This window comes from Antennarius striatus, chromosome 2, assembly GCF_040054535.1.
Source record: "Antennarius striatus isolate MH-2024 chromosome 2, ASM4005453v1, whole genome shotgun sequence".
NCBI lineage: Eukaryota > Metazoa > Chordata > Actinopteri > Lophiiformes > Antennariidae > Antennarius > Antennarius striatus.
The window spans coordinates 20104811-20224855 of record NC_090777.1 but is presented as its reverse complement, the minus strand read 5'-3'; the positions used below and the strand labels follow the sequence as shown (position 1 = coordinate 20224855).

General features: G+C 40.1%; 5 protein-coding genes across 24 annotated transcripts; 1 reads left to right on the top strand and 4 right to left on the bottom strand.

The window, feature by feature from the left end:
- Nucleotides 1-357: 357 nt before the first annotated feature.
- Nucleotides 358-46682, bottom strand: huwe1 (HECT, UBA and WWE domain containing E3 ubiquitin protein ligase 1). 14 transcript variants are annotated; one of them, XM_068306122.1, is made up of 83 exons: nt 46633-46682; nt 45089-45158; nt 40332-40378; nt 40129-40198; nt 37906-38004; nt 36802-37008; nt 36534-36686; nt 36381-36443; nt 36173-36250; nt 36021-36071; nt 35771-35939; nt 35593-35693; nt 34971-35121; nt 34748-34875; nt 34467-34607; nt 34254-34359; nt 34021-34128; nt 33844-33945; nt 33666-33746; nt 33252-33358; nt 32324-32501; nt 32151-32242; nt 31866-32068; nt 31676-31733; nt 31400-31576; nt 30774-31019; nt 30125-30258; nt 29928-30040; nt 29663-29842; nt 29339-29555; nt 29113-29235; nt 28754-28991; nt 28073-28420; nt 27671-27727; nt 26754-26876; nt 26577-26672; nt 26194-26463; nt 25839-25991; nt 25606-25733; nt 25418-25499; nt 24166-24342; nt 23087-23635; nt 21140-21335; nt 20859-21026; nt 20594-20742; nt 20438-20504; nt 19652-19875; nt 19346-19557; nt 19070-19252; nt 18316-18488; nt 18093-18232; nt 17889-17964; nt 17633-17731; nt 17259-17386; nt 17016-17175; nt 16570-16798; nt 16299-16477; nt 16124-16213; nt 15542-15702; nt 15009-15051; nt 13802-14173; nt 13406-13616; nt 12688-12812; nt 12371-12591; nt 11701-12092; nt 10934-11579; nt 10081-10801; nt 9902-9993; nt 9092-9248; nt 8871-9003; nt 8485-8687; nt 8319-8401; nt 7417-7519; nt 4728-4877; nt 3878-4123; nt 3674-3791; nt 3178-3318; nt 2798-3085; nt 2495-2600; nt 2134-2251; nt 1227-1408; nt 911-1101; nt 358-809 (listed from the first exon to the last, which is right to left on the bottom strand). In XM_068306122.1, exons 4-83 carry the CDS (start codon nt 40171-40173, stop codon nt 707-709), a joined length of 13611 nt encoding a protein of 4536 aa, XP_068162223.1. In that variant the 5' UTR covers nt 40174-40198; nt 40332-40378; nt 45089-45158; nt 46633-46682; the 3' UTR covers nt 358-706. The 14 variants fall into 14 exon arrangements, with proteins under 14 accessions (XP_068162223.1, XP_068162142.1, XP_068162214.1 ...); XM_068306041.1 differs by having other exon boundaries at nt 8163-8401; nt 8485-8700; nt 8872-9003; XM_068306113.1 differs by having other exon boundaries at nt 8485-8700; nt 8872-9003.
- Nucleotides 46683-47213: 531 nt separating this feature from the next.
- On the bottom strand, nt 47214-60644 carry phf8 (PHD finger protein 8). 2 transcript variants are annotated; one of them, XM_068338201.1, is made up of 23 exons: nt 60480-60644; nt 59509-59764; nt 59206-59291; nt 59002-59128; nt 58588-58748; nt 58266-58407; nt 57944-58130; nt 57660-57822; nt 57466-57553; nt 57159-57265; nt 55429-55520; nt 54529-54618; nt 54125-54406; nt 53926-54008; nt 53665-53834; nt 52639-52724; nt 50836-50957; nt 50640-50683; nt 50352-50564; nt 50138-50233; nt 49198-49307; nt 48738-49098; nt 47214-48657 (listed from the first exon to the last, which is right to left on the bottom strand). In XM_068338201.1, exons 2-23 carry the CDS (start codon nt 59604-59606, stop codon nt 48569-48571), a joined length of 2997 nt encoding a protein of 998 aa, XP_068194302.1. In that variant the 5' UTR covers nt 59607-59764; nt 60480-60644; the 3' UTR covers nt 47214-48568. The 2 variants fall into 2 exon arrangements, with proteins under 2 accessions (XP_068194302.1, XP_068194294.1); XM_068338193.1 differs by having other exon boundaries at nt 47215-48657; nt 50352-50683.
- Nucleotides 60645-64050: 3406 nt separating this feature from the next.
- wnk3 (WNK lysine deficient protein kinase 3) lies at nt 64051-101128 on the bottom strand. Of its 5 annotated transcripts, none has more exons than XM_068330174.1 (25): nt 100596-101128; nt 93413-94510; nt 84401-84573; nt 83531-83751; nt 83069-83226; nt 82794-82882; nt 82496-82715; nt 81960-82269; nt 81403-81524; nt 81116-81280; nt 77327-80599; nt 76146-76189; nt 74882-75017; nt 74678-74794; nt 74477-74578; nt 74343-74391; nt 74053-74202; nt 71661-73702; nt 71188-71434; nt 69464-69549; nt 68008-68342; nt 67597-67832; nt 67411-67506; nt 67164-67327; nt 64051-66964 (listed from the first exon to the last, which is right to left on the bottom strand). In XM_068330174.1, the coding sequence occupies exons 2-25, from the start codon at nt 94133-94135 to the stop codon at nt 66389-66391; spliced, it is 9834 nt and encodes a 3277-aa protein (XP_068186275.1). In that variant the 5' UTR covers nt 94136-94510; nt 100596-101128; the 3' UTR covers nt 64051-66388. The 5 variants fall into 5 exon arrangements, with proteins under 5 accessions (XP_068186275.1, XP_068186298.1, XP_068186291.1 ...); XM_068330197.1 differs by having other exon boundaries at nt 71329-71434; XM_068330190.1 differs by having other exon boundaries at nt 81403-81521.
- A 3074-nt stretch (nt 101129-104202) lies between these two features.
- fam3a (FAM3 metabolism regulating signaling molecule A) lies at nt 104203-110070 on the bottom strand. Its single transcript, XM_068337041.1, has 10 exons — nt 109784-110070; nt 109215-109246; nt 108989-109096; nt 107569-107592; nt 107350-107476; nt 106988-107046; nt 106832-106882; nt 106665-106749; nt 105739-105865; nt 104203-105191 (listed from the first exon to the last, which is right to left on the bottom strand). Exons 2-10 carry the CDS (start codon nt 109225-109227, stop codon nt 105093-105095), a joined length of 693 nt encoding a protein of 230 aa, XP_068193142.1. The 5' UTR covers nt 109228-109246; nt 109784-110070; the 3' UTR covers nt 104203-105092.
- Nucleotides 110071-110615: 545 nt separating this feature from the next.
- Nucleotides 110616-116821, top strand: idh3g (isocitrate dehydrogenase (NAD(+)) 3 non-catalytic subunit gamma). Of its 2 annotated transcripts, XM_068337020.1 has the most exons (13): nt 110616-110771; nt 111015-111062; nt 111575-111586; nt 112711-112808; nt 112900-113015; nt 113147-113207; nt 113317-113449; nt 114416-114549; nt 114660-114762; nt 114845-114991; nt 115123-115217; nt 115314-115374; nt 115873-116821. In XM_068337020.1, the coding sequence occupies exons 1-13, from the start codon at nt 110691-110693 to the stop codon at nt 115972-115974; spliced, it is 1191 nt and encodes a 396-aa protein (XP_068193121.1). In that variant the 5' UTR covers nt 110616-110690; the 3' UTR covers nt 115975-116821. The 2 variants fall into 2 exon arrangements, with proteins under 2 accessions (XP_068193121.1, XP_068193129.1); XM_068337028.1 differs by lacking the exon at nt 111575-111586.
- The last annotated feature ends 3224 nt before the right edge of the window (nt 116822-120045 follow it).

Sequence of the window (120045 nt, the reverse complement as noted above, 5' to 3'; positions counted from 1 at the left end):
GTTATTCCACTCCGATTCAAAGGCTCAAGGCTGGGTCAGCAATTTAATAGCCAAAAATACGCTAGAATTTGTGGTTATTTGTTTTAGCTCCTTCAGTTTCATTTTTTTGTACCATCCTTCCTTAAAAATGCCACAAAACTTTAAAAAGTGCATTTTTGTGAATATCAAACTTTTTCAAGTTGTTCATATACCTCTTATAAAAATGCTCCCCATCATCAAGGCTTATGAGGTCACAAATTTGCATCAAGAAACCACCACCATTTTTCCCCAAAGGTTTTATAGCCATCCTTTCAAACAACATTCTCTTTTCTTTTTACACAACCAGAGAACAAAAAAGATTAAACATAAACTCCCAAACCTTTTGTACAGAGAACTCAAACTAAATGAAGAAAACATCTCTTATATTAGTCCATGTTTTATCCTCTCAATCCACTCTTGCATTTGTCATTAAATTGGAAAGGGAGACACGTTTGTGTCGACATGAGGCTCTCTGTGTTGTACGCAGTTAATCAGTTCATCTCACTCACTGGTTTCATCTGTTCTATATGGAATAGAAACCAGTAAGGCTAGGCCATTCAACAAGTAATCCAGTAATGTCTATGATGATGTGTGCGTGCATTGAAGATGTTCAGTGAAAGTGTCATGAGTAGGCAAACCAAAATCAAGTGTTTGTATGAATGTTGGTGTGTTTTGAGAGTTTTAAAGTTTAAGCCAGTCCGAATCCTTCTGAGCATTCCTGAATGGCCAACAACAGCATGTGTCTCAGCTTCTCATAGCTCTCATAAGCTGGGAGGTCAAGCTGGTTAAAGCTGAGGGGGGAAAGAAAAACATTAAGGTTAGCTTTACACAATTATGTTCATTTCTGGCTTCATGCAAATATGCATGCCTGGTAAACATGCTATGAACTTACCATGTATGAGCAGATGGCAGGCGGTCGGTGGAGCGATCGTCACGGTGGATCTGAAACTTCTGGATGCCGTTCATACCCTCCAGAGCAGCAAAACCTTGGAGGGGAACCTTTGACGTGCCAGTGACAAACTGAAGGAATTTGGCCCGGTCTGCCTGGTCAAATGAACGCAGGGCCCTCCAGAACCACTGGATCTGAAGTAGGAAAATACAAAAGACAAAAACAGATCAATTGTAAGGATCTTCCAAAAACAAGCTCTTGTAAACCCATGGATATTTACTATAAACATATGTAGCAAGTAGAGTGTACTCATACACACCTGGATGGAGCTGGACTGGTATTTGTGATATTCAGTGTTGGCCTTTAGATCATCAATATCGATGGTGGGCAGACCGGAGATGAGCAGTTCCAGCTCCTGCTCAGTGAAGATAGAGATCAACCTCTTGGGAATAATCTCATAGAACCCTTCCAGGAAGGCCGCCAGCTGCTTACGGATTGCGCCTACAAAACAAGTCAACATGCTCACTGGGGGGGTCTCTCTCTCTGTGTCTCCCCAAAAAAATCATCTGTTTTAAAGATGTCGGTTTATTGGTATGATTGTTACCAAGGACACAAAAACTGCTTTGACATATAGCAAAGAAAAATCTGTCAAATTTATGACTAGCTCTGAACAAAGAGGCTTTCTTATATATTATGTATAAAACAGAAAACTGTGATTGATGAGAAGGACATGTGCTAAAAAATGACTGGATTTTAAAGTAGATGCGATTCCCCCTTGCAAATTAATTTTGTGTTGTTTGGGAGATATTTCACTTTCAAAACTTGATAGGGATAGATTTATTAGTTTGGTAAAAAATTGAATCTAGAATAAGTTTTATTTTAATTAAAAGGACTGCTGGGCCTTGGTAGAGGTATGTGCTTTATTGATTACCCTTTCAGTTTGGCATGCAGCTAACAGTCTGCGGCTTTTTCCCCAATTAAGCGGCTGACATTTCGAGGCTCTGCTGACGAGCTGATTTGAGCAGCAGTCAGCGGTCCAGCTTATGATGCATCAACCATATTACAGAGTGCAACATTCACACTGCTGCCAACAGATCACTTCAAAATGGGAGCCATTACCCAGCAGGTCAATGCATTCTTTATATTTTTTATGCAACTGCTCTGACCAACTCTTTGTTAGTATGATATTTGTTGTGAGCCATCTTGTGAAATAACCACAATCTCACCTGTCATCTTCATCTGGCATACCAGGTGCACATACTCTTTTTTGTTTTCCTCCGTTACCAGGATATTGGCTCCGTTCGGTTTTAGATCTCTCACTTCGCACACACCAAACTCCTGGACCTGCAGACAGGTGCACATAAATTCAATCAGTGTGACCTGAATCTACTAGAATACCAATTTGATTCTAGTTTGTGACACATATGTATTTTAGAGGTCATCATAACTGCAGCACTCTTGCTAAAACAGCATAAATCATTTGGGGTTAAACCTTGAGCAGTCCAATCCAACATTCCAACTGTGAAAGGGAGTCGTAAGAATCAATGACTTGAAACAAATGTAAATATTTAGTAAACAGACAGAAACCTCTGTGCTGAATGTCAGCTCATAACCCAGCGTGGACACATCATTCTCCAACAAGTACACCAAACCCTGGAAGAACGGGTAGTCCTCACTCTCCATGTCAGTGTACCTGGTCAGACCACAGATACATCCATTATATTCAGTCATGAAAAATACTGTAAACTTGAGGTATTCAGCTCTATGGGTGCCACAATATTTAGTGTTCTATTCAGAAGTGGAATATTGGCATAACTGGAGCATGTCTAGAAAATTTACAGCACTGGTTGAAACTAACAACAGCTGTATACTGTGAGGTATACCACATACCTCACGCTCTTGCCAAGGATGTGCTTGTAGAAGCTGCGTGTGAAGTAGCACTCCAATAACCGGTTATCATAGACAGCTTTGGCCACAACGCGACCCACAAACTTAAAGTAGCTGAGATGATTGGGGTTGCAGTGGGATGAGGGATTGATGGTATAGGTGACACGATCACCTGGCGATGTGCGAAACAGGGCATACATCGGGTTGAACATTTCTCGAGATATTATCATGTACCACTCCCTCAGCAGGCCACCAGCATCCTGACCCTCCTCCCCTTCAAAAACAATGTACCTGCAAAGGAAAGAGAGCAGAGAATGTCTTACGTTTGACAGATATGAATGGAGAGGATGCACACTCTAGAAGGAAGGTAAAGAAAGCCTTACAGCCTGTTTTTCATGTCCTCTGGACTCTTGCGGTGCAGCTCCCTGTAGGAGTCCTCAAATACATGATCTCTCCTCACGTGGACAGCCATGTCCTCCTTCCTCAAGCCTTCGTCAAGTCGCTCCAACTCTTGGCGGAAGTATCTGCCGGTGTCAAGAAAGAAGTGCACGTCAGTGAAATGACAAGGAAAATTGTGTAAAATGTCACAGAACCTTGTTATTAGACAGAAAAAAACCCTTAATTATGAGCAACTGGAATGACACCCACAAAGGGTAAATTCCGTTTAAAAAAAAAGTTCAATAAGTAAAATGAAGAACTTCATTATGAGATGGACACCTTTATGGTTCCTACAAAGCACACAAAGTGTTGTTGAGCAGTTTTTGAGACAGATTCCATTGTTTATAGAGGGACAAGACAATGGTAACTCCTATGTCGTAGGCATAAGAATAGTGTGGCTGTGTATTACAAAGCACAAGAAAGTAATATGATCCCCCTTACTTTCTCTTAACATCAAAGTCCAGGATGCGTATATAGTCCACCAGCACAGCAAAAGGTCCATCAGCCAAGTGAGTGGTGGACTGACGCAGGATCTGATTAAGAACTGTGCGATGAGTTTCTGAAAGACAGAATGAGTCTTGTTAAGACACTGGATTACATGTCACGACAAAGCTTTATCAGTTTCCTAAAATCATTTTGGCTCACCAGCAAAGCGGAGGAACTTCTGGGTGTCTGGTGGGAGGTTTGAAGAGATATGCATTGAGGATGGTTCCCTGGAGAAAAATGGGTCTAGGGATGATGGTGTTGCAGGTGTAAGGGGCGCCGGCGACAGTGGTGGAGGCTCATCTTTGATGTGAGAAAGCTGACTCTCTCGGGTGTCCCTCACAGGCGGTTTACTCTCTCGTTCTGTGGCATGAACAAGAAAGAAGGCCTCCACAGCAGGCTGTAGAACTACAGAAACATCATGCAAAAAATTAGCAAAACAAATCACTTAATCTTGTGTTCCTTCACTAGACAGACAGAAATATCTAAAAAAAAAACCTTAAACATCATGCACATTTTCATTTTCCCATAATTTTCATCAAACAACAAAACTTATCTTAGAAGTATTATTCAGATTTCAAGCTTTTTTTTCTTTTTCAAAAAAAATCTGGCATCTGAACTTATACAAAATATATATTAAGTATTTTATGAGATCAGCTAGAAAAATGATTTTTCAGAGAAAACTTAAACTTCTAAATAGTAAGTTCATTTATATCCTCAAAACTTGAAAGCAAAATCTGAATGCAGCAATGCATGGATGTTATCAGTCCGTGGCACTACTGGTGTGGACCTTCAGCTCATCTGTATCGAGGGCCCTGACAAAACCTCACAGATTCTCCACAGGGTTCTCATAAAGTTTGTTTGCTGGCAAAAAGGGCACAATAATACTATCATCAGCAAACCAAGTACTGGTACTGTTGGCAGATTCATGTTAAGTTCTGCTGGAAAAGAAAATCTGGGTCTCCTTAAAGATGACCAGTAGACAGAAGCATAAAGTGCCCACTCCACTTACCCAGTACAGCATGCTGGTCATGGGACTCCTCCAGCTCTTTCAGGCACTCCCCAAGCATGTCCCACAGTTCATCCAGCAACAGCTGCTCACTCAGCAGTGGGAGGTCTGGAAGTCTCTCATCACCCTCTAACTGACCATTACCTTCTTCATCTGTAAAGAAAAATTACAGTGTAGTTTGATCTATTACATTAACCATCTACAGACTGAAGATATTTTTCTGGTTGGTAAAAGAAGTGCACCAGTGGTGGGGATCAAGTCCCTGGTTTATCTATTACAAAGAATGAGATATAGAGAGTTTCTTTATCAAACACCAGGAGCCACACATACTTTATCCAATGTGATATTACTGATGTGAATCAATGCTGAACGGACAACGCTGAAATTTTATATATTGTGCGGCCTCCTATGTGACAGTGGAAGTCTGATTTCTTCTTTATCTAGTTTCTGTATCCTGTATTGCTGCCTACAACTATTTAAATTTTATATATTGCATAAATCCCCTCCTTGAGTCATCAACTTGTAGTGGTGGAGGGGTTTGTGTGTCCCAATGATCCTAGGAGCTAAGTTGTCTGGGGCTTTGTGCCCCTGGCAGGGTCACCCATGACCAACAGGTCCTAGGTGAGGGACCATACAAAGGACGGCTCACAGACCCCTCATGATGAATAAAAACAATGGACCACGTTTTCCCTTGCCCGGACGCGGGCCACCGGGGCCCCCCTCTGGAGTCAGGCCTGGAGGTGAGGCTCAAAGGCGAACGCTTGGTGGCCGGGCCTGCACCCATGAGGCCTGGTCAGGCACAGCCCAAAAGGACAACATGGGTCCCCCTTCCCATGGGCTCACCACCTGTGGGAGGGGCCATAGGGGTCGGGTGCATTGTGAGCTGGGTCGTGGCCAAAGGCGGGGACCCTGGCGATCCGATCCCCTGCTACAGAAGCTGGCTCTTGGGACGTGGAATGTCACCTCACTGGCAGGGAAGGAGCCCGAGCTGGTGTGTGAGGTCGAGAAGTTCCGACTATAGTCAGGCTCACCTCCACACACAGCTTGGGCTCTGGTACCAGTCCTCTCGAGAGGGGTTGGACTCTCTTCCACTCTGGAGTTGGCCATGGTGAGAGACGCCGAGCAGGTGTGGGTATACTTATAGCCCCCCAGCTTGGCGCCTGTACATTGGGGTTCACCTGGAGAGGAGGGTCCGTCGGGAAGTCGAATCTCGGATTCAGGAGGAGCAGAGTGGTTTTCGTCCTGGCCGTGGAACAGTGGACCAGCTCTACACCCCCCGAAGGGTCCTTGCGGGGGCATGGGAGTTCGCCCAACCAGTCTACATGTATTTTGTGGACTTTTGTGGAGAAGGCGTTCGACCGTGTTCCTCGGGGGGTTCTGTGGGAGGTGCTTCAGGAATATGGGGTACCGAACCCCTTGATAAGGGCTGTTCAGTCCCTGTACGACCGATGTCAGAGTTTGGTCTGCATTGCCAGCAGTAATGTCGGATTTATTTCCAGTGAGGGTTGGACTCTGCCAAGGCTGCCCTTTGTCACCGATTCTGTTCATAACTTTTATGGACAGAATTTCTAGGCGCAGCCAAGGCGTTGAGGGTGTCCGGTTTGATGGCCTCAGTATTGCATCTCTGCTTTTTGCAGATGACGTGGTGCTGTTGGCTTCATCAAGCCGTGATCTCCAACTCTCACTGGAGCGGTTCGCAGCTGAATGTGAAGCGGTTGGGATGAGAATCAGCACCTCCAAATCTGAGACCATGGTGCTCAGTCGGAAAAGGGTGGAGTGTACTCTCCGGGTTGGGGATGAGATCCTGCCCCAAGTGGAGGAGTTCAAGTATCTCGGGGTCTCATTCACGAGTGAGGGTACGATGGAACGGGAGATCTACAGGCGGATCGGTGCAGCGTCTGCAGTGATGCGGACTCTGTATTGGTCCGTCGTGGTGAAGAAGGAGCTGAGCCGAAAGGCAAAGCTCTCGATTTACCGGTCGATCTAGTATGTTCCTGCCCCCACCCATGGTCACGAGCTGTGGGTCGTGACCGAAAGAACGAGATCCCGGATACAAGCAGCCGAAATGAGTTTCCTCCACAGGGCTCTCCTTTAGAGATATGGTGAGAAGTTCAGTCATCCGGGAGGGACTCAGAGTCGAGCCGCTGCTCCTCCGCATCGAGAGGAGCCAGATGAGGTGGCTTGGGCATCTGGTTAGGATGTCTCCTGGACGCCTCCCTGGTGACGTGTTCCGGGCACGTCCTACTGGGAGGAGGCCCCGAGGGACGACCCAGGACACGCTGGAAAGACTATGTCCCCTGGCTGGCCTGGGAATGCCTTAGGATTCTCCCAGAGGAGCTGGACGAAGTGGCTAGGGAGAGGGAAGTCTGGGCTTCCCTGCTTAAGCTGCTGCCCCCGCGACCTGACCCCGGATAAGCGGAAGTGGATGGATGGATATTGCATAAATATTTCAATAGTTTCATCACTTGTCTTACTTATTCAAGATGAGCAAGGTGCACAGAGAAAAACATTTTGTCTACCTATTCCTAGGTAGACAAATCTGTACTTCTACAAGTAATATATGTCATCGCTGTTTTTATGCAAACACTGGCCTACAGAAATCAAAGCACACTGTCACATTGTTTTTAATAATGTACTGATTTTTTTTCTGATTTTAATCAGGTTATTAAAACTTTGGAAGAGTGAGTCATACCTAAAGATGTGGGATCCTGGTCTAGAGGAGATGCCTGGTCCACATCCATTGGAGAGTCATCTCTCTGGGCCGCCTGATTCTCGGACATCGACTGCACTTCAGACTACAGAAGACAAACAAGGAAGGACCAGCGAGGCAGAGACAGACAAACAACATCGATAAAACAACATTAATGATTACAATTTTTCATAACCTCCTTGACTTTGTCATGCAAAATGAAATTCCACTGCACCGTTGAAAAGAAACCCAAACCGACTAAGGTGAAAGCCCAAAAGCACGAAGCCATGTCAGCCAGAAAACAAAAACAGTGGAAAAGAAAGGTGGCACACTATTTATACCATTTCAAATGCAAAACATGTCATTGTGACAAAAATGATAAGAGAATGGATTAATGACGTATTTCTTTTTCTGATGGGGTGCATGATGACTGCCCACTACATTTTTTAATTTGCAGGTGCAGTTTATTTTATCCAAACGGGACAGAAATACATAAGAAGTATTGGGCTAGCTCATGATTTGCCAAAATGCATAAAGCCAGTACAAGCCAAGCTAAATCACATAAGCCCCTGGATCATTTTATGGCCATTTCAATGCATTTTTCTTGCTGACTGTCAGAGTAAATTTGAAAAAAATGATACTGTAATGATCATAATATGTAGTCAATGTGTTTTTTCAGTTTCAAATGGTTTACTTTGAGTGTGCAGTGTGTGAATTGTACGCCTGCTGTCAGAGCAGCCCATGCTAACCGTGGGGGCAGGAGCAGCTGTGCCAGCAGGGGGAGCAGCACCAGTGGGGGCATGGGGGGCAGCCACAGAAGACCCAGCAGTAATGGTGGCAGAGGCAGACGGGGCGGAGGGTGGGGGTGCCTGCTGTAGCCGACGTGCACGCTGACCCTCTCTCACCATTTGGATGATGGCATCGGCCTCAGCCTCTAGCTGACGCACCGCAGCCTGAATGCTGCTGGCGGATCCTAAACTGGAGGAGCCTAAGAGAAGAAAAGGGTTTCATCATTCGATACAACACAATATAGAAAATGCGTTGAGTGTTGTGTTTGTAACATTTTCCTACCTAATCGCCCTGTCTGTTTGGCTTTTTTGTTGGCTCGTCGTGTATCTTCACGGAGCTGGATAATGACCTGCAGCACTCTCAGAAAGAATTTCTGCGTTGATGTCTTTGAGGTAAGTGAACTCATACAAGGAAGCTGCAGTTCACGTCCACCAAGAGTCCGCTTCTGTGCAGCCACAATCACGACACTCTCCGATCCATCAAACCTTTGCCCCAACCAACAAACGCAAACAAGGAGAAGAGAAAGACTATAAGCAAAAACGTATATTGTCATCAAATACTTCAATGTTACATGGGCTTATTTAAATAGAGCTTAAATTTAGAAAGAACCAGTTTCTCTTGTATGTGTATTGACAACATTATGTTGCCCAGAGTCATCACTGGCTAACCTGCTAGTCATCTTGCCCTTGAGTCTGGATGAAATGGAAGAGTCCTCAGGAGGAGCATCTGGGGAATGTGAGTCAGCCTGTGCTCGTCTCTGCTGCTCCAGATTGTATTCTCTAAGTTCAGCCAGTAGCATGCCTGAAAAGATTTTGAGAAGCACAAGTTAAGAGAAAGTGTCTTTGCTTTAATAGTAGCACAGCAGTACTTGTACTTGCACAGCACTGACCTATCTGTTTGCAAAGAGTGTATCCAAGGTGTCGAGCTCCACTGAGCAGCAGTCTGAGCACAGTGTCTCTGGTGGCACAGTCTCCTCTAGATAACTGTAACAGAATGTTAGCTGCATCCTCCAGGCCCTCTTCTGAACATGAGTGAGATGTCAAAACCTTGAGATGAAGAGGATAAAACAAATAAAATAAGTTTGAACAATGAATTACTGTAAAGTAAAAGTGCTAAAAATGGTAATTCAAAACAGCTTTCCAAATACTCAGTATATGATGCTGGACTTGTAAATGTGAACAGATTCCCCAGGCTAACAATAAAGTATTTGCATTAAGAAATCTACACTAACATTGTTTAAAGAATAACACATGGTCGCACAATTTAGTGCAAAAACACATGTATAGAAATTAAAATTAGAAGTGAGATCCCTACTTTGACATTTTAATACTTCCTCTTCCAATAGTGACAAAATATAATGTGAAACCAAAAAAATAATTGGACAGGCATTAGTCAATCAGGGTGATGATATTTGGTGATGGTAACTGAATTTTTTTCCCCAAATGAAAACTAACTTTGGTCAAATGAAAAAACAAAAAAACAAACCAGACCTATTTAACTAGAATTTTTTCTGGATTATGATCCCTTTTCTTCCGGGAGAACAGTATTCGAGGCAGTGAAAAGTAAACAGGGCCCTCTGGTGGAGTTTAATAAATTGAATTTGATTTTAGGGAACACTTTTCCATGAAATACATTGGATAAAATTTGATGAGGTTACAAAGTATGACATTGTTTGCAACTTTAACTTTTGCATCCATACCTCCACAGAGAGTTGAAGCTGTTTCTCCGTGAGTCCAGTGGACGCCATCTTGCTATCAACCTCTGTACTGCAAACAGTGACTTTCTGTTTTCCTATTTTATCAAAAAATACAATTATTATCCACTGATATTGCAAGGAAATGAACTGTTGACATATTTTTTTGGCTTAATTAGCACTACCTGTTGATGTTGTTCCAGTGGATGTGGGTATAGAGATTGTAGTAGAGGATGTCTGAGAAGCTACCAGACTTGTTCCTGAGGATGTGCCTTGGGCTACAGCTCCCACAGATGTGCCTGGAACTGCCACAGTAGTTTGAGTGGAGCCTGCCGACACAGTGCCCTGTGCTGCAATTGGGGCTGTGGCTCCAGCGCTTGATGCCATGTTGGGGTTGGCGGCCTGTGGGGTGGGGTGTCCAGCAGGCACCTCGGTAGCCTTGTTGTCAGGCAGGGCAATAGAAATAAGGGAAAGCAGGCGCAGCAGCTTTTCAGTGAGCAAGGAGCTCCGTCTGATGACTGGGTGGGACAGCATGTTCATCAGCTGGCCCAGAGGGGAAGTCTCCAGGCTTAACTGAGCCCCTTCAGCCTCTGCACTTCCCCCAAGAGGCACTGTTTTCATAGAAGCTTTGCCCTTGCGGCTGACATTCATGTTGTCCAGCTTGACCAGCAGATCCCAAAAATCAGTGGAGATTCCTAGGGACTGGAGAGTAGCAGCAGTGGAACCCAATGAGTTCTGGGTATTGGTGGAATTAGGGGTGGGGTTATTTTGAGAGGGCAACATTGACCTGGAGCCAATTCCTCCACCCCCTCCTCCAGAAGAGACTGAACAAAGACGAGAGTCTAGATCAGGGGCAGATGTTGACAAATCCTTACAGCGCTGCTGGGTGAAGTGACTGGGGAAAACCTGCAGGTACACAAGAAACAGAAAAAAATCTTCCATTTATTTTCATTTCAATTTTATTTTCCTCCCCATAAAATATAAAAATATACATGCAAATATAGCACATGATGTGTTAAAGTAGACAAGTAGACTCACCTTAGCTAACTGGATGAGTGTGTCCAACACATGTCGACAGACTACTGGAGCCGCTTGTGGATGGATGTGAACAGTGGAACCTCCACCCCCAGCACACGTAATACCCGCAGCACCACCTGACACTCCTCCTCCCAGTGTTCCTGACCCTGTAGATCCCCCAGCTGAGTGACGGTCAGCATGCTTTCTACCTGATACTCGTTGAATCTGGAAAATGTTTGTCCGGCAACCTAACGCTGCATCCATAGAAACAGACAGCCAGGAAAGCTGGTTGGAACTACGAGATTCAACCTTGTTCAGTAGCTCTAAGGAAGAAGATGGGGAAGAAGAAGAGAGGGAGGAGGGACCTGAGCCTTTTCCTCCACAGCCTCCTTGAATACTCCTCTTGATGCGAGAGTCTTCTAGGCGTGAGGTCTCCACACACACCTCACTCTCGCTACTGCGTTGGAGGATGGATAACAGGCTGCGAATGACCCACCCACGTGTCTGCGAGTGGTAGCAGAGGTTCCTGAGCACACGGTGTAGACGGCTTGTGTTCAGCTTTGGCTCATCCACAAACAACAAAACCAGCAGGCAGGACAAGGCTTCATGGTCCAACAGCAATCGACCACGCAGACGCAACAAGGAGTCCATGCTAGAATTGGATGGTCTAGGTAAACAAAGCAATAACACAGTGTTTGCAATCCATTATCACCTCTAACAACTCATAAGTCATATTTTCAAACAAAGTTTAATCAAAAAATGTGAATTAGATCACAATCTCTGCTCACCTATGGTTTGGTCCTCCTCCCATTTGAAAGGTACCTCCTCTCTGCACAGCTAGTCGTGTGTACTGAACTCCACGATTACTCCCTAAACGACTGGTGAAGGCTGGCGATCGCAGGATGGCTGATAGTGCTGATGATGAGCTATGACCAAACAACCTCTCGTGCATCAGTTGCCTCTGACGTGCCTCTTGCTCCCTTCGTAACGCAGCCGCTTCAGCAGCAATGTCCGGGGGCATGACAGCCAACACACTGTCCTCCATGTCTTCTAGGACACTACGTCGGAGTTCTGAGGGCAGTGTCTGAATGAAGGTGACAGGATCCAGGGGGGTGTCTCCCTGTGTGGGCTGTTGGGCCAGCTCCCTACGCTGCTGCTCCGCACGTTGCTGAGCAAGAACCTAAGAAAAGTGATGGCACGATTCATAAATTTATCAAGTCCTTAACCGATTTTATTCTGAAATTATATTTCATACTGTTACATAAGTTAGAAGGACTCTTAAAGTACTCATGAAAATATTAATGATTCGGTTTATATGGTGCTCTAGGTACTCAAAGCCCTTTACAATGAACCCATTATTCATTCGTTCCTGTCATGGTAAACCATATATGTAATCACGGCTGCGCTGCAGCAGACTTAAGTAGTTATATATCATGATTTTTGAGAAGTGTCTGTTACCTCCTCTTGGATGGCAGGTGGCAATGCTGCCAGGAACTCTGGGCTAACTTCAGTAACCCCTGGTCCTCCCAGTACTGGTGCAGTAGTTGAGGGCAGGGTGGTGGTACCAGGAGGACGGGAGGGTGGTCTGATGCCAAGTTGATTCTGGAGCACCTCTCGACGAATGTCCTCAGGAAGTGCAGCCAGGAAGGAGGGATCCACACCTTCTGGCAAGCTAATACCTGCAAAGAAAAAAAACCCCAAAACATCATGAGACAACATTTTAGCTTTAATATTTTTCAAGTCCACAGAAAAACCAGGGCAATTACTCATTTTACCTGCAAGTGGGTCTTCCTCCTCATTGCTAGTGGATGGGAGCGGCTCTTCTTGGATGGCCTGAGATTGGCTGTCAGCACTGTCACTCCTTGGCATCAATTCCCCAGGCGATGAGACAGAAGTGGAGCTTTACATATAAACAAAAAATGTATGATCAGTCAGTGAGCAAAAATATGTGACTGACCAGAAGTCCTGCAATGTTAAGACAGATACGGGTGGTCCTCAACCTACAAACACAATTAATTCTGAGAGACTGTTTTGTAAACCTAATTTCTTGTAAGTTGTTTAGTCATTACTCAGATTTCAATCTATAACCGAGTTTTCTTACAGGAAGCCAATAGTTCACATTGTGGGCACTAGCTTTGAACCTGACCCAAACTGTCATCCGTCTCGATGCTTGCACACGTTCCCATACACATACACTGTGTGTATGTGGGTAAAAGGAGGACAATATTATGCAGATGACGCATCAACAGGAAGGTCACATGAAGTCATACATCAGAGCAAACTGTTCACTTAGTCTTATATTTGCTAGGTTATTCTGACATGACGTGAAATGTTAATCTATGGGGTGTTAATGTTACACTGCTCGGCAGGGGGTTGCGGAAAGAAAGGGGAACTACTGTCGTCAGACACGGCGGCACGTGGTTGTTCCTATCTATAAGTGTTTGTATCTTGAGTCAAGAACCATAGGGTCTTTTGGTCAGGAGTGATACTCACCCAGTTTCTGCATCTGTTTGCCTATCGGTTAGCCCGCTATCCCTGCTGCCAGACAGTTCCTGAGAGAGCTGAGTGGTTTGTGCAGGGTTGGGAGCAGGGTCTTCCTGAGTAGCAGAGGCAGGGCTGCTAGTGTCCATGGGCGACCCTTCCAGTTGGGACACACCAATCACTGCAGGCTCTGAGGTCTCCACAATGTCTGGACTCAGTGATGCTACAGGAAAAAGTGGAAAAACAGAGTGAAGTAAAATGTGTCAATGCATTGTAGACAACTCCTTTGCTATCTGATTTACATTTCACTGTTAAATATTTTACAGCAAATATTAACTCCACATTATTTTCATGACAGATGTGTGTCCTTGCTGTTGGCTGTTTAAAAAGTCTCCAAATTTAATCTACCTTCCCTGCCTTCATCCAACGCTCCTCCTCCTCCACCACCTCCTCCGACTCTCTCACCGATTGTGGGTGCTGGGGACATTTCCATCTGAGATGCCTCCGCTTCACTGTTTGGCCTGTCAGCAGTGGACAAGGTTGGGTGGCCTGCCCCTGCCAGAGCAGCCAGTGAGCTTGCATGCGACTCAACCAGTAGTAGATCAGCAATTGGCTGGTGGACCTGCTGATTGATGGCTGTCTCCAAGGAGACAAGGGCCTGCTCATGGGGAGCATTTGTGGTGGGAGTGACTTCTCCAGATGGGGGTGCAGTTAGGAAGCCTTCTGAGACTCTTGGTGGGTCTAGACATGACAATGTACCTCCCTGAGCCTGCTCACCTTCTGCAACATCCAGAAAAAAATGCTATTATGAAAACAATTATGTTTTTTATACATTGCTGATTAAAACACATAAATAGCAACATTTTTTAAACAATTAAAAAGCCATTCTGAACTACTGCGTCATTGCTACAATGACTTGCCATTTTTCCCATACAGTTAACAGCTACAGTTGTTTATCTGTTTAATATTCTCATGAAATATTTTAAGATTCTAAGTATTTTATCAATACACAATTGTAGGTAATTTTTTTAAATGGTCTCAAAATACTTCAAAGATGTCAATGACTAATGTCCAAAAAAGAAAGGGGCATGAACAAACACATACACAGACCTGAAACAGTATGTAGATGTTGACAGTTTTCATTTTCTACCGAGATGACATGGGCCTTCACTGAGGAAGGCAGTAAGTTGTATAGTTATCTCCTGAATGGGGTGTACAATCCTGATCCCTAACAACAACACAACTTACTACCTCACCACAGCAAAACCAGCTGGAAATACTTGGAATTGACACACACGCATTTTTAAAAATTCCATAGACAATATGTATACATGTGGAAACAGGTCCAAGTATGTATATTACAAGTTAAGAGTTGAACTTCTTGGCAGCAGATGAAGATGTTGCGCTGGTATAGCGTTGCCATAGGAAAGACAGTAGACTGTATAGTTATCTCCCAGATCTGGTGTGATCCTAAAACTATACAAACTACTACCTCATCCCACAGTACGCTCTGCTGGCTCCACTTTTCTGGGTACCCATCTCTGAGATGTGTCCTTTCAACAAAATATTTTAAATTTAGACAGCGACAGAAATAAATCTACACACATAGCAGTACCTGCAGTAGTCTCAGCACCATTAACTGCTCCAAGGCCAGAACCCTGTAAGCAAAAAAGGTGACAGGTCAAAAATCGAAAAGCATGTAATAAATTAACTTCTAACCAAGCTTAAAAAAACTCGTAAATTGCCAAATAAACAAACAATACAGTAATCCCTCACTTATTTGTACTTCAAGATGCACGGCTTCACATCGTGGATTTTTAGTAGTCAAGTGATACTGTACGAGCACGCTATTGGCTGACAGCAATGTGCGCTGCGTTCCGAGACTCACAGAACGCAGCATACTTTCATGTATTCAAGAAACACTTTTTTTAAAATACAAAAGTACTTTAAACAGTCTATAAGGGTGTAGGACAGGTAACAAATGGTGGTTTAATATCAGTATGGCGAGGGTTCATAAACATTTAAATTACTATAAATAATGAAATGAATAGCTTGTCGCTGCATCGCGGAATTTCTTTTTCATGGGTGGTCCTGGAATGCATTAACCGCGAGTAACGAGGGATTACTGTACACTTATTATCTGCCCACCTGCAGGCTCTGTTCTCTTGCCTGTTCTGCTCCTGAAGCTCTCCTCTCATTTTGTTTAGATTCTTCTTCTTCAGCCAGCTGCCTCCTTCTTTTCTCTCTTCTTTCTTCCAGCTCCTCATCCCGCAGACTCTCCAAATGTTGCAGTATAGGCACCTTTACCACTGACAAGTCACAAAGTCCAATTAAAGCTACTGTAAGCCATTAAGTTTTTGACACTGTCAATGACTTAGGAACACAGTAAATATGCAACAAAGCAAACCACTTCAGAGTAGAGTGCTATCAAGCTTGATACATTCTGATACAATTTGATGGAGCCCATGTAAATCGGCAAACTTTGAATTGTTTTTCTTACATAAAATACTATACATTTCAAAAGAAATAACACTCAAAACAAGATGTGATCATGGTAACCAAACTATTTGAGCACCATAATGTGTAAAGTAAGGTTAAACTACAAAATAGATAGAAAATATATACTTTGAACCCCCTTTAATTCAACCTCGTGGCTGAATTGAAGGGGGTTCCATGATAAAATGTTTGTCTCCTTTTTCCAACAAAAATTTGAAGTCAAAGACCACCTACCTGCTACACAGTCGTGCATGCTCTCAGCATCCAGCACTTTACACTCATCTGTCCATCTAGTTAAGGCAGTGGGAATGCTAGAGAGAGTGCCTAGAGACAGACAAAACAGTCATGTTCAAAATTCCAACAGCTATGGATCTAACTGACCATTACAATAACCTTAAAGAATTACCACCTGCTTGCCCTCCAGTACTGCTCTGTTCATGGAAAAAGTCATCCAACAACTCATCATCAGAACGAGCAATGATGTGTACATCCTCATTTCCGACCAAAAGGCGAGCACGGCCACGAGATTGTAGAGGCAGAGAGCTGGATAACTGTAAAATATCTGCTGCAGCACTGGGGCCCAATAACCTTTAAACAATTACAAGAAAAAGACATTTTAATTAGCTTTGTGACTCAAAATAAATTGTCCTGTTGTGCAAACACACACACACACAACATACCTTTGCAAGATGAGCGGAGGGTTGGGTTGGCGGTTGCCAGGGTAGTGTACATGGATGGTGTGTCCACTGTTGGCAGTCAGCTGACGCAGAGTTCGCTGGCTGCGTCCCATGCCCTGTGCCAGACGGCTGCTTGTGCCAGTCACACCTAGGGTGAGGGAACCGTGGTCAGCATGCCGCACCATCAGTGGGTGGGAGCTGGGGATGTTGCCTGGGGAGGGAGGGATGTCAGCTGATGGAAAAACAACAAAAAATAGTAAGCAGACATTGGTGGGGAAATAATTTGAGTAAATACTACTAAAAAAGAAATCTGCAATCAACTGTAGAAAACTGAAGTGGACTTCATTCCAAACATCTTTTTAAAAGCTCATATGGAAATTATAATTTACCATTCCAAAAAAGAATGAATTTGACTTTAGAAAATGTTAATAAAAAATGTTCCTGCTTACCGTTGTTGGAAAACATGTTGTCAAACTCTATGATGAGGTCATCATCCCTATCAAACCTTTCAAAGCGAATGTGTGGTGCAGCATTTATGTCTGGGAAGTCTTCATCTAACTCCATCTCTGAACCTTCATCATCATCATCCTCATCTCCTTCTTCATCATCCTTTAAGACACAGAGCAGCAAGGAGTCTTAAGAACATGCAAACAACAATCAAGTCTACAGAACCTTACAGCATTAATACATGCCTGATCCTCCTCCTCCTCTTCTTCCTCCTCCTCCTCCTCATCCTGACTGTCTTCATCATCATTGCTGCCACTAGAATCTTCCTCCTGGGTGTGCTCTTCATCCTCAGGCTCAAGGATATTCATGGAATCTAATCAAAAGAAAAAACAAGCAGCCCCTTTTCTTTACCCTGAGATTCAGCGCAAAAAGCATGTTTTCACTGATACAACAAAAATCTTTGTAGAAGATTCAAAATGTCAAAAGGCAGAATTACTTATTTAATTTAACACATCTGTGTAGATGGGTGATATCAGTACGTATATTTTTACAAATTACGCTCCAAACAAAAACTGATACAGTAATGTTTACGCTCACGTCACTTGTGTAAATGTCTTACCTTCTCGATTAGCCTGAAGAGTGGATGCCTGGCTAATATTGGAAGGAGCCTCATCCATCAAAACGTCCTCCTGAGATTCATCTTCACCAGTGGGTCCCACTGTTTGATAGAACACACAAGTCATACCTACACCCACCAAGTTCATTTAAATCAATATAATCATAAAAAATGTATATAACTGGCCATGCAAAAACTACTCTTTATGTTTCTTGTTCACACTCAAATTAATTAATATGATCAAATGAAAGTGATATACCTATAATTGTGCTGTTCACAGTACCAGCATCTCTCTCTAGCAACTCATCAATCAGATCCACCAACTCATTCTCAACCTACAAAGGAAAGAAAACACCAAAGCAATAAATTATTGTGAATCACCAATGCTTATAGATGGTATATGCAAAGTAATGCAAATACACTGAAATAACATTTGGGTGTTGTGTAACACAGCCTCAATCACCTGCATGGCCTGTGTGCTGAGAACCTCTGGCTGGCCAGCAATGACGACCGTATCTCCCTCTGCCTCTCCATCCATGAGGTCACTGTCGGTTCCCTGCACCCGGTGGTTGCCCTCCACTGGTTCTGCCTCACCAGCCTCTCCTGGAAGAGACACCACACATCAGTAAGATACATTTATAGAACCCTTGAATTTAGAGTATTGCAGTGTCTCATAATGTACAGACCTTGGTCCTGAGTGTTGCTGTTACTGTCTCTGACAGTGCCCACGGTGTCATGTTCAGTCTTGCTCTTGCTGGATCCCCCTTTGCCTCCAAACAGGCTGCTGGGCTGGTTGACAATGCGAGACAGAGTCTCCAAAGGCTTCAGCGCGGCATTCACGGTGTTAGCCATGTTGGGACTGAAGCGAATGATGTGGGGAAAACACGAAGTTGGTTTACATGTAAATATATAGAGCATAAATATTTTTTTCCTGTAAAATACTGAACCCAGTATAAGCTGAACTAGAATCATGAAACTGCTGTCTTGCAGCTTTATCTGTGTTAAAGTTGAAGGCTCACAGAGGTGTTCTTGAGATTCACAAATAGTAATGAAACTATAAGCAAAGCTATAAACTTTCAAAACTGACATTTTCTGTTTTAACTTTTAAAAGGTTGTCTTTGTGTTACTTTAAGTTATATATGGGGTTTTAATTATTTGTACATCATTGCATATTATAATACACTTAACAAACTTCTTTGGAAATGGGTTTGCACATTAAGAAATTGACTGCAAATGTATCAAAGTGACACATTTGAATACATGCAAAACAAATGCGCTTGGCCCATTTATAATAGCTGCAATACATGGGAGACAGGAGAACTGAAACATTTGAAATCTAAGTGCTGTTTCGATGGGGATATAATTACCCTTTGTGATGCAAGTATATTGTGTATTACCATTTAAAATCCAACATGAAAATTATTTGATGCAATTGTATACCTGGACAAATCCAAGCTGTGGGGAACACGGGCCAAATCATTGACCAGTCCTTTTTTAAGAAAGAGCCTGATGATATTGTTCATGCCGTTGTGTTGTGTCTTAGCAGCTGCTGTGCTGTAAAAACTGGATGTCGAGGGACACGATTCCATGATGGTGCTAATGATGCACATCACTGCCTGAAGCCTAGTAAAGAGATGGACAAAGAATGAATATGTAATTATATTAAGGGTCAACAGGATCAACTTAGGTTGGTTTACTTCCTTTCAAGACAGTTACCTGGCATGTTTTTCAGCACCTTCTGCCATCGCTAGTGCCCGACTTAGAGCAGCCTTCACCTCATTGACCAGGGCCACCTGAGCATCAGTCCCTGTGCCAGCAGCTGCCAAGCTGGCGAGGAAAAGGCGTGCTAAGGCTGGAGTATCTTTGTCCTCAGAACTCTGGGTGTGTGGCAGCAAGTGGTCAAGGACAAAGGCCAGAACACTGCAATCCTGCCAGTACATAAGGAGGTCAAAGTGAGAAAATATTACACTCAAGGCATTTTATAAAGATGCAATCGGCTGATAATTTTGTTTAGCCACCCACCTCCTTAATAAGTTCAGACTGTCCAGCAGTATAGCAGTAGGAAGCAATTAGAGTAGCAATGCCTACATACGAGCGCACCAGTTCAGCCAGCAGTCTCAGGATGGTGGAGGTTGGCATCAAAGGCTTGCTGGCCTTTACCTTAGCTGCTTTACCCTCCTCTGACCCAGAACTTTTATCTCCCTCTTGTTCTTTCTTTTCCTCCCTCATCTCTTCTGGAGTAGAGGCTAAAGAGTTTTATTGAAAGTAAAAAGATACAAAGTTGTTACAATACACAAACTAAATCTTTGAACTGGTTTATGGAGATGCAAGTCGTCTGAAGATGATAGATCCTACCAGACAATGCATAAATCTGTATTTCTTCAGTGAGCAGAGATTTTATGATATACAAATTATGACACAGTGGAAATAACCAATACCTAGAGTCCTTGAAATCAGTTTTCCACAGGAAATGAAAAATACACTTAGGAAAAAATATAGAAACATCACAGCACAACAAATAACCACAAACAACCAAGAAAAATATACCAGTAATTGCCATCGTGGTTCTAAGCTAGCATTTAATACAAAATATTTTCTAATATTATTAGTGAGTTGAACAATTGAATTAGTACAGACTACAGTGTACAAACACACAGACTGACAGCTACACTGTTAACAAATGATGTTACATGTGTTACAAAGCTGTTCCCACAAACAACAGTGATTATAAATGAAAGGAAGATGCATTGAATTATAAAGATATTCTTAGCAGCTTTTTTTTGTTTTAGTTTTAACATCCATTCTGACCTTCTCCTTGTGGTGTCCCAGACTGGGAGGACTCAGCTCCACCTCCATCAGCAGCAAACACTTGAGTCTGAGAGGAAAATACATGACACTTAACAACTGTAGAGATAACATCACATTTTAGGATTCAGTGTAAGATAACTTGTCATGGAGACCCACATTGATATGGAATGCAGACTGAGGGTCGAAGTCACTGCCCTGCCGGGTGAGTCTGTACTGCTGGTAAACATCATCACCAACATCCTGCAGTATCTGACACAGATCTTGACCACCAGGCACTGCTGCTGCACGATCTTCTGCACGTTCAACTGTGCCACAAAAATGTACAATGACTTAGCTAAAATGCTCTGATATGACTTATGAAAATGAAATATATAGACCTAAAATAAATAATTTTCAGAATGCTCTAAAAAATATGTCTTACGCTCTTCAGGGGCATGATAGGCAGCCAAAGCATTGAGCATGTCATAGATGACGTCCTTGATAGTGTCAGGGATAGCAGGTAAGGGGGACAGTTTCAGAGGAGTGGTCTTAACCAGCTGCACAGCATTGGGCCCCTTGATTCGCAAATTCTCAAACTCGTCATCAGAGGCTGTAGAAAATAGAATTTTATTATGAAAAAGGAAAAATAGTAACTACATAGTAATTGCAAATTCAAAATCTAATCTCTTATCACTCCTACTTAGAAAAAACTTGATCACTAACCTGTGCCAGCTCCACGGGGTGCAGGCAGAGCGATACGGACACAATTACTGGCGGTTTCGGCAAAACATTCAGGGTTACGGCAGGCTGCTGGACCCAGGACGCGAAGGATGTAATTGATTTCTCTGGAACCAAGGCTACCTGATACCACTCCTGAGGTCGTGCTACCTGCTCCACTAGTCACTGCAGACCTCACAACCTATGGCAACAAATGAATAATTAGGTTTATTTGATATCAACCAATTTTTAAGCATTATTTAAGGACAATATGATTAGCAAAAAGGGCAGAAAAAAAAGATGAGTTTTATTTTAGGTCCTTTCTAATGAGAAAATCTCAACTCAAACCCTCTCCAGACGAATGACTGCAAAATGAAAAATTACCTAGTTCAAATTTGCCTTAAAATGTAAAAATAAGCATTTAACAATCCGTTAAGATGCACATCTTTATAGCTTCATAATAAGTATGCGATAAATTTATTTTTTTTTGGGGAGACATGAGTTACATATATAGAAACCGTATATTACCGTAGTTTCTGCACTATAAGGCGCACCTAAAAGCCTAAAATTTTCTCATAAACCCGTAGTGCGCCTCATAATCCAGTGCATCTTATATATGGATTCATATTCATATTAATATTGGTTAAAAGCATGATCGCTGAAAAAAAGCCGGCAGTCTGGCCGCCACTCATGCCGCACTCCGCCACCAGAGGAGCTCCCTCACAAGGCACTCGGGCTTACAACCCCTAACAACGGTAGTCAAGAGGCGTCACCAAAGTCCCGACTCTGACTGAGCTGCTCTCAGACGGTAGAGAAGACTGTAGGAGCACCGGTGATTACGTAGCAAAACACAAGGAACTTTCAACAATTCTATAATAAAGTTTGACTGACTGACTGATCTCAGTATTTCCTAACTATTTGGCGTCGGAAACAAACCACTTTAAACTTAATTGGTCTTAAAAATGCCATTGTGCTGTCATTTGGAATCTAGTGACGGTCCATTCTATTAGTCTGTGGAAACACACGGAGAAACTGGCATAAAGGTGAATGAAAGACCCTCAAAGCTGAACTTCCAGCCTTTTCTGAAATTTGAAGAGCAGTCACTGCTAGACAAAGGTGCAAACGGGCATGCTGCAATTGATTTACAAATGTAGTTGATAGCTCTGGGCGGGCGGTGGAGGGGTGCATTCAGGCTTGTGTATTCTGTCTGCAGCGACGTGCGGTGAGATTCACGGCGGTGAGACACCAACGTTTAAGTCAGTTTTAGGAGTAAAACAGCATCATATTTGCCAGTAAATTAGCAGCCTGACATTAAAAACTAGTTAAAAAATTGTTTAGGACACACAGCAGCAAATAGCTGCACCTCAGCTCCGACTGGACTACCGATCGATCGAAACAATATTTAATTAATAAACAAAGACGAACGTCGGAGCTTAAATATCTGCTTCGTACCTCAGATCAGGAAATAATCCGCTCTGTTCGCACTGACTGCACTAGTAATGAATTTAACCAGTTTTTAATGTCAGGTTTTTCAATATGCGTGTTGACTTCCTTCTAAGATGGCAAAGTGATCAAGTGATCAGGTTTCCTTGATGAGGCTCAGAATGGCTTATTGACATAGCAATAGGGGCCACTCAAAGGTAGTCAGGAAGTCATGAATGCAATCATTACTGCCTGAGCAGCGCGGCTCTATCTAGTGGACGGATTGCACAACTACAGCCGCTGCAGTTTATAAAATAAATTTTATGTATTTTTTATTGTGTGCGCCTTATATATGAAATAAATTATAAAACAAACAAATTATTGAGGGTGCGCCTTATAGTCCAGTGCGCCTTATAGTGCGGAAAATACTGTACACGTATGAAAATGACATTCCTTTAAAAAAATGATATTAGTAATTGTTTTTGAAGACACTAAGAACTCCAATTACATCGCATAAACACAGATTCTAACCTTCTCCATTGTGTGCCGCAGTGTGGCCGGATCTTCTATGATGTGTCTGAAGAGTAGAGTAACCAGTGGGGTGAAGCCATTGAACCCAGAGCTTTGGGTCAGCCCCAGGATCATCCGTGTACTCTTTAACTCAGCAAACATCATGGCATACTGGTGGTTGCGTGTTAGGCGCAAACAAAGACGTAGGGTGGCATGAAGGGTGTCTGGGTCCACGGGAACGCTGATCATACTGACACAGGCACGGATGAGAATGGTGGTCATGTCCTCAGTCAAGCCTTGCACAACTATACCAGCACTCTGGGAGTATTCAGACTCCAGGTACGCTGATGGGCCGGGTGTAGTCTCCTTCAGCTGGCTGGAATCATCTTTAGGAGCACTCATCTCAACTGCTGCCCCTGATTCCAAGTCAGTCTGGGTTTCCTCAACTTTGCTCCTGTCCCCATCTTCTCTCTCCGTATCAGTAATGCCAGTCTTAGCAGGTTTGGGCATGCGAGGCACTCTCTGGACAGTCAGCATCACCGGCCTCCTGTTACCTGTCTCTTCATTTACCTGTTCAACAGAATGGTGTTCTTGTTAAAAGAAACTCCTTAAGATATTGATCGGTCCAACACCATCCCCTTTTTCTAAGAACATATTGCTCAAAATAACATAAACACACTCATCTATTTCTGAGTAAGGTCAGTTTGTAAATTAAAAAAGTCAGAGTCAGACTAACAAGAACATTCTATTTGTTAAGGTGAACACAAATTCCCAAAGCTCGACAAATTAAAAAACAAAATTAAATAGCTCCTTTCAGGTATGAAAGCTTAGAATACAGAAATATTGTCCAAAATTAGATGATTTATTGCTTTGAAAATCCAAACATATACATCCGAAACTTTTACATGGAGCATACCAGATACCAGATCCAGATAGATAGATACTTTAATAATCCCGGAGGAAATTGCACAATACTGTTCATTCAACCCTGACAAAACTACAGCTGACCAAAAAACTATAAAGTTACAAATTACAAAATTAAATCCAAGGGATCTAGAGTTGTTTATTCTCAGGAAGTGGAGTAAGATATTCGCGTATACCTGCACCATGGTGTTAAACTGCACAGTGTATCTCCGACGACCAGCTGTGAAGCGGACACTGCTCTCCCCAGCCCTCCATGCAGAGTCAATCGTGCTGTTGTTTGAAGCACTGTAACTGCACCACCGGCCTGAGCGGTCATCAAACCAGCGCCAATTATTTCCATTGGGCTGCAGATACTTAAGGCAGAGAAATAGAATTCAATTGTATAAATGGAGTGCATGAAAACCAAAATTATATTCTCAGTTGTCATGACAAATACAGTGGTACCTCTACTTATGAATGTCTCCACATACGAAGTTTTCTACTTACAAAACGTCTCAACAGGAAAATATTGCCTCTAGTTACGAAAGAAATTTTGAGTTACGAAAGGTAAAAATATAGTAAGGGCTGCTACTCAAAGCTCCCAAAGGTTCCGGTACCCAACATTCTTATAGCTGCTCTGCCATTGGCTATTACCTAGCATCCTGGCATCCCATTGGCCAAGAGGGACCTCTCTGTGTAGATAGATAGGAGTCTATGCATCGTCCTCGTCATTCAGCCCTCGACCCATGACGTGTTCTGATAGTTTTACGTATATATATTAACTTTCAGAGTATTTACTATGGACCCCAAGAAAGTGACGGAGAAAAGAGGAAAAGAAAAGACGAAGAAAAGAGTTTTTTTGTCCATACAAACAAAGCAAGAGATATTAGAGAAGCATGAAAAAGGGATGCGTTTTGCTGATCTCGCCAAAGAATATGGCCGTAATGCATCTACAATCGCCACGTTATTAAAACAAAAGGCAGTTTAAGGAGTTTAAGGCATTGCGTGGGTGGTTGGAGAAGTCCAAAAGGAGGACTGGAATTCACTCTGTTGTTCGGCATGGTGAGGCAAGAGCGCATGAACCAAAGAGGGCAAAAAAACAGAGGACCGCAGTTAAAAGGTAAATGACCGTCATTATTATTCTTTGTTTTTTACATTATGTACAACTCTCATTTATTGTGTAATAATCTAATTGTAACATGTATTTGTTACATGTTTTGAGGCATTTTTATGCTTTATGAAACATTTATGTCCGAATTTTGGGGGGGCTTGGAACGGATTAGGGCATTTGCATGGAAAACGCATCTCTACTTACGAAATTTTCTACTTATGAAATGTCTTCCAGAACCAATTCATTTCATAAGTACATGTACCACTGTATATGTATGAATGTTATAATAGTGTATCTGTCCTCTAATCCATGGCATTGTCTCCAAACACAGGTTTTACCTTGTTCATCTGTTCCCTACGCTTTGAAGATACAGCCATCTTTTCATAGAAGTCAATGATCAATAGAACTGGTGTGATCCATCTGCAGGAATGTAGTTACAAGTAAGAGACAACATAGACATATACAAGCTTTGAGAATGATCCTGGAAATCATTTGAAAGAAAAGTTGGCAAGACTACAAAACTCACTTTGGTGTCTGGATGTCTTTCTGTTCTTTAGCAGCCTGCAGGCAAGGCTGAACAACCTCTAGCAGTTTTATCAGCAAATCAAGAATTCCACTATTCTCTACCACCCTGGCACCCAAAAGCTTCAGTTCCTTCCAAAGTCAAACACAACAAATTATTGGGTTGTGAAGATGAACAATGAGATAATCGTTGAATAACGTCAAGTCTAGAACTCTCAATTCATGTGTTTCTCTTACTTCAAAGAGCAATGTGAGCAGCAAAATCCGTGTTGCCAACTTGGAGGCTTGGGGCAGCGTGGCCATCTGTCTGGTCCACTCAGACACTGTCTTTGTGTCACTGGTAGTCAAAGGCTCAGCCGCCTTGATCAGAATGTCTGCTGCATCCCATACCTATAAGCAGCATGTACACAACTGGACTAGTGAGAAAATGCTGTTTCTTTTATCTTGTTAAAAGTTTGTTTTCATTACAATACAAGAAACACAATTATCAAAAGAATAAAGACTTAATTCAAACATTATCTATGCCTGCTACATTAATGGATCTTCTCTCTAAAAATACTCTGGTGAAAAGACTGCAGTATAAGAACCTGACCTGGTGGACAACCTGTCCCAGGATAAGATCTCTGTACTCAGGGCCACTCCTCTTAATGGCAGTCATCAATAGATCACAAAGTCGGTAGACGGTGTCAGGCAACTCGTCGAGAAGATGGAAACAGCCAGGCAGCATGGAGTCAGTGAAGGCATGAAGCTCTTTTGGGTCCAGTGGCTCAGCCTCCATGAAACGTTCCAGGCAGCGAGCCTCCTCTTCCTCTGCCCGTTCCCTGGCTCTCCTGTCTTCTTCTTCACGCCGACGTGCTGCTTCCTAAAGCACAAACAAACAAAAAAACAACTTCAAAAGCTGCTCAACAGTGATATTTAGCAAAAAATTATGTGGAACATCTTTTCTATATAATTTGAACAGAGAAAATGACACACCTCAGGAGAGTCAGAGCGCTGTTCCATGTTGACCTCTTGACCAAGTGACATGGCAATGGCTCGCATCATCTGGTCCTCTTCTGACATTGTCAGGTCCTAATTGGAAACAAAGTGAAATGTCAGCTGTCTGAAAAATGGCTTATCAAACAAACAGTTTTTTGGTCTGTGAATCCGTACTCTGACTGTTCCACCAAGTAGGGGTGGAGGGTGCGTAAGTAGATACTCAGTGGCCTGCTCCATAGTGCTGGTGTTAAGTAGGGCCTCCATGGCATGTTCTCTTGAGAAACCCATATCCATCAGCTGAAACAACACAGAACAAATGTTTTTACAAGAGCAACAGCCAGCAGAAAATGGCATATCTTCTCACTCTTCAAATACGAACAAGGAACAGTGGCAGTAGTAGACTGCATTGCTGCATTTTAATTTTTTTGAATAGTCAGGGTAGAAGACAAAATCAATGTAAACTTATAGAAATTAAAAAAAAATAAACAAAAAGCTAAAATAACAAGGCACTACTTGCTCATGAAGAAATTCAACATGTCAATTTATTTCTGACATGCTTCATCAAGTATGTATTTAAAAAGCAATTCAAGGTTATTCTTTAAATTAAAAAAAAATGAAATTCCTAAATACCACAGCAACCAATAAATGGAGTCACCCCAGTTTGTCCTGCATGTATCAAAAATATTAATTTTCCAGAAACCACATCATTGGACATGAACAGACAGACAGACAGGTGAATGGACATGCATATTACTAAAGAGAATGTTTAATGAACAGAGGTAGAAAAGAAGGTGGTAATATAATGCTCAAATGATCACATCTGGAAGTGATGGACACAAAAACACTGACTGAAGGACAAGCAGATGTTCTTTCTCTTTTTTGAATGTGTGCATAACCCTTCTAAAAAGACACTTCCCATAAAAACTATCCTGATAATCTGGCTCCAAAAGGTTCTGATTCACAATAAGGAAGCCCAAATTCCTCACTCATTTTTCCTCTTGATATTCCTCTCTCTCAAACCTCTCTCTATCCCTTACTCTTTCCATCTCTCCTCACTAATTTCTTCCCCTGTCCCTGAATGGCTCTTATACCTGCTGGAGATGCTGTTGGCGAACCTGTGCAGGCCTCTCTCCCCCACTGCATCTTTCCTGTTATAAAACAAACAGTAGCCCAGGATTCAGTGCATGCAGAATATAGGGAGGGAAGATTGGTATACGAACTAACTCTGTTTTCTGATCTTTCTTAGATGGCCTCATCGATATGCAATAATGTAGTTAAGCGCGCTGTCAAAACCAAAACCTTGCTGTGGAACAGCAAGCTGAAAATACTGACAAGACTGCAGAAACAAACCCCAGGTACGAAGCAGAACATGCTCTCAAACTACAGATTAAATCAACAAATTTAATGAACACCTTTTCCCAACTGTTCCTTAACAATAGTCCCCAAAAGGTGAAAGCCCAGACAGAGACAGATCACACAGTTTTCTGACATACCTGTGTAAGCTGAGCTTGGTTAACCTGGGGGTCCCGGCGAGGTGTGGTATTAGTTGAATCATCGGTAGATCCTCCTGCTGGATTTCCAGGTGTTGTTCCAGTTGGTGCTGGTGGTTCTCCACTTGTTGTAGATGCTCCAGGGGCAACGCTGGGTCCCAAAGGATTGGTGGAAGCCACTTCCTCATCTGGGCGCAGCGTTCCTTCCCTCTCCTTTGCTAGTCGCTCCTGGATAACGGGCTCCCCTCTCAAAATGTGACAGAGAATCGCCAGCATCGATTCAGCCATCCTACCACCATACATCTTGAGCGGTTTTCTATTCCACAGACTGCGGATGCAGCTGAATGCAGCCTGTATGTAGGAGAAACTGTTGAAATCACAAAACACCAAAACTGCAAAAGAAATTAAATTAAAAAAACGCCCCAACTCTAGCCGAGGTAGGAAAATATAAATAAGACCACGAAAGAGATAAACAATGTACTCAGTACATGGATTTAGTCATAATGTTTGCAAGGAATACTCATGAATCAACTTGCCAGGTATTCTTTATGTACAATTCTGTTATATGAAAAATTGTATATATCGAGACTGCTTAAGATATCACTGACTTCCAATAGTGTAAATACAAACACAGGTTATATCCAAAGGGAACAACAGCCTGATCACTAATAGATGGATACTCACCTTCTGGGTGACTATGAGGAATCGAAGGGCACTGAACTGAGGCATGGTGGGGGTTACACCAGGCATTTTAGCTGGCAGGGAGTGTGGCGAGTCTAGCACAGTGCTTGGGTTCACCATCTTCTCAACCAGCATTAACCACGCATCCAAAAATTCCCCTGTCCCATCTGGCAGATCAGTATGCTCCAGCCCCTCAGACACTGGCACCTTACCACCCATTGAAAGGGCCCAGTTGAATGTCCTGCAAAAAGATGCACATCCAATAAATCTCCCAATCATTTATAATATGATTTTTTTTAAAAATCAAATTAAACAGATGACAGCATTCTTGAATCTTTCCCAATTCACTCGATTAGACTTACTCAAATAATGCATCATGCCCCCCAGAGCAGAAGAACTTTTGCAGCATTAGGTGATAGGGGTACTTCCTCTCATCAAATAACATGGGAGATGTGAAGCCAACAGAGCAAATGAAGAAGGTCAGCCTGCCAGACAAAACAAACAAAAAAAAGCAACATTCAGTAATATGTTCATTTGCTATGACTAATCTAAAAATGGCAAATTATGGTAAGCACACCCTGCATTTACCTGAAGCGGGGAGTGGGTGTGTAAGGTGGGGGCTGCCAACTCAGACCCTTGGTTAGGAGCTTTGTGAGGGCGCTGGCAGTAGCACGAGCTGCAGGAGTGGGAGTGGTGCCTGTGCTTGTAGCATGATGGGAGCGGCGTTGGCGCACTGGGGAGCCCACACACAGCTTCACCAGGAGGCCAAAGAGCTCAGCAAGAGCCCTGCCAAGTCGAGATGAAGCTGGAAATACAAATACAAGAAGCTTATTGAGAGATAAACTTACAGACTTTGAGACATTTTTTGAAAATATTAACATACATGAAAAAAGATAATCAAAGAAATCTCACCAGAAAGTAGTGGTTTTATCTGTTTAATGCGTGTGGCCATAGCTGGGGTAAGTTTGGACTTGGCCTTCGGGTCAGTAGCGGTGGGTTCATCTGTTTCCATTGGAGCCAAGGTGTCCCCATCCAGACCCATGCCTTCCAGCAATCCACCAGAAGATGAGTCCACAGATACTGCCTCAGATTCTGCAAGAAAAAGAGGTTGTAGTTTTTGAGGGATACTACCAAAACACAGTGCTTTTCATTCAACCAGGTTAAATGGTTTTATCACCATTTCTTTTGAAGCCAGATGCTGCAGTTGCTGCAGTGCTGCCAGATGGCTTCTCCTCTTTGGGCACCAGTTTCTGCATGTCGGCCTGGCCAAACTCACATCCTGGAGGAAGACTGTTTGACACAGGAAAATGTGTTACAGGGGCAAAACTGATCGCACAGTAAAAATAACTTAAGTTAATGGAAAAAGAGCTTTACCTGTTCGGCGTGCAAAGGGACAATAGCACAGTGCTCTCCCATACCAGTGAACAGTAAAGTTGACTAAGCTTGGTAAGAACACTCAAGCCCAGCTGGGAGCCCCACTGATTGACCGAGATAGCTCTGATCTCACTCTGTTTAAAAACAGGGAAAAAAAACACACATTCAGATCTGCTGAACCTTCAACAAAATGATTTGATATGGGAAAAACCCACATACAGAAAACTAATTTAAATTTTAGTAATCATCTGTACTTGACTGGTTATCTACTTTGATGGTGTTGTTTTCATCTGTGATATTCAAAGCAGTGGTTTTAATCTGATGTCTTAAACAAGGATCAACAAAACCAAGATAATTTTCTAATTTCTCAATGAAAAGGTGACCTGTTGAGGTTTCTAGTAGAAAATTACTTTTAGTTCTAATTCATTAAAAGATGTCAGTATACTGTCAAGTTGGCGTCTGCATAAAAAAATGTTCCATAGCAGTACCAGAGGTCAAGCTAATACTGCAAAGAGGCACTCTAAACGTCAGTGGAAATATAAATATTAGCCCGAGTTGCTTAGTACTCAAGCACTTCATAGAGACAACCTCACTGCATTTTTGAAAATGTCTTATATTTTCAAATTTGAGGAAAAAAAACAACATTTACCTGTCCAACTCTGCATGTATGGACAAACATGAGGATGTAGGCATGTGCCGCAGTGAGAGCATGTAGCAATGGTGTGGCACGGGCCGACAACGTGGCGTCTGTGACATGGCCTGCATTAGCCAGTTCTCTCAGAAGCACAGACCCCCCAGGCACCTCAATTGGTCTATGAAGTGGCTCCAAAGATGTCAGTATACTGTCCAGTTGGCACAGGCCCTCCTGAAGTACTTTAGGCTCATGTGACAGAGTCTAAGAGAAATCATTTAAGGAAAAAACACTTCAGTATAAATTAATCTGATATTTTTCTATTACTTGTTAACTGAGGGAAAGCAGATTAAATTGTCTGACAATTTGGGAATTTTGTCATGTTAAGATTTTTAAATGCAAAGGAAAACTCACTGCTCCTACAGTGATAATTACACTGATCATAATAAGCACAATTTATGAAAATTATTCTTTTTGAAAAATTAAACAACAACTCTAACCACACAATTTGCATCCAATGAAGTCATTAGATACAGCAGATAATCCCTAGCAAGCCTGTTCCATATGGTCAAACAGATATAGGTAACTAAATTTTCACTGTGGTAAAGGCATAAAAATCCCAATTGTTTTTTTCATGTGCTCACCAGTATGGACTTGCAGACACCAGCTACAGCTTGGCACGCAGCAGATGTAGGAAAGTCTATGGGCAGGTTGGGGAGGCCAAGAATAGAAACCAGAGGTAGCAGCCCTTTTTGGTTCACAAACTCTTGACAGTGGTCATCAGTTGTGTTGTTGCTTAGAATGGATTCCACAAACTTCATCTGCAAAACATGTGCATGTTCATCAAACACCAAATTGAAGGAAGATTGGGATATTTTACAAAAGACTCAATACAATTGAAAATTAAAAAAAACATTTACCACATTCAAAATATAATCCATTAACGGAATGGGTATCCGCTCCTCAGTGCCCACCACCCTGAAAGAAGCAAAGCATCACCACAATGACATTCACCAACTAGAACACTTGACTTTAGCTAACTAATTTGAAAAATAACAATTTAAAGGAAAATCTTGAGAGTTCTGTTTTGTGTAATGAATTGGTACTAACTGTCTGTTGCTCTCTGGTTCTCCCTGCTGCTGACTGAATGTGTGGAGGGCTTCCTCCTCTTCTTCATCCTCACTTGAAGCTTCTTCAGCAGCATGGCTAGAGCGTGCTGGTGGCACAGCCACAGTGCCATCCGCTTTCTGGATTGATGGTTTTTGGCATATGTACTCAGGGGCTCGGCCTAAGTTGCAGATCTCTTCCAGTAACTGTAACAACAATAAGATGAAATTTTCCTGCCAAATCTCATGATGGCGTTTGAAAAAACTTGCGCAATCTAAGTCACCGTACCTTAATAATGGCAGTAGTAGCATCAGTCTTCAAAGTAGGTTGGTGCCTCATGAGCTCATCCACAGCACTGCCCAAGTTGGACGCGGTGTCACCTGGATCAAACCAAAGAACATGTCATTCACTAAAAGTTGAGCAAAGACCTGAGTAAAAGAGTGTTCCTCAGTTCAACCAACCCAATGGGTCTGAGCTCCTTCGCCGTCGCATGGCAGGAAGGTAGTCAGGAGACAAAAGCACTTTGAAGAGGCGCTCAAACGGCTGGCACTGAACAAATGAGTGTAGGCCTCTTGCATTCAGGCACAGGGCACTGAACACATTTGGGAGAGAACCCAACACCTCACGAGTAGCAGGAACCTAGAAAATAATGTTAGAAAAATAATACAGTAATTAAAAATAAAGTTAGAAAGATTAACTATATTCTCTGCATTAAAGACCCCTTATCTTTTTTCAATTTTTGAGCTGTGGAAAAAATTACTGATGCTGTCCCTGTTATTTGCAAATTCTGTTAACAGCATATCAGAAAGGGTTGCTTTTTTTTTAAAAAATGTTTAAAAAAGAATTTAAAATGAAGAATTCATACATAAAAGGCTTTAAATTCTACAATAATTAAAAAGCACTGCTATGACATCAATCTGCTCTGGGGACAAGGGCCCCTGGTCCAAACTGTAACCATGGAAACTGAACAGATAAAAAAAATGCGACTCCCTGCATTTAAAAAGATGGATAAAGCCCATTCCCAAATCCCCCTCCTCAATTCGTCCCTGGTGTAGGATAACAAGACAAAGATCTAACACATACTTTGTTTTATTATTTACTTCTACATGTAGAAGTCCCTTTGAGAGTCCCCATTGGCTAACCTCTGATGTTACAGTTGTCAAGATAACATTTATGGTCCCATCTAAATATATCAATATTTTGTTGATGTATAGCATTCTGGCAGACAGCCACATCCTTGCAAATATCATGAATCTGTTTACAATGTGTAAGAACCGATACATTAAACAAAAATAATCTTGTTCTTTATGGGGACTTGACTCTTTGTAGTTTGAATGTGGCTCTTAAGTGGAACTGCATTTTGCTTCCCAATCCTTGCGGGTAACTCACATCTTTGATGAGAAGTGCATGCAGCATGACATCAGTGAGCCCATTATCCTGCAGGGAGGATAGCAGTGATGGCTCCTGGAACACAAACACCGTCACAACCTCCGTGGCTACAAGCCCAGAAGAGAGACAGAAAAGAGAAGGAAAGAATAAAACCACTTGTCAAAACAACACACATTTTTTCACATAATATAAAGGCTCGTATTTGTTTGAAATAATCCAACAGAGAAAATCCCGATTTCTCTAAACCACTCTGAAAACAGTTGACATCTCATGCCACCGACTGCCCTGTGGTTCCAGTTCAAACAAATTCATGCAGCAAGACTTCCATAATCAACAACTGTTTGTGATAAAAGCTACACTTCTGAAGTGCTAGTACACTAGAGGGGCTTTTTTGAAGCAATACAGTAAACTCACCTAAGAGGAATAGTGAAGGACCATAATATTCTGCATTGCTGATGATATGCTTCAGTGAGGTAGGCAAGGATCCATCCATTACTAAAGAGAAAAAGATGTTATAATGATAACGATATGTATTAACCCCTTGATCATGGGTTCGTTGATAGAACTAAGCGAAAAGATGCCAATGACTTGCCATGGCGGATACCATCAGAGAAGGCAGGGTCCTGAATGGCCTTCTTTAAGAAATTTAGCATAGACTTTAACAGAGCTGCCCTCTGGGGGATACACTGCATGCCTGGAAAGAAAGTGTTAATAGTTGTGATGGAGTGCAACTTACTTTTATGCGAGTCTGTGTATTTGTTGTGTATACCTGCACGAGGCGTGTTAGCAGTGCTGCTCTGTGCTCGGTGGTCTGGCTCTGCTCTGGAGCAAGAAGATGTGGACGGTCCAGGGCTGCTCTCCATGGCAAGTTCTGACACTACAAGAAAAAAAATTACATTGGCAGGTTGAAAATGTAATTTATCTTCAAATTTTATTGGACTTATTTCTATATTTGATGGTGAACACATTGGTCAGAGTGGCGTCTTTAAAACTGTGACTTACTCTCCATGTCAGTATCCATGTCCTCAGATTCCACAACTGCACTAGGCCTCTGGATCTTTGGCTTGATGACAAAAGGGCACTCTTTCCTTGACAGGTCCACCTCATGCTACATTATCAGAGTAGATGATAAAGAGATAAGGAGGTGTTCCAGAGGTTTTGTGACTTTCTTGTTGAAGGTTGTCAGAATTAACAATAAAAATGTGCATGATCAACCTCTAGCCTGCAGATGAAAATAGAAAGGCCGCTGTGGGACTGAAAGGCAGCCATGTCAAGGTTTGTGATGAGGTCCACAACTCGCACAGCTCTTGTCACAAAGGTGATCTGGTCCTGCTCATCACCCAAGAACTTGATCACCTATAAAGTAAAAGATAAGCAACAAAATCCCATTCAGTGTACAGTGTGTGTATTCATACCAATTTCGATGATAAATTGACTTTTCTTTCTAAATAAATCTATGACAAGACTATGACTCTTTTTAAGATCAGGATATAAACCTTCAAGAGGGCTTCCATCATGCCACAGGAGACAAGGGCTTCACCTCCAGCATCATAACTAGCCAGGTGGTAGAGGAATGAGAAGAGTGCAGTTGCAAACTGGTGTGGATAAGGTTCCATCAGAGGATCTGGGAAAGAGAAAAAAGAGTTAACAAACAATCTTTTGAGTTTCCCATTTTCTTCTGCGTAACACTTCTCCTGAAGTTTCTGACCACATTCTCACCAATCATTGCTTGTATGCAGTTGCGAACCAACACAGGCAAGAACCCATGGTAGGAGGCAGTGCCGGTGCAGTCGATGATGTTTGAAAGCTTGGGTGTTCTTTCCAGATGGACAATTGAAGTTAAAGTGCGCAAAGATGCTGCCTTGATATCCTGAAAGACATTTGATATTTCAGACAACTGAAAGTCGGAAACAACTTAAGCATGGCAGTCACAGACTGCAACATCCCACGACTTACTCTGACCTACTTTCAGGGTAGGTCAAGGTACCCTGAAAGTAGTACCTCACTAGTGCATATGGAGAAGGCCAGTGTGAGTAAGACCATAGATCAAAGCTAGTGCATAGGTAGTGCTTTGATCTATTGTCTTACACTGGCCCTTGTCTTTGTATCTTATCCAGTTCCTGAGTGTACAAAAGTTGAAATTTGACCTCGACCTGGTTTCCACAAGGTCAAGGTCATCATCTTATTTTCATCCCCTTTGCCGCCCGAGTAATGTGCTTTTTTGTTTCATCTTTCTATCTGCAACAGTTGCGAAGATATTTGGTGGACAAACGAACAGATGAACAAACACACAAACATTGACAATAACAATACATAAACAGAAAAAAAACTACTTGCTCACCACAAGCTGTTTGTCTGTAATCTGTAACACATCCACCAGCTCCTCTATCAAGCCATTATACAGAATACTGTTGGCAGACTCTTGGAGTGCATTTGAATACACTGTAAAGACAAAGAGAAAGTCAAAGTTAAAACTTCAAAGGAAGTCACTTAATTGTTGGAAGTGGGCTTTTACTCACCTAGAATAGAGATCGCATGAAGTCGGGCCTGCACAGCCTGCAACCTCTTCTTATGATTTGAGAAACCATGGGCCAGTCGAATGTGTGTGAACAGCAGGGTTTGCTTGTCTTTAGGGATGTTGTACATCACTGTCAGTGACTCCATGATCTCAGATGGGCTCTCTGAAATCTAAGATAGATCAGGAAGTGTAACTGAAGAACATGTACTACTCTTACTCAATGGGTCATAAAAATTCTGACATGACCATACCTTGTCGAGCTGCTCAATGTGAATATAATGTAGTGTGTTACTACTAGTCTGCTGGAGAAAAAGAAGAAGAAAAAGTTTAATAAGAAATTAATGATTCAGAAACATATTTCAAATATATATTTTTATTGCATAATTCTTGCATTTGGATTTACCTTCCTTTCTACTTTGACATCAGGGCCTGGTTCAGCATAAAACTCAAAGTGCAGTGTGGTGGCACTGGGAGGGTACTTCTGCTCATTTACCAAAAGATGCAGCACATCAAGCAGAGTTCGTAATTAGTCTCATTTCACAACTATGTATTTAAAGGTCAACAGTCCCACAGCTACAGTCAGTTACTTAACATTATTTTAATTTTCTTACCGTCATAGAAAGATCCCTGCAGCACTCAGCCAGACCAAAGCCATTCTCCTTTCCTCCCCAGCTCTATGGAAAATAATGATATTGAATAATATAGTTCTCTTGAGGGATAAAACTGGAAACATGGCAATAGAAAAATAATTGCATTCACTAAACCTCAGCTAGGTGTTGCAGACGGGCCAGTAGAGGCGTCCTTTTGTCTGATCCCAGTCTTGTGATGTAGTTGGAGCGCTTACTGAACACATAGAGCAGGTTCAGCACAGACAGGACCACCTGCATGTCACATGATGCTAACAAGGTGGTTAAATGCTGTAAAGGGGACAAGATAAGAGATTTAAGTTAGTAAGCCGCTTTACTTTTTCATCAGCGACACATGTGAAGTCCACAAATAATCAGAAATGGTTAAGACTGTGCTCTAGCCTACCTCTATGGAGCTGTACAGGTGCCTAGAGAAACTATATTCGATGAGAAGTGCGGTGAAGTTGAGCACTGCCAAAAGCAGCGCTTTGAGTTGTCCATTGTCAGGGCGGTCACACACCAGCAGCCATGACATATTCTCCACTGTCTGGCCTGCATCACATAGAATGCCATCAAAGCGGTCCAGCAGATCCACCCAGTGGTACAACTCACACTGTTAAAAGACAAAAGAATTGTCAGTAATTAATCAAGTATCCCAAATCTCTTTGGTTCCCTTAAAATGGTTTTCACAGAACTGCTTATTTACTGGAGGATTCGCTCTGTTCTTTTCAGCAGCAGCTTTTATTGTGGGAGATTTTTGGTGGGGCAGAAGTATAATTTGAAAACTAAGAATAATAATTTTTTTCTTAAATAATCAAAGCTTCTTTTGTGTATGAATGAGTAACTAAATTATAAATTTTGATGTATTGTACATGAAGGAACTAAAAGTGATGTAATGGTTCAACAAACACACAAAAGAGCAACTGCAGTGACTCTGTTATGAGAAAAACACTAAGTGAACACTAGTTTTACATATCAACAATTACCACACAGTAAAGCTTCCACTATTAAGCAGAATTTCACTTGTGAGAAAAGTTCTTGAATCATAATTATGCAGAAGTAAACTGCACTTTTATAATAACTCCATTAATATATTCAACTTGAATTGTCCAATATTGTTTGCACAGCAAAAGGAAGGAAACTTCACACTAGTTAATAAACTAATTTTTAACATTCAATTTCAAATTGCCAGAACTGCCGATAAGTTAACCATACTACAAATGTATTACTCGGAATTTAAGCCTTAATGGTAATGATTTGAGGAACAGAATACACGTACCAGCTGCTTATGATTACCATTCCAGTGGATTTCAGTTTCCTTTATTATTGTAACATTCATCACTTTATAGAATAGTTTTTAAATTGATAGGCTGGATTTTATCAAGTTGTCGTGTCAAAACATAGGTCCAAACACATCACAGCTCCTTTTGATCCCTTTGTTCATTCAGAGTACTCTTTACAATTTTGTGATGAGATGTACAGTATATTGCTAAGTATTCTCTTTACTTACCTTTCCAATATTCCAGGTCTTGATGTGCTGCAGTTCAACCAGCAACTGTTCATCACTGCATGCTTTGAGCTTCTCGATAAGAATCCTACAATCTGCAGGCTAATGGTTCAAAGGAAGACATATATATTCAAGCAACGTGTTCTGACCTACATGATCACTTTTCTTGAACAAATAACACACTTAGCAACACCGCGACATGACAAGGTGTTAAAATTTGCATCTCACATTCGGGAGAAACCACTTTGTCCAACACAATTTTTATCAGTTTTAGGAATATATCAAAAAATAATGGCCATCTCCTAAGTAGTGTGCATTGAAGGGATTGGCTCATCATTGACCATCTCACATTGTTCTGAGAAAGGCATTCTTCCATCTCAACAACAAATTTACTCACTGTTATTCTTCAAAATAAATTTCAAAAAAGCATGTTTGCTGTGTTACTTTTATGCAACTAAAATTTTCTGGCTGGTGATATTATGCTAAAGGGAGACCACACAAATAAATGCGTAGCAAGTTTTATCTTGTACCTGTTGCACTATTTAGAAATCTAGATTGTTTTTTATGCAACCTAACCTACCTCTTCCTTTCCACCAAACTACATCATATTAGCAAGAAGAGAATGTGCATCTAATAACAGATGATCAGCTCATGTTTGATACAAAGAGGAAAGTAAAGATAAAAGATGTCATTCTATCCTGAGATAAACCATTATCAACTTGGTTATCTAGTTTTTCATCCCTGAGCAGGTACATGCTGCCTTCTGCATAGAAACAAAAAGTAAATAGTTCTTATATACAATATCAGTACTTTATTTATCCCTCTTGGGGAAATTCTTTTATATAGGAAGAAAAGTACTATGACAAAACTCTTTATCACTGAATTGTGTTTTTTCAAACCTACAGACACATAAAAATATAATCATCATCAAGCCTTCTAGTCGACATTTGCAAACATTGATTCATAAAGGGCCATTCTTAAGAGCTCTATGAATTTAAGAATGTTGCCATTCTAGGATTCCACCTTTGATTTAATTAGATTAATTTCTTCCCTGATAGATTTTTCAAGGTCAACTTTGGGTGCTCTTATTGAGAAGTGAAAGCTTCTGAATTGCAGTTCAGCCACAAAGTGCGAAACCATATCAAGCCACAGAGCAGGGTCACCCAGTGCTGGGGCACACAGAGTACTAAAATCCCTCAAACTATGAGAAGGAATACAAATGAGAAAGAGTGACAAATCATGCTTATCCTTCAGGTAGTCTGATCTGGTCTGTGTTTGACCTGCTTGACTACATTTTATCAACTGTTAAGTTTGGTAGATTCTAGACAATTCATAGACAGTCCATAAACGATTCATAGACAATTCTATCCTTTTAACTTTGAGGGACCAGTTTGAGTTTATTCTTTCCAAACTTCATCCCCATCAAACACGTTTAGGATGGACTGCAAAAGATTGAGGCAGGCCTTCTTGACCTCCCAAATATTTTCCTGAAAGAATAATCAAAATTCCGAAGTCACACTCCAAAATAACATACAAAACATTCCAGAAGAGTGAAAGGTGTTATTGACGCAAATGGAGGACCAGACCCATATTGGTGTCTATGAATCTAAATGTGCTGCCATAAAGGATCCTGTACATGCAAGAGCTACATGTCAATCAATCAATCATGTCCCAATATTTTCTTCCCCCATACACTTTTGTTAGAAGTTGCCTAACTCAGCCTGACAATCAAAAATCACACTCAGTTTTAGCAGGATCCAATTAGTCAAATCAAGATATCCCAATCTAGTGATGAAAACTCTCATAGAAAGAGAAAAACGGGGTAACAAGGTTGCAAAACGCAAACAACACTAACCAGGTAGGTCAGGTGTGTAGGATAAGTTATCATTGTGATAGACATCTGAGAGAAGTAAACTAGGGTCCTAACCATGACAATGCTTTAGTTACTGCAATACCAACACCACAATAGTCCTGTGATTAAATAATGGAGGTTCAAGTCACGTGTCTATTGCCTATTATTTGAAGCTTTGACATTACGCAAAACAAAACACAAAACCCTTGAGAAAACTACCGTACCACGCAGAAATGTACTTGCAAAATACATCCATTATCTGCTCGAACGACAAGTGGTCAGAGAAAGCCTCAGGCCGAGGATCCCGGTTTAATTGAAATTAGGTATCAATGAGGCCAGAAAATATATCATATTATCATAGCGAGCATACTCACAGCTTCCGTAGGAGTTTTCTTTAACTTGCTCCTATCGACTTTCATTGTGGATGATCCCTTCTTGTTGCTCCTAGTGATGTACAAAAGACGGCAAATGTAAATTTCAAGTCCATTAGAAAGCAATCTATGACTTTTGATATTTAATTTGCTATGGTAGATTAATGACATATCAATGACACATTTGAAAAGTTAAATGTACTTACAGAAAATTTGACAATAACCATTTAACAGCATGTTCCAGTTATGTTACCTGCAAAAGGATAGAAAAAAATGTAACTGACAGCACTGACCCCATTTCAGAATACAGGCAAAAAAGGTGTAGACATATCAATCTCAGAATGGTACTAAAGAGTTTATAGTGAAACACATGAAAATGTGTACAGCATGAATAACAATGCAGAAGATGCATATCAAAGTGTGTATATGATGCAGTCTTGATAAAAAAAATACAGACAGCTACCAGTCTCCAAAATCGACAGAGCTCACAATAATAATAAATAAATGCTGCAGGCATTTTCATTTAAAACTACTGTAATATAGATAAGGTTATATGTATATATAAAAACCCATGACAATCATTGGATAAAAATGTTGTGGAAGATATTACATGTGTTTAAGTCACCTAACAAGGACCGATCACAATTAGTACACAGCATTAGTTCGTGGTTAGTTACCAACATACGACACAAAGTTAATCAAATCGGTTATGGCCTTATTTCGTAGTATAAACATTTTCAGGATGTCATGGCTTTGGAATTTCAGGAAAATGTTCGTAAAAGAATCGGCTATCTTACTGCATATTTGGTGTTAAACTTAAGTCACATAACGTTGACAGGTTAAAGTTGAAGCTACTTAGCTACCGTTACCTTTGCTAACAGCGTAAGGCTATTTCTCCAATGTTATAGAATGACTATACACGCTTTGGGTTACCGTTACAACGGACAAATAACACAGGTTTATTTTGTCGATCGGTATATAATACATGTGACCGAAATAACCCGGCTGAGCGTCTCAACATACTGACAAAATTCGATCCGTAACGTCGGTTGATGCTAGCCGTTGACTTGCTAACTATGAGCTCCCGGTAATGTTGGGAAACGTTCTTTCCTCAAAACAATTCCAAGCACTGGGAAATCAACACACCTTAAAAAGTTACTCAAAGTTAAAGAACGACAAGTGTACAACTATCGCTTTACAACTGAAATGTGGCCAGCCTCAAATCCCCAACGATTTAGCTATTTGTGCCACAACTGTCAATGGAGATCTCATAAAATCACCATGCTGTCCTGATCTGACTCTCAACTAATTTAGGTCGGGGCTGTACAGGCCGCATAAGAAGTCCGCACTCCATACACCTGCACAATCTCTGTAAAACGACACACAGAGTACCACACAGCTTACACTGACAATAAAATGGCATATATCAAATACCTGGAACCAGGTAATTTTCATCTGCTTATTCTCTTCTCCTGGTTCTTCAGCTAGACACTCGTACCACGCGCTAGCTAGCAAGCTAGCTAATGTTAGTTGAGTAGCAGGCAGAAACGCATAATAACTCGCTGAATCATTGCTGGACGGGTCTACCGTGACACTGTGAATTCTGATTCTAGTTTTCGTTCAGACTAATAGACCAAAGGCAATACGCTCTATGAAGAAATATAAGAAACCGTTCGGGGTATTATTTTTCAGAGTATCCGCGCATTTCTCCATAACACACAAGCACTAGCTGTTGGCACAGTCACCATGACTCTGGGTAGTGTGCAAAAAGTGAATAACGTTATGGCAGGGAACGTGTAGCCACTCTATCGATGCAGTGCAGTGTTCATATGGGCCACTTGCCACTCTTTGGAACGAATCACCTCAGCATTTTATGCAGTCCTTCATATTTAACAAACATACAAACAAGTAAAGGAATATTTTTTTAATGTATCTAAATATATTACTGTGAAAAGTGAACAATTGCAATAAAAATTGATACAGCACAATCCATCACAGCAAAAGCAACATTTTTGGAACATATATTGTTCTGGCCAAATCAGGTGATAATGGAGCAGCAAAGAGGCATACAAGCCTCGATTTTATTTCAACTGATAAAAGCTCATTAGTTTTGGCAGGGGCACTGAATAGTTAATGTCAGAAAGTCATTATTAAGTAAATTAATAGTCTTTTTACAAGTCAGTATTAACATGGTGTGTTACAAGTGTCTGACCAATATTGTCTATCTTGAGAAATAATTATCTTTATCAAGAGGGTTATGTCTTCATAGCTGCTGGTAGAATACTTAGAGAACTTCAATAATTTGTTGTACAGAAGTAGGCCTTGGATTGGAGGGGGGGTGATTACATTTTGTGGTAGAACAGGATCAAGATGGGATCACAACAATTTTTGCAGGAGGCATGTGCTCTCTGATTACCATTTAGTGCTAGATTTTTATCAAACAAGAAAAACATTGGACATTTTCAGGTCTTTCGGGGTGTTACATGCTAGTATGGAAGTATTTTTATTAATCAGACCAAATGATTCCAATTGGTTATTAGACTGAAATGTAGAATTACAAGAGTTGGATATCATGCTGATTGTGATTCTGTATGCAATGTTTGTTTAATGACATTGAACAAAAACAGTTGCACATGATTTTTGTATAAAGGAAAAAAGGTGTGATGTATTACACAGCAGCATCCACATCTCCACATTTTATATGTCCACTAGCACTTTGAAAACCACAAAACGGAATTACAAAAACAATATCCTCTCATTTTAGAGAAATTTTCAGTTGACATAATTTTTTGTGGTAGCTGCTAAATGTTACTTTTTAATTCTCCCAGTGACGGAACACATGTTTAACATCATCAATCCATCACAGCCCCCTCTTATCCTACAGCATTACTCTGACTACACAGATGTGCTTTCTTTTTGCTGCTGGCCCACATTGTGCATCTGCAACATTTAAGCACAACATTCATTGTCATATGACCACCGCTATATCCGCCGCAGCGGGTCACGGGGAGCTGGAGCCTATCCCAGTGGCATAGGGCGTGAGGCAGGGGACACTCCGGGCACGACGCCAGTGCACCGCGGAGCCACACACAAAGACATACAACCACTCACACACACACTCAGTCCTACGGGCAATTTGGGACCAGCCAATCAACCTGAAGCGCATGCTTTTGGAGGTGGGAGGAAGCCGGAGAACCCGGAGAGAACCCACGCAGACACGGGGAGAGCATGCGAACTCCGCACAGAGCGGGACTCGAACCCGGGTCCGCCGTGTTGTGAGGCGGCAGTGCTACCCACTGCGCCACAATGATGCACAAATACATGCACAGTTGACCTAAGACGTTTTTCATATTCAGAGAGCTGCTGTGTTAAGATATGGTGACATACGTTGATTGTGGAGCTGCCTTTAACAGCAACCAATATTTTGAGCAATACTGTATCTGCCTTTTTGAGTGCAACTCACCACAATGGAAGTGAGGATAATAAACCATTTCTAACACCATGGCTGGTGAACCTGCTGTGCCATTTCTTGAAAGAATTTTTCACACTAAAGGGCTGTTTACAGGAAAATAGCTTTGCCCATGTTTTGACCATTTGTTCACATGATGACCATGAAAGTTCAAATGAAAACATTTGAAATTTCATGATGTAATTTTCAATATAAAAGACCAAATTCCTCTTAGACGATGACAACAAAGTGATGCTTTGTGCATGCCTATTACAGTTCTATCCTTATATGCAGTATGGTCAGTACAGTCAGAACTAAAATAAAAGGCAATATTGGAATATATGTTGCAGAATCTATTAAAATGATTACTGTACTTCTCTAATGTATATTTTTTTGCAGCAAAACTATGATATTCTGTCATGTTGACAGTGAAGTGACAGGGTGCAATTACAGCCCTTGGCATGCAGACTACAGCATTCAACAATGACATTATTTTAGAGAAATGCCGTGCTACCAGAAATGTCTTAAATTACATGTGAGCATTTACCGCAGCACCGAACAGTGTCATTGCCTAAAAGTGATGACTTTCAAAACAAATATTTTCCGGTGTTTTGACCTTGATCTGATAAATATAAATGATAGCCCTCTGCTCGAGCAATGTACGATCTATAGAGTAAAATGTAGTTAGCATACCGAAACATTTTCTGCAAAAATCAAAAAATTGTCCTATCCATGTCCATTCCTATTCATCATATATTTCAGCTTCACAATGTAGGTAAATGACTTGTACCATACAACTATCAAGGAATATACATTAACAATAAATATTTTACATTGGTTTTAGTTAATAGGAGTATCTGAAACCTCCTAAGTGAAAAAAAAAAGTATTTTTTATAGTTGGGTATTTTTTATCGTTGGGATTTTTGAATATTCATTAATTATCTAAAAACTGATTAGTGAATAAACAAGACTGTCGGTGTTTGATATTTTTTCCTCCATTATTTTTTACTTGTGCCTGGTATAAATGTAGCATTAATACCTGAAGGGGGGTAGTAATATACTTACAGTCAGTTTGCAAACACTATTAAAAAAAGAAGAAAAATGGCCTCCGACCACAAGGCAGACAGCAAACGTGTGTTAACAGTTAAGAAACCTAGTGAAGACCTAAGGGAAAATGAGTTGTAGTGCCAACTCTGCCATGTAAAACATGTCACAAGTAAAAAGCAAAGCAACAGCTTTGATAGCTACTTTGATGTTAAAAGTGCAAAACAAACAACTGTATTCATCTGAAATATGACAACATACAAAAATGTTAACACCATTTTAATCTATTATCTTCAAAAATCAGGAGAATCTATTGTATATGATGATAACTGGAGGCATTTACACAAATTGAGTAGTAGCTGCCTAGTGTAGAAGAATTATTGATTAGTATTTTTGCCCAGTACGCCCATTGCCAGCATATATGATTTCAACACAACAGTCCATGTGCTAAATATATTATGTAATACATACCAGAAACTGTTTTGGCTCAATAATTCCACCATTCTCATCCTTTTCTTGGCTTGCGGTCTCTTTAAACTATCTGAAAATGCAAAACAATAATTTGTTCTGTGTTTTTTTAATCAAAAGACAAACATTTTGATAGCTTAAATGTGGTCTGAATTATATTACTAGTGGGACTGATTAAAAAGTTACTGCAATAAAAGTTCAACTTACTGTTCTTGTCTGACACATAACAAGGTTTCCATACTCAGACTTACTTTGCTTATCTCTGTACATGCCTCGGTCAGGTAATTATCACTTCAAATGTCTGGAAATTTCATTATTAATAACCCACAAATATTAGCACTGCTGTATGTAAAATGTATTCTTAATTTCATTATATCCCTATCACTAAACTCTTTCTTAAGTTCAAATGAATACTGTATTGAAACACGTATGACCATACACAAAAACAGGTCAGTACCCATAAATTGGGACAGTACTTCATTGTCAAAGATTGAAGGTTAGAGGAACCAAAAGGTGATCATGACAACCACCCCAGATTCAGTTTTGACATTATAAAATACAGTAGTTTGACGTTTTTACTGATATGTATTATGACTTGCTTTCAAATACTTGTAAATATGGGGTATATGGATGGATACTTCTTGATAGCGTAATGTTCCAGCTATCACCGGATTTACCACAACTCTCTACAAACTTAGGAAAATTTATGGATCGATCAAATCAACCCTATGCTTTAACAAAAAGTGTTGCATAAAAGGTAGTAACATTTAAAGTTGTAAACTTGTCATATACCTAATTAGCTTCAAAAATCACACAACCGACAGCTGATGGTGCGTTAGCTGCGTTACTGAGAGAAACATGACTGCACGCCCTGAAGCGTTTGTCACTTATGACAGTGTTAACTATGCAAAACTCTGATCATACTAGTTTTCAATATTATTAGAAGAATCGTGACTAGTTAATGTTACAGGTATCATTCACAAATAGTTGTGGATATGGGAGCATCGTTAAAATAATTTAAAAGCTAGTTATGTGAACAATGATGATCCACACAAGCAATTCAAGGTAATACTGTTTACTTGAACTGAATTTTAGCTTAGACTGTTAACATTAGCTGATTGCGAAAAGCAAATCTACACCCTTGAATACATATTTTTCCCACTGGTATTTTCTATTACCGAAAGTGAGTAGCCATAAGTCCACCAAGAATACCGTACAGGCTATAAGTGTTACAAACACATACATATCCTTACACAACAAACATTAGTGAACATACCTGGGTGGCGTGTATATTTGTGTGTTCGCATACGCTAACAAGCTAGCGCTGAGCCTAAACGAGCTACGTCAAATGCTTTATCAGTTGGATCACAGCTAAATTAAAAATGGCGGTTTACACAGCATATACTTTACCTTGTAATAAAAAACACTACCTCTGTGGTTCGGGACCACGGTTACGGGTCCCAAACAATGATTATTAAACCCAAAGTAAAGGAAATATATGTCACTAGTTCTCTAAAACACATGTTAGTATAGGTCTTTCATATTACCTCGAATGCGTGTGTTACATTAGCTTCTCCATCTTGCACTAGCAAATCGTAGGTCAGTTTGAATCTCGCGAGATTACGACACCGTCAAGCCGTGGCTTTCTTATAATTATTGCAGGAAAATACCATTGTGCCACTGTGGTTCCCCTCAGAAAGGCGGAACGACTCCTTCAACCAACATGTTGTAATTGGGTGTGCACACGAATCACTAAGCAAAATTTTTAACAAGTATAACCTAACATTTTAACAAATGCATTTATCTGCCTTCTGAACCGAGAAGGTTATATTTAAAACTGTGAAATTTAAATGTTATGATAAAAAAAAAAAGTATTTTGAAAAACAAAAAAGAAAAATTAGAAGTATCTCTTAAAAGTTAAATTTGAACTGGATTGTCAATCAAATGCTTTCATTTTAAGAACGCAATGAATGTTTAATACATTACAGATTTCTTGCATCTTAATGGTTTTCACCGTAAATTGTATAAATTCCACCTTTGAGAAAACAATGAAAACTGAGCTCTAACAGACTGGAACAGCTAATGGAACACCATTAACTTGACTCCACAAATCTCACTTGTGACTGCAATAAATTCAATGAAGAAGAAATTTTGCCCATGATATACTTTATGTGTTGCAGATTGCTTTTTAACACGTTTAAAACACAACACGCACAAACACAAAAAGAATATCAACAATAATTCATGTAAAACTAGATTAATGAAATAAAACAAGGGCATTTTTTCCAGAAAAATTCCACTATTACGCTGTGAAGACAACATGACAAACTCAACATGACAATTACGTTATACAAATATAAAAAAAACAAACAAAAAAACTATTTCAGATATTTTCCAAATACACCAATGTATCATGTACAAGTTGTGTTAAGAAAGACTTTAAAACTTTGAACTATAAAAGAACTTAAATTACAACATATATTTACATGTCAAGTTATATTCTTCACCTTCTGAATGTTTTTCATACATTTAAATTTCTGCCATTTTATCACTAGTACATTTTATGGCGAGAAAACAAATCTCAAGCTGTCCATGAACGCTGCCAACAGAGGGAACAAATTACGGCAATCAGGACCCTTGACTCTTAGAACCCTTATATTTTTTCTGTCCTTCCAATGTAACTATATAAATTACAAATATTACAAATATTTACAATGTCAACTAAAACGTCTTACAAAGCAATGGATAAATTTTTGTTCAAGCAAGTAATGGTTGTAAATTTAAGTTAGGCGCATGAAGATGAAGTGGTAAAATCATCCTCTTAAAAAAGGATAGACGTGTCAATTATGTTGTGAAATAAACAGAATAAATTGAGTTGTATTTTGTTACTCTTGGGATTATTTAAGTGCTTTATATTTTATGTGTATAACTAGGGTGTATAAAAAACATTACACAAATAAGATTTTCCTCAAGAGGAAACAAATGTGACTTACTAGTATTAGCAAAATTATTTTGACGAGAATACCTCACAATAATGTGTTATAGGAAACAAAAAAGACAACTTAAACAAATTACTATATTGCTTGGTCTAGATAGTTAAATCAAAATCTGCTTGTCGTACTGATTGCTTGTCATAATATTCCATTGCCAGTGTTAAATAATATGTAATCATTAAGAAGTATTTACTACATGAAGTGTACATGTAGCACATTGTGGGAAATTGTTTGTTGAAGTTAAGTTCATCTGAAAATAACTTTATCCAGAAATGTATGAACAAAATGCCAAAACAGGCTCATAACTGTGGAGTTGAGTAAATGGTATAGTAAAAAATATTGCCAAGTTCAATAACTGGTGAAAATGTTTAACAAATTTATATAGCTTATAAAATATAGATCATTATCTCCATTTTTGTAAGACCTTCTCCCACAAAAAAACATTTTCCTCTTTCCTCGTTGAAGTCTTCGACCACACTTTCAACATCTCTCACAAGAGAAGTTTGCCATTGCGGTGAATTTTCAGAATTTTTCCAAGTCTCTGTTTTGCAGTTGCAAGTCCTTTCTTTGGTCGTCTCCCTAAATGAAGTTAAAGGGGAAAACATAAGAAAATATGCTTTCAATAATGTGGAAGAAGTCATCAATGCTTTTTGGCTTACCTTGACCAACTCCTGTTGAGCCTTGGTTCGCTAAACCAGCAGGAGATGCCCCAGAGTGAGAGCCGCTGTTCTGCGGAGACAGTGAAGGTCGTCTTGAAGTGAGGAACACACCAGGCGCCATTGCTCCACTGCCACGAGGGCCTCCGGGGCCAAAAGGTCCTGGTCCTGCTGTGTATTCATGGTCCAACAAACTAGCAGAGAAGTAATCCACCCTCCTTTCTGGGCTGAAATCTGCTGCAGACTCTGAAGCAAGTGGTGGTGAGGGAGGAGTTGGCTCAGTTTCAACAGGAGGTGGAGTGACAACAGGAGCTGCAGGGCGCTGCTTTTTGGTGTACTTCCTTTTAGCAGGCTTTTGCTGCTCCTGAAAATAGACAAGATTATATTTTAACTACAGTGCATTTACTCAAGGGAATTAAATTGGCACATATTTAAACCAAATATCCATTGTTTCCAAACTTACTTGTTGCGCCAGCTTGGCTGCAGCTGCAGCAAGACCAGTTTCTACAGATGCAACTCTAGCGCCTTCTCTAGCTGGCCGGTCTTGTTTAGGAAGGGTTGGCATCACCCTGGCTATAAATGACATATCAAGGTCATCAGAACCTTAACAAGAACAAAAAACTCTACCCCTCCCCCCATGGGTCAATTTCATTCAGGAAAGAAATTTGGAAAGAAGTGATGCAAGTTCTCCCAGTTACATTGCAATATGATTGGTTATACTTAATTTTGATTTTAAAGATTAAAAAATAATTAAATGCTAATACAGCAATCCCTCGCTTACTCGTGCTTCAAAATGGACGGCTTCACTACATCACAGAGTTTTGGTAGGTTGTCACGTGATGCCGTATGTGCATGCTATTGGCTGACAGCATCTGTGCGTGTGCTGCGTTCCGAGACTCACGGAACACAGTACACTTCCGTGTATTAAAGAAACACTTTTTTCTCATACGAAAGTGCTTTAAACAGTCTATAAGAGTGTGCGAAAAGGTAACATATATGTGGAGGTTTAATATCAGTATGGAGAGGGTTTAAATTAGCGTAAATAATAAAATAAACAGTACATCGCTATATCGCGGAATTTTGTTTTTTCATGGGTGGTCCTAGAACGCATTAACCGCGAGTAACAAGGGATTACTGTTTATCAAAAAGGCAAATGAGAGATTTGTACATTCAAATAAATGAAAATCAAAACAGAAGTCTGTTAGCAGCTAACCTCATTCCACTACAGTACTTGGTTATGTAGAAAGTTTAGAAAAAGAACCTTAAACTATGTGTGTTATGCTACAGAAAAAAACAAGCTGAACAGACAACAGTGATGGATGAATAACCTCATTTTATGCTTGACTTGAGATAAAAGGCAAACATGATCTAGTTAGCATCTACTGTATGTATATGTCAGGTACCTTTTGGGCTCCAAGGTGTGTCGTCCCAGTTTTTCTTCCGTTTCATCTTAGCCTTGTTAGCATGGTCCTCTTCATCAGACTCCAAAGATGGGTAAACTTAAACAAACAATATTAAACGTCATTCAACAGTGGTTTAATGAAACAAGTTACTTTTGTGCTATGTTCAGCATCAATTTTCAAAAACAACTGCAGGTGTTTTGAGTGTAAAGCTCACCATAGTCTGAATCTTTAAAACACGTTCCCAGAGTCTCTTGCTCATCTGGACTTTCTTCATCACTAAGGTGACGTGCTGGCCGTTTAATTGGTCGTTTTCCAGGTCGCTCAATGACAGGCTTTTTGTCAGAACTTCCAGTCTTTTGGATCCCTGCAGTCACCCATACAGCCCTGCCACCTTTTTCCTTGACCTTTCCCAACCCTTCTGTCAAGCCTCCAGAAATAGAAAGAGGAGATGAAGATGAGGAGGATGACGAGGAAGAAGGGGGGTTGGCCATGGAAAGCATACCCTGAATGGCGTCACGAGTACTGGGAGAGGCTGGGGCTTCCTCACTGAGAAGAACAGAGTTGAACAATAATGTTTTACCTCAAAAATAACCACAGATAGTTTAGAGTCATAGCCACAGTAAATATAGAAATTATAGTAAGTTTCAAAGGTTGTAAGATTCAATAAAATCAGTCACAACTGAAGAAGGAGATTTAACCTTAGTGCTGCAGAGTCCAAGCCTGCTACTTGTTTGCTGGCCTTCAATAAGTCCAGAATTCCCCCAGCTCCACCCTTCACTCCATGGGCGGCTAGCGCCTCTTCATCGGTCGTGTAGTCCTCCTGAAGCCACATGGACAAGAATATTTTTTTTTACAATAAAACTAGCTTTTAATGCTTGCTGCACATTCATTACTGTGATAATTCTGATAATTCTGTATGTCAGCGCTACAGGTCATATTTAAACAAACAGGTTTCAGACAGATAAAAATTCTTTTAGGCTTCTATATTTATAGTATATATTTAAATGGGAAAGCACTCATAACAACACAGACAGGACCGATGTCAGGAAAAAATATGAACATCTCTGAATGCTTGTGTCTATTGTGCAACAAACAAAAGTAAATTGTGATATGCTGTCAATTATCTCAATTGAACTGAAAACAGTATTACTTAAAAGCTTTGTTAATGAACTGTCAAATGGAATGTCGATTTGAATAGCAACTACCATGTTGCAGCTTCTCACCGACTTTGTTTGTAGTCTGAGAAGCTGCGATTTAAAACTTGTGACTTCCAACTGCTTGCACACTGTTGGGCTCCAAAGTCCACTGACTAAATGCACAGTAATGCTTAGACCAGAGATTCTCACATAGTAGGGCACACTCTACAAAGATGATGCAATGAGGTGTCTGGGTGAATCTGCATGGCAAAATTAGTTAGCTTTTTCACTGACATGAACAGAAAAATGTACAGTACTTGTACATCTGCTACAGTAGGTGGCAGTGGCGCTTGCCATACACTGGAATTTTGAGAACTTGCACAGGGAGTATTTACTCCAGAGGTATAGGGTATTTTTCACTGAGCATGCGCGGGAACACGCACACATGCTAAAGGACGTGCATGGCGGAAGGTGGGGGGCGGCTAATGTTTTCTTCTTTCTAAGGGGGGCTTAACAGAAAACGTTCAAAGAGAACTCCAAAAACATGCACTTCAGGTGACTTGGTCAGTTACCAATTGTCCGTAGGTGTGGATGTGTGCCTGAAATGTCTTTCGTGTGGCTCCGCGGTGCACTGGCGTTGCATCAAGTGTGTCCCGCCTCTCGCCAATATTTCAGCTGGGATAGGCTCCAGCACCCACCTCGCCCCACAAAACCGGACGAAGCGGATAAGATGAATGAATACAAAAATGATTTATAGCTTTCTATTATTTTCTGGTATAGATTCCTAATGATGACTTCAATTTCTTAAATTAAGCCTGGTGTGTTTACAATAAGAAGCACTCCAGCAAAATCTAAAACAATAATGGTTTTTATGAGCGGCACAATGGCGCAGTGGGTGGCACTGTCGCCTCACAGCGAGAAGGTTCGATGTTCGAGTCCTGTTCTGTGAGGAGTTTGTATGTTCTTCCCGTGTCTGTGTGGGTTCTCTCCAGGTTCTTCAGCTTCCTTCCACCTCCAAAAACATACACTTTTCAGTGAATTGGTCGGTCTCAAATCATCTCAGGATGTGAGTGTGTGCGTGCGTATTTGTTTGTCTTTCATGTGGCTCCTTGATGCGCCATCGTTGCGCCTGGAGCGTACCCGCGTTTGGCCCGCAAGTCTGCTGGGATAGGCTCCAGCAACCCCATGACCCACAAAAGCAGAAAGTGATTAAGAAAATAAATGGTCTTTATGTTCTCTTATCTTCTGATGTCTGTAAGGGTGAAATAGACCAAGTTTTCATGTTTGGGACCGACTTACATCATTGACTAGAGAGATTTAAGATGGCATTCAGATTTGCCTGCAGAAAATCTCACCATGACCCACCTCAATGTCAAAGTCTACTTCTCCAGGCTCCCTGATGCGATTGGGATCAGAGCAGGGTTTGGCTCTGGGTAATTTCCTGGGAAGACCTGATGGCACATTTTAGCACAGGTAGAGCACAACAAGTTTGGCTTTGAAACTAAGACTGTAGGTGGTCAAACAACAAATGGAGATCTGCAAAGTTAAACTGCATGGTATCGTTATAGCTAAGCTATAAGTGTTTTGTATGCATTTGGTTATAGTTATTTTGGTTGATTGTAAGTTATTTGATTTGATTCTTTTACATTCTTAAATCAAAGAATATATCTAATGTTCCAGCAGAACATGAAAAAGCATCTTGTGCTGTGATAGGGACCTGAAGAGCCCCATCATTTCACTTAGCCCCGATGAAGTAACTACCAAATGAGTGTCTAACTGCAGTATTTGAACGTACCTGTATATAAGCTGCAGATGTCCAGGTATTGTACCATCAGATATTTACACAGAAAGATTGTACACAAAGATATTAAAAACTTTAATTGCCACTTTTTGCCAAAGAGTACCTGGAAAACAGCAGTAAAACAACGCTGCCATCTTCAACGTCTCGCCATCAATTCACTGATGCCAAACTTCCGTACAGCAGCACTATTTGCTGCTTCAACAACTAGATTTATTGTCTTTAACTCAAAAGCTGCATTATATGGCTTTCTTCGCAAAATGTGATCAAAACACAATCAAACTAAGGTGGTGTTTTCTTCAGCGCATTATCTCTTCAAACCTGTCTGTCTCGCGCTTGCCATGAGAGCGCCCCTTGGAGTCCTTTCTTAAAGATGTAGGGTTCAAGGCATATGGAAAAAAGTGGTGTCCAGAATTTACGGTGCATTAATACCCTCATTGAGCACGTATATCCTTCTCTTTCATTAGAAAAAAACTATCCAAGCTTTTCATCTTTGGTAGACTTCGCTGGCAGGTTTACAGGAATTAAATTGATGCATGCCCATAACTGAGCTACAACACATGAAATACCATAGTTTAAAGTTGAACTCTTACCACTTAGTTTCTTTTTCTTGCTGGAGCCTACAGGTTTGCGTCGTGGGGGAGGGGTTTCATCAATGTGCAGCTCATCCTCTGACTCCAAGTCAGACAAACTAGATCCCTCCAAGGCAAGATGTTTGTAGTTTCCGGTACTTCCTGCACCATTACTGCTCCCATCCTTCTTACTAAAGGCAGAAGATAACCAAGTAAAACAAAAACCCATGAAAGCACCATACAATCACTATTATACAATATAAAAAGCACAGCACGGCCTACCCTTGGATTTTTCCATTGGACAGCACCAGTTTTAGTTTGCTTTTATTTAGCTTCCCTTCAAACTCTTCTAAAGGTAACTCCAACTGAAAAATAGATTACAAATAAAAGCATCTTTGAGGCTGAAATAGTTACCGGTACACACATACAATTGAAATGTCCATTCTCACTATGAGGGTGAATATTATCTCAAAAATAATACCTTGCTCTTATTTCTGGATTTACCAGGTTGAAATTTTTTGAGTGTATGTTTGGTGTGAATCTCAATCAGGTCCAGTTCTCCTGCTTCTGCTTTAAGAAGTCCCTTCTGACTCTTTTTCTTGCTCCCTGGGAGCCCAAGGCCCCCACTTGCCTCCTTAGGCTTGGGTCCTTTCTTTTTTCCAGGGGGGCGTCCTGAATTCTGAGAGGTGGTCAGTGAAGCTTTAGTGAGTGGCGAACCAGGGAACTGAGGCCCAGTACGTCCTATATTTTGCTGGAAGATGTCCTATTAAAGAAATCAAGTTCATCTTAGTTGATAAACCCTAAAAATACAAATTATTTTTCCTGCATACAAAAGTACACCTTTAAATTATGCATAAAACATCTTTCTTCAATTTTGCTACTTACCTCAACCAGACGAATCTCCTTGGCCAGGTCCTTCACTAGCGTTTGAGTGTTGATAGTTTCCGGAATTTCCACTTCATGCTCTGCTAGAGCCTGAGTATAAGCAGATAATAAGAATCATCTAATAATATTTTTCAGTTACAATTACATCTAAAATACTGCATATCTAATTCAGTATTTTCTTGTGTTGTCAATTTCAAAGGTACAATTTCACATTTTTATTTCAAATTTTTATTTTAATTTTCTTGGCAGCAAGTTTAAGTTTGTCAACTATAAAAATTAAGTGCAGTGTTTCCCCTATTGTTGCACAAGCCAGCAGAACCCTTTTTATTGGCTAACCTTATTGCAATCCAAACATCCAATGTCAGACCAGGAATCTTTAACATAAGTAGAAGCACTTTTCATTAATTCAGTTTGTTTGTTAAGACGAGGTCCGGATTTATTTTTATTTTCACTGTAGAACTGACTCAGGAGAGGCAGTAACATTTTCATATCCAGAATAAACAATCACTTTAATTCATCGACATTGTTAAATCCAACAACAAAATCGGGTGCTTTACATATAAATGTCAGCTTTAGTTTTTCCTCTGGAACATTAAAATGACAAGACGACCGCACATATGTTAGTTCAGATTTGACAAAGGAAGTGAAACAAGACATGAGATAGAAAATAGAGGTGACAGAGATGATTCACGTACTTTGGCAATCACCGTGGAACCTGTCTGCTCAATACTTATGCCACATAGCATTTTATGTAAAAAAAAAAAAAAAAATTCCTGTTGCGCCTAAATTCCAGTTTTGAAATTGCATTGTCTGTGAATTTTACTATTGTTTAAAAAATAAATAAGCCAATTCATGAAATAAGAAGAGCAGAAGCTAAAATGAATCAATGATTTTGCCCACCTCTTTACGGGTCCAACTACGAAAAGCATTGTTCAGGGCCTTAGCTCCATGAACCAGGTAAGTGGCAGGGTGCCGACGGTTCTCTCTTAAACCTGTGAGAGAAAAAAAAAAAGTAAAGCTCAAGAATATCACAGGGAAAAACAATGAACACAAGTCTCACAAATAAAACTTCAATCACACGGGAACTCTCGTCCCCAATTGTGACAAGTTTACATCCAAAATTAATATAAACAAGCAAATGAGACATAGATTTCTCAAGCACTGAGTGACAGATGATAGAGTGATAATTCATTCATCTTCTCAAGTGAAAAATCCAAGCTTGAGCAATATTCTGTTTGCTTTGGTTGCTTTCAGCTTCTTGCTGATAGGTTGTCGTAACCCTGGAAGTGGGTGTTATTACAAAAAAAAAAGAAGCAACCACTTATCAGAAACAAATGACAATACATAGACAGTCCGCATGGAGGATGGAACACCTGTAGCTCGTATCCAACCAGGAAATCCTGCCTCTAGTCTAAGCCAGCAACTCATTGGACAGGGACAGCTGCATATACAGTGCCTTATCCAAAAGCTGTTGAGTCGATCCACTGGACGTTAAGAAAGTTCTTGATGACGTTTAGTCTCTCATTCAAGAGACTTCTTCAGTTCTTAAGAAGTCTCTTGGATGAGCGATGAAACGTCTTCCAAGAACTTTCTTAGAACAGAAGAAGTCTCTTGGATGAGAGACGAAACGTCTTCAAGAACTTTCTTAACGTCCATTGGATCGACTCAACAGCTTTTGGATAACCATGACCTGGATGACTGAGAACCTACAGACATACAGTGCCTTGCGAAAGTATTTGCACCCTCAAAGAACTTTTTGGCATTTTGCCACATTTCCGGCTTTAAACTTAAAGATAACAAACTGAAAATATTTTTCAAGTATCAACAACATGTGAGACACAATCATGAAGTGGAACCAAATTTATTTAACATTTTATACTGTGTTTTCAAATAAAGAACTGAAAAGTAGGATGTGCAAAAGTATTTGCCCCTTGTTCTCTCAGCTCAGCTAACCGACTCAAGAAGTTCCCTCATGACTTCTGAATGATCCAGTGTTGACCTAAATGACTAACAATGACAAACAGAGTGCATCTGTGTGTCATTTGGTCTCACATTTGCACATCCTACTTTTCAGTTTATTTCTAAACACAATATAAAATGTTGAATAAATTTGGTTCCACTTCACAATTGTGTCTCACATGTTGTTGGTTCTTGAAAAATATTTTCAGTTTGTTATCTTTTAAGTTTGAAGCCTGAAATGTGTCAAATGTCAACAAGTTTTTGGGGGGCCAATACTTTCACAAGGCACTGTACCACTGTAGGTGGTCAGCATCCAGAAATCTGGAAAATGCTATATCCCCCAACCCGATGGCATTTGGAGGCCTTCTATAACAAATACAAGCTAACTATATTGATCATATCAGACATGCTTGAGCCACACTGGAGCGTAGAAAGAACTAGATCTTTTTCCTGGTGTGGAAAATCCCTGGGATCTCTCAAACGACGTCTTCAAAGTAAAAAATTAATTCCGTTAAATTGCACCACAGTAGGTGAACGTGGCCAATTGACAAATTGCTGAGGCTCTGAGCAACAGAGGAAAAAGAATGTCCCGTATGTATGTATGTACGCAGTTTAACATGTAACACAAATTTAAAAAATGAACCCTTGCGAGACCCTATGAGCCCTCTTACCTCTGAAGGTATCAAGCAGGTGCTTTCCAACATACCAGCAAACAGTTTCAAAATTCGGAAATCTGAACAGGTCTGCTGTGCTTAATCTCTTCTCTATTTCATATGCCCTAAAACACAAAAAGCCAAATATTATTAGTTTCTACTTACCTTTGTGGAAACCTGATTGCTTATGGCTGTTTTGACTAAATAAGATGAACTACATGAAATTAAAGTCATTAAGGTACTTAAAATTACTTAAGCAGCGATCTGCAACTAAATTCAATTTTAATCCCTATTTTGGTAGGAAAATAGTTCTGCTAAAACTAACCGCAGCTGCATGTCAATGTTGAGACTATGCAAGAAGTTTCCTCCAAAGGCGAGACAGTCCACTGGAGTTAGCACAGAGTGAATCCACCCTGGAAAGCAAAGATAGTGTAAATAAATACAAATGATTCAGACTTAATAGACAATCACAACATGTCTGATAAAAAGATGTGAGAACAAACCAAACAGAAAGATTACCTGTTGGTATGAATAAGGTGTTTCCTTGTTTGACAGAACACTTGTAACACATATCAACTTGGTCTCCAAAAAACATCTCATTCTGGTTAGATGAGGAACTCCATCGCTCAAAAAGAGCCAGGTTGGCTGGAGTGGGTGATATTAGATAGAAGATTTTCTCACCCTGAAAAGACACAGAGTCAAGATCATGAACTAAAATAAATTTGCATCTAAGAGTAACATGTTCTGCAATCCATGTAGTTGTTTGTGTAGTTGTTTCAGTGAAATTAAAAGACTCTTCTAACCCTCAGGACATGATACCATACTGATGTGCCTCCAAAGTCAATGTGGAAATCTGTGTAGCTATCCTTCACTCCCATCAGACAGTACTTCTGCACATTTGGGCGCTCAAATACAGATTCTTCAGGCCACAGGTTTTCAACCCATGACAGTTTCCTCACAATCTTTGGAGTCTCCACCAAGTTTGACAACCTTAAACAAGGTCAACACATAGCTTTAATATTCAATATCACATAACAAAATTTCAGTTCCAAAATCTCAGTAATTAAATCATTTGATTAGTGAATTTCATAGAAATATAACACTAAACAGATTCTGTTTGTATACCTGGTTTCAGAGAACTCCAAACTAATGACATTAAGCACTCTGTCTCTGTTTGGACTGTTATAGTACTCAACGAAATCTCCCAACCGCATCTTCATGTCAGATTGGCGAGACACATCAATCACATCAATCTCTTTGTCTGCACCTGCAAATATGACAAAATGAGAACACTGCAGATGACTTAGTTACCATGTCAAATACAAATGGGAACATTTCAATTTATTTTATGAATACTCAACTTAAAAAAAACAACTCATGAAGGTCTGTCAAATTACAATGAAGAATAACGTTTCAAAATGTAACACCAGAATTGTCAGTACTTTACCTATGTGGTGCTCTACATCACTGACACTAAATGATGATGGTGGAAGAGTCATGCCAAGGCCATCCCGCCTCAACACCATGACAGGAACACTAAATGAATGTTCTTCCAGGAATTCGACTGTCAGCTGGGCCCCAGAAGGCTTAAGCAAGACTTCATCCGCACTGTAAAGTAGAAAGACAAACAGATAAACAGACAGAAAGTTGATTATTATCACGTAGTCTAAACAGAGTGCTTCATGTTGCTGTGAACAACTGACAGAATAAGAGCAATTACAGTGTTGGGCTGAATCTTAGTTGTGTTTATGGATAACATAACAGATTTGTAATACGTTCTGTGAATTTTTAATGCAAATCAGGGTCTTCTTAAAACTTTTGAAAATACAAATCTCTGTATTTACAGGATGCTGACACTTACTTTGGGAAGGTACGGCTCCGTAGTTCTCTAACAAACTGTGGGCTACCTGTCTTAACAGGCCGGCTGGGATCTCTTGCTCCAGCATTACCACTGTCTACCTGCTTACTGCCTCCACGGCGCTTACGCACTGAAAAAAAGCAGACAAAAAATAGAATAAGGGATCAAATAACTTAAAGAAGGTATATCTACAAAACAGTAACTTACTGACGGACGGCCCATGGGTGACCTGACAGTTGGGACAGTGGTACAGGTCTATCTCAGCTGCTTTGTCCTCCTCTACTCCAACACAGCTACACACACAATATTCACAGATCAAACAGTCAGATATATCAATATAAGAAAAACAATTGTGAGTACACCCACAGCAATTATGGATGTCAGTGGTGGTTCGCAGTCATCCAGGTTGAAGTTACAACCATGCAATTAAATTATAACATAAATATTTAATCACACAGCATTCTATTTGAATATCCATAAATGCAAGTCTCAAATTTGAAAATGACCTACCTTCCGTGAAACCAGTCTTGACAAATGTCACATTCAATCATGAAGCGTGTCACATCATATGGTAGTCGACACAAGCAGTACACTGGCACTGATGCCATATTGTGTGTTTAGGATCTCAGAATTAAAATTGGATGCGGTATCACAAACTAAATACTTTAACAATGTAGTCCGGGTAATATTAATTTTTAACAAAACACCTAATTCTATCACTTCACAACAAGATTCCTGTTCCTGAGAGAAATGTCCATGTGGATTCCTGTTGAAACACAAAAAAAACAAGGAAAAAATTAAATATCGTATGAAGATGGCCTACTTGCTTTACAAAATCATTAGTTCATTAGTATATGACTGAACGTAAATACAGCAACTTGGGACGTAAGCTAAGTCCACCTGGGTAACGATAGCAGCAATTTTGGTAGCATAGCATCAATCCAACAAAGTAATGTTTTCAAACTGCTTTTTGATGCTCAAAATAAAATTTGAGGACCACATTTTTCTTTTCCATTACATGGATTGAATTAAAAATACCTACTTCTGCTAACAAGTAACAATTTTATTAAAAAGATTGGTCGAAACATTAGCTCGCTGTTTGTAAACAAGCTCAGCCCCGAGAACGTTGTAATGCTATAACGCTAACATGTTTAGCAAGCTAACTAGCTACGTTAGCCACCGATGTAGCTAAGCTTATTATTTGAGAAGATTTTAACTTTATCTTACACAACGAAACAGTTTGTTCAACCCCTTTAGCATTTATAAAATAGGAAATGATAAATGCGTCAAAAACAATTGAATGATTTCAGCTAAATTAAGAAACGTCGTTTGCTAGCCAAATTGTTATTTGACGTTAGCAATTTTCCGACATCTAGCTGCGACCGTTGTAAAGCCACTATAAAGCCGCTGTAATCCCCACGAAAAGTCGGGGCTAGCTCCGGCCTTATTATGCAACGTAAATTATTAGCCGTTTGCGTTACCAATTTTTCGTTTAATAAGTCCGTGGTGCCCAAATACAGATGCCACGTCCAGAATGTCTTGGAGCAATAAACTAAAACCCGAAGCGACCTTAACGAGAACAATAACTAAAGTACGGTGCATTGAACTACATCAGCGCCATTTCAAACGCATTAGAGATCGCTCTTCGTCGCTATCTGCTGTTGAAGGAACAATAAAGTTGTAGACAGTCAAATTTGGAGTTGCGTTCAAGAAAAAAAGTGTTGTACAACGTTTCCGCTGGAACAAAGTTTGCAATTAACAGACCCCATAACACCTGGGGCGTTAAAACAAAAAAACTAAAAATACAGATAAATGACGAAATAATCAAAGAGCACGGAAAATCAAATGAGAATTCAGAAATTATGATAATTAGGTAATAGTAAAAAAAAAATGTCCTGGTATAATTTACCAATGGAGGATCGAATGATGTTATTTTACATAATATAATAAATATTCTTACAGCCGGCTTCAAAATAATAATAATAATAATAATAATAATAATAATAATAATAATAATAATAATAATAATAATAATAATAAATTAAAACTGTCACATTATTTAAAAATTTAAATTATTAAATTACTACTACTACTACTACTACTACTACTACTACTACTACTAATAATAATAATAATAATAATATAATAATAATAACAATTATAATAATAATAATAATAATAATAATAATAATAATAATAATAAGAAGAAGAAGAAGAAGAAGAAGAAGAAGAAGAAGAAGAAGAAGAAGAAGATTTTTTTTTTTTGATTTTTGCAAAAACACTTTAATCTCATTCAAACATTTTGCAGTTTTACATTAGATGAAAGCATTTAAGTGCCTCAAAACATCTTTTCCAAACAAACTTCAATCACATTTAACATGTAGAACATTTAGAACATTTAGAACATTTTACAAATTTTCATCAGAGGAAATTTCAAAAATATGAAACACTCAAAAACATTAACCACCAAGAAACAAAGGGAAATACAATATAAGAATTAGTGCATTATAACAGGAAGTTTGCAAAAGTGAGGTGGTCATCAACTAAAGTGCATAGGACATTTTTGTAACACCAGATGTTCCTAAAGTTATTCAGGTCTTTTGTCAATTTATAGAAACCAAATTCTAGTTTTAAGCGACATCTGATGTTACAGCAAAAAACAGTAGCTGCTTCTTGAGTGGTATCGTTTTCAATTTTCCTCTTCCTGAAGAAGAAGAAGAAGAAGATTTTTTTTTGATTTTTGCAAAAACACTTTAATCACATTCAAACATTTTGCAATTTTACATTAGATGAAGCACTAAAGTGCTTCAGAAGAAGTTTTTTGCAAAAAAACTTCAATCACATTTAACATTTAGAACATTTAGAACATTTTACAATTTTTCATTAGATGAAACTTCAAAAACACTAAACACTCAAAAACACAAAACACCAAGAAACAAGGGGAAATACAATATAAAAAATAGTACATTATAACAGGAAGTTTGCAAAAGTGAGGTGGTCATCAACTAAAGTGCATAGGACATTTTTGTAACACCAGATGTTCCTAAAGTTATTCAGGTCTTTTGTCAATTTATAGAAACCAAATTGTAGTTTTAAGCAACATCTGATGTTACAGCAAAAAACAGTAGCTGCTTCTTGAACAGTATTGTTTTCAATTCTCCTCTTCCTGGTCACATAAATTCCAAGTTTTGCCTCCCCAGAAATAAAATTTAAAAGCTGCCACTTTCTCTGATTCGATCTATTGTACCCAGCGCCGTAATGAATTTCCTGATACTAAAATTGTCTCTGAACAAATTAAAAACATTCGTTAGAAGAGTGAAGAGCACTGCAAGTCTCCCACACTCACTGAAAGCATGAAAGACTGTCTCAAAAAAGGGGACAGAAGGGACACTGGCTGGACATCGCAGAGGTGAAAACAGTGATAAAACCATTGGAACCGATGGCACCATGTAAAATCCTCCACTGGAGGTCGGCTGTTTTTTTCTTGAGGGGAGGTTTGTACAGAAGTCTCCACTGGGGGTCAGGTCCATTTCCCCTCATCCTGTTGACCCAGGTAGTGGGTGCTCTGTTACACAGGTTATTCTTGTTGATCACTTTTACACATTGTTTGTACAGTATTTTTTTGTTGGCCATGTGCAGGCTGATCTGTCGTTCAGCTCCGAGGAGAGGACCCTCCAGTTCTCCAAACAGGGGACTGATGTGGACCTCAGGGAAAGGATCTTTGCTGTCTGGCACAGTCCCTGTACTATAGTCCAGGAGGAGGCTTCTCTCCTTCCCGGAAAGTCTTTGCCTCCATAGTTGTAGCACCCTCTGAGCCACCCTGGTGGACTGGATGTTCAGCAGGGAGCTCACAGCCTGGGCATCTGCCAGCGCTGGCCCGGCGTTGTCCACCAGCTGCTGGAGGGTCATGGTGCTGGTTCTGCAAAGCGCTGCAGACAGACCAGGTGTGGCTCCACTGCAGACATCCAGCCTGGCTCCATGCACTATTTTTTCAATTCTTCCTGGTTGTTGTCTCATTTCCCAGGTACACACTGAGATATTTGAGACCATCAGTCTTCCAACACAAGTTTTGAGGAAGAACCGGGAGGTTGCCATGCCACTCACCAACAGCAAGGGCTTCACTTTTGCTCCAGTTTACTTTTGCAGCAGTTAAAACATTGAATGAGTTTGTCAAACCCACAAAAACATCAACATCCCTTTGGTTTTTGATAAGAAGAAGAAGAAAATTTTATTTCTACTACTGTACTATATTTTCTGAACCTACTGTATGTGTGGTATATATGACCACATGGTATACCAATAGCTGTGATTAATTACATTTATCATTGTGTAGTTTAGCTTTAAAATACAACGGTGACAGTCTAATTACCCCCAAACATCAATTGATATTTGATATTGAATTCCAGCTAGTAAGGCCACCAACTGGTTAGTTTGTTATTCCTATTTATCAGAGGGAATGCAAAGTACAGAGATTGTAGCGCAGTGGGTAGCGCTGTCCCCGCACAGCGGTTCGAGTCCCGCTCTCTGCGGAGTGTGCATGTTCTCCTCGTGTCTGCGTGGGTTCTCTCCAGGTTCTCCAGCTTCCTTCCACCTCCAGACAACACGGCTTCAGGTTAAAATGCCGGTCCCAAATTGACCGTAGGTAAGTGTGTGCGTGCATGCCGATATATTTCTTTGTGTGTCTCCGCGGTGCACTGTGGTCAGGTCCAGAGTTTCCCCCGTCTAACGCCCTCAGTCAGCTGGAATAGGCTACGGTGACCCGCCACAGCAGAAGCGGTTGACAATGAATGAATGAAAATAAGGACTGGTTCGAAATTCAGATCAACTCCTCTTTATCAAAGTTCTGAGATGAAACCTGGTTTGACTAATGAGTTTTAGAGCCTTTAAAGCTTGAGCTTCATATTGTTTTGTTTTGTTACATCCCGCGAAGCGGTGATGTACAGTATTGTAATTGTCAGTCTTCGTCCGTCCGTCTGTTTGTCCACCAAATATCTTCACAATTGTTGCAGATAGAAAGACGAAACAAAAAGCACACAATGTTGTAATGTGATGTTTAACATCATTTACTTTGATTAGTTACAAAACATAAATAAAATCAACAGTAGAATTAGTTACAATTTACAGAGGCTAAATCACCTACTTAATTTTTTAGGTTTTTCTCTTTCCAAATCTTTAATAAGTGGTTCTCATTAATGCCATTTGGGACTCCCCACATTTGTGTCTCTTTAACTTCAATCTTTTCCAAACCTGACATGCTGTTTCGAAGGAAGCGTCATGTAATTTTGCTATTTTCTTGTGATTCAAAACTAATATAAGTTGATTAAAACTTTTCTGAATGTCATTTTAACTGACGTAGGACTGTTGGGATTAGAGAGGCATATCAAAGGGAGTCCCATGTAAACAGGGATGAAAACCATATTTTAGATTCAAATAACCTTGGATTTAAAATGATGAGAACACAATTGTACAATATGTACAACCCCACTTGAAAATACAAAAATAATCTTTATCTTTTAGATAACATTTGGTAACACTTCAAGGACAAAGCCAGCTCCAAATCATGATTAATGATCAATAAGCTGTAGCTTGCAGTCAACAGGTTAGTATCAGACATAACAGCACAGTTTCAGTTTCACAAATGAGCTACGTCTCTGTGATGATGCAGGTTGTCTTTAAAAGCAACAAATGTAGAAAATCATTGAAAGTCAATGTAGATTATCCATTTGCTGTTCCTGAACAACTATGACCTCTGTCGCTAGTCCTTAAGATTTCGTAAGTTAGGGGTATTTAACTTCTGTTTACAAGTGTTTAAAAGACAATTTCTTGTTTTCAAATGCACTCAATCTCTATCACTATTAAAACAGAAATGCTGCTTTGACAGTGACCTAGAGAATAAACACCTGACCACTAGTAGTCAAATGAGTGTGTGACTAAGTGCAAAACAAGCCTTAAAATACAGATGAAACCTTTTCAGTTGGGTACCGTGGGATCTGAGAGGCCGCTATAATGAAAGGATAAGGGATGCAATTTATCATGGGACTATCACTGAGCTTTTCACACACCAACACAGTCACACACCAACAAAAATGCAGTAATTTAAAAGGCAATATGGGAATAACCTGAATGGTCACCTATGTATATAATGACTTGGCAACTTTTTTTTCTTTTCTCCTTTTTTTTTCCAGCGTGAAAATTTGATACGCAGAGCTCAAACTGAAAGCAAATATGAAAACATTATACCGAAAACTAAACTATTGATGACTGATTAATTCTCAGTAAACTCGAATAAAACCAGGGAAAGTAGTTTACAGTCAAACAAGTCAAATTAGGCATAAGGTGATTCAGTCCTGGACTGGGTATATCCAGCCACTCACTGAACATAGATGGCATATTTACATTTACATTGTAGGAACTCATCTGAATAAGCAGCACCCGCAGTAGTTGTGACACTAATGTTCCTGTGTCTTACAACTGTGAAACTTAAAAGAAAGCACATGCTGTATCCGTGCACAACACTGAAACAGCGTATTTGGTCATGTTGTGGTAATTATAGTACCCAGAATACCTCACCATGCTGTGTAACATACTGTTTGATTTGTTTTCTTTGCCAATTAAAATGCCTTCTGCTGCAGGTATTTAGTTTTATCATATAACGATCACGGAAAGATTAATTATGCATCTGTTGTTTTTTTCATGAATGTCTACAAAAATATTTTATGCCTTACAGACAAATCCATACAATACATGCTGATCAATTTAGTTGACCATTGCTAATTGCACTTTTACATTTGATAGTCCTTTCACTGTAAGCACTAACAAATCAAGCAAAAAGTGTCACACCATCAAATATTTTTTCCTTCTTGACTCTGCCAAGGGAGAGTTCAGGTACAACTGAGTTGGTTTCAAAACAAAAACATGGACATTGATTTGTGTAAAAGGACAAAAGGGATATGTCTTAGATAATCCATTAACATCCACACTCATAAACACACACACACACACACACACACACACACACACACACACACACACACACACACACACACACACACACACACACACACACACACACACACACACACACACACACACACACACACACTCATACAATGAAGAATTTATACATCTCAACACCCAAACATACAGTGATTCTTAATCCCCAGCTTTTATGTTTCATATTACTCCATCTGTACATTCTAGTATCTATCATCCCTCACATTCACTCCCCATCCGATCCAGAAGCACACTGGAATCAATATATTCATTACAGTCACAACTCTCGTAAGTAAACACAGAACTAACACTCCAAATGGAGTTGTTTTATGCCCTGATCCGATTAGAATAATCATCTCTTGAACCCTCATATTGACCTCTCAACAACAGCTTGTTTTTACTTCTGTCCAAGAGAAAGAGTAGAGTTGGTGGGGGTTGGATGAATTTTGGCACTCGAAGGTACAGCAGCAGTTGAGCAACAAGTGGAAGAGGTGGAAATAGATGAGGAACAGGAGCAAAGTGTCCCTCCAGCAGCAGTTGTGCTATTTGTCGGGGCAATGGGGTCCACAGCCGGCAGTACAGGCCCAGCTATGGACACAGAAGATATGGGCATTTGGGAAGGAAGCATCAGCAAGCTTTGAGGCGATGACTGGGGCAACTGGTTGATGGGCTGTGTCTGTGGTAGTGGTTGGGCCTGCATGGAAGTTTGCATCCGGGGCTGCGGGATCTGCTGGTGGAGGGGGGGCTGCTGATAGGTCATCTGCTGTAGAGGGAGAGACTGATGGAGTGGTAAACTTTGCTGCATCTGTGGCACTTGAGCCACGTGAGACTGTAGTGGTTGTGCCGGAGAGTGCAGGGAGGACAGGCTCCCTCCACCTGCGTTATGGGAAGGGGTTGCCCCAGGCAAGTTGGCAGGGGTTGAGGATGCTTGAGGGGTCAGTGACGCAACTGGAAACCAACCTTTTGGAGCCAACTGTATAGAAGAGATAAATGAAAACTGATGAAATATTCCATCACAAAACTAAGGTGCTGGTCCTATCTACCACTGATCCTCAAAAGCTTCTGTAATATATCTGTCTTTTTTGTCCCAAACTCTTTTTCTACTCGTCATTTGAAATAACTTATGATAAACCATCAACAATGTGACGGTACTAAAGTGGATTAGTTCTTACCTCCGCCTGCTGGCTCCAGCCTCCCAGCTCCTGCACCTGCTGAATCTGCTTGATCTGATTGAGAGAGGGCTTAGGCACAGAGGGGCCCACAGCCTCTTTTTTCCAATTATCAACGAGTTTGTGCAAATCATCTGTAAATGTGCTTTTTCTAAGAGGACTGTGATCTGTGAAAAAGAAAGATACTAAAACATTCCACTTACTGCCAGTGAATTATGTCTTGTACTAATACATCAGTTAGAAACCGTACCCCCTTTAGCAGGCAGTGAAGTTCGGTGCTCTGGATTGCAGCACTGGGGCAGTCTACTCTGTTCACCTCCTGAGAAACTGCTTAACTGCTGGATCCCTAGTTGAGAGATAAGAGCTAAAATCAATCATAGACAACAGAAGCAGAGCAAAAGAAAGTGAGAGAGAATGAGGTGATAAAAACCATTACCAGAGTGTATAAGTCCATTGTTATCCAAGTGAGAATGAGGCCGAGGCCGAAGCTTTATTTTAGTTGGCCTGGGTCTACGAGGAGAGAGGACTGGGGCTGCCGCAGACAGGGGAGGTGTTCGGGACAGGGAGGTGGGCAGACTCTGCCTTTGGTCCTTGAGTGAACGAAGCTGTTTGTACATTTCTTGCAACTCTCTGTTCTGCTGGGCCTGAAGGAATACCACCTCCCTGATATGCCTACAGACAGACAGAAAGACGTGAGGATTCTGAGTCTCTACAATTAAAACAATTGGCAAGAAACTATTGTAGTAAAAAGAGTTGCAAGATTTCTTGTGGACGTAAGAATAAACAATAAAAATAGAACAATAAAGGTAGAGAAAAATATTATAAATGCTCTTTAATAATGACTGACTTCTCTCTGAGTTTGTGAAGCTCTTTTCTTAGGTCTTCATCCTCCAGCTCACTCTCATCATCATCACTGCTTCCCAGGGGTGAGTGGCAGTGCCCATGACCGCGAGATGGGTGAGTCATCGCTGGGGTCCGCTTGCTTTCCTCTTTCGCTCCATTCTTTGCTCGAGACCTTCTCCTCTCCCTCTCCAAATCAGGAGACACGGGGGAGCTGTCAGTCTGCCTGTCTTCCCTCTTAGACTCAGTCCGGGTCACAGAGAAGCGTCCCACTTTCCTGTGGATGTTGCCATGGCCTAATGGTGCATCTGTCAGCAGAGCGGACTGGGGCACTGGGGTCACCTGAAGGCAGAGGTGGGGGTTATATAATAAATCCCAACAAAATCACCTGGATAAAATGTTTATAAAAGGAAAAGGGTTAAAAAGAGCAGTATAATACTTTATAACAACATCACAATTAAAATACCCTTTTGACCAATTAAGAATAAAAATAGACTTAAAAACATACACAAAACCATTTAAATATAATTAATAGCAATGTTTTAACAGGAGGTTGCTTTAGCATGCAGGAGAGCATCAGGAATGTAGTTCCACAGACACACCTCGGAAGAGTTAACACCTCACCAGCTGGGAATCTAAGACAGCACATAATTTGGTGAGGGGTGATATTAGCTGTTGGTTCAGACTGCAATGATGGATAAAGCTAATGTGTTGGCCTTTATCAACTATTACTTAACTCCCTGATCATGATTTTTTGACGTAACTGTAAATATTTGTGGAGATATTATTTCCATTTATCTGCATATAAACAGTTGATAAAACAGAAATGTTATACTTGCTAATCATCTCAACTGATTGACGCTACATGCTACTTATAAACGAAGAATTAAATTGACCTTAAGAGGAACTGATTTTTCTTGATGAAATTATAAGGTGCATCTAAGGTGCATCTGATGTCAATCATAGATCATTTAGTAGTAAAACCAATTACAGCAATACCCCAGTGATCATATTTTGGTTTTTTAGCTAAATAAAAAAGGAGAGAAAAGTAAATAAATATAAATGTGTGAGTACCAACAGAAGATTCGCGTTCTTCTGTATGTAATTAAACTATGATTACATATTCTATAATGTATACTATGTATGCAGTATCGTCCACACTATAAGGCGCACTGGACTATAAGATGCACCTTCAATGAATGGCCTATTTCAAAACTTTTTTTTCATAAAGAAGGCCCAATGGATTATAAGGCGCACTGTTGGTTTTTGAGAAAATTAAAGGCTTTTAGGTGCGCCTTACAGTGCGGAAAATACTGTATGCTATAATAGTGGGGTCATATGAGCCGAAGACAATGAAATCATTTACCAAAGTTATTAGGATAATAATCAGGTTACATTTCATGGTAAAGACGGCCCTTCAAATGCTTAAGTAAAGCCAAAGTAAAATCAAAGGTGCCTCTTACCTGAAATCGTCCTTTGTGTGACTGAGGTGGATTTATGGGTGGCGCCTTCTTCTCCTCCCCAAGTGCTTGACTGCTGCAACATTCATCTGATAAACAGAAAGGGATGAAAAACAAAAAGGTAGACAAAGATCCAGGGACAAGAACAGAGAGACATGGGTATAAACAGCACAGAAATGACAATGTAGATACACACAAAAGCAGCAGACACGAGACAGATGTAAAAACGTGTGACAAGGACACACAGATGCAGAGACATGGGACATAGACACAAAGGTACACTGTTAGAAGTCAACCACCAATGTCACAGATCTCCAACTTTGTCACTTGCAAAGCTTGCATGCTCAGTGGTTGTCATTATTCTGAATTATAGTATATTGTACACAACAACAGGAAGAATAAGTTTAAGTTACTCAGAAAGTAAAAATAAATTCTTAAAATAAATATGTAATGATCGTGGGGAGCGCTCGATTAATTAAAAACATAATTAGTGAGCCATTGTATTAAAAAAAATAGCGTGAGCTGATTGAATGTTAACAGTGTAGCCCCACACATCCACACTCTCACCCTCATTGACTCACCAGTTTCATCAGACCACAATTAGCAATACCACATTTTAAAACTGTTCACAGTTATATTGTTGAGTGTGTTTGATACTTAGGATTATTATGTGAGCAATAACCATTGCATAATTTAAGATCAACACATAAAATACAACCTGATATTGGTGTTATAGATATCAATGCATTATTAGTCACATACATAACATAGCATATATGACCATGCATTCTTGTTAATAATAACAAGAGTGATGGGAAACCATCATGTAAAAAACCTTGTCATATGTAACAGAAACTAACAGTAGCTTGTTAGCAGTGAGTAATGTGACATAAGTATATGCATATATGTATGTGTGTGTATATACAGTATATACACACACACACATGTGTATATATGTACAGTATGTATGTATATACAGTTATATATATATATATATATATATATATATATATATATATATATAGTATATATAAATTACATAATCATGCAAAATGAAATGAAACGGTCATTTAATACATGCATCTGTATCTACTGAAACTACATATGGAGGAATGAAGAATGTTGACATACATACAGATATTCTGAATGACAACTGATTACAAATGACTAGCTCAAGAACTTAGCCTTTGCCTTGTCTGTGTTATGATGCGAGTAGTGTACTGCTGCCTACAATGACTAAGCAAGTGGGGGGAGGAGGTGAGATGGCTGCTGCTGGCAGTGCTTACAGACAGGTTAATAAACACAGGTGTCTTATGAAGGGTTATGTCCTGGCACAGGCACAGCCGGCTTCTCTCCAGAGCTCATCCTACACTGTACCATTCTTCTAATCTCTTCTACTTTCCAGAGTTGTTGACCCTGAGTTCGTAACCCATGCAAAAAGAAAGACTGCCAAGACAATAAAATTAAGTGAAAGAACAAAAAACAAACAAACAATAATGTATGTAGTGATGTCAACACTGATACTATTATTACAAAATACAAAAACAGGATTATTAGCTATAAACATTCTTTCACATTAATGTTATTAATTCTTGATGGTTATTTACTATGTTAAAACTAGTGCTAAATATTAGATATAGATCCATATCCCAACATTTCATTCTCTCTCTCTCGCTCTCTTTCTCTCTCTCTCGCTCTCGCTTGCTCGCTCCCTAAGAAGACGCTACCTTGCTGGACCCTGGGTTTCTTGAACAAGTTGGTGGAGTGCCGCAGTTTGCACGCCCAGTTTTTGAATTTTCGAGTCCAGGATTTCTTGCTAACGGGATTTCTGATACTAGGACATGTCAGGTTTAGGCCAAAATATCCACCTCCTGCATTGTGCCTCTGCTGTCCATGCCGGTGGAGAGTCGGTTGCTGATTGTGGGGCCAGGACGTGTCTCCAGTGGTACTGATGTCAGAGTGTGGGGGTACAGCCTAGGACAGTTAAGACAATTAGGACTGAATGGACGGAGTTGAGCTCTTCAAAAGGAAGATACTTTCAAACATTACAAAAGCTGAAAAACAAAACATGGTGGAATGTTGATTGCACAGCTAGACAATGAAACAGAAACATTTCAAAATAATAATATAATATAATAAAATTAACAAATTCTGTTAAGTGAAAGATAAAGTCAAAATCTAGATGATAGTTTTCACTCACAAGAATGGTTGGTTCTCCTGGAATCGGTGGGCTCTGGGGCCCATCAGAGTCATCCTGACTCGGAGGAAGAAGAGAAGTGAGTGGGGTGGATGAGGCAGAGGCAGAAGGGAGAACTGGGCCAGGCTGTTGCTCTACTGGCCCCAGCTCTGCAAAGTTGTGCACTTCTGAGGAGGGTCCCTCTTTTATCTCATCTCTCTCTGGTTCAGGGGAGGTGGAGGAGGATTGGGAGGTAGTGGACGAGGTAGTTGAGGATGAAGAGTGCCGGGATGTATCTGAGGAAGAGACAGGTGGTGGGAAAGACAAGGGGTGGATTGACTGTGACTCAGATGACTCCTCTGCTCCTCCTGCTGTTGTGGAGGCAGCTGAAGAATGGCCAGAGGCGGCTCCTGCTGCTGCTGCTGCCCCACTGCTGTACTCCTGATACAACAAGTTTCTCAGCTTTTCATCAAGAGTCTTTATGCGGTTGTCTACAAATTCAATTTTGGGAGGACCCTCACTATCTGACTCAGCCACAGAGGAGGGCTGAGCAGGTGATGGTGTCATCGTTAGAGAGAGGGCAGGCAAGGCAACTTCAGAGGTCCCTGTATGAAGAGGTGGCAGAGAAGAGTCAGAGTTAGGGTGAAAGGGGGTGGAGGATGTGTCCTCCATGACACTTGTCTCCCCTGTGGACATCTCAGATTCTGACTTCTGTAGAGAGGGCTGTTTCTGCTGCGTAAATTGCTGCTGTTTCTGATTTGGGTCTGTCTCTACGGCTGAAACCAGCTCTTGTTGCTGCTCAGGACGTTGTAGCTGCCTCTGCTGTTGTGTGAGTTCAGCAGAGACCTGTACTTGTTGTGGAATCGTCTGCTGCAATACAGGACTAATATTTAGCTGAGGCTGTTGTTGAAGAAACTGTTGACTACCTGACAAGGAAAGCATATCTGGATTTAAAGCCCCGCTACCTATGAACACCTGATGTTGGGGCTGCTGTTGCTGAAAATGCATTGTCTGTTGGAGGTTTGCCTGTTGTTGCTGCTGGTGATCGGTGTGAGCCTGTTGTTGGGGCACTGCTGCAACTTGGGGTGCCTTTATCTGCAGTTGTGACTGCTGTAACTGAGACTGTTGTTGCAACGGTGGGGCATACTGTTGCATCTGCTGTTGTTGAAAGGGTTGTTGGGTCTGCTGCAGGGGCATTTGGGTTAGAAATTGATGAAGAGGCAATGACTGTTGTGACAATTCGGTATGACTTGGCAATCCAGTCAGTTGTTTTTGAAGTGGTATTTCATTCTGTATCAGCTGCTGATGTTGGAGCTGCTGTACAGATTGCTGCAGTGCTCGTTCTGGCTGCAGCTGAATTTGTTCTTGATACGTTGGGTGTTGAGATTGTAGATGTTGCTGCTGGACTGTTTGCTGTATCTGCTGTGTCTGTTGTTCAGGTTGCATTTTCTGCAGTTGCTGTTGAACTGCAGGTACTTGTTGATGTAGCTGAAGTGGTTGCTGAGCCGTCTGGGGAAGTGTCTGCTGCTGTTCCATGCAATGCTGAATGACCACAGCACCAGTAAGTGGAGGGGAATGTAAAGAGGCTGAAGACTTTTCTGCTGCAAGCACACATGACCGAGTTATCAATGTGTCCTCAGATATATTTGCGTCCCCTCCACTTTGACCTATAACTGAACCACTGGCTCCAGAAACAACAGCTGGCAGAATAGTGGTTGGTGTGGGAGATGCAACAGTTGAAATAACCAACAAGGCGGGGAGGTTAGCAGCAGCTGATGTTGACATTGATGAAGAAACAATGGGAATTTGGTCAAGAGACGCTGTGGTGAGCTGTTCAAGAGCACTGGAAGAAGTGGCAGGGATTGGAGCTTCAAGAGTAGAGGCTGGGGCAGAGATACTTTCAGAGGCATTGATGTTAGGAACCAGGGCGGTGGGGGCTGTGGGGGCCATGGAGACAGGGGCTGAGACAGCAGACACTGGAGGGGAGGTGGTAGAAAGCATCTGGCTAGGGGGAGAGGCAATGCCAGCCAATGACTGCGTAGTCTGGGATCCTTCCCTTTCTACAGCTGCAGAAAAGAACACATGGTAAGTAATGTTAAAAAATGACTTTGTGTAAGTTCACAGCTTACTTTAATTAGTATCTATACACATGTTCTGGAAATAATGTTTGTTCTGGATGAAACCAATAACACTAAATTGACTTAACTGTAAACTTTTCAGTGTTTTAAATTTAAAGTCCTTATAAGTCCTGTGGTATGAAATAGTAATGATGATAATCATTTCTGTGTTTGAAAAATCCTGTTTTGTATTGACACTGGGTTTTGTTTTAACTTCAGATCTGATATGAATGGTCAACTTCTATAAGTATAAGTAAAGTATAAGTAAAAATCAGCTTTAAAACCTACACATGACTCACTTTTCTCTGTCTTAGGAGACTGGGGCATCTTTGTCTCAGAAGTGGAAGGTGTTGTGTCTGCTCCCTGGTTGGACAGAGAATCTCTATGACGGATAGTCTGGTTGATAAAAAAGCGCCAGCGACCCACCGGTGAAGAATGGGGTGCTGAGTCTAATGAAAATCATAAGGATATTTTACTACTTGTTACAGGTCATGGAAAATTAAACATTTTCATTTTCTAGTGTGACCTTTTGTGGATAAATATACAACATATGATATTTTATTCTTGTATTTATACATATAGAAATCACCTGAGGAGCTTGTAAGACTGCTCATATGCAGCTGGTCAGTTGATCCAGTCTAATAAAGAAATACAGATCCAAATTAATCAATATTAAAAACCTACAAAAAACAAACAACAGGAGACAGAATGAAAACAATATACCAGTGAATGTGTCAGGAATATTTCCTGAGCTTTTTTGACTATGGCTCTCAGCTCTTCAACAAATTTCTCTTTCTCTCCATCAAGGACAAAGTCCTCCTCCACCTTAAAGAAAAGTTCCCAACAAACTGAATTGTGATTATTACAATAAAAGAAATTATATATATTTGAGAACCAGGCTATGATCATAAATGAGTACACTACCATGTAATCTGCAATGTCCTCTGGTGCATCCCCTTCATAGTCAAACTTAAATGTCACCATTTTGTTGCTGTGTGTCTCCAACTGGCATTCCACCATATTGTCCCCACTGCCAGAAACCTGGTGAAAATACGACATACTCTAGTCCTTTTTAACATACTGTAACTACAGATAAAACTATGCCATTCATAATTGCTATCTTCAGACCTGCAGCATGGTCAGCTGAAACTGATGCAAAATTTTGTCAGGCTTCTGATAGGAAGATCTTCTTTGATTCTTTAATTTTTCTAACTTTCCATTGGCCAAAAGTTGAAGAGTTTCTTCTCCATAAACTGGAACAGATCTGTGGGTGGTAATGTAGAAGTACTGTTACACATTGTCCTATAAAGGTCAAATCCATTTTGATCCACTGCATTGTGAGCCACTGAAAATATTAACATTTTGTGCAAAAATCAAACATAACAATGATTTATATTAAAATGCCATAGGTCAGAGGGTTTTTAACACAACAAACATCTTAAAAACAAAGTCCATGTATATCTGAAGAGCCTCTTGATCATACATTAGGTATGGGTTATACATACAAAGATATAAAGCTTGTGATTTAAGAAAATGAAATAGTCATACAAACTCTATAAACCTTGTCTTTCTGTCATATATGAATCAAATTTATGACTGTCCCAGACATACTGATCATAAAACATTAACTGGTCATTATTTACTGAATTTGCTATGAATGAATTTGGAGGTCAAACCTGAAAAAACATGGAATAGCAAATAATCTATTGATGTATTACAATAGTTGTAAGGAAAACTCAGTCAAGTGAGATCAGGCCAGCAGGCTAACAACCTAGCCCTACAGTTCTTTCTAAACTGTCTGTGAGAACTCGCAAAATATGTCATTTGCAAATTCTAATTTCATGAAGCATTGCAGTGTCCATAATGTAAATGTTCCAGTATGCATCCTATCTCAGTGCCATTAAGCTATTTTCTGTAGTACTACTCTGGCTTTGTGTAGCTATAAATGTCAACAGTAGAATCCTCGCAAGCTGTGCAAGAAATAAAAGCTGAGTCAGAGGAAAAGTCTCTTGAGGAGAGATGTATAAGTGAATACATGTTTGTGTTTAATAGATACAAGGCCTTTTTTTTTAAGGGGCAGTGGGAGTGTCATAGGAATGTGCTCTAACACTACAGTTGCATTTTGACACACATTTTCTTGCGAAGAGAGTTTGAAAATCCAACAACTGTAAGAACAAAAAACAAAAAATACAAAGGATAGTGTTGGGATAGGAATATGACTTCTGACTTCTAAAAGTGTAACTACACTTAATTTCTATATTCTTTTATCTTGTCAAGTGGTTACTAAATGAATCCTTTCTGATGCTCCCCAGCATCACAATAACTTTTGTTTGTCTAAATGGACATACATCATGACTTCCAACTATTACATCAGACACGACATCAGACATACCCTGACGAAGAATGACCCTCTGTACTTGACAGGTATGGACCACCCTGTAGAGCAACATGAATACAGTCACAAAGGAAGTGAAAGGGAACAAAGAATTAAAACAACAAATAACATTACGAACATGAAATGTAAGCAAAAGCTGCAAATTATTGATTACATTAAATTTTTTAACACATACACTGATGAATGAATATACAGTCAAACCTAGTATATGCACCACATCTTTAAGACAACCCTTAGCTCACATGACTGCCTTCTCACTCTCCTCTTTTACTGTGCAATAACATACTCTTAAAGTTCGACATATAGGAAATCTAGTGTTCCAACGTGACCCCAATCAGCATATTTGGAGACCCGCAGGTAGCAGTGGATAACTAGCTGTAAAAGGTGGAACCTTACTGGACAACATTTCATCATTTACTTTCACAAAAGAAAGTGAGAGTTTTTCAACAGCTACAGTAACAATACCCCAAATAGCAGGAAGAGTCATACTTGAGTGACAGTAAACCAGGCAATCAACTGACTGGAGTTTTTCTGCCACACACTACAACATCCCAATTATGCATTGGTTACAGACACATACCATGAAACTTGCTAAGGACTATGATAAAGCCACTGCCAAGCTTCCAGCGGCAGGCTGGCGATTTGCTTCAAAAAGTTGTAGTACTGCTTTTACTTTACAATGAGAGTGTAGCAAGTCCAGACATGTTTTCCAAATGAATGTAAACAAAGATGTTGTTTGTGGAAGATGAACAGATTGCAAAACCCTTCGGGGTAGCAAGACAACAATTTTGGGGTCTAACATGATTTGCAGAAACCAAACAACATCTTAATAAGATTAAAAATAGACCTCCTATCTTGCCTGTCCCTTAAGTGGTCTTTGTTGACAGGTGTGACTGTACTCTTGTTTTTCATAGTAAAAAAACGTGTTGCTCTGAGTGTTGCTCTGAGCAAAGCTTCTTGTGATCAGTCAAGAACAGAAAGAAAACAAATTAATGTCCGGAGCATCAAAGAAAGTCCGTCAAAGGAGAACAATGCTACAAAGCGCTTGGCAGACAAGGAGTTAAAGATTTTTAAAATTAATTGAAACCAGTATTGTCAGTGATTCTGTAGGTACAGCAGCAAAGTTAAAAACAAAACAAAACATTTCATTATCAAAACAGTTTATAATCTTCTTGTACCTGAGCAATACCCAGCAGGGAAAGGTCACAGTCTTGCAGCAAGGCTTGGGGCAGTTTGGGGGCATTAGAATCAAACGACTGTAGAGTAGCAACAGGCGGAGGGGAGGTGGGTAAAAAGTCGGCCTGTGCTGGTATGGTTACTTGAGCTTCTGGAGTAACTGAAGGCAGGTCTGGCACGGGGGCAGTAGCAGGATTATGGGATGATAAGGATTGAAGAGATGGTAGAGATGCTGAAGGACAAGAGGCACAAGAAGGGCTGAGGGGCATTTGCTGTGTAGGAAAGACAGCATGGGATAGGACAGGCTGTTCAGCAGGAGGTGTCTCAGTGCGTGTCTGAGTCTGAGAATGTGCCTGTGCCTGAACATGTGTCTGTGTTTGAGAGTTTGTTTGGGCTTGAATGCTGGTTTGTGTGTGTGTGTGAGCTGGCAGCATAGGTGTGGTTTGATGCTGTGGTGATGGAGGGACACCTGTCACTATATGACTGTATAGGGGCAGGGTCCTGCTCTGAGATTGAGGACTGGCCACATTACTGGGGACTATCTGCACGGCAGGATGATTCACAAGGTGTGAAGCAGGCGGTGTCAACAAATTGCTCCCCTCAAGGGGTATCAAAGTCTGCTTTGAAGAAAGTGGTTGCTGAGTGGGAGTAGCTGTAGGCTGTGCCAGTATTGGTACCTGTGGAGAAGGTGGAACTTGTTGCTGCACTTGAGACAGATTCTGGAGTTGTTGCTGATACTGCTCATTAGACTGAGGCATATTAGGTTGGGGGATGGACTGGAGGACTGAAGGGGCAGCAGTGCACCCTAGGGTCTGCTGCTGAGCCTGAACAACTGGATGTAGTGCTGTTTGTCCACAAACATTAGTTTGTCCAGTCTGCAACAAAGGATGAGATGATGCAACCAAGTTTGTAGGGTCAATAGCAGAAGTGAAATCTGCTGCAAGTCCCACACCAGCAACTGCAACAGAAGACAAAGTCATCTGCTGGTGTTGCTGTAATTGTTCTTGCTGCTGTTGCTGCGTAACATGAATATCCTGTTGTACAGATGGAATAGTTTGATTGGTAAGTTGAGGAACATACTGACACGTCAGAAGGCCAGCAGCAGTCTGTCCTTGCAACTGGACCAGTGTGGGAGTATTTTGCTGAATTTGATTGGGAATGGAGGGAAATGCAGCTTGAGTCTGTACAGCAGCTTGGCCCGTCATCTGCATGTCCATGGTTGGGCACTTCACATGTGGTGTCTGAGACTGACTTATGGTCAGGTGCACACGCTGATCATGGATCGCCTGAGCATTTCCTTGGCTTTGTGTGGGAGCAACTGGTCCTGAGTAACTAGTCTGTAAAGGAATTTGCTGAGTTTGGATGATGTGGGGCTTTCCCTGGACAATTGATGCTTGAGGAGTTACTTGGGCTTCCATCATAGCTTGAGCTGCTTGGGCTGTGGTCTGGGCAATTAAGTGGACTGGCAATTGGCCTTGACTCTGTGGATGACCCTCACTTTGTCCTCGTTGAGCTAGGACTTGACCTGGGGAAACAGCAGTTGGCAGTATAGTGATCTTCGTTGGTTGAATACCCATGGTCACCTTGGACTGTGAGACATTTTGATTTTGGTGCTGAATTACATCAATGGTGGTAGGTCCTCCAACTTGGATATGAGGTTCCATTACAGAAGCATGATGCTGAGGCTGGGTAGGAAACACTTGCGGCTGTTGAATCAATGCTGCTTGTGGCTGCTGCTCTATCACTTGGTGCTTTGTGAGAGCATTTCGAAGAGGAAACTGACTGGGGTTCAGCTGTGGGATGTATGTCTGCTCTGTATCAGTTGGCGGCTGCTGAATCTGCGACTTACTGTCACTTTGTGGAATAGGGACCGACTCTTGTTTCTCAGTTTGCTGAAGTTGAACAATGGCTGCTTGTTGCTGCTCTTGAATCTGTTGTTGCACCAGGGCTTGCTGCTGTAATCTTTCTGCATGCTGTCGTTGTAACAGGACTTGCTGCTGATGCTGCTGTTCTAGCTGTTGTTGCAGCAGAGCTTGCTGCTGTTGCTCCATCTGCTGCTTGAGTTGTGCCTGATGCTGCTCTTGCTGGCGCTGCTGTAGCTCCACTTTCTGTTGTAGCTGTTGCTGTTGTAAAACAGCCTGCTGCTGTAAATGCTGCTGCATTAATGCCTGTTGCTGTTGTTGTTCCATTTGTTGGAGTAAAGTTTGCTGTTGTAATTGTTGATCCTTTTGCTGTTGAGTCTGCTGAAGTTGCAATACAATTTGTTGCTCATGTTGCATCTCTGGCTCTTTTTGAATTCCAGCTTGGTGTTGGCCAATTTGTTGATATAACTGGCTCTGCTGCTGTTGCTGTATCAGAGGCTGTTGTTTTAATTGCTGTTGTGAAAGACCATTCTGTTGCTGCTCTTGCTGTCGAAAAATAATTTTCTGCTGCTGTTGATCTAATAATTGCTTGCGTAAAATTGCTTGCTGCTGCTCCAGTTGATGTTGTTGTAGCTGGCTCTGTTGCTGCTGCTGCTGAAACAGAACATTTTGTTGCTGCAGATCAAGATGTTGCTGGACATGTGTCTGCTGGTCAAGTAACAAAGCGTGTAGTTGTTGCTGTTGTAATAATGGTTGCAGTTGCTGTAGTTGCTTTGGCTGTATCATGGTCTGCTCCCGAGGATCCCCCATTGTCTGAGGCTTGTAAGTCAGAGGCTGCTCTGCTGACTGTGATAATGACATAGATTTCGTCTCCATACCTGTCTGTGGTGGTACGAGTTGCTGCTGAGGAGTTGTGAGGACAGGAGGAGCAGGCTGCTGAACGTAGAACTGCTGCTGCAGCTCATGTTGATGTGTCTGGAGAGCTGTAGTGGACAGACTCTGTGGATGCTGCTCTGTTGGTGGATGAGTGGTGCTACCTTGTTGTTTTTCTAGCTGAGTGGCCTGGGCCTCCATTTGCTGTTGGAGCTGCTGCTGAATGGTGGAGGACTGGAGATCCATCCCTATCTGTTGTTGTTGGACAATAGTCTGCTGAGGGATCATGACAGGCAGTGTTTGCTGGGGTGCTGCCTGTGGAATGATGTCAGTATGCTTCATGGGAGTGGCAGGAGGTTGGGTCTGCTGAGCAAGGGAGACAATGGTCCCTGCTAGTCCAGCAGGATCACTAACTGACATGGATGTAGTGAGAACGTTAAGGGGTGCTTGAGGGGAAACAGGGGGTATGCATGACTGTGAGGGGGCCATTGACCCTTGGGGTGTGGTGATTTCAAATGTATCTGATGGGAATGTTTGTGACTGCTCAGTGATAATGACAGGATGATTGTTGAAGGAAGAGAAAGAAAGTGCAGAAGAATTAGGTTAAGAATAAGCTTTGGCATGGGGCATCAATAATAAACAAGTTTAATTCAAACAATAGGGCTTTCCAATAATTTTATCATCCTGAGCTACCTCACATAGAACTAGAATTATAAAATTAGATAGACTTAATAGAAGTAAGGTATTAAATCTCAAGTAGAAAGGACAGGATGAGTATGTGAAGCATATTTAAAGGGCGGCTAAGAGACCACTATAGTTTACTAACTTTACTACATAATTTCCTGAAGAAAACCCTGTTAGTCAGATAATCAAATGATTAAAATGATGATATACGCTTGAGTAAAAGTGATTTTAGGGAAAATAATGCAAGTAGCGGTTACATAGCTTTAGCATCAATGACAATACCATAGGTGGTTGTAAGCCCCTTGCATTCATTTTAATACAAATTGGTATTACAGTTTTCCTGTGAAAGTAGTGTTGATGTAAACTTCGTACCTGTGGAACCAAGCTGGGCTGAAGAAATGTCTGGCCAGCGGGTCCCCCTCCACTTTGTCCTGTGGGCATGCCGGACATACTAATACTTTGGCCAATAGGCACATTTGGAACAGTTCCACTCTCACCAACAGGAACTATTGGAATATGAGCCAGTGCACAAGTGCTCTGTAGTGCAAAAACATACATGCAAATGAACAAGCTGATTTAAAACAAAAACAAAAACTTTTCAAACAATGATTAATTAATCAATTAGGTGTACTGAATTTGAAAACAATACACAGACATACAGATGTAGATGTGGTAGTTTGGAGAGTCTGGGAATGGTTGTATGATTCCCCTTGCTGAGCATACACCTGGCTCTGTCCACTTGCATAAGATTCACAGCTGGCAGTTCCTATGCTCTCAACTTCTGCGAGACGGACATTAAAAGCAGAGATGAAGCAGTGCGTTGTAAAATTTAAAGCAACTTCCTTTTTCTTGGAAAAACACTGAAATTTAAAACACAGGTCTGAAACCACCAGCCAACAAAATAGATATGAGAAAGAAAAACATTGAGGTCTAAAAACTCAAAACAAATATGAAATTGATTCGTTTTATTTTCTCAGAGCAGTTTGTTGAAGTGTAGTAACTACAAATGCAAATGATTTTGGGTTATGCTGTAGAAACAAATCAATTAGTATTACAGACTAATAGACACGCTGAGTGCGGTATTCCTGCAAGCTGTATACATTCATTCAAACTTCTTTCACTTCAATTGCATAGCACTGAAGTCCAGTTCATTCATATTGTACTGTTTAATTTATGTCATGGTCCATATACAGTATGTTGAAGGCACATACTTTACCTGGCAGACTAATGGTTGTTCCACTGAAAATATGTTGCTGACTAACTTGATGATCCACTTCAGGCAGTTCTACAGACTCCTGCCCTCCTTGTGTCTGTCCAGCTACCACTGGCACTGAGGAAGACAGGCAAGACGTAGTAGCAAAGGTGTAGGAAGTGAGAGTGGAGTCTCTTTTCTCTTCGAGGCCATGCTGCTGTAGCAGGACCTGCTGCTGCCGACGCTCTCTTGACTTTTTGATCAAATTAACTCTGTCCCTAATGGATTTTCCAACCACTTTAGCATCGCTCTCATGGAAAAATCCTGACTTCACCTGAGATAAAAAAAGGGTGATAAAAATTAGTAAAATGGCTTTTCACAATCTAGAATCATTAGGTCCTACCTTGAAATGACTGTTCAGTGGGCAAAATTGATCGATTTCTTTAACCTTATCTTTGTTCAAGATTTCTAGCACCAAAGCTTTCTTACCATCTACCCTATAGCATCCGTGAATCTTATGAACCCTATTTCTATTGGTTAGATTTGTTCCTGTGTCTCACCATCTCTAGCGCCACTTCCTCAGCACTATCATTCTCCAGATCATAGCTGAATTCAATGGCCTCATTGTCCTTGTGCTTCCCTTTTAGCTTCTTAGGTTCTTCAACCCAAATCCGAAGAGCCAGAAAGTCCTTAGTTCCTATGTCTTCTTCTGCCAACTCCACGCGGACGCCTGTGTCCTCCCCAAAAAATGCATGGTTTAAGAGGTCTCGGATGGAGAGTCTATGAAGGGCAAAAAAAAAACATTGAATTTTGTGGCTGATTGATCAGTAATTCAGCACATTAATGTAAAATTCTTACCTCTGGCTCTTTGTCTGACGAATGCAGCCTTCAATGATCTCTTTAATCTCTGGGTCATTCACTTTATCAAAGCTGGCTGGCTTTATACCCTACAGAAATTGATTGATTTAACACAGAACAACACAGTTAAATTTAGGGATATTTGATATAATCATTACTAAGATATCTTAATTTGGATTCAGAGAGTTGGGAAGGTGTTTTGAATCAAGTACAAAAGAAGTACAGTAGATGCATGGCATCACCACACATGTGCTATGTGATTCAGTCACACTCACACTTGTGACTTTGCGGTAGATCTGAGCAGCATTTTGGCACTCAGAGTACGGGTATTCTGAAGTGGCCATCTCCAGCATGCACATCCCAAAGGCATAGACATCCACAGACTCATCATAGTGCTCCTCATACATCTCTGGGGCCATGAACTCTGGGGTTCCTGTTCAGATGGGATGGTGGTTCAGTCAATGAAAAGTTGAGCAGCTAAAGACTACTTCACCACTATCAATATTTCCTAAACCTGTAATGTAAGTTATCTCACTGAGACAACATCCCATCAGAGGTCTATTCACTAAAAGTGCAGCCCACATGCATTTTAGAGCGACATTGTCAATAATCTGTGGCAAAAAAACAGCTGAGCTCCTCTAAAATATGAACAGTGCTGAATGGAAAAAAAAGATACATAAATAAGTTGACTCAGTTTCATTGTTCTTTTAAGCAGTAAATCTATTTCTGGACCTTACCTATAACACTCTTGGCAAAGGAGGTTCTCATAAGAGTGGCAAGCCCTAGATCACCTATCTTGACGGAGCCTGTAGGACCTGTTATGAAGATATTGTCACACTTGAGGTCCCGGTGGACTATTGGAGGAGTTCTGGTGTGGAGGAAGTGCAGTCCCTTCAGGATTTGCCTACACCAGCTCCTCAGGACCTTGGGTTTCATCACCTTAAAGCGCTTTAGGTAACTGCAAAGAGAGCAAGATTCAATCATTATTTACTGACATGCAGCTTCTCTTGAGCCAGTAAAGATTATTTAATGCATTATTGATGTAGGTTAACCATTAATTTTTCAGCAATAAATTCAGAGAAAACTTTGTTTTCCTATAATAATCTCTGCTTGTAATAAGAAAAAAAACTGTTAAATTGTTTCCTGAAGCTTTGAGCCAACTTTTTGTTGACTACATTGAGCTGTACTCCCACTCTAACATCTTCTGAACAACAGAGCCAAATATCAACCAGATATTTGCTAACACTGACGATAGCAGCACATGTATTGGTTTGCACAGGGCAATTACTTGCACATTAAAACTACAGATGAGATTGGTCAGAGCTTATATTCTGTAGACCTTCTGTTGAATGTAACTGGTGCATAATGTATGTTGTTTGTTCTATCTTAGTTGCCTATTTCTGAGCAGCTATTTGAAATAAAGAGCAGTAGCTTGTTTTTGACCCTATAAGTAACAGTTAATGATACAGTTGTAAAAAGGGACCGACTTAGAATGATCAAATGTCAATCAAAGAGTATAGAAAGATTTTCTGAATATGGATATAGATACTGACAAACCAAGTGACACAATGCTGCTGAATTAAAAATATTGCAGAGGTTACACTAACGTTTTGAGTGTTCCTGAAGTCATGAGCTCAGTCACCAGTACAATGCACTTCTTTCCACGTAGCACAGACTCCCAGGAATCATAGAAGCGAACAATGTTGGGGTGCTGAAGCCCCTTCAACATCTCAGCCTCCTCTTTGAAGCGCTGCTGCTCTGCCTTGGTCAGCTTACGGTCCTGTGGTGAGAGGTAATATGAACACTTAGCATGTTGCATAAAGTACTATAAGTTATCAACTGTATGACAGCAATTTCCCTTGAGCTTTATTGAGCATTAATTGTTTATCATTAATCATTTATGTCCATAAGCTGTAGAAGAATATTGCTTCATGATTCTTCAAAAATGCTTCGAGGCTACCTGAGACACACAAACCATGACTGTTGCCTGAACATGACTGCCACTAGATGGTACTGCCAACACAGCGTTCCAGCAGTACTGAGGCAACACCCCGGTTGGAGCTTTATAAAACATATTTGTGCTGCATCTGCCACCATTACCCACTATGGAGGACATAATGGACATGTTAAAAATCCAATTCACAGACAAAGGCAGCAACCCACATTAAGTGTGACAGTCATTGATTATCTGATTACTGGTGCATAGGATATTACATAAATACTATTTAAAAAAAATACTCTGTAGTGCTCACATTGTAATCTAATGTTCAAATGACTGTACTTTGTCATATATTACCTATATGTTATTTTTTGTATATTTTATTAAACCTTGAGGTTTGTCATTAGTAAACTATTCTGTATCCAGAAATTAATATTGATATTTATTTCCCCCTGATAATGCAACTAGTTGTACATAACTGTTTATGAATATGTCAGTTGTGATAGTGATATAATATTGAAGAATCTAACATGATGTTCACAGTCAAAGCATTAACATTAGAGGAAGTGCTCACTAGCCCCATTCTGTCCATGCATATTTTTAGACTTGTCAGATGCAACTGTTTACTGTCTAACACTTGCACGTGCGACACGAACAAAATAAAGTCTGCGGTCTTTTGACTTTTGTTGACCTACTATTCCGAAACATTACTAGGTAGTGGTGAAAGGTTTGAATAGAAAATACATTTCAAAAGATCACTGCTGTGTTTTTCTTTAAAAAGAAGCTTGTTTATATGAAATCAAAACACAGCAGTCTTACTTAATGTTCATGGGAGACTCACTTTATAGCCAGTCATGTCACAAACAGACTTCACTTTCAATGGAAGTCATTGCTGCACTGCTTTTCCACTGATCGATTCCATTGATGTAATTTTTTTTGCTTACACAAAGATCACCAAATGGAGGTGATGGTCTACAGATGCCTGGATGTAAATAAACAATATTTCTTGTAATGCCGTTTCTTTGTTCCTGTATCTATCTGTTACCAACTTGGCTTCCTATCCCCCTGCACCTGATTCAACTTATTCTATAGCTTGTGCTCTCTGGTTCTATACTGGTTCATTGCCTTTTTCTGGAAGTACTGGTGGAGGTAAGGCCTTCATCTCTCCTCTCTGTGGGAAAAAGGAATCAATAAAAAGAGTGTGCTTTGTTGCACTATCAAGGCTAAAAATAATAAACCTCAACTTAGATCTACCCTCATGCTCCCATTGTTTAACACCTCGCATTGTTATGTGCATGTGTGTTTATGCCATTGTGTGTGTACCTGTGCATGAACAAGTGTGTCTACATGTAATCTCCATGCTAAATGGCTGCATGGTACATCTACCCATATCTACACCTTGTTTTTCATGTGTTTTATTTTGCGAGAGAGTGATGCCTCTGCTCTTTTTCTGTCACTCTGTTTCACTATCACAGTGTGACCCTGAGCTTGTGTGTCCCTATGTAATGCCTCCTCACATTTAGTGTCACATCAGACTCATCGTTGGCAAAGGTTAGGAACAGTTCAGTTGGTGAGTTTGTGTCTAGACGGGCTTGTATAGCCACTCTCAGACACACCCATACACGCACCAATGTTCACACAACAAGAAAAACATCTGTGGAAAGCAAAGGCAATAACCTTTCCGCTGGTATGTCACTATTGAGACAGTCTTTCTGCCAAGACTGCGCAACAAACCCAAATGCAATTAAACAACATTTATCGTCCACTAAAAAGTGTAAGTTCCCAGTGAAGTTTTGCATGCATAGATCTTTTTTGATGTAGTTTGTGGTTGTATGCATAAATTCCATGAAGATTTTCACTGAAGATTTTTTTTTTAACAAATCTGTAATGGAGTTCCCCAAAGCAGAAACCTCTTATTTTCTCCTGGTGGAAGAACTCAACTCCTAGAGTCAGTCACAGTGATCTATGTGATTCATGCAAGTTCGTACATGACAATGAATTTATGAAAATAGCTGCAATAATTCTGAATGTTGTAGAGGCATAGAAAGAAGTACGGTATGTAATAAAAATACCTAAATGTTTATAAAATCCAAAAGGCTTTAAGTAGTGTAGGTCTCTGTATCATGGACCTCTGGAAGCAATTATTCTAATGAATAACTCTGTGAACAAGCTACTGTGTGTGTCACAATTACCACATTAAATAATGTTCAAGTGTAATGTCGTGTTTTTGTGACTTCACAAATGAAAAGGAACAGCAGAGCATATACCAGTAATGTAATCCATTCATGTTTTCATCTACTAAACCTGCTTCATCCGCTGTCACAGGTCGCGAGGTGCTGGAGTCTATCCCACTTGACTGGGAGACTGAGATGACACCATCCTGGCACAACACCAGTGCACCACGAAAACACAAATAGACAGACAACCATGTATGCACACACTCACACCTAGGCAATCTGGAACCGGCCAATTAACCTTAAGTGCATGTTTTTGGAGGTGGGAGGAAGCCAGAGAACCCGGAAAGAAGCCAAGCAGACACAGACAGAGCATGTAACTCCGCACAGAGCGGACCCGAAACCTGAGCTGCCTTGCTGTGCAGTGACAGCGCTACGCACTGTGCCACTGTGCCGCCCAATAGTGTAATCCAACAAGATCATGTTGTTGTTCAATCTTGATCATAATCAATGTTTTAATTTTTTGTGAATCTGTCAGAGACAGTGACCAATTTCTATGGATGTTAGTTTACTGTGATGTTTTACACTGTAGTCCTACAATGTAGTCTTAACAAATACTAGTGTCATTGAAACTGTAATACTTAAGTGTTCAAAACCTGTATAGTCGGTTGTGCCACAAAATGGTGCTGTCATCACAGGGATAGGCTAGCTTGACACTATTACTTGGTAAACAGAATACAACCTAACACCTGATTGAACGCCATGAGATTTTCTTGGATCAGACATCTGGTGGAGCAGAAGGTCAGCCTGTAGCCAATAGCCCCATAAAACAGAAAACAGATAGGACATGGCCCACCAGACACGTTAGCCAGGTAGCAAGAGTCAAGGGTCACAAAAGCCAAAGCACGTGAGCCCTAAAACATCTATTCTGGCAAACACTGCCAGAGTGTCAGATGTCACATAGACAACTTAAGATGAACTGGCTTCCCTGATTACACTCCTCAGCTACTGCTGGAGAAATAGGGCTTGACTTAGTACGTTATCAACACATAATGGAGCACTGAATTTCCCTTGGGATCATTAAAGTATATATCTATCTATCTATCTATCTGACCTGTAGGGTGATATTTGTACATTTACACATTTGTAAGTAGATGATTCACCCTGTAGTATGAGAGCAGGAATATCAATTCTTGAAAATCCAACGTAGTGAGTGACTAGGATTGGATTAGCATAAGTACAACAGGTCAGGCTAGTAAGACAGGTTGCTGAAAGGTAGACACAAAGGCCAGATTAGAATCTAAGGTTAGTAGGCCAAGTTCACCAGGCTTCACAGATGGCTTTAGCTATACTAGTCATTGCATTTGCTCTGACCACTTGTTAGGTGGTCTTCATAACTTCATAACATTACAGCACTGGTGTTATACAGTTGCAGAGGTAAATTCAGTATCATGATATCCTGTTAATCAACTGGAAAAAGTCAATGGCATTGACAAAATAGAACAACTCACTTATTTTGACTCAAAAAAACAAAACACAAAACAAAACAAGCTTTATATGACATGTTGGCATCAATACACATCGAAAAAGCAGGATATGTGAAAAACAGCACGGTGAGCCTGTATAGTGGGACTTACTCAAAGATAGAAGGGTGTGATTCCCTTGCCTTACACTCAAACTCAAACTTTCATCAAAGACTTAAACTGCTGAAGCTGATGTGCAGCACAAGAATGGAGAGCGATGATTTTGCAAGTGGTGAGTTTTAATCCCTTACCCTTTTGAACTCATCCAAAAATCTCACTCACTTCTCAGTCATTATGTTTTGTAATGTGTTTCAGATTATGGGCATGTCAAATAAATTAAGCACCTCAAATTTATTAGATTTTAATTAGGTTACCAGTCGTTGTGTTTCTGTCTCAAATATTCAATACCAATTGATTTTCCATTGCTGTTCATGTAATGCGGCTACAGCTTGAGGGACAATTTGTTAACTGGTTGCGCCCTAGTTGAGCACGTATCAGGTCAGTTTGGTGAGGTCGATTTCATGCTAGTTTAGTCAGTTAATCTGTTGCACATTTGATTTTTGTCTCTCCTACTTTAGTAGAGCGTCAATAGCCTTTCTTTGTTGCAGCATGCCTCACGTCATTGCCAGCACCGCACTTTAGCTGTTGCTAATTGACATTAGGCAAAATAATACTTAGCAGAAAAACATTTGTTATTCAGTGTTTTTACAATTATTATTGTAATAATAACAGCGTGCTACAGCTCTCTAACATGAGGTTGACAGCGAATAGCAAACAGGTTGATCTCACAATTATAAAGACGTTAACTTACAATTGGGTGTGTCAACAGCATACAAGGGAACAATGGGTCTAGCTTAACGGGTTGCACATCAAACTGCATATGTCAATATCACTCTTAAGCAAACCTGTGTTCTCTAATGGCCTTATAATGACAATCCTTTCTGGAATTCAGATGCAGGCATGAATTCAAAAAACAACAAAGCATAGCAATTCAAATATATCGAAGGTTTAAGGTGGAAGTTATTATAATGGTAACCAGTAAGGCAGACTTGTAGTGAATGGTTGACCTCTGAGTGTGGTCTGGCTGGTCTGAGCTGATTGGAACTAGACCAGTCTGGGATTACAGAGTTCAACCCGTCTGGTTTCTGTTGGACAAGTTATGCTGTATGTGCAAGGTTTTTGTTCCAGTCTTACAGGCACCCAATGTAATTAACTCCCCTGAATCACTCTGCATGCTCAATCACACCAACAAAAAGTGATGGAGGGAGAGATGGAAGAAGGGATGGTGAAAGAGGAAAAGAGGGAGAGGGTGACAGGCAGACAAATACAACAGCATATGTTGATAGAGACTGACAGAGAGCAACAGCTTGAACACACAAATGTAAGAACACATCCACTTAGGGTAATAAATGCAAAAATATAAAGTGAAGCCTTATAAACAGAGATAAATAGCTCTGCCCTTTAAGGCGTGAAATTCCCAGAGAAAGGTAAGTAGAAAGAAGAGAGATGGTGTCTGCACTGGGAACTTTAATTACACACTCTTTCAAGTTGAATTTGGACAGCTAATCCTCTGGCTTCCCTGTCTTTGTGGACACAAGAGGAGAAGAGTTAGGTGCTCCCAGGCCGCAGGATAGTTAAAACAGCAACAAATGCATTGGCTGGTCATGTACATTCTCTTTATCCTCTTATCCCACTCAGTGCCTTCAAAAGAGTAGAATCAAACAGACTGTCAAGAGTCTTACTGCATTATGATGGATGAGCAGAAGGACATCTGTTGCTGTTATTTTAACACTGGAACCTGCATTTATAACTGGGAGAGATAAGAGATCTTTGACATTACAAGAGTGTAGAAATATATGGAATTTGACTATTCATTCATTCATTCATTCATTCATCTTCCAACCCGCTTAATCCGCTAACGCAGGTCGCAGGGGAGCTGGTGCCTATCCCAGTAGTCTCAGGGTGTGAGGTGGGGGACACTCTGGGCACGACGCCACATAGAAACAAACAATCATTCACACACACACACTCACTCCTACGGTCAATTTGGAACGGCCAATCAACCTGAAGAGCATGCTTTTTGGAGGTGGGAGGAAGCCGGGGAACCCGGAGAGAACCCACGCAGAGCATGCGAACTCCGCACAGAGCGGGACTCGAACCCGGGTCCGCCATGTTGTGAGGCGGCAGCGGCACTTTAACTCAGCTCAGATAAACACCATTTGCACATTCTAAATTGAAGTATGTCTGCACTGTACCGCTTCACTGAAGATTTCCCATCTTTACAGGAAAAACCCTATTTGGATAACTTATTATCAACAAAGTCAGCTAATCATTTCTAACCATTAATATCCATGATAATGACAGCTGACCCTGAAACTGTCTATAAGCTTTGGTTCTGTGACGTAAACAGGACAGATCATGTCATTTGAGTCAGTATAAATTTCATTTTACTTTGGTTAATCTTCACTTAACCAGTTAAAGTATATCAAAACTATTTTTCATTATGTCACAAGACATAGACCTTAACAATCAAACACAGGTGTTTGATTATCACAGGTGTGTGATAAGGCCATTGTGTACTCTGTGTGTATGAGGATATGTGTGTTGCACATGTCTTAATGTATGTAAAGTAGCATTACCTGCACACCTGTTCTCTGTGAAAGATGTCTGATACCTCATTTGCTTTGACGTCTTTCCTTCATTTTCACTCTTTCTGACTCACCATTATCGCCTTTCTTTTTCTCGTCACTCTTTTCTCCATCTCTTTGCTTTGCAAGTTAGAAACAGTCTTTAACACGCACATTTCCACATGTTCTGTCAGACACACATACTCGTAATTATTAAGAAATTTCAGTTTTCTCGACAAATAATTTACAGAAATGATTCACAATTAATTTAAGTTGACTCAGTGAATTTGTGGAGCCAAACTTGCGTATCATATCACAGATTCAATACATGTGCTTTAATGAGCTTAAGACTTACTTTAAAAAAAAATCTTTACCAGCTTGGCTCACAGTCATGAGCCAGAATACTGTGCCTCTGCTAGATGTACGAAACAATGCAGCTTGCTGAGGGAAATATGTTTCCTTTACCAGGATGTTGTAATTCCTGGATTAAAGAACACATGAAATAATTGGAAAGGATGTGGCGGGAGCTACGTCGGTATGACATACCCAGAACCAGAGGTCACCTGCGGATAAGAAGCTGCTTCACTACATGTTCGAAGACAGCCAGCATAGGTGAGGATGCCATGCCTGATCCTCATCCAACAGACAGAGACTGATCTCAAGGATTAGGCAAGCCTCTTGTTTTGGAATTAGCTCCAAACCAAACACATGACTGACTTTTCTCACACAAAGCCAGCAGTCAAATCAGATGGCTTACCATAACACTGCTCTCTATTGTAGGGCCGAGAGTCAGAGGGATGCATTTCTTCTCTCCTCCACAAGTCTGTCTCCCACATGTTGAATATACATCATTTAACAATGTTGCCCATTACTCATCAGCTTAATAAATACAGTTGTCTCCGGTATGTAAAGACCGAGACAATGAAGTCCACGACAAAGAGTTTCTCTCAGAATTGTTTTCTGGTCAATCTACATTTTTTCTGTAAATTGTTGGAATTTGTTCATGCTCAGAAAATGCATCCCGTTCAGAGCTTTCCTTTCACGTGACTATTCCCATTTCCCACTTTGTTACATAACACAGCAGAAGTATGTGAGACATTAACTGAAGTCTACAACATACCTGGGCGCATGTTAAGACTAGACCATATCTCTTGCCTCAGCAAGTTTCATGGAAATCTGTTATCTAGTAGTTCTTTTTTAGTTATGGAAAATATTCTATCCATTAAAACAATGTTTAAAGAAAGGACTCTTTGTGGTTGACACGTAAATTTGATTGATTGATTGATTGATTGATTGATTGATTGATTGATTGATTGATTGATTGATCGATCGATTGGCAGGTAGGTAGGTAGGTAGGTAGGTAGGTGGGTAGGTAGGGAGGTAGGATGGTAAGTAGGTGAGTAGTTAGGTAGGTAGATTGGTAGATAGGTAGCCTCTCTTAATGCATTCACCCATCACCCATTCTTCCAGTGAATTTCATTCAATTTTTATTCAATTTGAGAGAATTTCCAAATGTGCCATATATTTAATGTAAAAGCCACTCTTTTCTTCAGATCTTCACCGAAATTGAAACATTCAGGCCAATAGTCCTTTCACTAAGTTTAATGAAAATCTATCTGGACAGTTTGTGTAATCTTGCCACTCAAAAAAAAACCAAGAGCAAATTGACATAAATTAAAACGTAATGCTCCTGGTGGACGTTATTACTGATAAGGCATTCATTACACTCATTATATCCTTTTTTTGCAATGCATGATAACTAATTAATTAGATACGTATGCCAAAATAACAAGTGAGACTAAATGGAGACCTTCACTTGGTTTTCTTTTGAACAACTGTAGAGTCCCTAGCCTGACTTAAATCACAGCTGCTAAACCCAGTGTTATTACCTGTAATTCAATATAACATTTGGCCTTATGTGTCATGAATGAATCAATACCACTCAGGTTAATGCAGAAAATACTAGGATACCACTTCACAACAAGGACAAACGCTGTCTATTTTTCAGAAATTTATGACAGTCCTACAAAGAAACAAACTCCACCCTCATTTTGTGTCATCATTCAACTATAAGCAATGCTCCTCTTTTTCATCCCAGTTTCCACTTAACTGCAGTCCAGCAACCAGCATGAATAGCAAACAGCCAACATGCTGAATTCCACATTTCAAGAGAATACATTCGTGGGACTTATATTATTCACTTCCAAAAAACAAGATCTCCAAAGCACACTCATCACAAAATTATTTTCTGTTATTTCCTTTTATCTCCCAGGGTTGTGCGCACATTCCTGCACAGAATCTCATGGTTTAATATTTAGCACTACAGTGTTAAAAACAAACCATATTTTATTCTTACCTGAAGTTCACACCAAGCAACCTCCACCCATGTCTCTGTGTCCAGGCCTTTAAACACTGTCTTGAAGGCTCCTCTGCCTAGTTCAATGTCAAATTTGAGGAACCGGCCTCCAGGAGAGGTGGCCACTGCTTTCATCTCTGCCTCCTCCTCCTGCTCTCGGTCCCTCTCCTTCCCCCTCTGAGTAGTTACAGAGCAAGAAGCATCTTTGCCTTGCTCCTGGCTAGAGCTGGGACAGGGTGTTTCATGGCTCAGGTCACCACAAGGTGAAGGATCTCCCTGCCGCTGGCCACTGCTGGCAAAGACTGAGTCTGAGGAGCACAGGTCCAAGTGGGGAGCACTGTGGGGAGCTTCTGGAGGTACCTCCACTACATCCTCCTCCTCACAAATCTCCACACTCTTCCTGAAGAAGCGCTTTTCTTTCCTCAGACGGTTCTGACTAATATCGACTGGTATGGAAGGTGTGGAGAACAAAATCAGTCTGACTGGGTTCTTCTCACCCAGCTGGCTGGATTGTCCTCCTCCTCCTCCTTCTTGAAGTCCATCCTCTTGTCCTGTTTGTTGCCTCTCCTCAGACTGGGAGGAGGGGAGGTTTGAAGGTGTGTTGTGTGTCTTCTCCCCTTGAGGGTCAGTCCTGCCCTGCCGCTCTGCATCGTCCTCCCTCTGTCCATCAGTTTTCTCCGAGGAGTCCTCAGTGCCAGTGGGGTCTCCTGGATCGGTAGCCATGGGAGATGGCTTGTCTCACTCCACCTGGACCTCCTCCTTTTCCTCCTCCAAACCTTTACTCCTCCGTCAGTCCCCGTCTCTCTGTTTTTGTATGTTCACCCACTCTTCTAAACAGTTCTTTCAGTGTGGCAGGTGACTGACTGACATCCTTGATCTTTCTTCCACCTTCCCTCTCTTCTCCGTCTCTGTGTTCTTTTATGATATGACTTACAGAACAACAGAAAGGTGAGATCACAACTGTTAGAGAATAGTCTCTTTCTTCTTTACCTTTTCCTACATTTTTTCCTTAGCATGTTTTGGTGAAGTGCTCAAGTATTTTTAGAAAGCTGTAGCATTTTTCTTCCAGCCTGTTGCATGAATATCTTGAAATAAACTCTGCAAGGCAAAAACAAAACATTGTTTTAATATCAGAATGTCAAGGGAGATGCTTGTTGTCATGTTGCTGACATATTCAAATATTTAAAAAAAGAAAGAAATGAGAATACTGTCTGGAAAAAAAGATGAGTAAAACTGGCAACTGGACTTCTATTTAGGGTGTAAAGATGTTTCACTTCTCATCCAAGAGGCTCTTTCAGATCTAAATGGCTGATGGGAATAAACTAGTAACAAGAGTGCAGATAATTAAACTAATAATGCTCATGTGATGTCCCAGTAGACAAATACACTACTTGTGCCTTCAATGACTACAACAACCCATTATAATGTTTTTGACTTAGCTGTTAACATGTGATCTTAATTGCTGTTAATGTGTTAATGACCTCAGTGGAGTTTAAATGTCTGTACTCCCCAGTCAGTTACAAATAGATGAGAGGAGAAACCTCTTAATATCCCAAACAGAAGTCTAGTTGCTTCAGATTCAACTTTTCAGGATTATTGTGAAGTTCTTCCTAATTGGTACAAAGGTCCTATCATCAGACACCGACTTACATTTCAGAAGATGTGAATCTGGAACCTTATATTCACTAGGAATGTCACTGAGATCACACTGGAAAGCAAACACTTCACTTTATGTGCCAAACAAAAGATGCCTTTTTGCTCAGAGTTGAACTTTGATATCGAAGCCACAGAATCTTACCCAGCGTTGCCAATAATTACACATAGCTTCATCAATCATCAAGTGCAAGTTTATCAATGTCTTCTAACTTTAGTCGTGTTCAACAGCTCCATTAGTGGACAGAAAGCTGCAGTTAGGATTACAGTATACGATCTCAGCCATTAAAAATAGATGATAAACTATGGGCCAGTTGAGCATAAATAATTAATAAACCGAAAGACTGTCGAACTGCCGGAGTGCCTACCACACATCTGCAACAAAAAGCTCATAAATACATAAGCATGATTGTGATTATCAACAGCACAGGCATCACCACACAGTTTTACTGAGGGCATCAGCAATCAACCATTCAGACAGGACGATCATATGCATCTTAAAAGGGCTCTCTGTTGAAAGAAGGTAAATCTGAAAACAACAGGTTTCCTCAGACCGGGCAACAGCCCTTCGATGCTGTATCTCTTTCACTATCTGGCTTCCTGTGTATACATTGGCAGACAACTTTATTTTAACTTCTCATATGTCCCTGGGTAATATTTCTCATCTGCCTTCATAAAACAAACAATATGTCAGAGATTGGAGATGTTTCATTGGGACACTAGCTGCCTGTAGTCATGCCCAAGCAAATATTATAGAAAATGAGGTGGGCTACCAATTATACATACCAGTCCAATGTCATCATGTGTGATAAAACAACTGAACTTAGAGGAGAGTATGCATATGATTTCTACAAAACAACAACTTGGATCGTCCTAGGAATGTAATGATGTAGAAAAAGGTAAAAAACTAGTATTAACTCTTAGTACATTATTTATTTTCCATCAGCACCCGAGTTAGTTTTTTGTTAGGATTTTGGGACCAATCATGTACAGTCTATTAAGGCCCTTTGAATGTTTTCTGTGCTAACAGTCAAGATCTCTTCATTTTAATGAGTTCTGCCCATCATGACGTAATTTGAACTCAACTGGTGGGTCAGAGATATTGCCTCTTTTATGATGCAGTCATCAACACTCACATCAAGCTCATTGCCCCAGCAAAGGATTCTGACAGACAATTCTTGTAGCTGTCAGTCAAATTGGAATAACAAAAGGCTGATATTAGACCAACTGCTGAGAAGCTCCTGGACAACAAGGAAGAAGTCCAGTACGGTGACATTCTTGAGGCTGGCACACTCAAGAGACAAACTATGACTGTCATTAACCTGTTAGCCACAGGGCGCTATACACACGATAACAAAATGCAACATTTTAATGTTATTGATAGAACTGGTCATTTGAGTAATTTCATATTGAGAAAGTATATAAATCTGAACATTTGAATCTACTTGAACTGAGTTATCTGTTTCTAGCTTGTCCAATGAACTATGCCTGAACAATAAAAGAACTTCAGTGCAAGTGTTTAAAACACCATATGTCCCATGTATTACCAGAGCCACCAAGAGGACCTGCTATCAATCTTGACACTTAATAATCATATCTTATATACCTTGATCTCTTAACTAGCAATTTCAGTAGACTCATTTCAACACAACAAATGGAAAAAACTAAGACTAACATTTTCATGAAAGATCCTATACAATACATGCTGCTCTGTACAATGAGAATGAAAAGGTAAATGCTAACAGGATGTGGGGAAACATAAAGGGGGAAAGACAACAGGCGATAAAGAGAGGGAAGTTCCCCTTTAAACAGGAGCTTATTTACTCATGTCCCGAGGGCAAGGAGTTCCCATGAAAACCACATACCGGACAGAGTTATCACAGCACATCAGGCACGTTCAGCTCCATCACTACCGATCCCCACCGCCCAATTTCCCCCTTCAGACACACACACATACACAGATACAAAACACACAGGCAGGCTAGAGAGAGCATTGTCTCGGTCTTTATCTTTATGTCCCCAAATTCAATTATGTTATGATCACAGACAAAAACTCGTGAGAATTAAACCTCTCACATTAAAATAGCATGTCCTCTATCAGTGAAAGAATACTCCCAGGAACGTCCTGACAACAGCCATACGACCAAGTAACTGTCACCCGGAACAAAATTGAGAAAGCTAAAGATGTCAAAATCACAGCTGAAGCAGTGACATCTCTATAGTAGAAAATAAACAATAGTATGCACATTCCAAGTTCACATGTCAGAATAATTGATTGTTCATTTATCTATCAGTACCGGAGTGCATGAGAACCAAGCATCTGACATGTTCACTCTGCCAGGCCTCCAGGCTTCTGTGAGCCTTTTTGCATGAAGAGAACACCTGCAGTTGCCTAATCATTTCTGCAGTAAACGACAACAATCAATGTGACACCTTCGCATTACGGATATCAAAGATGTGATTTCTGTTCTTTGTACCATGTTTGTTTTTGTTGAAACTTCTTGCTGTCAGTGATAAAAAAAATTGTAGTACAGTACTGTAAAGAGAAGACAAGCCCTCCACAAACGCTGCTATTGCACAAAGTACACAGACTGAAGTGTTGCATCCTCTATAACTTTAAATCAAATACATGCATGCATTTCATCTCCTCAGTGCACATTTCATCATCCCTTACTTGATGTCGATACACATATAAATCCCCTGGAACCAAACTTCCCCTGGAAAATTAGGTAGACACACAAAGGAAGAGCAAAGGGACTCTGTGTGTGAACAGACAGCACCGTTTGGCATTGATGGGAACAAGTAGAAGAAAAGAGTGAATAAAATGTGGTGAGGGGGACAGGAAGGGATTGTAGTTAGTGGGAGCAGGGGAACAGCAGAGTTTCAAACAGAGAGACAGGGAAGGAGAGATGGAGCGAGGGGGGCCGGCTGGTAGAAGGGGTGGGAAAAATGCATGTGTGAAAGAGAACAAGAGAGAGATAAAGAGAGGGGGGCTACACAGACAAAAGGGGGGCTGGGGGGATTTTGTCTGATAAAATATGTGCCAATGTTTGTGTGAATGAAAGCAGTGACTATAGCTAAATTTCTGCCTGAACAAAAGAGAGGAGAGGAGAGGAGAGGAGAGGAGAGGAGAGGAGAGGAGAGGAGAGGAGAGGAGAGGAGAGGAGAGGAGAGGAGAGGAGAGGAGAGGAGAGGAGAGGAGAGGAGAGGAGAGGAGAGGAGAGGAGAGGAGAGGAGAGGAGAGGAGAGGAGAGGAGAGGAGGAGGAATGCATTTAATAGTTGGAAAAGGTTGGAAACATGACGTGTTTACATTAGCATAGGCATAGTTTCCATTGATATGACCGGTGTCATAGCAAGGCTGGGTACAAGGAGTGCCGGGTGAAGCTCCACTTTACTGTAAACCTGTTCATACGCTGCTATGCCTCTCAGTCTGATGTTTCCTGAACATAAGGACAGAGCTGGTTGAATGTCAGGTGAAATTCCTTGAAGTGGTGACAGCACTGCCATATGATATGATTTGTGCCTTGCATTCTTTTAGTATTTCCTTATTAAATACCAGCATCACTAGTTTGATGTGAAAAACAATACTTTGCTATTAGTTAATTGAATAATGGTACCTTAGATCAATGCAAATCTTTTTCAAACCAATAACTGCCAGGTCCAACAACTTCTATGTGCATGATTAATGCAACACTGAAATCAGGCCACTTCTGTTCATAGTTTAGAATCACCCCCAAAGAGATTTAAGGAGGAGGTGGTGACTGAAAGATATGAGGAGACAAATCAAAGCAAAGGTCTGGAAAGCTGTTGGACGGGATTCAAACAGTTTTTGTGCCAAGCATCAACCACTCTAAAGATCACAGGCCTACATCTGAACTCTGTGACTCAGCTGATGACCACAGGAGTAAAAGCAAGAGGCTGTTTATGTTCATGACTTTGTCAGGCAAGACTGCTGTCAAAACACATAGAATATAGCTCTGTAAAAGGTATACAACTACAAACAGCTGACTTCCTGCTGCCAAACTGACAAAGAGATAGTGATCAGAGTTAACCATTATTGTGTGAAACATTTACAATGTATAACTGTTTAAACAAAATTCCTTAACAACAAAACACAAAATATAATCAAATTCATAGAGGACTTTATGATTTATTCTGTTAACTACCAAACAGAAAAATGTTAACCTGCTGAAGGTAACTGAGCTCACAAGCACATGTATTCATCAGCAGCTCTTTAAAACTAACCCTTGACAAAAAAAAAGTCAGTTCATCCACCACTGTAATTTAAGAGCTGAGTGCAATTAAAGGAGAATGAATCATGCCAACCTTAATTAAAATTGAAATGACTGCCACTAAAACTCATGAAATTTGAGAAATCTAATGCTTTCAATTAGAATCAAATACACAATGGCAGTTTCTACCAAATAGGAAAACTCAAGGCTGAAAACACAACAAGGACTTTTGTCTAATCCAGGTCAAGCATGGGAGTGTGGAGTGTAGGTAACACACACAGTCCTGTTCTGAGAGAGAAAAAACAGACAGAGAGAGAGAATATGTGTTATCTAACTCCCATTTGGTTCTCTTTCATTCCCCTCAGTGAACAGAGCCATCCCATACCACAGGATTCCTCTAATCCAGGTGAGGTAGAGGCTCCTTAATCAGCCACTGATGAATCAGGATTACATGTTACTAAAGTAGCTTACTACTCCTGGAGCTCATATCGGCAACTGAGTCCACTCCTGTAAATGGTCTTGGAACTTTTATGGAAGATGGAGTACTTCAGCCAAGAGTTGATTCAATAGTTCAGCAGCAGTCAGCCTTTTCAGAAGGAGCCTCCTCTCTAATGTTTAGAGTACACCATTCGCAACCCCGGGGACTATCAGATGTAATTTATTGACATCTAACTAAAAATGTGTGGCTGTCCTGGGAGTGTTGATAAATAATTTAAAAATAATATGCAAATATCTGAAGATCTTTTCTAGAAAACATAATTTGAACATTGCATCATTCAAATATTGTGGTTGTGCAGATGTATTTATGTCAGCAAAATCCAATTACTCTTTATTAAAGCATGCATGCCACAAAGATGCCTCAATGTGCAGGTAGCATGAAGTACAGCTACAGGCTATCTGGTGGATCAGCTGACTTCGGTAACGCCACGCAAGAGGTGATAATGCCAAACGCCATCATCACAGTGAGAGAGCATAACGATTCAGACGAATCACAAATGAACAGAAAAAAAGTGGCCTTTAAGACGTGACAACAAGCAAATCATTGGAATGATGGGCTGAACAGTAGATGTTTGAGGGCCTGACATTTTCAGTTCCCCCGCAGGTCTGCACCTCACCACAGCTTATCTATGATATAATATATAAGAATCTGATGAGAGGACAAACACTGACTGGGTAACAACGAATTACTGGAACAGATAGAACAAAATAATTACAATCTGTGGCTGAAATCCACTCTTTGACTCACGCAACACTACTGTGTGCGCTGTAATTGGAAATAACAACCAACACCACTCACCCGAAGGTAGCAGCGCAAGTCGTCGGTCCAGCGATAAAAAGCTCGCGCTGCCCAGCGCAGATGGGAGCTAGCTTAATTCCTGGATAACTGTGATTTTTCTAAAATATGTTCCTTGAGCTTCTACAAACCGTATTAGGTGATATTTACACTAGGCTTACTGTACACAAAATTATTTTACGCCTATTGAAAAAAATTCATTTCGAAAATATGTCTTAAAAACCGCTGCTCCGTTCCGTCATATATTTTACACGCTCGCCACGGTTGGTGTTGCCAGCTTGAAAGTCGTCGGTCCTCGGACTGTGGAAGAGCGACAGAGCACTTGGTGTATGCGTTCCAATTCAAACGATGTTTTCCGATGGTTTACAGGTTTTTCCACTCGCTGTTCGGTTTGACGGATCCAATTTGTGTGACTGGCCATTCATGCGTGAGTGGTACCCGGGTAATAACAGGAACTTATTTACATAATGCACAACGCACGGGTCCAACGGCCTCGGGGGCTTCTTGTGCGCACTGCGCGCGCTCCGCTTTGCCCGTTCTCACTTGCCATAGAAACTCACCATCCTTGGACGACAGACCGACTGTAAGCATGCTGAACCACGAGAGGGCAGTAGTGACACAATACAAACGGAATGTTCCCTGCCTTTGATGGTGCATTCAGGAATCCTCGGACATTGTACACAAGGACTGTAAACTAAAAGTACAGTATTCAACCCCAATCTATCGTTGAGATTAACCATCCTGGCCATGGTGGTTTCATTTTAGTCACACTACCTTAATCTAGTATTTTTTATGGAACACCTGTGGAAGAAGAGTTGTTTTTTTCTTAAAAAGTAGAAAATCCACTCTACGAAAATGTGAGCCCAAAGAGACAAATTCAAGAAAAAATGCGAATACTGTACTGTAGGTACTGTATTGGTTTACCATTTATTTATGTTACTGAAAATAACTAAGATATTTTGACATGATGTATGTTATACACTACTTGATTATCGTAAATAGCAAAATAAATGTATGAAGTATTAATGTAGTACTGAGTCATAAATCCTACATTTCAATATTTTTTTCTCTTTATACGTGTTCACATAATTTACTGCTTTTTAAACCGTAATACCAAGACTAAAGTAAACAATTAACCTATAATTTTAAACCTTGAATGCAACAGGAGAACAAAATGTTGATATCAGATAGACTCACATCACTATTTTTAATGATTGTAATATTATATTGTTTATAACAATAATTTAGCTTTATGATGATGATAAATATAAATCGAGATAATCCCGGTGAGTAATAAACTACAACCATATACAGCATCAGTGACTTGTTTTCCATTTTAATATCACAGGCACATTCATTAATCACGCAACTCTTTCATGAATTCATATACTGAAATCACAATGTTTCGTTAACAACAATTGAAGACAACTTAATACAAACAACTTCAATAACAACAACAACAATAATAATAATAATAATAATAATAATAAAACAAGAATCTGCGCCAATACTCAGTTCATGTAAGACCTGAAATCTTCTCCATTTGGTTTGCTGCATTTATCCCCACGCAGGGGCGTGTGGTTGAAGGAGGCTGTTGCGGGGCAAAGCCTCACCTGCATCATAAAGACTAAAAGATAAACGTATAATGAATAAATGAAACTCTTTTCATTTTCAGTTTTCTGGTATGGAATTACAGTGATTTTCTTGCTGAATAGTAATGTCCATTATTTCAGTCGTATTACTGCTGAATTTTCTTATTTCCTGTTCAAATATTGTACATGAGTGACACTTGAAGTGAGGCAGTCAGCAGCCTCACCTCATCTCAGATTGAACAATCTCTCACTGTTAAGTCTAGTTTGTAATCGTCCAGTACCTGTTTCTGTCTCTCATTAAGTCTCCGATATGTTTTCAGACACTTGTAATATTAACTGTAATTTTCATAGTTAGTCCAGCTAATAAACCTAATATTTATATATTAGTATTTGAATGAATGAATGAATGAATGAATGAATGAATTTGGTTTTGCTCGCCTCACGCCCTATGCCAGCTGGGATAGGCTCCAGCTCCCCGTGACCCGCTGCGGCGGATCAATCGGAGGAAAATGAATGAATGAATCTTCTTCTTCTTCTTTTCCTTTCGGCTGAATGAATGAATGATTGCATAAAACCGCAGATAAAAAGCGCAATGAGACGGACAGTACTCTATCTCACCGGAGGGGGCGAACGAGAGCACACAGTTTCACGGTGCTGCCCTTTCTCTACGTAGAGACGAAGCGCTGCGATTTCAAAAGCAAGCTGCTGCTCTCCGTTCATTCTAAAATTTCACTCCAAATGACTGTCAAATATGGAAGATATTACATCTAAACTTGGACATATCTAAAAGCTGGACTACCATTTGAAACGATATCTGATTAATTAAGAAGACCAAGGCATCTGTTGTTTCCAATTTCATGCTAAATACACTGCTTTGTTCGGCTCATCGATTTGAAAATCCGACTGACCGGCCCTGAACGTCACAGCGCGCCACCGTACACTCGTGACATATGCTTCGCAGGCAGACGCCTTCGGCACAATGAACTGAATAACCCCAGAGAAACAGGATTATGGTTCCCTCTACTGAAATGTTTCAAGTAAGACAATTTTTGGGAAGGTCGGCTTTTCGATAAGAGACAGCAATTATAATTTATTTTTACATTTATTTTTAAATTTCTTATCATGAGTTGATCTAGATTTAAAGGAGACGTCGACATTTTTCCTTTCTTTAATACGCTTTTTTTAATCCACTATTCTCTGCTGTTCCACAATTCATGTCTTACAGTACACCAAATGCCTGATGGATTTGAAACTTTGACCTCTTTATAAAATTTCACACAGGGGTCGAGCAAGTAACATAATATTTTGGAGGGGATCTGAATTCAAGTGTGAAGTCGAGATTCCTGTCTGTTTATTTGGACTTTGCAGGATAGTTGTTGTTGTTGTTGTTTACATCTTTTACCAGTTACATGAAAACTATTTGACAGACTATCTGGGCACAAGGGTGGAGTGTGTGCCATGGAAGAAATATTCAAATACTGGAGCTACAAGACCATGAAGATTATGCCAATTTAGACAGTAATGTTCATTGGGTCATTTCATGAGGGTCAAACTCTTTGACTATTACTGTACAGTAGGGGTAATAACATAATGGGAATAATGAGCTGATTTGGAAGAGGACTGCAGTGCTGTATGTATTTTCCAGTTGTTAAAATAATGAGACAGGGTTTTAATTTCCATCTGCTGTGTACTGCCTGACTTGATTTAAAAGATCCTTTATTTACACATGAACTACGTAATCTCTGTTAAAATTGATATTAAAATTAAGAACTTCAGAAGCTTGGTGGAACAGTAAAACAGGGAATCTAATTTTAGGAGTAAATTCGCAAAGGTTTACTTTTTTTCATGGTCTTTAACATTGAGAGCCACCATTTTCATGGTTTCCAATGTTGTTGGAATTTGGATCAAGGTTTAATTTAATTGATAAAAACATTAATAATATGTTTTTTTCCTATGTATTCTTAAAATCTTAACATTTAGAAGTAAGCCAAGTTGAAAGTAACACAGCAGCTCACGTGTACCTGTAATCATACAAAATTACATTTTTATTTCTATGGATTTCAAGCTGGCAAGAAGCTTACTGGATACACTCTACATTAAAAATAAAGAATTTTCTAACCACACACTTAGGTTGAATATTTACACAAGGTGGTACAGTGAAGCCACACTAGAACTCTTCGATAAAAGTTCAGGAAAAATTTATGAAAAGAAAATTAAACATTCTGGGATGTAAACGTGAAGTTTTACAGAAACAATTGCAATCAATACAAGGTCACAGTATCAGTAACATACATAAATCACAGGATGCAAATATATTAATGTATTTAAATAAAACATATATTCACTCTCTTGGTGCTTTGCAAGACTTTGAAACTACTGGTGTACCTCAGACATTTTTCGAACTTAGATCCCCGCACATCTACATAAAAGCAGTAGGGGGTATCTTTTGCTAATAAACACCAACTGTGGTGCAAGTATTTTCTCCTCACACTCCTATTGTCCAAGTTTATTGTCGACTGACAACACAAGTTTTACAGAGAGGAAATATAGCAATTTCCTATAAAACTTTTGGAAGACACACACCAGCTGTATTCATTCGTCGAAATCTCTCGTTGGCCATCAAACATTTTTGGCCTCTCAAGCTTCCTTCAAACCAATGAAGACATTTTCTTTGTTTTTGAAATATTACTCAGCACAAAAAAGGTCACAAAATCCTCAATAACAGGTTCCAGCATTTCGAAATATGAAAAGTTCCAAGACCGTGACACTTGAAATCTCACTATGCCTCTGCCACAGGAAAAAAACCATCCAGATCTTGGATTTTCAGTCACTTGATTGTTCTGTCGAACAGTCGTTTGGGTCACTACTCCATGAATGACTGTCCTGTTTGTAACAGGGTTAGGCAAAATTATCCTTCCAAAGGAGCTCGCATAGGAATACATCCGTCCATCTCCAGAGACTCAGGCCAACCTTCATACTTATTGTTGCTTTTGCTGTTCTTCATACGCTAATGGGGAAGAAAACAAATCAAAACAAAACAGGGTTTGAATGAAAAATTCAAAGTGTTGAAGAAAAACTCAATGTGACTTAGCAATTTCATTTGATCATTTGACTTTTATTATCATAACAAATGTTTCCTATTAGTATTTACATATAACACAAGGCTTTATGAGCACACAATGGCTGGTAGGCAACACAACTGATTACACAGAATGACTTTGACTTTGCGGGAACAAATAAGTCTTATCATTCATCATGTGTCAGATATACTGGATTATAAGTAAGTATTCTATACTGTATTACATGTAAATATTCTATATACAAATATGTTGCACTTTAACGTAATGTGATTATTCTTAAAAATACTTCAACCAACTTTGTACAAATTTGCAAAATGGTGTATCCTCATTCTATTAAAATGTTTCAAATTACCTGTACCACAATGCATTTTAACTATGAACAACAAGTTTTGATCATTAATTATTTTTCAGTGCACATGGACAACGTTAATTTACTGCAGTGACCGTGACAGAAACCCGACAACAGTAACGTACCTGCTCAAAGGGACTCTTATTCTCAATGCCCTTGGCGCCGACAAACACCCAGCTGTCTCTGAACGCCAGCTCCTTCACCGTCGAGCTACCAAGCTCTTCAAATAATCGCCGGGACTCATCATTCAACCTGTCACACAGAGAGAAGATAAGATGTTGGGTTCTTGTTTTTGAAGTGGGTTTGTTGTATAATGCAAGATGGGAACAGGTTGTCCTCTGTTAAATGTGACTGCAGTTTAATGTAGACAATTATCCAGCAGTAGGTAACATCTTGGCTTTATGAAACATCTCAGCAGCGCTTTTTTCGGTTCAAACCCGTATTTTAAGCCATAAGGTCTTTCTGCTAATTTTGTTCCACCTAAAGACATCAAGTGTTAAATAACCAACGAAGCAGGGATCAGATGTCAAGAAACAGGATGCTGACTTTTGACTGCTCTGCTCACCTCAAGTGACAATGTCAGCTTTTGCTCTTTTACAGAATGCAATTAACATTTTCAACTGAAATTCACATTTTCAGATGAATAGTACAACTTTTCCTAATAAAACATTATTAACATATAGCTTATGTAACAACTCTGAGATAGTTAAGGACATTGTTTTAACTATAATTGGACTTGGACCATGCTGAAAAAAAATCTCCATCAGATGGAGATAAAAATATGAGAAAAATCCTATTACAGTAGTTGGCTTAGAAGTCTGCTTAAACACTGGCCTTTCTGTTTTTTTACTTATTAAAGATACTCTTCTCTGCAGTAGCACCACTTACATATTACACTGCAAAATATTCTGTAAGTTGTACTTTGCAGACATGTGCTGTAGCTTGGGCAAAATGTTTATTTGGGAAATAATTCTGAGGTATGTATATCTGACGTAAAAAAGTGAGTTGAACTGAACCACAATGGAACTGATAACACATCATGCATTCTTACTTTGTAGCTGGATCGTCAAAGGAAGCAACGAAAATAAGTGTTCCTTCGTGCAGCGGTCGGATAAACTTCAATAGGTCATTAACATCTGGGAATGAACATAAGATGAGGTATGAGCTGTAGTTTATGGGCCGTATGTAAAATACGCAGCAGTGTCTGGTTTTTATTACCTCCTGCCCACATATCAAAAGTCTTTGTGTCCATGAGCTCTCCTGTCACACCTGCAGCAAAGAAACATCAGACAGAAGGAAAGATCACACCATTAAGAGAAGCTTAAAATATTAATGCAACACTGTCTGGTTTTTAATGTAGAAGAAGACACTTACCATTGACCAATGCTATGTTTAGTCCTCGACCAACATTATTCTTCACGCTGCTCAGTAACCTGTGAGACAGAATCCCAAGAGGTTGAAGCACTGACAGAAGCTCTTTGCTTGCACACACACATTATTCTACATATGTCTGCCATTTCAGCATCTACACAAAAAAACCCAACTACTGACTAAACTGAAAGAGTAAGGAACAGACATACTGATAGAATGCTTGCATTATTCCAAGAAAGGCTGGAAGGCCTTTTTATGACAGCAATAAAAAAAAAAGAACAGAGCATGAAACCAGAAAAAGGAAAGAAAATGAAGCAGCAGGAGGGAGACATAGATAAAAGGAACTCATAAGCACTAAATCTCACATCTTGTCCTCAAGGCAGATTTTGGGCCCGATGACGTTGGCAGCACCAGACACCAGGCGAAAAGCCAAATGTTTTGGGGGACAGGGAGCTGAAAGTCCGCATTTATACTTTCGAGGCGGGATTTCAACTAAAATACATGATAAATTAGTCAGTGGGTAATGGGATACTTAACAAGATGAGTAGTTACAAAACAATTACGTTATAGTTTTTTCAGCTTACCGGCTGTTGGTTCCTCGCTTGCACCTGAAAAAAAATGCAGAGTTTCCATCTCATATATTATGCTTGTATTTGAAAGACATTGTTTGATCATTGTATATGCAATCCTGTTTCCAAAAAAATATTTAAAATGTAAATGGAAAAAGAATGAGATGATACATAAATTTTAACCAAATATTTGATCAGAAATAGCATTAAGACCACATATCTAGTTTTGACAATATAAATTTTCATTGTTTTTGAAAAGAGTGAATTTAGAATTTGGCGCCTGCAACACAACCAAAAAAATGGAACTTTGGCAAAAAAAAAAAAAAGACTGTAAAGTTATGAAATGCTGAATGAAACATCTCAACATGAATCAGGTTAACTTGCAACAGGTTAGTAACAAGACTGAGTATTAAATGAATATCATTGAGGGTCTTTCTGAGGTAAAGATGGGGAGGGATTCGCGATATTTCATCATTTACAAGAAAAACATTCTGGAATTCTGAAAAAATCTTCGTACACAAGGGGCAGGGAAGAAACCCAAGATTGGATTGTCCTGATCTTTGGGTTCTGGGATGTCATGCAGTGGCAAGAACAAACACTGTCTGAGACATCCCTGCATGGACTCATGAAAGCAGCATGCATTAGTGTAAATGGTATGTGGTAGCCTGCACATTTTTTAAGGCACCACTAATGCTGAACAATATACAGTAAACAGATTTTGGAGCAGCATATGCTGACAAGTAGACCATCTTCATGAGGGAAATTATGACCATGCTTGTTCCGGTAAGTAGATGGCAAACCACATTCCGTATGTACTGTATTACAGTATGGCTCTGTAGTTAAAGATTCCAGGTGATAAACTGATCTATCTGCAGTCTTGACTTGTTTCCTATGTCTCCTTCAATGTACACTATTACAAAATGTAAATATAACAAAGGAGTCCCCAAACTCGTGAGCAGATGAGATCCTACCTCAGGCAAGAACAGGAAAATATTCCACTTTCAAAATGACATCAGTTGATCTCTTCAATTCCTAAAAGCTTAGTGTTGATGCAACACAGGGGTCATGTTTACCCCTGTGTACGCCTCTTCTTTTTGAGTGTTTTGAAAAGTGTTGTTTGAATCAAATTCTAAATGAGGATAAAATATTCTAAGAAAATTAGGTTTTTATGTTCCAACATTTGAAATGTTATCTTTGACCTTTTAAATACAGTGTTTGAAAAAAATTTTTTTTACACATCATCAAAACCTTTTTGAAAATGTCACAACACGAATCGATAATCAAACATCATCAAGGCTAAACAAATGTTAAAACATGACTATTTATTATTCTGTCAGAGTTCACATCAGTTGATTATAAGTTAATTACCAGGTAGTTATAGACTTTTTCTGCCTGGCGAAAAATTGATTTATCATAGTACAAATGTCTTTCTTACCACTGAAAAAATGTCGCACAGATGAAACACTGTTCCCTCCAAATAAGGAACTTGCCAGCAGCCAGGTGAACCCCACCAGCAGCAGAACCATCACAACCCTCACTGGACCTGTGAGTAAAGACAGGACAACACACTGTCAGCAGACACAAAGGGGCCCCAAACAGACCAACAAGGTCCCTATGGAATATGGAAACAGTAATATTTAAAAAAAAAAAAATTAACCAACCTGCTAATCTCATGACTCAAAGTTTCAGAGACCTGAGATTAAAAGAGTAGCTCATTTAGTTTGAATTTCAGTCAAGTTTTGAAAGTGTAATTACATTTTATTTAATTATATAATTTAAAAGGGAAGTGCTAAACAATGGACAAGTACTGCTAAGGACATGTAAAACAAAAAGCCGAATAAACAAACAACAAATAGTATGAATGAAATACAAAATAAAGTCTAAGCAACTTAAAACGAGGACATTATACAACTTAATGTTAATATATGTGTTTTAACACAACTCCGAAGAGTCTAAACAAATACGTCAGGGCCTTGAAGGAATTTTTTTCTTGGACATTCTATTAGTGATTATATTAACTGGAAATTTGACGTAACAGTTCAAATGCGATCACCTCGTAGCCATTTCTAAGGTTTAGTTGGTCGGAATGTCTCGCGTTAGTTATGGTTGCCATTAAAGATGGCTCTGCAAATACGACGTTTGAATGGATGACATGAAACTTAAGACATCGAAAATCAAGGCAAGCAGTTACGAGTTTGCTAAACCTAAATGGGGAAATTGAATATCGTACCTTCTGTTCACACGCGTCAAATATGAGTTTTGCTCTATCTTGACACTTTTGTCCCCGTGTCAGAAGAAAAGCGAAGCTGTTGCTCTAGCCAGCGGAGACTTTTGATGATTTCCTTCGCTGTTTCCTCATGAAGACTCTACAGATGTAAAGTACCTTTCAGCGAGAAGACATGGAGACGCTAGTACGATCACAAAACCATGTTGCACTCTGAACAACCACAAAAAAACATATCGATTTGGTTTAAACTATCCGCTGGTCTTCCGTGTATACTGCCCACAGTAGTTACGTGACCACCGCGCATGCGCGTGTAGGGTCACGTGACCAAAATTAGTTTCAGATTTTACTGTTGGCGACCATTATCTGGAATATATATATATATATATATATATATATATATATATATATATATATATATATATATATATATATATATATATATATATATATATATATATATATATATATATATATATATATATATAATAACATTACTACTACTACTACTAGTACTAACACTATTACTACTACCACCACTACTACTACTACTACTGCTACCACTACTATGACACCGACAACGAAAACTACCAAAAAAAAGAACAAATTTCAGTTAATAAATTCTTGACACGATTTCACGAAATATTAAATAAATATTTATATTTATATTTACACAAATCGCGCGTGCAGAGCACTGCTCCAGGAAGAGGGGTCGTTTCAAGATTTCAAGTCCTACTACAGTGAAGGAAGAGCTCCTCGGCTTCTAATTGGTGGACATTGCCAGAAGTTTGAGGAGAATGTTACTGTTAGCCAATCAGCTTAGTCGAGAGCAGGCCAGAGCTTCGCCATAGTAGAAACTATATGGTCGTGCCCCATCCCATCAACCCGTTCGTATTTACGGTTCAATTTCAAGATGGCTGCCCACGGTGCTGTGCTTTCACTGTCCAAAATTGTAAATCCTTTTTGGGGCGGACGCCTTGGGAATACTGTTAAAGTAAGACAGCGTGTTTCCTAGTCATGTTGTTTGTAACCGTTGTTGTGTGGCTCCATACCAAAGCCGTTCACTCATCGTAAACACAAGGTGACATTGTAAATACTGTGCGGTTGAGTCCTCCAGACAAGATTTTCCAAACGTCCAGTTGATCAAGTTAAGAGTCCAGTCAAACGAGACCTACCGGTAGGTCAACGACTTCCTTCGAATTCCATCGATAACAGCTGTCTCTGATCTGTTTTTCAGGTGTTTGGATCAACTCTGACAAGTCATCGGAATAAGACTGTGTTTACTGTGAGTCAATCAGATTGTCTGTGGATGTGTGATTTCTGTCATGTTGTAGAGACACTTTACACAGAGTGAGTTTATAATGCTCACTTTACACAGAGTGAGTTTATAATGCTCACTTTACACAGAGTGAGTTTATAATGCTCACTTTACACAGAGTGAGTTTATAATGCTCACTTTACACAGAGTGAGTTTATAATGCTCACTTTACACAGAGTGAGTTTATAATGCTCATAGTCGTGTCAAATAAATCTGCTAAACTGGAAAATGTTTGTATCCATGCCTGCTTTGGGTTAGTCTTTGGAAGTGGCTGGGTACTTTCTCTATTCATTTTAATAGTCATGACGTGGTGTTTCCGCCCTTCTTTTGGAACAGATTTTATAATTAATCTGGTATTTCCTCCCTCCTGTTGGAAGATATATTATAATAAACTTGTTCTTGCTACTACTTGGATTTTCTTATGCAGTTGTCAAACTAACTCTTGTCCTGCTTTCCTTCCCGTCCGTCATCAACAACAGAGAGAAAACATAGTAAGTGGCTCACTCTTTTTTTAGTGGATTACATCACTCCACCTCAAACACATGAGAGATGGGATGTGGGATGTGGAAAAAATACATTTCTGTGAAAACAACCGGATGGTCTACTACCAGTATAGATCACTATGTCACAGACCTGGAGGAAAAGCTTGAAGACGTTTCGCATCTCTTCAGTTCTCACGTCTTCAAGCTTTTCCAGAGTTCTACATGACCCGCATGACCTAAAAATCCCCACTGACTTAATGTTATTGTACATCACAGTATCGGTAGTTGAACGGCCAATTGAGTAACATAACGACCGGTTATTGATTCATTAAGTGAAATAAAATAGCTTTTAATATAATATATAAATGTAATATATATGTGTAATATCTTTTAAAATAGCTTTTATAATCAATTTTGTATTTTCCTTACAACCTTAACAACGACGTAGGGTCGGATATACTTGTAGTACTGTAATGTAACTCGCCTTTAGAGTGAAGGAAGAAGAAGAAGTTATTGTCCACGAAGCCTTGGGCCTTGGGCAGGGCACTGGAGGGTGGCCGGTTCAAGACCCATGTCGAGCAAAAAATTCCGGAGTGTGAACTGGCAGTGGAGAGGTGCCAGTTCACCTCCCAAACCCTGCCGAGGTGCCCCTGTGTAAAGCGACATCCCCTTTATAAGTTGCTCATTGGGGGCACACCATGAAGGAGCTGCCCACCACTCTACATCTGCATGCTTACACGTGTGTGTGTGTGTGTGTGTGTGTGTGTGTGTGTGTGTGTGTGTGTGTTTTTGCGAGCGTGCGTGCATGTCACGGGCTTGTACATATACACTATGCATGTGATTAACAGACTAACACTAGAGTGGATAAACGATTTCCCTTCAGGGATTACTAAAATTGATTTAATCTATAATATTAATCTCACTTGATGATCAATTTAAAAAATGGTTTCAAACTAAGTGATTTTCATAGTAACTGTTATTAACAGTAACATATCTTGGAACTGAATTTGACAACATACAGCATAGCATCATGTGATAAATCAGTAACATGACTTGTATTCTGGCTTAACTTTGCAAATCCAGTAGACGCTGCTGTCAATGATGAATGAACTCAAAAACTCTTAATGTTGTAGCCACCTCCTGCTAAGTATGGAGGCAGACACACTGTGACCCTCATACCTGGAGATGGAATCGGTCCCGAGCTGCTCAATCATGTCAGAGAAGTTTTCAGGTTGGTTTGAGTTAATGTAAACCCGGTTCAATCTGCTCAATGCAGACCCATAAAGACTGCTCAGAATGTAGTTTGTGTGTTTGTGTTGTAGGTTCAGCTGTGTTCCAGTGGATTTTGAGGTTGTGCATGTTGACTCTGCATCGGAGACTGAGGATGATATCAATAATGCTATCACTGCTATCCGCCGTAATGGAGTTGCACTCAAAGGTAAGCAAACCCCTTTTTATTCTGTCTCAAGTAAAACATGAAAAACCAGAGTTCCGTTGTGAGTATCATGCAGTTTAAAATAATAATCTTGAGTCATGAGTATAACTAACATTACTTAACTGTCATGGTAGGTAACATAGAAACCAAACATACCATGGCACCATCTGTCAAGTCCAGAAACAATCTCCTTCGGTAAGAATGAAATATTCCATCCCATTGTTGAAGCCACTCGTGTGCCTTTCTTTTCTTGAAATAGCCATTTGTTCCTTTTTTTGATGCCTGGTTCTGTGTCTATTCAAAGGACAAGCTTGGACCTGTATGCCAATGTGATGCATTGCCAGTCCCTCCCTGGAGTCCAGACTCGTCACAAGAACATTGACATCATGATCGTCAGGGAGAACACGGAGGGAGAGTACAGCAGTCTGGAGCATGAGGTCAGACAGATCAGTTCTAATGATTTAAAAGCCACAATGCTGAGAGATTTTTTTTCTGTCCAAATCTGTTTTTCTCTTCTCTTAAAGTTTTGAACAATTGGTAAAAAGAAGTCACCACATAGCATTTTGAGCTTGATCTAGAATATTCATATTCTGTAAGATTTTGTAAGTATAAATTTATTTGATTTTACATGAAAGCTTATGTATAAAACCAACCCAAGCTACGTTAACCACACTGACAAATGTCTGACAAGGTGATTATCTGTCACTGGAAAGAGAATACAGTAAAGTGACGACTACAGTGTTGTTTTGTTTTTTTATAGGGTTTTGGTCCTTGTCAGTTAAATGAGAAATTTTACTTAGGGTGTCCTGTCCTGTGCAAAAAAGGCTCCTGAGACAGTCTAACACATTGAAGCAGGGTGTAAGATCATACAATGTATAATAAAATAATTCACAGGAGCATATTCAACTGGTATGGCTTACAAATCCACAATTTTTCATATGATGCACCACTGGAAGTGTGAGAATTTCAGAGAGAAGCTCCTGAGGGCCTTCAAGTTCCAGAGTGGCAGTACGCTATAGACCAACCAACCAGACGTACTGGTTTACAAGGTGTATAGGAGGGTCAAGAAGGCCCCAAGTGATAATAATATGAAGAAGAAGAAGAACAAGATGATCAAGAAGTTTCAGGGGCTGATGTAACACCTGAGCAGAGCTGAAAGCTGAAAACGAAACTGGTCCCAGTGGAGTTACTGGCATTATGGGATGTGACCCCTAAACTAAGCTGCCACAAATCGCAGGAACAACATCTGAGGTGTCTCTATAGAGGAGTGCAGTATTATAAATGGCTGACACTTTTGCACATGTTGCTTCACAAATTAGGTGCAACTACGTTATTAGGAGAATGAAACTTTACAACATTTATCATTTATTGTCAATTTTCTTTTCTTTTTTATCTTCTTCTAGAGTGTATCAGGGGTGGTGGAGAGTCTTAAGATAATCACCAGGAACAACTCCTTCAGGATTGCTGAGTATGCTTTTCGCATGGCCAAGGAGAAGGGTAGACGTCGGGTCACTGCGGTACACAAAGCCAACATCATGTGAGTTACTCTGATGTAAATGCATGTTTGTAAGAACTGCCTGACCTCCTGGATCAAACATGATATTTGCGTTTCTCAGTGCTGGGAATATGTTCTTTCTACTCCAACAGGAAGCTTGCCGATGGTTTATTCCTGCAGTGTTGCAGAGAAGTGGCCTCTGGTTACCCAGACATCACATTTGACAGCATGATTGTGGACAACACCACCATGCAGGTGTTTAGGGATTCAATTCAAGACCTCCAAATATAAATACATTCCTCAATGATTCACCTCCTATCTTGTTTGTTTTTTTTAGCTGGTGTCCAATCCCCAGCAGTTTGATGTGATGGTGATGCCTAATTTGTATGGGAATGTGGTGAGCAACGTGTGTGCAGGCCTGGTGGGAGGACCAGGCCTCGTGCCAGGGGCGAACTATGGGCTTGACTATGCTGTTTTTGAAACGGTTTGTTTGGTCGTTAATAGTTCATAGGACACTATGTTTTTATACAATGAATAATACATAACTCATACTTGTCTGACCTCTTGTACCTCGATTTTGTTTTTTTTAATCCCACGTTTTTCTGGATCTCTCAGGCCACGAGGAACACAGGAAAAAGCATTGCAAATAAGAACATTGCTAACCCCACTGCCATGCTGCTAGCCAGCTGCATGATGCTGGATCATCTCAAGTAAGCTTTTCTGGATACAATCTTTGGTTCTATCTGAGATTCAGTGCTGAGACTGTGGTATAGCAGTAATGTAAACAGTTGACTTAATGTTTCTAGGCTTTACGACCATGCAAGTTCAATCCGAAATGCTATCCTCACCACCATGAATGAAACCAGGGTAAGTCTTCCTTCACTCATGAGCCTTTCCATTCCCCTCTTGTGCTGTCAAGCAAGTGTGCTGTTGTTGTGAGACAGGCTCAGACACCCTGGTGGCAAGTTTGGCATGTTTCCCAGTGGGTATGATAATACATCGACACAAAGTACCATCAGAAGCGTGTATAGGAATAACAATGAATGAATGAACGAACGAACAAAGTACCATTGTGTCCCTTCGGTCGCACAGCCGATAAGAAGTTCTACACAATGTACTAACTGATTTCAAATTGTATCACACTAGTGTTTGTATCAGTCCTTCAGAAGTTCTAAAAACCTGATCTACTGTAGGGATTATACGTTGTGTTTATTTTATTCTTTTCCCCGTGGGACAGAAAAACAAAAAGTACCCACACAAGTTAATTAAACTCATTCAATGATTTTTAAATTACTGCATTGGTTAAGTTAGACTTCGTACCGTGTTAAGTCTTTTGCTTTAAGAATGCTTTTTTTGTTCTTGCAGTTGCACACAGCTGATATTGGGGGTCAGGGCACCACATCAGAGGTAGTCCAGTCCATCATGAAGATCATCCAGAGTAAAGGGCAACTCACAGCTGACCGCTAAAAAGGATTATTGCAAGTGTGACCCTCAAGGAATATCATACCTAAGACATGCATGTATGTTTCCATAGCAGTAATCATATACACGTCATCAGAACGGTTCTTTTTTTTCTTCTAGTTCAAATGCATACTGAGTAATTTCCTGTAATGACTGTTTTTTAAACAGTTTGCTTTTGATGAAACTGCCTTTTCACTTCTATTTAATGATAGCTCCTACGATAGGAAAAGGTTAGTGTATTTCCTGTGTGGAGTTGGGTTCGTTTACCTTAAATCTCTATTCTTCTCATGGTTTATGAAATAATGTACACATTTTGCATCACGTCATTTTGCATTGTCTTCAATGTGGACTGCTATTTATTTACCAAATTCCAATTAATTATTTTGCACATTGTTCATTTTAATGTCTTTACATGTTTGTCATGCTGAAACGTAAATACCGGACAATTATATACCATTCTATCCTGTGCATTCACATCACATCAAATATACTATAAAACAGTGTAATGATGTTTTTCATACATCCTGTACTAGAGGAGTTGGATGTCAAGTAACTTCTGTCAAAGCTCAGTTGTTACAGCATCATTATAATAATGTTTTTTTCTGAGGTTTGGGATATGCTGCAACATATACTGTTATTGCTAAGGAAAGAGATGAACATTTTAAGCCAGATATGAAAAGAATGTTTTAAATGGCAGATGGACATTCTGTATACGTAACCTGTATCACAAAAACATCAATAAAGAAGTAACCTACCTTAAGGTGATGTGCCTGATCACACGTTTAAAAATGAAACATCTCACTAATAAAACTCAAAGTAAAACGTTTCATACTACCCTACACATGGTTTCCAGTTTTGATCAAGTGCACCTACTGTGATAAATAGGCAACGGAAAACATTGCCTTTGTAAGAATTTCCATAGTAAGATCAGTTGAGGTTCACGTTCAGAGACAGAAACTCTGTTTTATTCTCTTGCTAAAGATTAAGATTATGTCGCTCCAGATGAGATAAAACTCCCAGATCCTTCCGTTTGTTTTACAATTTCACGCTCCATCATCTTCCATGCTGTCAATCGGATGACCAGTTCCTGTTCCAGTCTTCAACACTAGGTGGCGGTAGCTCCTTCTGGAGCTGCTCCTAAATGTAACTTGGCGCAACTTGGTCCCTCATATGGCGTCACACCGACATACACCGACTGATACTGACAAAGTACAAGAGAAATGTAATCACAGTGACACTATTTATGGATGTCATTACTTCACAGACATATTGGAAAACGGGATGCAAGATTGGCAGGCAGTTTGTTCCATACAGATATTCACATATTGTTGTTTTTATGCTTCCCAGGGATCAGCCCTTGGCCTCAGACTGCTCGTTTGTAAGACTGATGTGAATACTCCTGGCTTTGCTTAATGTTGTTACGATGCTCATTTATCCTAACACCAGATCATATTTTATAATTTAAGTGGATAAAACAAAAAAATATGTATATATAAAAAATATCTGTAACCGTCTCATCTATTTTTTCAAATAACCTGACCGCACAGCCATATTAACAACAACTGGTATAGACTCTGAGCCAGCAGATGCAAGAGGAAGAAGCAATAGCATACACTATATGTGTGTATAGACTACAGTATGTGTATATATATATAGACTAATTTATTGTCTGTTCATTGCTGTGGGAAAGTCTTGTGACATTTGCATGTTGAGCACAGAAATGAGATCCCTTCTTTTTTAGATAAGTTGTCATCTGGTAACAATAATCATTCCCAATCATCTTGTGTTTGAAATATGCAAGGAATTATGACACTTGTACTTTGTTCTCTGTCAACTGAACGTCTTTTAGCTGTTTGTTCCATACATTCAAGTAAGTCATACATCCTTCACAGACAGAGATTTGGCTCCCAAACTTCGTCACTCGTTTTCGTTTAGAACTACGTAGTCTTTTGTTGTTCTTTTTCTCCACTCTGTGCCAGCTTTTTCTCATCATTTCTTTCCACTCATGCTGTTTTCTCAACCGTACTTCACATTACTCCTCATCATCGTACACGGACCTACACACTTTTTCCCTTGTCACCCCTCGGCTCTGTCTCCCCTTCCATGTTAAGCTGCTCTGGTCTCCCCCTTTAGCCCCTCCACTGGTGCAGAGCCATGAGGCAGATGGAGAGGGAGATGCTGTAACTAACCACTGGCCACCTCACTTTCCTTGTGGCCAATCTTTGTATATCTTGTGACAGGTCCCAAACTTCTGTGTAGTGTATACTGTAAGTGCTGCATTTAAAGGGTTAATTGTCCAACTTCCATTCGGAAACCTGAACCAATCTATTTGCATGAAAGCATAGCCCTAAATAGGAGAATCATTTTCTTTTCACAATTTGGTCAATTTCCTGGATTTCAAATGAATACGCTGAACAACGTGGTGGAAAACAGTAAATACTACATTTATTTAATCTCTCCCTATGACTCAAAACTGAGCTGTTAGCTGTTCACCAGCCTGTGTGTGCTTTTGGCCTCTTTAAAAATTCACCAGCATCACTTTCAGTCCTCTCTTCCTGACGTCTCTATTTAACACCGTGTTTACTACGTTTCGTTCAACTTATGTAACGCTAATCTAAAACGTAAACTCATAACATTAAAATGTCTGTTTTTATTATTGGCTATTTTTCTTTCCTGACTGTCTATCTAGCATCCACCTGCAATGATTCTTTGTCATTCCTTCACACATATACTGTATCTTTGATAAATATATTATAAAATATCGAATGGATTATTTCCTTTTCATATGAAAAACCTCCCTCTTTTGTTGTTGACCAGCTCTGTTGCTCACCGGATTGCACAGCTGCATCCAGTCAGCAGCTCTGCTCTATGTTAACCCCAACACCCCCTTGACACCCCACCTCCCAGCAGCCATGGCTTAGCTACATTAAGCTACGTCAGCGGTCAGATATTCCTCACTACTTGGGCTCTGTATGCTCTAGCTTTTTCTGGACTTTGTCTTAAATGGGATGTCGTGTGTCTTCATAGAAAACGACAACCCCAATCAGAGTAGAATTTTGAGTGTATTGGAAAAGTTAGCATTGATGCTTTCTTGGCAGAAAGGAATGTAGTCAAAAGGAGAGCGAGTGTGGACGTGGCTGAAGGATAAAGGGGAAATTGGGTTATAGGCCAATTTAGGGTGGGAGGATGTTAAGGTTTGGTTGGGAGTAGATTGGAAGATACTGCAATCCCTGCAATAGTTTGATAACCAAGGAGTGAAAGGAGCCATGAATTCTTTAGGTTGCTGTTATTACAGGGTTGGTTTTAACACAGTATTTTAAGATGATATCTATTGACGTCAAAATATGCTCATCATCGCAATCCTCTAAAGGTGAAACAAAGAAAATAATCTTTTTAAGTTTATTTTTTTCTTTGAATGATTGATTATTGAGCTCGGATTTCCCGTCTACATACCTGCCTTCACCTGCACTGCCTTGCATAAAGTCACACGAGGCTTGAACCTGCTCCATGCACTTATGACAGTCCTTACTTCACTACCCTGGCCACTCTGATCCCCCTTTTAAGCTACATCTATATTTTCAGGGGCTCCCCACTCTTGGTCCCTTAACAAAATATGGTTACTAACTTGAAAAGAAGCATATGCATGTTTAATGTTGACTTTAGTGTTGCTTTTCTTTTTATCTTCAGATGAGAAACATCATGGCATCAGGCCTAGCTATGTGTATGTATGTATGTGTGTGTGGTGTATACAGTACTTATATGACCATTAATCCCACATACTTTACGTCATATATGTAATGAGCTTATACTAGGTGGATGTTCTTACGTCCAGACAGAGAACCTGATCCCACCAAATGTACATGACTTACATGACTTAATGTGGTTAAATGTTGCATCGAGGAATGAGGATGGTGTGTCGCTTCAGTTACTTCACGTACCTTCCGCTGCTCATGTTTACATTTATTTGTTTCTGGCTGAGCCTCTAATTTCATTAATGTGTCATTTCTCATCAGAAAAGTACTTAAGATTACTGCAGTACGTCTGAAACCATTTCCCCAGCCTTTTGCAGAGCACAAT

What these genes read in the sequence shown, in the direction of transcription:
- huwe1 (XM_068306041.1), bottom strand. Translation starts at nt 40,173, where the DNA reads ATGAAAGTCGATAGGAGCAAGTTAAAGAAAACTCCTACGGAAGCT. An exon ending in AGCGCTCTGACTCTCCTGAG is followed by an intron (nt 26,464 to 26,576) that starts GTGTGTCATTTT and finishes TTTGTGCTTTAG; the next exon opens with GAAGCAGCACGTCGGCGTGA. An exon ending in CACTCATCCAGTTAGCTAAG is followed by an intron (nt 10,802 to 10,933) that starts GTGAGTCTACTT and finishes GTGTACCTGCAG; the next exon opens with GTTTTCCCCAGTCACTTCAC.
- phf8 (XM_068338193.1), bottom strand. Translation starts at nt 59,606, where the DNA reads ATGGCATCAGTGCCAGTGTACTGCTTGTGTCGACTACCATATGATGTG. An exon ending in CCTGCTTGATACCTTCAGAG is followed by an intron (nt 55,521 to 57,158) that starts GTAAGAGGGCTC and finishes TTTCTCTCACAG; the next exon opens with GTTTAAGAGAGAACCGTCGG. An exon ending in AGGAGATTCGTCTGGTTGAG is followed by an intron (nt 54,407 to 54,528) that starts GTAAGTAGCAAA and finishes TTTCTTTAATAG; the next exon opens with GACATCTTCCAGCAAAATAT.
- wnk3 (XM_068330174.1), bottom strand. Translation starts at nt 94,135, where the DNA reads ATGGCTACCGATCCAGGAGACCCCACTGGCACTGAGGACTCCTCGGAG. An exon ending in CAGTCTTACAAGCTCCTCAG is followed by an intron (nt 74,203 to 74,342) that starts GTGATTTCTATA and finishes GATTTTCATTAG; the next exon opens with ACTCAGCACCCCATTCTTCA. An exon ending in GCTGGAGCCAGCAGGCGGAG is followed by an intron (nt 66,965 to 67,163) that starts GTAAGAACTAAT and finishes TCTTCTATACAG; the next exon opens with TTGGCTCCAAAAGGTTGGTT.
- fam3a (XM_068337041.1), bottom strand. An exon ending in ATCTGCCTTGAGGACAAGAT is followed by an intron (nt 107,047 to 107,349) that starts GTGAGATTTAGT and finishes TCTGTCTCACAG; the next exon opens with GTTACTGAGCAGCGTGAAGA. An exon ending in TTTTGATATGTGGGCAGGAG is followed by an intron (nt 106,750 to 106,831) that starts GTAATAAAAACC and finishes GTTCATTCCCAG; the next exon opens with ATGTTAATGACCTATTGAAG.
- idh3g (XM_068337020.1), top strand. Translation starts at nt 110,691, where the DNA reads ATGGCTGCCCACGGTGCTGTGCTTTCACTGTCCAAAATTGTAAATCCT. An exon ending in TGGACAACACCACCATGCAG is followed by an intron (nt 114,763 to 114,844) that starts GTGTTTAGGGAT and finishes TGTTTTTTTTAG; the next exon opens with CTGGTGTCCAATCCCCAGCA. An exon ending in ATGATGCTGGATCATCTCAA is followed by an intron (nt 115,218 to 115,313) that starts GTAAGCTTTTCT and finishes TAATGTTTCTAG; the next exon opens with GCTTTACGACCATGCAAGTT.